The following is a 144,179-nucleotide window of genomic DNA, read 5'->3' on the forward strand; positions in this document are numbered from 1 at the left end:
TTAATCTTTCACACACTCAAATATCTGTGAGTATATTTCAGTGATCAGTAAGAAACTGTTCAGGTTGAAGGGAACTTCTAGCCACAGAGAGCATTGTTTGTATGAACTACATTCTCACCTGTGAACATCTTACAAAACTGTTGAGTATCTCCTAAGTGTCATTTCCTAAGGTTATTTTTAAGAGTATTTGTTTGACATAGAGTTTCCCTGGTGGCTCAGAGGTTAAAGCGTCTGCCTGCAATGCAGGAGACCTGGGTTCGATCCCTGGGTCAGGAAGATCCCCTGAAGAAGGAAATGGCAACCCACTCCAGTATTCTTGCCTGGAGAATCCCATGGATGGAGGAGCCTGGTGGGCTACAGTCCATGGGGTCCCAAAGAGTTGGACACGACTGAGCGACTTCACTTTCACTTTCACTTTATTTGACATATATGACCAGGTAAAAACAGTTCTTTGCATAGTCAGAGATCATTGAGCTTTGGAAATTCAATATGCAAGCAACACAGTCCTATGTCATCACTCTTAAAATCAAACTCAATGCAGATAATCCTTTAATAGAGTTCTTCATCAGAAAGACAAGCCAGTATTTTCTTGTGCTACTATCAGTGCTGATTATGTCAGAAGTTCTTCCTGTTTTGACATCTTGGTGAAACGCTTGCTGTTTCAATGTTGCAAGTCCCATGGACCAGACTGTTTTCTTTTCTCCAAACAAAAGAGACATTCAAAAGTCACATTCATTTGGCAAAATGTAAACTAGAAATACACGTGTATTTTCAAAACCTACCAAATATGAATAAGTAAACTGCTTTTCCCCCAAAGTCATATTTATATTACAAGTTTTTCCTTCTGCAAGTTTGTACTAGAAGAATGTTTAACTTCTCTGAAGAAAATGTGGATGTTTACTTGTGGTGCTTATAAAGCTTTGAGAAAGGTACAAGGTGGGAGTATAATGAATTATATTCTAAAAGGATTCATTATATAATGAATTATTTTCTAAAAGGAATTTGGCCAAAATATGCATGTACCTTGTGAAAAGAGAGAGAGAGAGAAAGAAGACTGTTTTCTGTGGGTATATCCAGTTCATTCTGATACATTTTTAGCCAACTCTTACTTTGTACACATATGTTGACATATTGGTCACTGATCATTAATTTATATGACCTTTCAACATTTCAGACATAATTAAACATGGTGTATATCCATCTTACCAGCACCATTTTGATATGCCAAAATCAGAAATTGTGTAATTACCATGTGAATTTATAGCAGCTACAAAAAGTATATTTGCTCACATGCTTAGACCATACACTGATTCAGTAATGCATATATACCTCCTTGCTTAAAAGAATTTTTTAAACATTTCTACCATCACTTTCTTTGTTAAAATCTTTTCCTCTTAATCTCCTTCCCTACCTCAAAATTATCTGCTGCAAAGACAGGAATAAATTAAACAGCACAATTAAATAGATAGCCAATGGGGAATTTGCCATATGATTCGGGGAACTCAAACAGGGGCTCTCTATCACCCTAGGGGGTAGGAAGGGGAGGGAGATAGTACAGCTAATGCTGCCCTATGTTAGGGAGAAGTTACTGTGGAAAATTGTAAGCAACCAAAAAGCACGTTTCTGAGTCTTAGAATGTCTAAGAAACTGACCACAACAGATAGTAACATGACACATAATATTTAAAATGAAGGTTTTTTCCCCAAAAGCTACTAGGGTGATGAACATGTTTCTAGACAGGCTTCTTAAAAGCTGTTCAAACCAGACTCTAGAAAGATAAATTTGACCACCTTGAAAATGCTGGGCTTCTTAAGTAAAATATGAATGGGAAAACTAGCTGCAGACTCTAAGCACTAAGACATTTGGATATATTTTAGCAATATGGAATAAAAGATTCAACTTTCTAAAAAAAAATAAAAGAATCATTACTTGAGATAGTATAGAGAGTAGAAAATAAGAGCTATCAAAGTTATTAACATGGAAGCTTCTGACTGGAGATCGATTTCTGAGAAGCCATAGCTCCAGCCAGAGTCCTGGACATTAAAAGGAAGTTCTTGCTAACACATAATTAAGTACCCACAGTTTAGATAAGCTATCTCCAAAGGGCAATTGAACTGCCCTCCAGGTTTTGAAATTTATAGTTACTCAATGAAGTCATTGTTTAGCATAAAAGAAATGACATTCTTTTTTTTTTTTTTAATTTTTTTAGGCAATGGCACCCCACTCCAGTACTCTTGCCTGGAAAATCCCATGGACGGAGGAGCCTGGTGGGCTGCAGTCCATGGGGTTGCTAAGAGTCAGATACGACTGAGTGACTTCACTTTCACTTTTCACTTTCATGCATTGGAGAAGGAAATGGCAACCCACTCCAGTGTTCTTGCCTGGAGAATCCCAGGGACGGGGGAGCCTGGTGGGCTGCCGTCTGTGGGGTCACACAGAGTCGGACATGACTGAAGCGACTTAGCAGCAGCAGCATTTTAATTGGAGGCTAATTACTTTACAATATTGTGATGGTTTTTGCATACATTCACATGAATCAGCCATGGGTGTACATGTGTTCTTCCTATCAGAAAGTCATTTTACAGTATTAAAACAGAAAAAAAAAATGGCATTTGACATAATTTGTCCCACAACCGCTCCCTAGTTTCCATTAAAATTCTAAAGCTATTTATTTTGCCCTCCACTGGCACTAATTTGGCAACCTTACTCTCTCCATCTACTCAATGTGAGTTCTCTGTAAGCAGTAATTCAACATACTTGCCCTGACCAGAAATATGTGACTTTGCTGTGTGTTAAAAATAGCTTCCCCTTTTGAGCACTTGTGATTTGTTTAGTTTATTCTAGTCTTCTACTCCTGACATGTCTTGGAACATTACTTCTGTCCTTCATTGGATTACAGGACCTGTTGAGAAAGTCACCGGTCACAGGCGTGTACATGACACAGGCACTTTTGAACTCTGGAGCAATGGATACTCCTGCAAGGTTAGTCCATTTCATGGCCAAAGTAACACATCTATATTTTTAGTTCATTGTTTAAAAAATAAAATTAATAATCATAAAAATATAAGAATAGTCATATTTCATTTTAAATTTTAGTGTAACTTTATAATTCTGTTTTATTGTACACTGCAATATTTTCTATCTTATATGTTATAACCCTAGAACAAGTGCAGAGATGCCTTTTAAATGCCTTTTAAATATTTCTGACATGAAAAATAATTACCCTTTGCATATTGGATATGTCATTATTTTGAGTCACACCTTCTTCGTAAATCAAAGAAATTGAATTATCATGACTAATTCTTAATCCACTTTGTATCTAAAGATAACAAACATTTGGAATAAAAACTTGAAAGACAAGCTAATTATTTAGATGTTTTATCTACATGATATTAAACAGCTAGATGTCTGGTTAAACTTCTTGTGTTTAATAGAGCAAAATGGAAATTTTAGTTGTCTTCTAAATTTAATTAACAATCAATTTGATCAAAACATTTACTCTGGAACTTGCATTATTGATTTTGAATGCCTGTATTGATCAAATTAACCAGAGGCTGTGCAAAATGCACTTTAAGCTGCAGTAAAACCTGGGTAGTCTGAGCCTTCAGCTCCTCTTAAAGCCCCATGCAGTGAGCAATCCCTGGATTTCGAGTGTGTGTGTGTCTGTGTGTTGCGGAGGGGGTTTGGTAACAACAGCACAGCGGGAAGTGAGCCTGTGGGTATACACATGTACTTATATCTCCTGTAATTTTTTCTGTAGATGTTTATTCTTTCACACATCCGTTCTCATTCCCTATTCATTAATACAGATAAATGGCTATTGAATCAATCTAGTGCTATTGGCTGCTATTAACCTTTTGTAAATCCTTTAGGTTTGATCACTATGGTTACCTAAAAACCTGGCAAATAACCTTGATTAAATAGCCTAAATAAGTTCTGTGTGTCTAGTAAAAGTTCTTTATTTAGGAAGATAACATTTTCAGTTGGAATATGCTAAGCTTTAAACTTTTAATAAACTCTTAATAACTGTCAGTGCTATTATGAAAGTTTCCAATTTTATGATCATCTTTTGACTCATTTTTCTGAAGCCCTGATTATGTACGATTAATGAGGGTTTTCTGTCAATTTAACTTTTCTCTTATTTATTTTTCATTGCTTCTGGGAATACTTAAGAAGTTTCCACCACTGTTCTGTTTTTAAATCAAATAATTTATGAAGTATAATCAGCTTTAGATTTCAAATTGTGCTTTCATACATGAGCCATAAAATTTTAAATATTACATTTAATTGTATGAGGATGTTGTGTTACTACTTATTCAAATTTCATAGTAGTAAGTTTTTCAATAAAAACTTTTATCCTTATTATTTTCTTAGGACATTTAACTATAGTGACTATATAGCTCAACCTTTTAAAAGTGTGTGGTCTTAAAATATGAATATGCTTATGAGGAAAAAGGGACAGTGTATTTTAAATCTGTTTAGTTCTTCAACAATCTAAAATGTAAATGTACTTCAACAGTCTAAAATGGTCATCCTTCTACCATACAGGATTCTAATTAGGCCTTCAGTTCATTTTTTTCTGATAGCAATATATCATATCATTTGTTGGCCATTGTGAAATTCTTGCAAAAATGAAATATAGGGGACTCAGAAGTTCAGCATTCACAAACCTATAGAGATATCACCATACTCTCCCATTTAAAGGCTCTTGTACACCTAATTAAAGCACTGACCACAAATATCAGGTCTGAAAAATGGAAATGTTTTTCTCCCAAAGCCCATAGAAAAATGTGGTATCTCACTAAAGAGCACGGTAATCTTAAATGCAGGGATCCCCAGTTTTAGTCTCTTACTGTGACTTTATAGCTATCCATAAGGTTCCGTTCATCTTTGGCCTTTGTCTCATTTGCTGTCATTTGGGGCTAATTCCGCTTTGTTTTCTTAAATCCAGTTTTGGCTAATAAATACCTACAACATATTTTACTATATATAATAGCACTGAGAAATTGAACTTTGAGTACAACTATGTAGAAAATATCAAATATGATATCATTATAGTATAAGTTGGTTCAGCATCTGTGTCAGATTATGTTATTCAAACACATGAAACAAATTTCTGACTTGATCATCCTCTGCAGACAGTTCTTGTCAGTTGAAGTCTGTTTGTTGTTACTGCTCTGTCAGTGGATCATCCCCATAATTACAAAAATTCTGTTGAATTCCCAGAGGTTTTCTATATTTCTTATCTGTTACATTATTCGAGAATAAGATATTACATGTTGTTGTTGTTCAGTAGCCTAGTCATGTCCAACTCTTTGTGACCCTGTGGACTGCAGCACACCAGGCTTCCCTGTCTATCACCCACTCCCGGAGCTTTCTCACACTCATGTCCATTGAGTCGGTGATGCCATCCAACCATCTCTTCCTCTGTCATCCCCTTCTCCTCCTGCCTTCAATCTTTCCCAGCATCAGGGTCTTTTATAATGAGTCAGTTCTTTGCATCAGGTGGCCAAAGTATTAGAACTTCAGCTTCAGCATCAGTCCCTTCAATGAACATTCAGGACTGATTTCCTTCAGGATTGGTTGGATCTCCTTGCAGTCCAAGGGACTCTCAAGAGTCTTCTCTAACACCACAATTCAAAAACATCATTTCTTCAGTGCTCAGCCTCCTTTATGGTCCAAGTGTCACATCCATATATGAATACTGGAAAAACCATAACTTTGACTATGCAGGTCTTTATTGGCAAAGTAACGTCTCTGCTATTTAATATGCTGTCTAAATTTCTCATAGCTTTTCTTCGAAGGAGCAAGCGTCTTTTAATTTCATGGCTGCAGTCAACATGTCCAGTGATTTTGGAGCACAAGAAAATAAAGTCTGTCACTGTTTCCATTGCTTCCCCATCTATTTGCCATGAAGTGATGGGACCAAATGCCATAATCTTCATTTTTTTGAATATTTAGTTTTAAGCCAGTTTTTTCACTCTCCTCTGTCACTTCCATCAAGAGGCTTGTCAGTTCCTTTCCACTTTCTGCATGCATAAGGGTGGTGTCATGTGCATATCTGAGGTTATTGATATTTCTCCCGCCAATCTTAATTCCTGCTTGTTCTTCATGCAGCCCAGAAGTTTGCTTGATGTACTCTGTGTATAAGTTAAATAAGCAGAGTGACAATATACAGCCTTGACATACTCCTTTTCTCAGTTTTGATCCAGTCTGTTGTTCCATGTCTGATTCTAACTGTTGCTTCTTGACCTGCATACAGGTTTCTCAGGAGGTAGGTAAGGTGATCTGGTATTTTCATACCTTTAAGAATTTTCCACAGTTTATTGTGATCCGCACAGTCAAAGGCTTTAGTGTATTCAATGAAGCAGAAGTAGATGTTTTTCTGGAATTCTTTTGCTTTTTCTATGATCCAACAGATGTTGGCAATTTGATATCTGGTTCCTCTACCTTTCCTAAATCCAGCTTGAACATCCAGAAGTTCTCGGTTCATGTACTGTTGAAGCCTAGCTTAGAGAATTTTGAGCATTACTTTGCTAGCATGTGAAATGAGCACAATTGTGCAGTAGTTTGAACATTCTTTGGCATTGCCTTTCTTTGGGACTGTAATGAAAACTGACCTTTTCCAGTATTATGGCCACTGCTGAGTTTTCCAAATTTGCTGGCATATTGAGTGCAGCACTTTCACAGCATCATCTTTTAGGATTTGAAATAGCTCAACTGAAATTCCATCACCTCCAATAGCTTTGTTTGTAGTACTGCTTCCTGAGGCCCACTTGGCTTTGCAATCCAAGATGTTTGGCTCTAGGTGAGTAACCACACCATCGTGGTTATATGGGTCATTAAAATCTTTTTTTTCTTATAATTCTTCTGTGTATTCTTGCCACCTCTTATTAATATCTTCTATTTCTGTTAGGTCCATACCATTTCTGTCCTTTATTGTGCCCATCTTTGCATGAAATATTCCCTTGGTATCTCTAATTTTCTTGAAGAGACCTCTAGTCTTTCCAATTCTATTGTTTTCCTCTATTTCTTTGCATTGTTCACTTAGGATATTATATATAATAGAAGGAAAAAGAAAGAATGAAAGAGAGAGGAAGAGACAAAAAGAAATGACTGCTCTTACAACAGAACTTCACAAAGCATTTTCAATCAGGATTTAGGTAATAGGTCAAATTCTAGTCCAAAAATAGCCAGTTCATTTTGTTTTTAATAAATTTTAATTCAAAGCATCTTGGCCCTAGGGAGAAATGGCATTTGTTCCAAAGGTCCAGGGATCCTGGAGATCAGCTGTCTATGTTCCTTTAACCTTACGGCAAGGCTGCCTTAGTTAATGTCACATCTTCCTTATTATTCATTCCTTGGGAAAAGTCAGTGGCTGATATAGAAATAGCCAAGTGCATTATTCTAAAATGAAGTGATTAAATCAGGAGGTTGAGGGTCACATGCAGGAACCCTGGGGATGGATATTTTTCCTTGTTCTCAACACAGATTTTTTTCTTTTTTTATGAGAACTCTCAAAAACAATTAGTCCCTTCAAAAGCAGCCCATGCTTCATTTGATGTGGCCATGGGTTTCCCTGATGGTTCAGCAGGAAAGAATCAGCCAGTAATGCAGGAAATATGGGTTTGATCCCTGGGTTGGGAAGATCCTCTGAAGAAGGAAATGACAACCCAGTCCAGTATTCTTGCCTGGGAATTCCCACAGACAGGGAAGCCTGACAGGCTGCAGTCCATGGCAGCTGCAAGAGTCAAATATGACTTAGCAACTAGAAGTACCACTGACCACCTTGGTAAACTCTGTCCAAGACTGAACCTCAGAGGGTGCAAGGAGGAGTAAAATAGTTAACATAAATTTCTGTTGAGGAATTATAGGGGCTCAGAAAGATATGACACCCACAGCACATATACATTTATGTCATAGATTTGGAGAAATCTGTGACAATTCTCCAATGCTGAACTGGAAACAAATAGATGTGAGAGTATGATGGCAGGCCAAACTGGAAGGGTAGACTAGGTAATATGAGATGAGATGAGAAAATGCATGATAATGTTTCTCAGAGCATGTCTGGTACTTTGCAGATTAACTCTTCCACAGGAGCTGGATGGGACCTAATGCTTAGGAGCAGAAGCCCGTGATGGCAGAGGGAGGGGTCAGGAGACTCATGGTGCTCTCCTGGGGATCAGGTGCTGGGAGGTTCAGATGATGCTCCCAGTCTCTGGCTTCAGGGAATTCTCTCTCAGGACATCTACCTTGAGACCCAGTTAAATGTATCTGATTCCAACTGTCACCTGAACTCCTAAACAGGTATATCCATCCTCCAGCTGGCTGCTGGTGAGGGGTGACAGCATGTACAAAATCTGCTTGTAGATCTGGAACTGCTGGGTTAGAGATGGGGACTGTTTAAAGCCTAGGACTAAGTTCTGTCGTTGTTCAGTCACTAGTCATGTCCGACTCTTTGTGACCACACGGACTGTAGCATACCAGGATCATCTGTCCTCCACTCCCTCCCAGTTTGCTCAAATTCATGCCCATTGAGTCAGTGATGCCACCCAACCATCTCATCCTCTGCCACCCCCTTCTCCTTTGGCCTTCAAAAGGACTAAGTTCACAGTGCCTCTTGAACAGGACTGCCAGTGTACTAAACTGGCAGGTTACCTATGATCTCTGTAACAGGAAGGATCTCCAAAGTTAGGGAAGAGATGTTTCAAGTATGGAAACATCTTCCTTATTAAAACACAACATGAAACCCTTGAATTAAGTTTTGCGCCAAGAAGAACTCTCAAGAAGAACAGCCAGCTGGCAGGAGCTGGTTCTAGCGGCAGCCTCTGACCCATTTACCTAAGCACTGTCTTTCTGTGTAGTCTGTCACTTTGATTACCTCCGTCATCACCAATTCTGTGACCTGACAGCTTCTCTTTAAGTTGTTGGCCTACATATAACTACATTCTTCCTTTCCTTCATTCTTCTGATACAATAGAGACATGTAGCTTTTTCAAAATTAATGTGATTCAGTACTAAATTAAAATTAAAAGTCAAGATGCTTCACATAAAATCACACTTCCAAACTTCAAGTTTTTGATCCTAGGATGACTGTGAACCAGCCCCCAAATGCTGTGCAATTTTCTTCTCTGGGTTCTCCTCCCACCACCCCATCCTATGTGTTAATCAGAGTGTTTTAGCTGCCATATATTTTTTCTTGATTTTTCTAATGTGGTACATGTTCAAACAATAGGTTGAAATAGATAATAAGAAGGAGCAGTTGGTTCCAACAAAGGTGGTAAAGAAAGGGCTCTCTGTAGAGAAAATAATTAAGTCAAGAATTAAAGGATAACCAATGGCTAGCCAAGGGAAGTTGGGGCATGAGTATTCCTGGCAGCTGGAGTGGCTTATACACAGGCAGCAAGAATCTGGTGTCCTGGAGGTACAAACACAAGTTATGGAGGGCCAGAATATATTGAGGAAGAAGAGAGGTCATAAGATAAGGCTGGATAAACTCAAAGGCTCTATCATATAGGCCAAGGTGAAGAGTTTGAACTTTGCTATGAAGGCAAGAAGCCACTGAAGGGGTTGTATAGGGGAGTTATATATTCTGTTTTATCTTTTGAGAGTCTCCTCACTGCTCTATGAAATAGGGAATCAAAGAAAGGAAATATAGAAAAAGGAAAGCCAACTAATAGGCTGCTGCATAGATCTGGGCAAATGGTGATGCTGGTTTCAACAATTGTTTTCAAACTACGGGTCACACAATCATTTTGGTGGTGTTGAACAGCAATGTCAGTGAAATAGAATGATGTGCAGTAGAAAATATCAGAGGTTATCTTATCACTTCACGATATTTTCTCTCAGTTTCTTATGCATATTCCTATAGATACACAAGTAGTTGATTGTACCATGAAGTGGATTTATCACTATGAGTGGTGATCCAAGGGGCTTCCATGGTGGCTCAGTGGTAAAGAATACACTTGCAATGCAAGAGACGTGGGTTCAATTCCTGGGTTGGGAAGATCCCCTGGGGAAAGAAATGGTAACCCACTCCAGTACTCTTGCCTGGAGAATTCTATGGACGGAGGAGCCCTGTGAGCTACAGACCATGGGGCTGCAAAAGAGTCAGACACGACTTAATGACTAAACAACAACAGTGATCCAAGAAACCCCTGGTCAATACCAAGATGGCGACAGTAGATGCAACCAAAAGAGGAGTCTTCATCATAAAAATGTCCTCAAATATATAGAGATGGAAGAGATCAACTTAGAAAGGACAGAAAGAGAAAGGAGACAGCATTCTATTATATATTTTAAGTATTGCCTTCCTATGGGCTTCCCGGGTGGCTCAGTGGTAAAGAATCCACCTGCCAATGCAAGAGACAAAGGTTCAATCCCTGGGTCAGGAAGATCCCCTTGAGGAGGAAATGGCAACTCACTCCAGGATTCTTGCCTGGGGAATCCCATGGGCAGAGGAGCCTGGCATGCTACAGTCCACAGTGTTGCATAGAGTCAGACATGACTTAATGACTAAACAACAACAACATTGCATTCCTTTATTTATATTCTATTCTTCAAGAAATTATTTCTAGTAACTTGTGCAGAATGGTAATTTAATAGGATTGTAACATAGATATAGGAAAATGACAGATAACCTGCCATTTTTAAAAAGACTACACTGAAAAAGAATTGGAGCATAACCTAATGGTCACCAATAGGTCTTTCTCTTACCTTTCAACTAGGCACTGCTTTTCTGTATCACTAATGGATCTCTCCATTGAAGGATCACCACTGATGGTGTTTATAAATGGATTCAGAATATCTACCAAAAAAGTAGCATGAAGGGAAGGAAATATTAGATTCTATGTCTGTTAAATTCAGTCTTCATTTCTTCTGAGACTTTCTTTGCTCTTCTGAGGTGATGATACTAGTTTTGCTGAGCTTCTAGGCAATGCAATCTGACCTTCCTTTGGTTTAATGAGCAAAGTCACCACCCTACAACTAAATATTCAAAAACTTGCATTATCACCTTGTATTTAGTTGCTCAGTCATGTCCGAGTTTGTACGACCTCATGAACTGTAGCCTGCCAGGCTCCTCTGTCCATGGGGATTCTCCAGGCAAGAATACTGGAGTGGGTTGCCACACCCTCCTCCAGGTGGCCAGGCCCTCCTCCCCATCACCATAGTGATAAAGAATGTATTGTGCCTTGGGTCAAATGCCATGTTTATGTTTCATTTGGCCTAATACATGATATCATGACCTCTCTTAGAGAAGGTCACCTAAATGAGTGTCTCCATCCATATCTGCTTGAGCAGCTTGAATTTAATGTTATTTGGGATATCTCCAACCTGATGAGAAATAGATTTATAATAAATCATCATTGAAATTCAGAAGCTTGCCTTGGAAAGAAAGGGTACATGCCATGGGCAATTAGCAAATGCAGAAATCCTTTAATTATAAGTCATACCCTTGCCTGAGGAACTTTGTACTGTGCTGACGAGAGGCAGAATCTAATAGTGAGCCTTTTCATTTTACATACACATATACACACACCCACAATCTAGGAACATGTTAAGACCCATATGTTCAAACGACCTATTTACAAATTGCTAGATGAGAGCAGCTTTAACTCCCTGCTTCCTCTGCCATAGCAAGCTTACTATTCCATCACCTTTCTTCTTCCTGGGATCCTCTGCATCAGTTGTAAAAAACCTGCCTCTCTCCCCTCCTCCTATCAGACGCTTGTCATGGCTTTGGGGTAGGGGACAACCAAAGACTATAGAAGTATTCTAATAGTAGACTCTTTAAGAATTTGTAGTCAAAGGAATGAGTCTCTAATTGTAGGAAATTAACTTCCACTGGGAACTTGACAAGTTGCTACTTGGGATGCCTGCCCTGTTGCTTCTCAAACTGGACCACCCAGGTAGCTAACTGCATGTGCTGAATGTCCATACATTTTGATAAAGCCACCCAGAGAGCCTCTCCCAGCCCAGCTAGTTATGCTGCTGACTCTACTATAAAGCCATTCCTATGCCAGACGAACCACAGAATTTCAGAAAATAAGGCACTGAGAACAAGGTAGCATCGTCATTTTCAATCTGGCTTTTCATCCTCAAACCTCACAATGTTGGCCCTTTCTGCAGAATTTCAGTTTGGTTTGTATTATTCACTGAGGAAGTCTGGTACCTTTAACAGTCTTCCTTTTAGCATAGATAAGAACAGCAGACTAACAGTTCTTTGAGTAAGTAGGATTAATTATCAGGAAGCTGTTGATAGTTCATTGCTGACCTGTAAAAACCTAGTAAGAATGAGGTCGGCTAAATAATGGACTCATTTAAAGTTTGGGTCATATAAGACGTCACTGAGGATCACATCATTTCAGCAAAGAAAATATTACAGAGAGCTCTCCTCCTAAAAGAAAATAGTTTTTCTGCTGGAGAGCTTCCAAACCACACCATTGCAAAACCTAAACACTTCAAACCATTGAAAGCTAATGTTTAACTGTCTGGTTCTAGTTGTCTTGAAAACCCTTTCTCCCCTGATAACTGATTTTTGCTGAAATCCAGGTGTCGTTTAGCTTTTATTTTCAATTATGTTCCTTATGCTAAATGAACATACTTTCATTGCCTAGGGGTTATTTTTTTGTATCCTGCGTGGTGTAGAGCATATTCTGCCCTGCCCTCTGTGATTGGGAAAAGTAGTAATAAGCATTTTATGGAATTGGGGAAAAACAATAAAAAGCAGGGCTGGATCAAGGCATGATTGTGAAATGCCCGAAATTTTTTAAGCCCTTGTCTCCTAATTTGCAATTTAACCCTTTTTGTGTCTTAATTTCTGTGGAATCTTCTTCAGCCAGTATTTAGTGGCCCATCTAAGCATCTTCTGTTGGAGAGTGGACTGAGACCAAACATGATATTGTGCACAAAATAAGGCCTGATACATAGTAGATGTTCAAAAATTGCCAAGTCTGCATCTCCTAAGCCTCATGACTAAGGGATACTTAATACTGTCATATGATGAAACTGCTTTTAAGAACATTTGCTTGAAAACTGAAAAACTTTCTGAACCCAAAGGAATGTACCTATAATTCTGAATTTTAGGCCTTGTAGGAGGTAGAGAAGAGACATGGTAGCAGGTAGGGGAAGGCTCTGAAGTGATGACAGCTGCTTGTTCATTAGATTGGCCTTGCTGGAAAAAAATGTCATAGTGTAGGTAAGGCATGGGGGCCAGGCAGAGTGTGGGGCCAGATCACTCACACCAGAGGCAGAGAGCCTCTGTCCCAGATCAGTTCCAAGACCTCTCCCCTGGCAGCCCATAGGTCTGGATTCTTCCACCTTTCTTCTGCTATCAATCATTCATGAAGGGTCCGATTAGTTAGTGCATGTTTAAAGGTCACAATGACAGAGGCAGATACAGGATCTGTGAGAGCTGAAGCTTATACACTCACAGGAGCCCTTTTCCATGTAATAGAAAGAGTGCAAAATAATAAATACAAATGTGACTAGTTAGAATAATAAAAATAAATCAGCACAAACTTTACACTTAAAAAACCAACAAGGGACTTCCCTGGTGGTCCAGTGGTAGAGAATCTGCCTGCCAATGCAGGGGACATGGGTTCAATCCCTGGTCCGGGAAGATTCCACATGTTGTGGGTCAACTAAGCCTGTGCACCATAAATACTGAAGCCCATGTCTCTGGAGACTGTGCTCCACAACAAAAGAAGCCACCACAATGAGAAGTCCATGCACTGCAACTAGAGAGCAGCCCCTGCTCACTGCAACTAGAGAAAGCCCTCATACAGCAACAAAAGCCCAGTGCATCCAAAAATAAAATAACTTCTTTTAAGAAAGCTGACAAACATTGCTAAAAAAAATCCATAAGCAAATAAAATCTGTAAAAGTAATGTTTTAATTGCCTTACTGATACACCCTTTAGTATATTGGTATTTTTCTTGGTTTTCTTTTTCTTTTTTTTTTTGTTGTTGTTGCTTACTGTGATTGCTCCCTCATGAATCTCCTGATAAGAGAGAACTTCTGAGTTAACCGCATCCGTGAGAACCAAAATCTTTGCCTACAGTTTTTCCCATAGGATAATTTGAAGAACTTTCCCTAGATGGGCTTCTGGCACTGAACATTTCAAACCCTGTTTATCCTCTATATTCACATAATTGTGGCACTGGAAGGACACACTCAGATCACATTTCAATATCTACCCCAGTGTCTTCATTCCATGACCACAAATGAGTGGGCAGTGAGAGCATTTCAGCCAGCGTTCCTGGGTTAGAACAGGTAGCAGAACTTAGCTATACCTAGAAGTGACTGCAACCCACGTAAATATATCCCACTCAACCCAGACTTGGGCTTCCCTGATAGCTCAGTTGATAGAGAGTCCGTCTGCAAGGCAGGAGACCCTAGTTTGATTCCTGGGTTGGGAAGATCCACTGGAGAAGAGATAGGCTACCCACTCCAGCATTCTTGGCTTCCCTTGTGGCTCAGCTGGTAAAGAATCCACCTGCAATGCAGGAGACCTGGGTTCGATCCCTGGGTTGGGAAGATCTCCTAGAGAAGGGAAAAGCTACCCACTCCAGTATTGTGGCCTGGAGTATTCCATGGACTGTACAGTCCATGGAGTCACAAAGAGTAGGACACGACTGAGTGACTTTCACTTTCACTTTCACCCCAAACTAAAAGGATCCTAATTTCAGTTTGCCATTAGCCAAATACCCAAAATGTCCACAGTCAATCTGACACCACCCAACATGAAGGGATGTAAAGAGGAATTCCATATGGAAAGAGAGAACAGCCTTAACTGATGTGGTTAAAGTGTTCTACTTTTTTCAAATTTTACAAAAGCATTACCATCTTACCACCTACATGCATGTTTGGTTGTGTCCAGCTTTTTGCAACCCCATGGACTGTAGCCTGCCAGGCTCCTCTGTCCTTGGGGTTTTCCAAGCAAGGATACAGGAGTGGGTTACCGTTTCCTACTCTAGGGGATCTTCCTGATCCAGAAATCAAACCTGCATCTCCTGCGTCCCCTGCATTGGCAGGCAGATTCTTTTACCACCGTGTACCACCTGTGATGCTTCTGCAAATGAGAGTCCCAGAAGATTTAAATTTCTGGAGCTTCACAAAGTGAATATCTCAGCACAGAATTCTGAAAAAGAAGAAGAAGAAGTTTTATCCTTCCCCAACCTGTAAGAAGAGCTCTTTCATGCTAAAGTACTCAGTAACCTGCTTCCCCAATGGCTCAGCAGTAAAGAATCCATCTGGATTGCAGGAGATGCAGAAATCACGGGTTCAATCCCTGGGTCAGGAATATCCCCTGGAGGAGGAAATGGCAATCCACTCTAGTACTTGCCTCGGAAATCCCATGGACAGAGGACCCCAGTGGACTACAGTCCAGGGGGTCACAAAGAGTGGAACACAACTGAATGACTGAGTACGCATACATGCACTCAGTAACCTAGAAAGACTTATGTAAATGTCATCAATATTGTATCAGTATCATTATTAAAGTCATTTATGCCAAGCATAAGGCAATCTCAGAGGCAGAAATCAGGATACCTGGCTCCCTGGGGAATTGAGGGGGGATTTTTCCTGAACCATGTAGCTGGTTCTCTCCAGCCCCTCCTTTAGCACTGCTCAAGGCAACCTGAAGAAGCAACTTAGGTTATGTTAAGAAATGTTTTAATCTAATTTAATCATTTTAATTGTCTGATTCTTTAAATCCTACCTCTACCCTGCCACCAAGAAGCTGTGTGAGCTTGGGCAAATTAGTTCACCTCCCTAAGCCTGAGATTTCTCATCTCTAAAATGACACTAATAATACTTGCCTTGCAGAATTGTGAGAAGGATTAGATGGACAGTACATGTAGACTACTTGGCACGCAGCAGATGACTAAGATACTGGAGCCATTGTACTTATTGGCCACATTTCAAGTATAACTATAAGGGAAGAACAAGAGGGGAATATTAGACAGCTGGGGTCTAGGGACTCCAGGTGCACCCCACATGGCATGGAAGGAAGGTAGAACTCTAGAAATACTAAGGGGTGATGCTTGCAGTTTCAGCATCTCTACTTTGCCCCAGGACCCAGTAGCAACACAGTGAAAGTGACCATGCCAACATAACAACAACAGCATTCTACAAACAGAGTTTGTTAGTAAACATGAGGCTTTTAGGAGGCAACAGTAATTCAGATCAGATTCAGATCATCCTCATGGATATAGGGTCTGACTCTGAAATTGCATGAAATTTGGGAAATGTTCTTGCCTTAGATGGTTTGGTATTTGAACAAGAACAGTGGATTGCCTCTGGTCAGGTGGATGCGCAGAGTGCCCAGCAGGCTGTAGGGGTTCTGTAAAGGTTTTCTGACTCCAGCTGAAGTGATCCATTCTGAGAGAGCCTGGACACTGGTTTGTGGATGTGGGACAGGCTCTGAGTAGCCTGAGACATCTGCAGATTGCTGCCCTTAGTGACTGACTCTGAAGCCAGACTACACTGGGACCCAAATCCCAGCTCTAGCCTGTAACATCTTTACAACCTTGGGCAAACTTAAATTCTTTCTATCTCAGGTCCCTTCTTCTAATGTGAGGACAACAAAGTATTTCATCAGGTCAGGGTGAGTATTAAATGAGAATTAAATGATATATGGTGACTGCAGCCATGAAATTAAAAGACGTTTGCTCAAATGTTAAATGGAAAATCTGGTGAAGATGTCCAGAGGTATTTGGCTTTTGTAGATTTGGCACCAGAAAGAAAGTGATAATTACAGACATACATTTTAGATTTTCTAGCTGTATTAGTTTTCTGTGGCTGCAGAAAACAAACTTGGGGTTTGTTTATTTATTTAAAGAACAGCTTTATTGAGCTATCATTGAGATACTATGAATTTACACTTTAAAAATATAGTTCAGTAGTTTCTAGTATCTTCACTGAGTTGTACAATCATCTGACTTTATTATTATCATCTTTTTTTTTTGGCTATGCTGGGTCTCTGTTGTGGGACATGGGCTTCTCTAGTTGTGGAGTGCAGTCTCAGTAGTTGAGGCATGCAGGCATAGTTATGGCATGTGGGATCTTAGTTCCCTGACCAGGGATTGAACCCAGGTCCCCTGCATTGGGAGCACAGAGTATTATCCACTAGACTACCAAACAAAGTCCCTAACTTGGAGTTTAAAACAATAGAAATTTATTTTCTCACAGTTCTGGAGACTAAAAGTCCGAAATCAGTATCCCTGGGCCAAAGTCACAGTGCTGGCAGACCATGCTCCCTCCCTCTGGAGGCTCTCAGAGACAATCTGATTCCTGCCTCTTCCAGCTTCTGGGGGCTGCCAGTACTTCTGGTACTGTGACGTCATCATTCCAATCTCTGCTACACATTGTGTTCTTCTCTGCCAGCTGTTTCACATATTCATCGCCTGTACGCTCTTAAAGACACAGGTGATTTCATTGAGGACCCTCCTGGATAATACAGAATAATCCAGGATAATTGCCCCATCTAGCTTCCCTGGTGGCTCTGACAGTAAAGAATCCACCTGTAATTCAGGAGATCTGGGTTCAATCCCTGGGTCAGGAAGATCCCCTGGAGAAGGGAATGCAACCCACACCAGTATTCTATGTGACTTCCCAGGTAGCGCTAGTAGTAAAGAACCTGCCTGCCAATGCAGGAGACGTGAGTTCAATCCCTGGCTTGGGAAGATCCCTGGAGGAAGAAATGGCAACCCACTCCAGTATTCTTGCCTGGAGAATCCCATGGACAGAAGAGCCTGGCGGACTATAGTCCATAGGGTTGCAAAGAGTTGGACACAACTAAAGTGACTTATCACAAGCTACACAAAACCTTTACCTTAATCATATCTACAAGGTAAGTCTACAGGTTCCAGGGATTAGGACCTGATATCTTTAGAGTCCATTAGCCTATTTCACTAGTTAACATGAAAAAACTAAGATCAATGGCATCTAATCCCATCACTTCATGGCAAATAGATGGGGAAAAAATGAAAACAGTGACAGACTTTATTTTCTTGGGCTCCAAAATCACCACAGATGGTGACTGCAGCCATGAAATTAAAAGACACTTGCTCCTTGGAAGGAAAGTTATGACAATCCTACACAGTGTATTGAAAAGCAGAGACATCACTTTGCTGACAAATGTCTGTCTAGTCAAAGCTATGGTTTTTCCAATATTCATGTACAGATGTGAGAGGTGTACCATAAAAAATGCTGAGCACTGAAGAATTGATGCTTTTGAACTGTGGTGTTGGAGAAGACTCTTGAGAGTCCCTTGCACTGCAAGGAGATCAAACCAGTCAATCCTAAAGGAAATCAACTCTGGATATTCATTGGAAGGACTGATGCTAAAGTTCCAATACTTTGGCCACCTGATGCAAAGAGCCAACTCATTGGAAAAGACCTTGAAGCTGGGAAAGATTGAAGGCAAAAGGAGAAGGGGGCAACAGAGGATGGGATGGTTAGATAGCATCACTGACTCAGTGGACATGAATTTGAACAAACTCCAGGAAATGGTGAAGGACAGGGGAGCCTGGTGAGCTGTAGTCCATGGGGTCACAAAGAGTCGGACATGACTTAACTGAACAACAACAACAACACTTGTTAATATGTGATACTAGTAAAACATGGATGAAGGTGAAATTATATGAAGAAAATAAATCTAAACATTAGAACACTGGGAACCATTAATATGTAACAGGGAAATTAAGAAGAGCCACTACAGGGAAGTGGGAAAGAAAGAGGAATAGTCCAAGGCAACAGTCTGGGCAGGGATGGAAAGAGTGTTTTACATTCCAATGATACAGTACTTTCACAAAGGACAGCATTTGGGAAACACTTCAGAGAATCAGAGGAGATCTGAGAAAGAATCATTGAGTTTATTTTAACTAGTAGGAAAAATACCCCAAAATTTAGCCAATGTGGATTTATTGACATGGGAGTGAGAAAGCCAAACTGCAGCAGATTGAGTATGGAGTCCCTTACCTCTGCGTTATACTTTGTCCACAGGCACAGGTGGGAAGGAAAATGGTGCAAGCACATAGCTTGGTGAGTCACTCTTCCACCTTATTCTCAGTTGAATTTTCTTTGACTTCCCCAAACAAAAGCTCAGAGGCCCTCAACTTGCCAAGGTGGACATGACCCATATTAAAAGGGAAGACATTGTGTTCTTGCCACATAAATATGTTTGCTCTTCAGCTGGAGAGAGGTGAGTGATAGAGGTTTATTTATCCTTGTAATTGTTTAGCCTCCTCTCTTTCTAGGGTGTTAATGACTAGACTAGTCAAGCAGTGGTACTTTATACTATTTTGCAATATCTTCAGAAGGACTCTAAATAGTAAATCATTTTAAATTTTTTCTAATATATGAACATTAGGTAGTCACTCAGTAGTCTTTTAGATGAGCTTCTCAGGTGGCTCAGTGATAAAGAATCCATCTACCAGTGCAGGATACACAGGAGACCTGGGTTTGATCCCTGGAGAAGGAAATCACAACCACCCCAGTATCCTTGCCTGGAAAATTCCATGGACAGAGGGGTCTGGCCGAATGAAGTCCATGGGGTTGCAAGGAGTTGGACATGACTGAGCATGCACACAATCTTATAGATATGAGACAATGTGCTAAGCATTATGTTAGTTGTCCTTTCGTGTCTGACTCTCTGAGACCCCATGGACTGTAGCCTGCCAGGCTCCTCTGTCCAGTCCATGGAATTCTCCAGGCAAGAACACTGGAGTGGGTTGCTATTCCCTTCTTCAGGGGATTGTCCCAACCCAGGGTTCGAACCCAGGTATCCTTCATTACAGGCAGATTCTTTACCGTCTGAGCCACCAGGGAAGCCTGCTAAACATTATAGGAGATAATATACATATAGTAGGGCTAATAAAGATTAAGATTAGTAGCTAACATTCTAGTGCCTTGTGTGCAACAGGCACTGATCTAAATGTTTTACATATTGACTAATTTCAATAATCTGATAAGAAAGGAGACACTAGTATGATACTCATATTATTGTGCCCTTATTTTATAGAAGAGGGGACTGAAGTAAAAAGATAAGGAAAAGTCACACAGCCAGGAAGTATGAAGTGAGGATTATCTGGGCCTATTTTCTGAACTGCTATGACATACATTTTTTTCAGCATCTGCAAGAAAACTTCTCTAACACACTTATTTTAGGCAGGGGCAATGCAAATAAGCATTTTTTCAAAGTGATTTAACAAAAATTAAGTTTTGATTTTAAGAAAATCTTCTAATTCTGCAAATCCTTATCCATTATTCATATTCATCTTTACAGAGTACCTATAATGTACTAGGCACTAATCTAGAAGCTTAACTTTCAAAAACTAATAAAACCTTGCCCCCCTTTTTAAGATGGAACTGGTACCATCTTTCAATTTCATACAGTAATCAGCAGTATCACCCTTTAGTCCTGAGCTGAGATGAAGCCAACTTTTCCCTCACTGTGTGTAACAGACAGCATTGGATCTTTGAAAGAATTACATTGTATGGTAGAAACTACCACTACTCATTTTTGAAATCCTCTTTCTGGGGAAAATTGTGCTACCCTCAACCCCAAATGAAAAATTACAGAGGAAAACAATGGAAAATTGTACGTGGAGAATTTTTTTCTTGCAACATCTCCGTCGATAATCCAAGGTTCTGAGAGGCACTATGTTCACAGTGTTGAGCAACACATTTGATGTTCCTCGGTCTGTTTTCTGAGGATTGTCGAACCTGACATCTCAGGTTAGCTTGCCATGACCCCAAGCAACACATAGAAATTAAGAGGAAGTCAAATTCCACTTGTTCCACTACCCACCCACTCAAAGGCAAGAATCGAGGGAAATCTCAGAACCTCAGTGCTCAGAGTCAAGGAGCCTGGCCCCCTTCTCTGCAGCAGTTGCAAGTGAGCCCCAGAACTGCAGGACCTTTTCACACTGTGCCTAAGCCCTACTCCATCAGAACTTATCAGTGAAACTCATTTGTCCTTTATCCCAAAAGAAAACTCTGACTCCTTCTTACTCCCCCATTCCTAGGCATGGTTGCCAGATAAAATACAGGATGTCAGGTTGAATTTAACTAGACATCCTGTATTTTTATTAGCTGAGTCTGGCAACCTAACCCAGGTCTTTCAACCCCTTAGGAGAAAAGGCCATCCATATGCCGGAAGACTTCCCTGATCACCTAACCTATGCTGAATTGCGATCTCTCCTCCCGCAATGCTCTTACTCAAGTGTCAATTTTCCCCATAGCATTTATTTATCATCATCTGACAAAGGATACATTCTGTTAGAGTACATTTTGATTTTTTTATTCTCTGTTCTCCCTGCCTCCCACCAGGCTGAAATCACATGAGACTACAGATATTGATATATTTTGTTTGTGCTATATATATTCAGTACCTATAATAATGCTTGGCACAGAGTAAATATTTGATAAATATTTGTGAATGAATTTGTTAACCATCTATTCATTTGATGTCAAAAATGATAGTCATGATAAATATCATAGGTACATTTATAATGATAACTAATCATGCAAATAGTTCATATTTATTGAGCATATAATATATATCAGGCAGAATGCTAAGCGGTTTATGGAGATTAACTCACTGCTTACAAAAATCCAGTGAGTTAAAAATTGTTATCCCCATTCTACAGGTGAGCTAGCAGATAATGAGGGGGAAAAAAATGATTGTCCAAGGGCTCACAGGGTAGTATTGAAATTCAAATCCAGAAGTGTGGCTTCTTTATCTGAGTCCTTTCCTTGAAAAAGAATGCTTTTTCCCTAGGAACACTAAAAATATGAAAAAGTATTTTTTTCCCATTCTGAGGGTTGTCTTTTCATTTTATTTATAGTTTCTTCTGCTATGCAAAAGCTTTTAAGCTTAATTAGGTCCCATTTGTTTATTTTTGTTTTTATTTTCATTACTCTAGGAAATAAGGCAAAAAAGATCTTACTGTGATTTATGTTAAGGGGTATTCTGCTTATGTATTCCTCTAAGAGTTTTCATGGTGTCCAGCCTTACATTTACATCTTTAATCCATTTTGAGTTTACGTTTCTGTATAGTGTTAGGGAGTGTTCTAATTTCATTCTTTAACATGTAGCTATCCGGTTTTCCCAGCACCAATCATTGAAGAAACTGTCTTCTTCATCGTATATTCTTGCCTCCATTGTCATAGATTAGGTGACCATAGGTACATGGGTTTACCTCTGGGCTTTCTTGTTCCATTGATCTATAGTTCTGCTTTTGTGTTTTGATTACTATAGCTTTGTAGACACAGAAAGACAAATATCATATAATACCCCTTTCCCTGGTGGCTCAGAGGGTAAAGCATCTGCCTGCAGTTCAGGAGACCCGGGTTCGGTCCCTGGGTCAGGAGGATCCCCTGGAGAAGGAAATGGCAACCCACTCCAGTATTCTTGCCTGGAGAATCCCATGGACAGAGGAGCCTGGCAGGCTATAGTCCATGGGGTGGCAAAGAGTCGGACACGACTGAGCAACCTCGCTTTCATTATGTGGAATCTAAAAAACAAGGTACAGATGAACTTATTTACAAAACAGAAGTAGAGTCACAGGTGTTGACTTATGGTTACCTGGGGATAAGGGTGGCGGGGGAAGGCATAAATTTGGAGATTGGGGTTGACACACATATACCACTATATATAAAATAGAAAACTGATAAGAACAATCTGTATAGCACAGAGACCTCTACTCAATACTCTGTAATGGCCTGTATGGAAAAAGAATCTGAAAAGAAAAACAATGGATATATGTATATATGTATAACTTATTCACTTTTCCATACACCTGAAACAAACACAACATTGTAAATCAACTATACTTCAATAAAAACTTTTTGAAAATTAAAACATGAAAAAGGGTTTAAATGCTCATGTAAACTATTAAAGTCTTTTGAGTGAATAAATTACTGCCCCAGGCCAAAGAATTTTTTCAGTTGATTGCTATATGTGAAACAGAACCTGGATGTGGACAAATTAAGACCTTCTTTGTAACAGCAGATTTCAGTCATATTAATAGAGCATTTAGTTGAAGGGTAAGTTGAGAGAGTCAGATCATGGCTGATCATCTTTCTTCCTTATTTTAAAGCTCAGAATCTTGACTCCAATATACAACTCACCAAGGTACCATGTATATACTTAAAATGTTTCTTAGAACTTTATAAAGATGGTAAAGGGATCTGAACCCATTCTAAAATGAAAATGATATTCATTTTACTAGCAAATACTTTGAACATAAATATAAACAATTCTGGATAGAATCCACTTTAAATTTCTACTTTCTCCTCACTAAGAAATAGTCTATACTTCTATGACTCTGACGAAGGGAATTCCTTCCACTCACTCTTTTCTTCCCCCTTCTATGTTGGCTGTTCTTAGCTCACACTGCTCTGTGCTGGTGTCCTTTTCCTGTGCCAAAATACTTACTATAGTTTTCACATTACTCTGTCTTTACTAAAAGATCCAAAGTTTATGTTAAGGATTCTCTGCTACTTGGTTTGAAGACTAGTGCTCTATACCATCACTAGGTAGCAATGCATGGCAAAGCAATAACCAAAGACTATTACTGGTTTACTATCAGTTGCTGTTTTATGGACAATGCTTTGCTGGTCTTCTACTGAGCAACCAACCCAAAGATCAGCAATCTATACCCAGCAGGCAAAATATAGCAAACGGCTTGTTTTTGTCTGGTGCCACTAGCTAGGAATGATTTTTATAAAAAAACATTTGTAATCAGATGACAAAGGAGCAGTGAGGTTGAACCTCCATGAAGTAAAACATTATACCAAAAGAAAAAACAAAAGACCTATTATTTTCCTTAGTAAACTTGCATTACCAAAAATGTAATCTATTATTATTATTGTATATTTAATTCTGTCAATAAGAAGTGTGGAAATTTGTTTTCTCTTTGCTATATAGGTACCTACTAATTATACTCAATGTGGTCTCTTGGTCCATGAATCTAAAATATTTACAATCTGGTCTTTCATAGAAAATTTTTGTTGATCCCTGATCTAATATTTGATGCTGAGCTGTATGATTTGAAAAAGGTCAGTTGTTAGTTGTTTTAAAAATGAGAACAATTACAGTTTCACCAATTCCAAGTTTATTTATATGTAATTTAAGTATGCTATTTTGTGTTATCATTTTTTAAATTCCTATTTATTTGCTACACTCAGGATATTTTAGGGAGAAAGAATTTTTTTCTTTATTTTCAAAGAATGCTCACACTTTTAGCCTATTTGTCATGTTCCTATTGTCACAACTGACTAATTGTTACTAAGGCATTCCATTTGACAGCTTGTTTTCAGTGGGTACCACATTACATGCAGCACCGTGTAAAATATAATTCACATCATCTAAAACTATGTCTCAGTAAATACACAATCTAGAAAGCCTTTTTGTTTGGGATCACTGCTTGCTACCCACATCAATAAAGATGTTTAGGATTTTATTTTTATTTTTTAAATTGACTACCACCTCATTTCAGAAAGAAAAAATTAAACGAAGAGAACCTGCTGAAGAAAAATGAAAATTGTATGAATATCCACTCATGCATCCCTTTAGCTGACCGCAAGAAAAGTATGGAGCATACTTAATGGAAGTAGAAAGACACAGTTGTGATTTGCTCCACATTAAACATTTTTTTTTTAAGCTGTAGCCTTTTTTTCTTGAAAGACCTTGAATCAGCAAGGGGAAGCACATGTAGGATTGACTGCATCCCTGAAGCTTGGTCTAAAGGCCATCTTTGACTTAGCCAGGCAAGGCTTATGGAGCAAGTAAATTCAGCCTGGACCTTGGGCTGTTTATTCATCATTTACTAATCCGCTCAACACATCTTTACTGAGCATTCACAGTGAGCACTAGGACAACAGTTTCTGCTTCAAAAGAATTTATAGTTCATTTAATCCTGTTCTGCCTGGTAACCCTAGGGTAAATATAATTAGTTGTCTCACTTTGTTTACATACATTGCCTTCACCTTTTAAGTTACCAATATTGTTACTCCTTAGATAATAAATATATGTAACCCACCCCTGCCATTAAAACCTAATTCCGGGACCACCTTCTTAGCCTTACTTGTGGCTCAGATCTCCAGACCATACCCACAGCACCCCAAACCAAGATTCCTCTTTTACTGTCCGATTTTCTCTCTTTCCCATTCATTCCTTCAGAGAAAATTTCATTCTACAAAGTCAACTGCCACTTTAGAAAGTGAATTCTAGATGAGAATACCAGCTAATGTTGATCAGTTCTGATCAATACAGTTATTCTGTTCTGTACACTTTACCCAAATTAACTCACTTTCCTCTCACAGGACCCTTAAGATGTAAGCATTCCTAACATTCAACACTGGAAGATGAGGAAACAGGCATCAAAAAATTGAGTAATTTGCCCAAGGCTATCTACTAAGAGGACTTCCCAGGTGGTACTAGTGGTAAAGAACCCACTTGCCAATGCAGGAGACGTAAGAGGTATGGGTTTGATCCCTGGATGGGGAAGATCCCCTGGAGGAGCGCATGGTGACCCTCTCCAGTATTCTTGCCTGGGAAATGCCATGGACAGAGGAGCCTGGCTGGCTACAGTCCATGGGGCCACAAAGAGTTGGACAGGACTGAAGTGACTTAGCATGCATACACATCAGCTGAGAGGTTAAAAGGCAGGATATACAGCCAGCCAGGTTACCCGGTATCCTGTATTCATCCATGGCCTCTAATAACTGGATCATACAGAGACTGGTCAGCCAAAGGCCATCTTCTAAATGTGGCTTAACCCCAGAGAATGTGCTGAGGAGAGGACTTCTGAACTGGTCATGCCCGTGTGCCCAGTCACTTAGTCATGTCTGACTCTTTGCAAGACTGTAGCCCTCCAGGCTCCTCTGTCCATGGGATTCTCCAGGTACGAGTATTGCAGGGGGTTGCCATGCACTCCTCCAGGGGATCTTCCTGACCCAGAGATTGAACCCACATCTCTTATGTCTCCTGCATTGGAAGGTGTGTTCTTTACCACTGAGTCACCTGCGAAACCCCATTTCTGAGCTGATCACAAGGCAATAGGCAGCCTTCCTCAGGGTGGATGGGAAGGGAGGCAGTTTCAGTAAAAGACCATCCTCCAGTGGTCAGTATTGGACCTGGAGGCCTTGAGGAAAGAGTCTCCATCCCTAAGAGATGCTTATTTCTTGAGAAGTCAGAAATGCACAGCCTGGTAAGCTCCAGTGTCCTGAGATGGCTCACCCCTGTTCTGGTAGATGATCCTCCTAGTGGGCCTGCCTGAGGGGGCCTTATTCACAGAAGTAACAGGATGAATGCAAGGCCAGATTATGGCCAAACAGCTGTCAAGTTCAGCCAGGGCTCCTGACTCACTCACCCCAGGCAGAGGCCAAGCCCTTCAGAAAAATCTGTTCCTTTGTCACATTGTGAGGAAGAGACTGGAGCCAGATGACTGATTATCAGGGGTTTTGTGAGCTGCAAAAGCCTTCAAGTGAGGGATGTGTCATGTCAGACTAGGTCACTAAGGATGAATATGTGAATAAATTAAAATGGTCAGAATGAGCTTTTAGTTTTGACTTTTATGTATGTGCCTCTCCTCTAGAAGCAGCGTAGGATGTGTCAAAAAAGCCTTTACTGTGAGCTCATGCCAAATAGATGACAGCAGGGCACGTTGTAAGAAAAACTTCTCCGTGGATGGACCTAGAGATTATGACACTAAGTGAAGTAAATCAGAGAAAGACAGATACCATATGCTATCAATTACACGTGGAATCTAAAAAAGAAGTAATACAAATGAACTTATTCACATGACACACAGAATCACAGACATAGAAGCAAACTTATGGTAACCAAAGGGAAAAGGAGGGGAGGGATAAGTTAGGAATTTGGGATTAAGAGATGCAGACTACCGTATATAAAATAGATAGACAACAAGGATTTACTGTATGGCACAGGGAACTACACTTAATGTCTTGTAATAACCCATAATGTAAAAAATCTGAAAAATATGTGTATATATACTTGCTTGCTTCTTGGAAGGAAACCTCTGACAAACCTAGACAGTATATTAAAAAGCAAAGACATCACTTTGCTGACAAAGGTCCATATAGCCAAGGCTGTTGTCTTTCCAGTAGTCATGTAAGGATGTGAGAGGTGGACCATAAAGAAGACCGAGCGCCAAAGAATTGATGCTTACAACTGTGGTGCTAAAGAAGACTTAAGAGTCCCTTGGACAGCAAGAAGATCAAACCAGTAAATCCTAAAGGAGACCAATCCTGAATACTCATTGGAAAGACTGATGCTGAACTGTGGTGTTGGAGAAGACTCTTGAGAGTCCCTTGGGCTGCAAGCAGATCCAGCCAGTCCATCCTAAAGGAGATCAGTCCTGGATGTTCATTGGAAGGACTGATGTTGAAGCTGAAACTCCAATACTTTGGCCACCTGATATGGAGGGCTGACTCATTTGAAAAGACCCTGATGCTGGGAAAGATTGAAGGTGGGAGGAGAAGGGGATGGCAGAGGATGAGATAGTTGGATGGCACCACTGACACAATGGACATGGGTTTGAGTAAACTCCTGGAGTTGGTGATGGACAGGGAGGCCTGGCGTGCTGCGGTTCATGGGGTTGCAAAGAGTCGGACATGGCCGGGCAACTGAACTGAAGCTCCAAAACTTTGGCCACCTGATGTAAAGAGCCGATTCATTGGAAAAGACCCTGATGCTGGGAAAGATCGAAGGCAGGAGAAGAGAGCAACAGAGGATGAGATGGTTGGATGGCAATTCAATGGACGTGAACTTGGGCTAAGTCCGGGAGATAGTGAGGGACAGGGCGTGCTGCAGTCCATGGGATCACAAAGAGTCAGACGTGACTTAGTGACTGAATAACAACAGGAACATACATATACAGGTGCTATATACCTGGAACTAATACAATATTGTAAATCAACTATGCTTCAATTAAAAAAAAAATTCCCGAAAGTTCAGAAAAAGAAAAAACAGCTTCCACAGTATTCCTAAGCTTCTGGCATCTCATTCCTTCCTGTGGACTCTGGGGCTAACTGGCTTAGATTCTGGAGGCACAGAGAAAACTTGGCCCCTCCATAGAGCAAAGAGTAGCCTCAGGCACCCGAAACGACAAAAATCTCTGTCCTGCAGCAATTTGGCGAGGATAAAGATAGGGTGAATTAAGTTACTATAAGCACAATGTCACCCTTACCTTTTTTGTAAGGAGAGCTTTCACCTCAAGGCCAGCTGCCCAGTTGACCTTTCATCTCACTCATGATTCTTTACTACCTGCGCTCCTGTTTTGACTCAATTCTGATGTTTAACCTAGATAAGCTAGGTAGCAGGATCCTCAAGTGCTTCACGAGTAAGTTTGCTTGTTCTTCTCTTTTGCACTGGCTCCATTCCCCATAATTAAAGCAATTTGGTGATTATTTGAAATAGATTCCAGGACATCAGAGGTGGCAAGAACCTTTCAGACTTCTCAGATATTGTATGAGAATGTGCTTTACGTTCCAAAGATCAGGACAGAATCCACCAGGTTACCTAAAGCCACATCTGCTATACACTCTAATAGAATGAAGTTTGACCCTCTGATAACTGGACTGAAGGCAGATAGGCAGACTGTAGAGCAGGTAGTGAATGCCAGATCAGACTTACAGAGATGCAAGGACAGTAGAGCTTCCTGGAAATTCCTTGTGTCATCCTTCTCTTCCTCCCTCCTTTCTTTCTCCCCACCCCACTTTTACTATCTGTTGTCGTGGAAGAGTAAAAGGTTTGAAATACCAGTTTAAAATCCTGGCTTTACCTTTCCTTATTTGATAGGGTCTTTCTTGCATGTAAGAAATGACCCTCACCTCACAGGTTAATTGTGGAGATACAGGAGAGCATCTTTGGGAAGTTGAGAATAATATCCTGAGTAAACACTCAACACCTAGAGCTGCTCATCACTCACCTGTTCAGATGATGCTCAAAACCCTTTAATTTTGAAGAAAAATCCTCTCAATTATCAGTAAGAGGTGATAAAAATTTGTTAGTATACTGAATTTACACCAGTTTTGGTGAGAGTGGAGCTGTCTTAGAGATTTCTAATAGAAAAGGCTTTAGACAGTGAATCTAGATGCCACACTTTATACTTTTTAAACCAAGCAACTCAGAACGGGACTCAAACCCCGCCAAAACCCAGATTGAGTTTGAATCCATGATCTTTTAATTGAGATCACACACCTGTTCCCAAGACTTAATGAGGCTCAGGTTCTTTTTTTTAACATCCTTTTTTTTAATTTATTTTTTTCTATGTGTTCTCTCTTTTTTTAATTTTTTTAAAATTCATTTATTTTTTAATTGAAGGATAATTTCTTCACAAAATTTTGTTATTTACTGTCAAACCTCCACATGATTCAGCCATAGGTATACATATACCCCCTCCCTATCTCGTTGCAGAAAGAATTCAGTGAGAGACAAAGTGATAAGCAAGAAGTGGATGTATTTAGAGAGAAACAGACACCGCAGACAGAGTGTGGGCCATCTCAGAAGGCAACCCTGAAAGATTGGTTCGTTTTTATGGGCTAGGTAATTTCATAGACTAACAAGCAGGAGGAGTATTCCAACTGTTTTGGGGAAGAGGCGGAGACTTCCAGGAATTGGGCTACCAGCTACGTCTTGATCTTTGAACTGTCATGGCGCTAGTAGGCGTCTCACTTAGCTTATGCTGCTGTATTACAATGAGCATATAACGAGGTTCAAGGTCCACTGGAGGTTAAGTATTCTGCCATCTTGGACCTAGTTGGTTCTAGTCAGTTTTTGTTTTGTCCTATGGCTATGTCATTCTTTCAAAGGCTGTGCCCTGCCCTCTTCCTTCCAGTTTCACTTCCAGTTTTACCAAAGTTCCTCCAGTCACTCAGTTGAGGTAACGGGGAAAGAAGTCAGTCAGCTGGGTTAGTTCTATCTAAAGAATTCACTCAGTTGAGGGAATGGGAAGATAATTGAGTCAGCTAGGTTAATTCTATCTAAAGAAATATTTAGGCCAGGGTTTTCTCCTTTGTTTTCTCATCTACATTTTTAAGAGATTATGATAGCATATTAATATAGAATTTTAAAATATACTATTATTTTTTAAATGTGTGTCCAGTTCAGTTCAGTTCAGTCACTCAGTCGTATCTGACTCTTTGCGACCACGTGAATTGCAGCACCCCAGGCCATCCTGTCCATCACCAACTCCTGGAGTTTACTCAAACTCATGTCCATCAGGTCGGTAATGCCATCCAGCCATCTCATTCTCTGTCATCCCCTTGTCCTGCCCCCAATCCCTCCCAGAATTAGGGTCTTTTCCAATGAGTCAACTCTTCACATGAGGTGGCCAAAGTATTGGAGTTTCAGCTTCAGCATCAGTCCTTCCAATGAACACCCAGGACTGATCTCCTTTAGGATGGACTGGCTGGATATCCTTGCAGTCCAAGGGACTCTCAAGAGTCTTCTCCAATACCACCATTCAAAAGCATCAATTTTTCGGTGCTCAGCTTTCTTCACAGTCCAACTCTCACATTCATACATGACCACTGGAAAAACCATAGCCTTGACTAGACTGACCTTTGTTGGTAAAGTATTGTCTCTGCTTTATAATATGCTATTTAGGTTGGTCATAACTTTCCTTCCAAGGAGTAAGTGTCTTTTAATTTTATGGCTGCAATAACCATCTGCAGTGATTTTGGAGCCCAGAAAAATAAAGTCTGACACTGTTTCCACTGTCTCCCCATCTATTTGCCATGAAGTGATGGGACCAGATGCCATGATCTTAGTTTTCTGAATGTTGAGCTTTAAGTCGACTTTTTTACTCTCCTCACTTTCATCAAGAGACTTTTTAGTTCCTCTTCACTCTCTGCCATAAGGATAGTGTCATCTGCATATCTGAGGTTATTGATATTTCTCCCAGCAATCTTGATTCCAGTTTGTGCTTCTTCCAGTCCAGCGTTTTTCATGATGCACTCTGCATAGAAGTTAAATAAGCAGGGTGACAATATACAGCCTTAACATACTCCTTTTCCTTTTTGGAACCAGTCTGTTGTTCCATGTCCAGTTCTAACTGTTGCTTCCTGACCTGCATACAGGTTTCTCAAGAGGCAGTTCAGGTGATCTGGTATTCCCATGTCTTTCAGAGATTTCCACAGCTTAGTGTGATCCACACAGTCAAAGGCTTTGGCATAGTCAATAAAGCAGAAATAGATGTTTTTCGGGAACTGTCTTGCTTTTTCAATGACCCAGCAGATGTTGGCAATTTGATCTCTAGTTCCTCTGCCTTTTCTAAAACCAGCTTGAACATCTGGAAGTTCACTGTTCACATATTGCTGAAGCCTGGCTTGGAGAATTTTGAGTATTACTTTACTAGCGTGTGAGATGAGTGCATTGTGTGGTAGTTTGAGCCTTCTTTAGCATTGCTTTTCTTTGGGACTGGAATGAAAACTGACCTTTTCCAGTCCTGTGGCCACTGCTGAGTTTTCCAAATTTGCTGGCATATTGAGTGCAGCACTTTCACAGCATCATCTTTCAGGATTTGAAATAGCTCAACTGGAATTCCATCACCTCCACTAGCTTTGTTCATAGTGATGCTTTCTAAGGCCCACTTGACTTCACATTCCAGGATGTCTGGCTCTAGGTGAGTGATCACACCATCATGATTATCTGGGTCGTGAAGATCTTTTTTGTACAGTTCTTCTGTGTATTCTTGCCACCTCTTCTTAATATTTTCTGCTTCTGTTAGGTCCATACCATTTCTGTCCTTTATTGAACCCATCTTTGCATAAAATGTTCCCTCGGTATCTCAAATTTTAATAAATAGGAAATTATCAGAAAAGAAACACAAGAAGGAATAAATGTTAAGGCAATAAATATTGCCAATATTTATTGAGCTCTTATCCTTGCCAAATACTGTTCTAAGTATTTTTCATGTGTGAATCTGCTCCATCTCACAACATTAGCTTGTCAGATACCCTTATGGTTTCAGCTGTTCAGGCAAGAAAACTGACATGCCCAAAGTCACAAAGTTAATAAATAGTAGGTCTGGATTGAAGGCCAGGCATTCCTGGCCCAGAGCACACACTCAGTTACCTCACTACCTGCCTGGCCTTTTGTTGCAAGATAGTGACTAAACAGATGGAAGAGTTAGTTATCTCAGGAGTATTTTATTCAACTTAAAAAAGCATCCTTTTGTAACCAACAGCCCTTAGATTTAGGTCTGTACTACATAGTGTGAAAAGAACAGTTGGTAACTGTCTTATTTATTCATGATCTTTTAATTTTGAAGGTGAAAATGATAGGGACCATCTAACCAACTATCTAATTTTACTGATAAAGATATTAAGAGACTTGACTACAATCATACAGTTAATTAATAGCATATCTGGGAATAAATTTTGGGTTTCCTAACTTCATATTTTTTAATTCAGGGCCCTCCTACACTAATGTATTATTTAATTTTATTTTTGTATGCTTTTACCAACCTCTCCCTATTTTTCCCACCCCACAGTCCCTGGCAACGATTTTCTACTCTCTGTAAATATGAACTTGACTTTCTTCTTCTTTTTTTTTTTTTTTAACTTGCGTTTGTCTGACAAGCATAGTGCCTTCAAGGTCCATCAGTGTTGTAAATGTCAGGATTTCTTTCTTTCTTATGGCTGGGTAATACATATATCCCATATTCTTTATCCATTCCTATAGATAGACAGTTAGGTTGTTTCTATAATGGCCATTGTTATTAATGCTACAGTGAACATGGGATTGCATATATCTCTTCAAGATCTTGTTTTCATTGCCTTTGGATATATGCCCAGAAGTGGGATTGCTGGGTCCTATGGTAGTTCTATTTTTAGCTTTTTGAGGAAGCTCCATGCTGTTTTCCACAGTGGCTGCATCAGTTTCTCTTTCCCACCCACTGCACTCAGTGGTTCCCTTTTCTCCACATCCTTGCCAACACTGATCTTTTGTCTTTTTGATGACAGCCATGCTGACGGATATAAGGTGATGCTTTCGAGTTGTATTTTTCTGATGATCAGTGATGGTGAGCACCTTTTCATGTATTCAAATACTTTTTGAATATTTGTATTTTTGTAAAAACATATTTAGATCTTATGCCCATTTTTTAATTGAATTGTTAGGGGTTTTTATTGCTGTTGACTTGAGTTCCTTATGTATTTTGGATATTAACTTTTATCAGATATAGGATTTGCAAATATTTTCTCCCATTCTTTAGGTTGCATTTTCATTTTGTTGACAGTTTTATTTGAAAAGAAAAAGCTTTTTACTTTGTACTGATTTTTGCTCCTATTGTGTTTGTTTTGGTGTCATATCCAGAACATCATTGCCAAAACTGATGTCAAGGAACTTACTTCATGTGTTAAATTCAAATATTTAACCATTTTAAGTTGGGTTTTGTGTTGCTGTAAGATAGTGGTCCAGTTTCATTCTTTTGCATGTGGCTGTCTGGTTTTCCCAGCACTAGTTATTGAAGATACTGTCCTTTCCCCATTGTAAATTCTTGGTTCCTTTGTCAAAAATTAAATGACCATGTATGCATAGGTTTATTTTTGGGGCTTTCTATTTTCTTCCATTGATCAACATGTCAGTTTTTAACACCAATACCATACTCTTTTAATTACTATGACTTTGTAGCTCAGTTTTAAATCAGCAGATAGGATACTCCAAGCTTTGTCTTTTCATTTCAAGATTGCTTTGGTTCTTCTGGATCTTTTCTGGTTCCATACAAATTTCAATATTGTGTGTATGTGTGTGTGTGTGTGTGTTTTAATTTTTGTGGAAAATGACATTGGAATTTTAACAGGAATTGCATTGAATCTGTAGATTACTTTCAGTAATAAGGACAGCTTAACAATATTAATTCTTCCAATCCATGAGCATGGAATATCTTTCCTTTTATCCTTTCATTAATCTTTTATTGTTTTCATTGTACAGAGTTTTCACCTTCTTGGGAAATTTATCATAGATATTTTATTATTTTTTATACAATTGCAAATGGGATTGTTTTCTTAATTTCTCTTTCTGATAATCCCTTATTGGTGCATAGAAATGCAAGAGATTTTTATATATTGATTTTGTATCCTGAACCTTTACTAAATTTATTTATTTGTTCTAATGGTTTTTTGCTGGAGTCTTTAGGGTTTTCTACAAATAATGTCATTTACAAAAGAGACAGTTTTACTTCTTTCTTTATGACTTGGATGCTTTCTATATCTTTTTTCCTGCCAGTTTGCTGTGGCTAGGATTTCCAGTATTTTTTTGAATGAAAGTGATGAGAGTGGGCATCCTTGTATTGTTCCTGATCTGAAAAGAAAAGTTTTCAGTTGATCATTGAGTATGATACTAGCTGTGGGTATGTCACATATGGCAATTATTATATTGGGGTACCTTCCTTTCTTGATATTCTGCTGCTGCTACTGCTGCTGCTAAGTTGCTTCAGTCGTGTCCAACTCTGTGTGACCCCACAGATGGCAGCCCACCTGGCTCCTCTGTCCGTGGGATTCTCCAGGCAAGAATACTGGAGTGGGTTGCCATTTCCTTCTCCATTATTGATATTCTACCGTATTCTAAAAAATAACAACAGTGAGATCTCACTATGTGTTGTGTAAGCCACTGATTTATGTTTTCTTATTTAGTCATCCCCCAAATTCTAGTAGTTTTGCATTCATTTATAGATGAGGAAACTTATATGACTGAGGTATATATAACTCTGGAGCTTCCCTGGTGGCTCAGATGGTAATGAATCTGCCTACAATACAGAAGACCCAGGTTCAATTCTTGGGTCAGGAAGATCCCCTGGAGAAAGGAATGGCAATCTACCCTAATATTCTTGTCTGGAGAATTCCTTGGACAGAGGAGCCTTGCAGGTAACAATCCATGGGGTCACAAAGAGTTGAACACGACTGAGTGACTACACTCACATATAACCCAAACCCATGCTATTAACCTTTACTTTAATAGCATTATACATTTATTAGTTAATTTAAATAACTTGAGGCCTGAATGACTTTTGTTTAGTTTTGCTTCAGGTTATTTGATGTAGCTTCTCTTCAATTCACTGGATAGTAGCACATCTCTCTATAATACTAAATTGAAAACTTTGGTATTCTATGCTGCCTGTTGATCTTTCTTATTTGTATAAGAAAGAGGAATAAAGTAAAATGTTCCACAGGTCAAAAACTTTTTCTTATAAGTGAAAATCCTTTTGAAAAGTACTGGAATCTATTTTTAGTTTCATGATTCATTTCAAGAGCCTTTGTTATTTAGAAAGCAAATGTTAAGAGTGGAGATGAACGTCTTCTATGTGCAATAAAATCCAGCCCATTTCAGTGTGTTTTTCAAACACGTGACTCTGGCCACTTTTCTGGAGGAGAAGGGAAATCTTTCAGTATGTTCTGGTTTCTGTATGAAGAGAAATAAAATACCAGCGAGAATAACAAGCAGTGTGAAAGTTTGGTAACTTTCATGAATAATGCAGGCTTATCTGTTTTTACTTTTGGTTTTGTATGTTGCTGTTGTTGCTCTTGTTGTTTTATATTTTCTCCACTTCCACTTCCCAGTTCAATTCACTGCCCATCAAAGTGTCTATGATGTCGAGTATCAAAAAGTGCTCTCCATACACAACCCAGGAGAAAGTAATAGACTTATAGACTGATATTTTGAGGGTTAGTTAATGTTAAATTAAAATTAAATCACTGCTAATTACTCAGTGATTAATAAATAATTAAATCATTATAGATGAAAGTAATAATTTGTATTAACAAATTAATTTCAAAGTACAAATAATCTGAATAACTGAAACTCTAAAGAGGAGATGCAGAAGGAACAAAGCTAACTGAACATTTAAGCTAACTTGACATTGATAATTCCCTATTATTACTTGTGAAAAAAACTGTACCCACAAAAATCAACAGTCACTTATTTTCAGAAGTCCATAGGTACTAGGTGTTCTCTGGACCAGTTACACTTGTTTGACTAAAGCCCATGTTGATTTAATCTTCGTGACATTTTACACTCTGAGTAGTTTCACTGCCCCACAATCCCCTCTAACAAGCAAATTTAGGATAATGTATTAAATAAATTACACATTATAAAATACTTTAAGTCTTAGTACAAATCACCCATTATCCTCAAGTCAACGTGCACTATGTATCTTCACATCCATTGTATAAACTGTTAATTCTTCAAAGGACTTGAGAAACATTTAAGTACATTTGGAGAAAAGAAAGATTTTTGCCAGTCCATTTTGAACATGTACCTCTTAGAAATTAGGAACATCCTTCTACTGGTTAACTGAAAACAAAGAAACTACAACAACAGTAAAACACCTGTGTGAATCACACAACAAAAATTCTGTGATGTGTGATTCAACTTTGTGACCACCAGACTGGATTTATGATTTTTTCCTTAGCATGTAGACAGCTTTTTAAACACCTAAGGGATAATTTGAATTTTAAACTACATTCCCCTTTTATAATGGCTACTAATGCAATTCCTGAGCATAACATATTTGCTTAGTTTTAAGATTTGAGGATCTCTCCAGAAGAACTCTAATCTATCCTCTTAAACTTCAGAAATGGCTCTTTTAAGTCTGAAGGAGACTTTATAAGCCTATTGGTCTATCCTCATAACAAGTTGTGGAAGGTTTTTCAAAAAGGCTGCAGTAGCACCCCCAATCAGCCTGCCCTACTGCAGTGCGCCCCTCCTCTTGTGTCTATGCTGGTTTATGATTTACTGGTAACCAGTCAAACACAGCAAAAGTGATGCATGTGACTTTCATGGTTGTCGAAAAGCCAGTGCAGCTTTCACCTTACACACTGGAAAGCTTACTTTTGGAACCTCCAGTTACTATACAAAATTTTCAGCTATTGTGAGATAGAAGCCCTAGCAACATAAGGAGACAACAGCAGGTGCTCCAGCCTGTCGCCCAGTTGAGATGCCAGTCAACAGCCAGCATTAACAACCATATATGTGAGATCCACAATGTCCAGTGAGTATAAACTACATATAAAAGTTTAAGTTTTCTATTGGCCACATTTTAAAAATTAAAAAGAAACAAGAGAAATTCATATAGTTAATATATTTTATTTCACCCAATATCCAAATATTATTTCCATATGTAATCAAGATACACCTTAATGACAGTTTTAGTTCTTTGTATTCATACTGAGTCTTCAGAATAGGGTGTGTATGTATGCCGTGTGTGTGTCTGTATGTGTGTGCATGTTTCACTTAGAACACAATTTGTTTCAGACTAGATGTATTTCAAGTAGTTGATACCCACATGGGGTGAGTGCCTCCTATACTGGACAGCACAGTTCTAGATGACTCCAGCCTCCATTTGTCCTGTTTGCCCTGGCTTCTCCCCACAGCTGTGGAGTCTTCCCAGCTGAGCACTAGAAAGTGTGGAGGCCTCTCCATGGGCCTGATTCATGTGATACATATTTCAAGCAGCTCAGTTTTGGGGTAATATGGTAAACACTGATAGTGAAGCATAGGTACCACTAGAAATATAGGTTATGAAAATAGATGATTTTTTGCTCTCAGTTCAAGCTTAATTATTTTAGGGAAAGGTAAAACCATAGAGTCTTAGAGGCCCTGAAAAATCACTTAAAGAGCTTTTATTTCAATCTCCTACCCAGTGCCAAAATCATGATTATATCATCCACAGCAATAGGTCTACTCAGTTTTGCTTGATTATTTACAAATTATACCTCACAAGAAAATGTACTGAATTTTTGAGCAACTTTAAGTTTTAAAAAATTTTTCTTTATATCAAATTGAAAAATTGACCTCAATAATTTCTCTTCAGCAGTTCTATTCTTGCCTCTAGAGCAACATAGCTAATCCCTCTGATGTAGCAGCCACTCAGAGCTTTGGAGACAGTTTTTTGAATATGTACTTTCCCTTCCATTATCACTCCACCACCACCACCAGTATTCCTTTTTCCAGGCTGAACATCTCAAATTCTTTCAACTATTCTTTGTAAGGCAGTTTTCAGAATTTTAACTACTAGAACAAATTGCTGGCAGTTCTCTATTTTATGACTCTCTATACATCTCAAACCTTACCACACAATACTCAGAGACAAATGTCTGTTCCAGATATAGCCTGACCAATATAGTTCAATAGGTTTGTTAGTCTTTCCTGTATGATGCATTTCCTTGAAGGCAAGTTAAAATTGCTACTCACCAAAGATAATTTGATGGAGACAAGACTTCCTCTATCTGAACACACATAGTCCCTTAGATGCAAAAGCACTTTAATACATCCTAGGAGGAGCCCAAAACTTAAAATAAGAAGTCCTGATCTTGAGTTCAGTCAGCAAATGGCAGATGTATGACTTTGGGCAAATTGTTTGTTTGTACTGTCTGTATCACAGTTATACTTCTTATTCATTAAAAAGTGATAATATATGGACATGGCATATTGAGGTAGGCATTAAATGGAATAAGTATGTGTAAATGATTGTAGTCTGTAAAAATCTGTACAAACATAAGGCTGTTTTACTATTAATATCAACCTAAGCATAGGACTTGATGTTTGTTTCCATTAAACTTTATTTTCCTGGTTTTGGCTCACCATCACTGCTGTTAAACAACTTTCTTTAAAACATTATTCAATCTGGTTTAGTAATTTAATAACGTTTACAAAGCATTTGCTCTGTGTAAGACTTAGCATTATCAGTTCTCTTCAATGCCTTAGAAATTCTATGAAGTTTTCAAAATCCCTAGGTCATCCATCAGCTGCCCACAGGTGTGTCAGAGTCTTTTATCCAAAAAGAGTGATTTGATTTAAGACTTTTAAGATTTAAGACTTAAGATTCTGTTCTTTGCACCTGCTGATCCGGAACCCTGGGTCAGGCTGGCTGGAACTGCAACGTTAGCGACAGGTAGACCCAGCTTCACTTTGGGAGCTGTTACGAGGCCACCTACATAGTTTCCTGCTTCCTTCTAAAACTCCAGAAGTCAGAGTGAGCCAAAAACACCTGGTGGAATAGAAGAGCCTTTTTAATTAGTGAAGATAATAGACCAAGAGACTCTGGGACTCAGACTGGTGCAAGACAGTAAGCAGCTAGGCATCAAAAATTTAATCATGGAGGGGGCTCCACTCCTTTGCAAGGCTTATAGTGGCACCAGATGAGAAGCAAGCTGCAACATTTGGACTTATGCCAGCCCACAGTATACCCCCACAGAGAAAATGAACAAGAGAGAAGCACATTTTTCATTCTCTTCTCTTTTGCTTCATTTGTTTTATATCTCATGCAATAATGTTTATATAAAGTAAAGCAACTTTAAATTCACTGCAAGTGGTATGGCAGAGAATGGCAAGGTATTTTTCAATTATGATATGATATAGGCATGTTATTGATTTCCCCTTATCAGTACATCATGTATACTTGGAGGGACCTCAGGGGTTAGCCAGTGTGACACACTCGTTTTACAGGAGAGGAACTGGCCTGCGCTTGGTTGGCTGAGGCTCACAGCAAATTAGCAGCAGCACAGACTACAATTTGCACCCTAATGAATTTCATCTCTGCCCCACTGATTAAGCAGTTAAAAAGTTAAGCAACTAAGATGCTCACACACACATACATACACACACACACATTCATGCATACACATATTACGTTGGAGTGACCTTCACTTTTAATCTGATTCACAGCAGTTTCTCTTCATAAATGGGAACTGGATGAACCAGTTTTGTACTTCTGGGTTTTTGGTTGTTTTTTTGGTTTGTTTTTTAAAAAGCTGCAATGAAAGGACTGAATTTATTTAATGAATCCACTGTCATTCGGACTTCGCTGGTGGCTCAGACAGTAAAGAATCTGCCTGTAATACAAGAGACCTGGGTTCGATCCCTGGGTCAGGAAGATCCCCTGGAGAAGGGAATGACAACCCACTCCAGTACTCTTGTCTGAAGAATTCCATGGACAGAGGAGACTGGCGGGCTACTGTCCATGGAATCCCAAAGAGTCAGACACAACTGAAGCAATTAACACTTTCACTTTTCACTCACAGTCCTTATGCAGACCCAGTCTTAGTTCAGGGAGTATCCCAAAACCCATCAACATCTGCAGAAATATGGGATCTTGCATGACTCTTTTCTAAATGTGGACTTGAAAACAGAGTCAACAAAGAACAAGACTTAGTCATGTAAGTTTGTACCAAAGAGGTGGATCTTAAGGGGGGTAGGACTAATGCTTTGTTCGAAAGAAAGGAGGGTTACAGGGGAGATAAACAGAACCTAAAAATATAGAAGAGGAAGCAGTCAAGTGGTGTGAGGGAGTAGCAGGCAAATAGACATGCCTGGAGTAGGGGGTACGGATGTATGGAAAACTAGTAGAATAGGAGGCAAAAAAAGTGCAATGTCTTGACACTGTCTGAATACAGTAATGTGAACAAACCATTCTGCTGCTTGTTGCACAAGCCAATAATTTCAGGGTAGAAGCAATTGGGGTACACTTTATAGTATCTTGGGAGGCAGGTTTCAAAGTTAAATGCACATCTCCCAAATATGGAGTTGATTAGGGCTAATGAACAACTGACCGGTTCTGTTGCACAAAATGAGAGGGTGAACGTATTCATACTTTACTTTTCATCCAAATCACTTTGTAAAATCAAAGCAAGTACTTAATTTGAATTACCTCGTCAGGAACGATATTTGCTGTGCATTTATTAGAATTTCACAGTCTAGCAAGGACATGCACAGATCTGTTTGATTTGACTCTCTCAACAACACTGTAAGTTAAGCTGTTATTACTCACATCTCACAGGAGGACGAAGCTGAGTCTTGAGAAGTTCAGTGAATTGCCTGAGGCCACTCAGCCTGTAGGTTGGTGCTGGAACTCAAACCTCTCTTCCGAATCCAGGTCAAGGCCTCTTTCCACTGAACCATTGCAAGGAATAATAATATGCATCTCTGTGGGTCTGTCACCTATGGAATAGTCTTTCTGTCAGAGAGATTTCTGTTTAGGTGTTAGAGATCTTCCCTGACCACTTTACAAAGTTAAGTATTAGACCAGAACCTTCTTCTCTGAAGGACAATTTTTTTTTTCTTTTTTTTTTTGGCTACACTGTGCATCATGTCGGATCTTAATTCCCAAACCAGGGATTGAACCCTTGTCACCTACATTGAAAGCATGGAGTCTTAACCACTGGACCACCAGGGAAGTCACTCTGAAGGACAATTTTTAATGTTCTTAACTGTCTGACTTTCTTGCATGGGAAAGTCAGCCATAAACATCAGGACAGTGGATCATGTGATTGCAGTTTATGAGAATCTGGAATTTCTATGATTCTCTAAGTGGATTGAAAATGGAAACTTGAAACATTGGTTTAATAAGACAGATATTTTCACAGATATTTTCACCTTCGTATTTTTGGGGAAGATGAGTTATGGGAGGCAACAAAATATTTGGATTTACTTTTTAATTGGCTTTGCTAGAATAATTAACCCCATAGTTGCATTTAATCTCTAGAAATTATTCTGTTGCTTATATTTTTATGGTTTTATATGTTCTGAGGCAGAGATCTTATTGAAATATTCACTGCTACTTTATATTTAATTCAAAGGATCAGAATTGACTATACAGAAACCTTAGCGGGAAAAGAAAATGGCTATTTTTTCACTCCTTTTAAAGCACCAATAAATTTTATGATTGGCAGTGTAAGGAAAAGTCTGTTAATGATGACGCTAACAGACTTGGAATATTGCCATTTTGATTGACACCACTACTAGACAGACGTAAGTAGTATTTACTCAGTGCCAGAAATTTCAGTTCTCAGGTTGAATTTGGAAATAAAAATCCAAAAGGTCTGTTTAGTTTTATTTTCTTAATTCTCAGGCTGATATTTAAAAAACATTGAAAGACAAATCAAATAGCTTCACTTAGAGAAATATGATGCCCCAAGGACAAAACTTTGACACATACATAGCTTAGCTATTTAAGGTCTGTAACATCCTGCGTTTGGAGAGCATATTTTAATTTACAAAGATCACTTTGATACTTGCAGCAACCTTAAGAGGTCTGCAGACAGCACACACTATTATTCCTAGTTTAAAACTGAGAGAGATGAAGGTCAGAGGGTCTGAACAATTTGCCAAAAGACAGACAGCTAATTAGAAGGAGATGCGAGTCTCCAAAATCCTACTCTGTGTTATTTCTACTATTTGGGTTGAGCCATTTTAAAGGTGCTCTTTCAAGAACATTTTTGACCAGTCCAAAGGGCAGATTTGTATGGTCTCTCAAGTGTGCTTCCTACAATGAATATTAGTTTGCCAGTGGTTTTTTTTATCTAGGTGCTGGAGGAAATGGAGTAGAAAAAAGTAGTTTGAATTTTGTATAGTTGCTAATTAGTTTGGAAATATTGGGCAACTATGTAACTTAATACACTTATAAAGCAGTAATTCAGTTAATTGTTTATGATAATTTTTTAAACTAAGAACTATTTCCATAAGAAAACACTGGATGTTTACCTACCATATGTGTGCTGGATTTTGTGCTATGCTATGCTTAGTCGCCCAGTCGTGTCCGACTCCTTGTGACGCCACGGACTGTAGCCTGGTCCATAGGGATTCTCCAGGAAAGAATACTGGAGTGGGTAGCAATTCTCCAGGGGAACTTACCAACCCAGAAATTGAACTGGGGTCTCCTGAATTGCAAGCAGATTCTTTACCAGCTGAGCTACCCAGGAAGCACCCCGTGCTGGGTTTTAGCTATGCAATAATAGAAAGGATAGTGTTTTCACGAAAGTTCAACCCCAAGCAGATTTGACAACCCTTTTCTGACTCACCCATTTCCGACCATGCCCAGCTATCCATCCTTGAGTATCAATAGGTCTATATCACTTTAGAAAATATCAGAGAAACAATTTGTTTGTCACTTTTAAATAGAGTCTATCTGAAATGTGACTGTGAAGGAGTATAATCATGTCTTTTGTGGCCAAACTTCACTATCAAAGCAGTTAAAGGTATGCTAGAAAATTCCAAAACTTACACACCTATCTGGTTTTTAAAAAATAGAGTAAAGGAAGATACCTCATCCCTGTGATCAACAAGCTGTGTTACCAAATGAAATATTTCATCCAGATACCCTCTTGGCCCTCTGATCTTTCTGAACTGAAAACAGCTTATTTATTTTTATATCCGAGATCCTATATCTTTCTGGACTCTATCTCTGATTGATTTAAAACAAGATTTCAGTGGCAATCAGAATGGAAAGTCAATAACTCAAACTTAATGGAATCGAGAAGGGGAACGTGGCAACAGTTGCAGCCGAGGAAATTGTCCCCATTCAGCCAGGAAGCAGAGAGCTCTTGACCTAAAGGGGCTGCTTGCTCCCAGTGAGGTGAGAGAGATGCGGTTGTGCTACTTTGCTCGTGACTCTGCTGGAGCCATGCCTTGGTCCAGCTGCCATCTCCGCCTGCAGAGAGCAGCTTAAATGAAGCACTCTGGCCCATGAGGAGAGGCAGAGGAGCCATCCCTCTTTAGTCAATTATTTAGTTGTGTCATGCTCCCAGGCCAGCAGGATCCACATACTCTCCACTCTCTTAATGCCAGAAAGATATCTTTATTCACAAACACCATGTTCCAGGAAGCTGTACACACCTGCCATCAATTAAAGCACCGCTCAGTACCTCGGAAGCTGGTGACTCAGTGGTATTTGTTCTGCTTCTTTCACTGCCATTTATGGAGGACCATTGTACAAAGAAAATTAAAGCCTGGAAAAGCAAGACGGTTCTGCCAATACTGCACTGATAAAATAACACTACTTGCTCCTATTTGCTTCCCAGTTCACCTGGGGTTCTTAACTGTTTTGTCTCAGGGGAAACTCTGATTTGATGTTTCGGGGGGACAAAGTGTACCTCATGGCCAGAGCAGGCAGAACAGTGCTCAGGGTTAAAACCAAGCACTTTGGAGTAGAACACCTGCGTCTGAACCATCCTACTCCATAACTTTACTAACCATGTAATCTTGGGCAAGTTCCCTAACTTCTGTTTCTCAAATTTCCCATCTATAAATAGGGATGATGATAGTACCTACTTAATAGGTGTTGTATGAGGAGTGTGTAGATTACTCCTACACTATAAGCTCTTAAAATAGTACATGGGAAATACCCAAAGAGACTTGTTGCTGTCATAATTTCAGGTGCTCAGCCATCCCAGTGATAAGATATTCTTCTTCAGAGAGGCAACACCTCTGTGTATCCACATTGCCTCTCATAATGACGCCACAGATGTTATAAATCAAAGGTCACCTCTGCTCCTCATTGAGAGTGTGGGCAGCCCAGGGAGCTGAGAGTAGACCTCTATTAGGGAAGGAAAAAGACTCAGATTTCAGTTCATGTTTGCTGCGAACTTTCTGTGAACTCAGGCAGGTTACTTTAAATTTTGTCCCAGCTTCTCAAACTATAAAAGTAGAGGAATTTTTCCAAGCCCATCCAGATAATTATTTGACCTTTGTGAGGTAAAGGGAAAACCTGAATCTTTGGGAAGACTGGAAATTTATTCTATGATCATTTGTATCCCACATACATTTGAGGGTGCTGGCTGGAAAGATGGTCTTAAATAGGACAGACAAGTTTGGTGCCCTCTGGGACTTTACATTCATGGAGAAGAGACTGCATCATTCAAGAATAAGCTGACAGATAAACAAGAAAATCTCAGGCTGATAAATGCTATCAGTCAGGAGATTAACACAGGGTGGAGGGATTAGGAGGTAGGGTTACTTTAGTTCAGGATTAGTCAGGAAAGTTGTCTTCCAGATGTCGTTTAAATTGAGAGCTGAAGGGCAAGAAGTCAGCCATGTGAAAAGTAGGCAAGGAGCATTCCTAGCAGAGGGATATGATGATATGTGCCACCAAGTCAGTATCTGGCATCTGGAGAAAGTTTTTTAAACCCTCTGTGACACAGGAATATTAACAGTGATATGTAACCGACAGAATTATTGTAATTATTAAGTTAAATAATGCTCATATTAAGTGCTTAGAATAGCACCTTGTACTTATTAAGTAACCAGTTAGTAACCACTGCCTCTCTGGACTTTCCATCATTCCCACCCCATTCCTATTTGGGGGACCCCCACTCCTAGCACTGTGTTTATGGATGCCACCATCCATTGTGTTAGCTGAGGACACTGTTTTCTCCCTTTCTCTTCTCTGACAGCCAAGTGCATGTGACCTAATATGGACCAGTCAGAGTCAACCCAGGACAAAGATGATGGGGTTATTACATCTTATTCGTGTTTAGGCAGCTGTTGCTGACTGAGAGATTTTGTGCTCTCCATCATTACCACCCCCACTCCTGCCTCCATGGGCTTACTTCCTGTCTGTATTTTCTAAGTTTAATACTGGACCTGATCATGTCCTCTAGTAGGAAAACTTCCCCAATTTCTCTAGAATTGAGGATATACCTCTGTTCTCAGTACAGGCAGTGTGGGTCTCAGACCACTATGCATCTGGACTGGATTGTAGTTTGGGGGAGCAGGAGCTAGAATGGGTGACATGAGCTGGGATCATTCAAATCAGTCTAAAAACTATCTATGAAGGGCTTCCTCCAAGCCAGATTTTTGTGCATGCGATGGGGGCTCAGCATAGACGTGAAAGCCCAAGATGCTTATCTTCTCTAGCTTAGAAAGTATCCTTGAACCCAAGAGGACTTTGGCCAAAGTGTTCACTGAAGTATTGTGCAGATAAGCCATTCCTAAAGGGCTTCCTTGGTGGCTCAACTGGTAAAAAGAATCCACCTGCCATGCGGGACACCTGGGTTTGATCCCTAGGTTGGGAAGATGTCTCGGAGAAGGGAATAGTTACCCACTCCAGTATTCTGGCCTAGAGAATTCAGTGGACTATATAGTCCTTGGGGTTTCAAAGAGTCGGACACAACAGAGCGACTTTTACTTTCGTTCCTAATGAGTACAGGTTAGAACCTTCCTCTGGCTCTTCCACCAGCTCCTTCCTCTTGTCCCCTGGATTACATCTCCTGACATGGTTGGGTTGATGGATGACAGTTAGTGAGACTACCAGAGCTGCCCAGGAGGCCGTGGAGTAGAAAGTCTTCTTTCACTGAGGACACTTTCACTAAATCCCTCCTCCTCAAAGAAGCAGAGACAGATCTCCGCCCCCACCCACCTACCAAAAATAGTTGTCACGGAAAGCAAGGACCATGCTTTGTTTTGCATCAGCATTATTAGAGTTAGAGAGCATGCGTGCTCAGTGATGTCCAACTCTTTTACGACCCTTTGGACTGTAGCCTGCCTGGTTCCTCTATCCATGGTATTCTCCAGGCAAGAATACTGGAGTGGGTTGCCATTTCCTCCTACAGGGGATCTTCCAACCCAGGAATTGAACCTGCATCTCTTGCTTCTCCTGCATTGGCAGGCAGATTCTTTACCACTGCCCCATCTGGGAAGCCCCAATTAACACACCTGTTTCTCTTCTGAATCATTAGCACCCCAAAAGCAGGAATTACACCTTACTATTAAATTATTAATATTTAATATACATTTAATTTATTAACATAATTACCTTAAGAATTAAAACTTTGTAGATAATACCCAAAGCTCCCTTTGACAATTACTTTTAATCCTGGTCCCTTTCACTCCCTGAAGTTAACCAGAGTCATGAGGTTGGTGGAGGGCCATGAGAGAGGGGTACCAGACTGTCACCAAATGACCCGTCTCCAGTGTGAACAGCACTCCCGCCACCATACAGGAGGGCCCTCTATGGAGAATATTTTTTCAGAGCTGTTTGTAAGCATCTGATGATTAAGAGGAAAATATAAAGTATCATGTGTGTTCACATAGCATTTCCTACTGGATATATCATTTTGTAGAGTTGGTTACTCTCTAGCGTCAGAGGCCCTAGATGTCTTTCCACGTGTAAATCTACTTCAGTCTTTACAAATTTGGGATGGTTTTCCACTGTGTAGATATCACATAGTTTATTTTGCCAGTCTTTGATTGATAGGCATTTGGCTCACTTCTGAATTCTCACTATTATGCACAATACTTCAGTGAACACTTTGGCCAAAGTCCTCTTGGGTTCAAGGATACTTTCTAAGCTGGAGAAGATAAGCATCATGGGCTTTCTCCTCTATGCTGTGCCCCCATCGCAGGCACAAAAATCTGACTTGGAGGAAGCCCTTCATAGATATTTTTTAGACTGATTTGAATGATCCCAGCTCATGTCACCCATTCTAGCTCCTGCTCCCCCAAACTACAATCCAGTCCAGATGCATAGTGGTCTGAGACCCACACTGCCTGTACTGAGAACAGAGGTATATCCTCAGTTCTAGAGAAATTGGGGAAGTTTTCCTACTAGAGGACATGATCAGGTCCAATATTAATCATAGCTTTTAGAATACGCTATTGAAACAGGCAAAAAACAAAATTTAAATTAGCCTCAAATAGGTATGATTTCCATAGAAGCAATTAGAGCCATTTCTTTTTACAGCAACTGAATGTATCAACATCTCCTTTTCTGCCGCCCAAATGCCTCCTGTTTGCAGATGAAAAAATTACTGTTGTCTCCATCATGAGCACTAAATTATATTTATGTAATTTCCATCTGCTCCACCACTTCCATACTCTTCATGTGACTTCATTCACTCCCAGCAGAGGCATGTTAATAGCAAATGCTGAATGATGAATTATTTCTCACGGGAAAGATAGTTAATTTCACTGACTCCCATGTGTCACAATTCAATGCATCACCCTATATGGGGAAGCAGACCTGTGGAGAGGAAACCACAAAAGAGACAAATCAATGCAAAAGCTCTGTGATCCAAAGCTAAGGTCATTTTTAATGGAATAAAAAGGCACTCCAGGGCTTTAGTTATTATACCACAATCACATGCCACTGTGCCCTCAACTGTAATTAGAGCACAATCGTACACATCCTAGGATGTTTTCTTTAAGTGGCATTGAAAGCTGAGGGAGAGATAAAAAATATTTGTCAAGTAAGTACTGAGGTTTTTTTTTTAAATACAGTAAATGCAGCATTGATTTAAAAAATCCATTTTATATTTTCCCTTACAATTTCTAATTTTACTTTGCTTGTCCCTACCTCTGTTAGTCACCAGATACAAAACATTCCCCTAAATGGCATTGCTATTAATAAGCTTTTTGCTGTGGGGTTTCAGACAACTAACAATCATGAGGCCATTCCTTATTTTAGAGGTCATATAGTTTGACTCCAAGCTCCTTGGTGGTAGGGATCAGGTGATGCATTTCTTGGAAGGCACAGCAGGGGAGGTATTGATGGGAACTGGGTTCCTAACTTCAGATAGGAACCATTCCTGGGGGTATAGGAGAGCAATTTATGTAAAATGTTTTACAGCTTTGGGATCTAGTGGTTTGCTAGTTCTGCTTGTATGTGCATCCTTCACTAAACATCTTTCCTTGCAGTGATTTGAGTCAATTTGTTTCCCTTGTATCCCAAAGCCCCCAACTTGAAGAGTAGTAAAGTGTCAAGTTGTATCATAACCTATCAAAAAGAACAGGCTCCCTGAGGTCTTCTCTATGAATACAGCTTCTGTACATTAGCAGGAATCATACTTCCATCTTTCATCCCAAATTACTTGTTTCTGTCCATATTTCTTAAGCTAAACATAACTGAGGCTAGAAGGCAGAAGAGTATCCAGGGAAAGAGCTTGTAGGTAATCTTGCTTCACTTGGCCTCTGCCTATTTGGCAAGTTTACCCCTGACATATGTGACTGACTGAAAGGTCCCTGTTGAGCCAGACTGTAGAGTTCTCAGAAGTCACAGAGTCTGTTTCTTTACAGGAATCATGATTCTGCTCAGGTGGTAAGGAATATATTAACTGAAGCTTTTTTGGGAATGTGTTACTCTGAATTCTTTCTAAATTATAGTTGCTTTTTGAAGGTGGAGAGAAGGAGAAAAAAGGTTGGGCATAACGGAGGTAAAGGGGGATTGGAAGAGAGAGGATGTGAAAGAGATCACAATCAAGAGAGAGAAAAAAGTGTGTGGAAACAGATATGAGTTCAATGTTCCTCTTTGGGGGAAAATAAGGAAATGGGTTTAAAAAAAAGAAAAGAAAAAATTTTCACTAGACCTAAAGAAAAGATATTTTAACGTTTGCTTCTAATTGAATAATACTATCGTCAGAAAGAATTCAATTAGTGGCTCTAATTTTTTAATAAAAATGTAAATTACTAAATCACAAATTGAATAGTTTGTATAGTTCTATGCTAAAAAAAAATCGATATTCTTAAGGAAAATGGATTATTTTCCAAGAAAATACATATAAGCAAAACAGGAAAGTGTGTTAAAGAAGAGACTGGAAGTCCCAGGAAACAAATAATTTTATAGGAAATGAAGAGAGGCATCAAGAAAGGACTTTCCCCTTGCCCCAGGTACCCAGCCTGCTTGGGTGTGTGAGTAGGTTCCCACCCCCCACTCCCTAAATAAACCATTAAGGTTTATTCCCACTCCCTGAATAAACCATTCTCATGCTACTTAAGTGGTTTTAAAGGATAGAGAATGAAGGAGAGCTTTACAGTGTATTTATATACAATTAGCAAAACCCCACTGTAGCATTATCTCATGTATGAATTACTAGAAAACTAATAAAAATATTAGCATAATTTGTCAAAACATGACATGAAAACATAACAGGAAAAAAGATCAATTCATAATGACACCCCAAAATAAAATAATCTAGGTGTGAGCTTAGCAAGTAATATGCAATACTTCTTTACTAGGAGACTGAATGAAAAATTTTCATGTTGAAAAGAAGTTAATCATTTCCACATTTATCTACACATATTAACTGTAATAAAAATCCTCATATTCCAACATGAGTTTTTTCATAATTGATCAAATAATGGTTGTGAACTTAACCTATAAATTATAAAATGTATCACAAAGTCAATATTGAATAAAATATAATACTGATACATAAATAGAAAAAGAGACCAATGAAAGAGAAGAATAAATTCAGAAATATACATAAATAAATACAGATTTGGTGTACAATAAAGATAGCACTTTAAATTAATGGGGAAAACAAAATATTCTTTTAATGGTGCTAGAACCACTAGCTAAAGCTGGTAAACAATGAAGTTAGTTCTTCACCTGTTTTCTTCTTTTGAAATAAATTTCAGATGGCATAATAATGCATGTTTAAAATAAAAAGTACAAAATTACTACAGAAAATGCTGGTAAATCACTATATAATCTTTATGTGGGCAAAGATTTTAAGCATGATATTCAGTGCAAAAACCATAAACTTAAAAAAGGATGTTAGATTGGCCTATTTATATTTAACAGCATGAAATGTATGTATATCAAAAAGCATTTTTAAAAAGATTAAAAGGCAAACACAAACTTTCAGCAATATTATTTTGTGTAAATACACACACATAAATATTTAGAATCAGTAAGAAAAAATTTAAAATCCTCATGCAAAAGTTGGGTGAAGTAGATACATAGGAAGTTCATCAAAGAATGCAACTATTCAAGAGAAATACTCTCCTCATAAGCAATCACAATGCAACTGAAAACAAGATACCAATTTTGGACTTTAGGTTCATGACACTTTTAAATGATATTACTCATGTTATTTCAAAATTGAAGAATGGACCTGCTCACATAATTCTGGTGTGAAATATTGGAAAGTAGCTTGACTTTTCTTGAATTTATTAAAAGTAATTAAAACCTGCATATCCCCCTGGCAAAGCAATTTTAATTTTTATTTCAAATCACTAAGAATATTCACAAATAATGCTTATACAAGAATGCTTATAGTGGTGCATATCTATAAATTTATTAAAATTATACCTTTAAACATTCAATTTATGACCCAGTAATCACACTTTTAGATGTTTGTCCTAAGGAAATAAAAATTTAAATTCACAAACAAAACCTATATACATTCACATCAGCTTTATTTTCAATAACCCAGTGGTGAAAACAGCCCTTCCCTTTTTTTTAACTGGTGACATGTCCATTCAAAAGAATACTATTCAGCAACTAAAAAGCATAGGCTATTGATACACGTGACAACTTAGGTAGATCTTATGGTGTAATATCTAGGGATATTATATGCTTAGATATTACACCAAATGAAAAAAAACAAGCACAAAAGATTGCATATTGTTTGATTCTATTTATATAATATTCTTGAAATGCCAAATTGGCACAATGAACATGGTAGTGATTTCCAGGGGTTAGAATTAAAGAGAAGGGGTGACTGTTCAAGGTTAACATGAGGGAGTTTCTTGATGGTGGTGGAATAGATCCGTCCTGAGTGTGCTGATGGTTCCACAAATCTATACATGTGATAAAATTTCATAAAACTATGTACTTAGTCACTCAGTCATGTTCGACTCTTTGCAACCCCGTGGACTGTAGCCCACCAGGCTTCTCTGTACATGGGGATTTTCCTGGCAATAATAACTGGAGTGGGTTTCCATGCCCTCCCCCAAGTGATCTTTCCAATCCAGGGATCAAACCCAGGTCTCCTGCATTGCAGGCAGATTCTTTATGGTCTGAGCCACCAGGGAAGCCCATACACACACGAGTGCATGTAAATACTGGTGAAATAAGACTTAATGATGTCTACAGTTTAGCTAAGTCTCTTATAAAGGTCAATTTCCTAGTTTTGATAATAAGGTACTATAATTATATAAGATATCATCATTAGGGAAAGCTGCATGAAAGGTACATGAAAACTCCATACTCTTTCTTTGCTTCTAAAATTTCTATAAAATAAAAAGTAAAAATACATACATACACACATACATGCATAGTACCCAAACTCCCAAACCCTTACCAACAGGTGTCACTTATGTAAATCTTTTCCTATCACTTGACCCATTTCTGCATTTTAATTCTGATTGATTCTCCCTCTGTCCTTTCTCTATTTTAAAACTCTTATAATATTCAGTTTTGTAGTTAGTATGCTTATTGTCTTATCCTACTATTTAGATTTTAAAGTTTTTGAGAACAGAGATTATATCATTTGCATCTTAGTATCTCTGCATATTTGCCATTCACATTGAATGTAAATATCACTTTCTCTAGCATAGTTTGTATTCAATAATGTTTAATTAATTAATTTCATTTAATTAAAATTAGAATTCCTCTTAGTCATAGAACAGAAAAAGAGGTTAAAATACTTCTTCAACTACTTTCACTTTGGTGAATGTCCTTAATTACCCTGAGTATATAAAATGCAAATAAAAACATTGAAATATGCATAAAGCATGTATTACATTGTAAAGTTCTCAATAATTATATTTACTGGATCAAACTGGGACTAGGATTCATTTTTGTAAGGAAAAAGAAAAGAAATCAGATTTCCCATGTGAAATCCATATAAAACTTCTCTGGATTCTTACACTGTTGATTCGATAAAGAGGTTTGTTATAAAAATTGAATTTTGTTGATGGATATTGGTGTGATTTTGTTATAGCAGCTCCAAAAGTTAAAATAAGAGAATCATCCACCAAGGTTCTGAGTGCTACACTGTCACTGTATTGATTTTTTGAGGTACACTATACAAAATGATCTTCTTTGAAACTTCCCATTTGTATACAGCCTTTTAAAGAATTTCTTGAGAGGAAATTAAGGAAGAAAAAATTTCCCAATGCTCGCAAACCTGGTAATGTATCAGGAGGGATGTGAAAGTTTCATGCTGCCATCTTCTCAAATCCTTAGTAATAAAGTGTCCCTTGCACTTAGCTATTTTGATGGATTAGGAAAGACAAGAATATTCTCTTATTTAGTTAAAATGGTTTCCTCTCCTATGGTGAAAGAGACAATTTGATATAGTATTTTTCTGTCAGAAGGTTTTTCAGAAGAGATCTTAAAAATTCATACTAATAGCATTTCATGCAACTGCAAAATCACTGCAGACGGTGATTGCAGCCATGAAATTAAGACGCTTACCTCTTGGAAGGAAAGTTATGACCGACCTAGACAGCATATTAAAAAGCAGAGACATTTTTGAGATTAATCCTTTGTCTGTTGCTTCATTTGCTATTATTTTCTCCCAATCTGAGGGCTATCTTTTCACCTTGCTTATAGTTTCCTTTGTTGTGCAAAAGCTTTTAAGTTTCATTAGGTCCCATTTGTTTATTTTTGCTTTTGTTTCTAATATTCTGAGATGTGGGTCATAGAGTATCCTGCTGTGATTTATGTTGGAGAGTGTTTTGCCTATGTTCTCCTCTAGGAGTTTTATAGTTTCTGGTCTTACATTTAGATCTTTAATCCATTTAGAGTTTATTTTTGTGTATGGTGTTAGAAAGTGTTCTAGTTTCATTCTTTTACAAGTGGTTGACCAGTTTTCCCAGCACCACTTGTTAAAGAGGTTGTCTTTTTTCTATTGTATATCCTTGCCTCCTTTGTCGAAGATAAGGTGTCCATAGGATCATGGATTTATCTCTGGGCTTTCTATTCTGTTCCATTGATCTATATTTCTGTCTTTGTGCCAGTACCATACTGTCTTGATGACTGTGGCTTTGTAGTATAGTCTGAAGTCAGGCAGGTTGATTCCTCCAGTTCCATTCTTCTTTCTCAAGATTACTTTGGCTATTCGAGGTTTTTTGTATTTCCATACAAATTGTGCAATTATTTGTTCTAGTTCTGTGAAAAATACCACTGGTAGCTTGATAGGGATTGCATTGAATCTATAGATTGCTTTGGGTAGAATAGCCATTTTGGCAATATTGATTCTTCCAATCCATGAACACGGTATGTTTCTCCATCTGTTTGTGTCCTCTTTGATTTCTTTCATCAGTGTTTTATAGTTTTCTATGTCTAGGTCTTTTGTTTCTTTAGGTAGATATACTCCTAAGTATTTTATTCTTTTTGCTGCAATGATGAATGGTATTGTTTCCTTAATTTCTCTTTCTGTTTTCTCATTGTTAGTGTATAGGAATTGAAGGGATTTCTGTGTGTTAATTTTATATCCTGCAACTTTACTATATTTGTTGATTAGCTCTAGTAATTTTCTGGTAGAGTCTTTAGGGTTTTCTATGTAGAGGATCATGTCATCTGCAAACAGAGAGAGTTTCACTTCTTCTTTTACTATCTGGATTCCTTTTACTTCTTTTTCTGCTCTGATTGCTGTGGCCAACACTTCCAAAACTATGTTGAATAGTAGTGGTGAGAGTGGGCACCCTTGTCCCACTTCTGGGCATACACACCAAGGAAACCAGATCTGAAAGAGGCACGTGCACCCCAGTGTTCATTGCAGCACTGTTTATAATAGCCAGGACATGGAAGCAACCTAGATGCCCATCAGCAGATGAATGGATAAGGAAGCTGTGGTACATATACATCATGGAATATTACTCAGCCGTTAAAAAGAATTCATTTGAATCAGTTCTAATGAGATGGATGAAACTGGAGCCCATTATACAGAGTGAAGTAAACCAGAAAGATAAAGACCATTACAGTATACTAACACATATATATGGAATTTAGAAAGATGGTAATGACAACCCTATATGCAAAACAGAAAAAGAGACACAGACGTACAGAACAGACTTTTGGACTCTGTGGGAGAAGGTGAGGGTGGGATGTTTCAAGAGAACAGCATCGAAACATGTATATTATCTAGGGTGAAACAGATCACCAGCCCAGGTTGGATGCATGAGACAAGTGCTTGGGGCTGGTGCACTGGGAAGACCCAGAGGGATCGGGTAGAGAGGGAGGTGGGAGGGGAGATCAGGATGGGGAATATATGTAAATCCATGGCTAATTCATGTCAGTGTATGACAAAAACCACTACAATATTGTAAAGTAATTAGCCTCCAACTAATAAAAATAAATGAAAAATAAATAAATAAATAAAAAGCAGAGACATTACTTTGCCAACAAAGGTCCATCTAGTCAAGGCTATGGTTTTTCCAGTGGTCATATATAGATGTGAGAGTTGGACTGTGAAGAAAGCTGAGTGCCGAAAAATTGATGCTTTTGAACTGTGGTGTTGGAGAAGACTCTTGAGAGTCCCTTGGACTGCAAGGAAATCCAACCAGTCCATCTTAATGGAGATCAGTCCTGGGTGTTCATTGGAAGGACTGATGTTGAAGCTGAAACTCCAGTACTTTGGCCACCTCATTCAAAGAGTTGACTCTTCGGAAAAGACCCTAATTCTGGGAGGGATTGGGGGCAGGAGAAGGGGACGACAGAGGATGAGATGGCTGGATGGCATCACCGACTCAATGGGCATGAGTTTGAGTAAACTCTGGGAGTTGGTGATGGACAGGGATGCTGGCATGCTGTGATTCATGGGGTCGCAAGGAGTCAGACACGACTGAGCGGCTGAACTGAACTGAACTGATATTCAACATTCTGTCACAAGTGAACAGCTGAGTCATCATTTTATTGTGCTTCTTCTTAGTATGTCTGGATAAAACTGAGTTGCTGTTAGTAAGTTATTGGGGTAACTTCCCAGTTGGCATAGTAGTAAAGAATCTGCCTATCAATGCAGAGGATGCAAGACACGTGGGTTCTATTCCTGGGTCAGGAAGATCTCCTGGAGAAAGCAATGGCAACTCACTCCAGTATTCTTGCCTGGGAAATCCTGTGGACAGGGGAACCTAGCAGACTACAGTCCATGAAGTCACAAAGAGTTGGACACGACTGAGCACAACATTCTGAGTAAATTACTTGCAGGGCCAAATCCAACCACGCTTAAAAACCCGATGCTATAAAGACTCAAATGCTCTCCAGCAATCTGGCTTCCTTAAAAACTACATGCTGAGTTCCTTTTCGGCTTCCCTGATGGCTCATAGTAAATAATCTGCCCGCAATGCAGGAGACCTGGGTTCGATCCCTGGGTTGGGAAGATATCCTCGAGGAGGGCATGAGTTCCTTTTAGGAAAAATAACAATGAGGGACAGATATGAAACTCTGAGTTCTTCCCTTTGTTGTCCTGGAGGTTTTGTCTTGTTTTCTGTTGAATGGCAGAAATAGAGAGTTCTGAAATTGATGGTTTGAGGTCAGTGGTCTGTGACTTTGTCTCATTTTGCTAATATAAGATGCCGCTTGGGTTTGGCAGCATGGGATGTGTGCCTAGATAGGAAACCAAAATTCCTATGCTGTGGGTCCTATTAATATCAGCTATGGAGCAAAACAAGGACAATTGATTCTTGATTAGATGACATGATTTTAGTCATGCATGGGATGCCTGATGCAAATTTACTTTTCCATTATCACATCATTGACAGGGCAGTCTGATGGGTCATAGTCAGTATACTTATCTAAAAGAACTGAAGAACAAGCCTGCAAATGTATTTCTCACAAGCTTATTGCTCTAAGCTCTGGTTTCCCTGGTGGCTCAGATGGTAAAGCATCTACCTGCAATGTGGAAGGTCTGGGTTCAATCCCTGGGTCAGAAAGATCCCCTGGAGAAGGAAATGGCAACCCACTCCAGTACTCTTGCCTGGAAAATTCCATGGACGGAGAAGCCTGGTAGGCTACAATCCATGGGGTTGCAAAGAGTTGGACATGACTGAGCAATTTCACTTTATTTCTTTCTATTGCTCTAAGAGTGAAAAGGTGGGGAAAGGGGGAATACTCAAACAATGAGTGTTCTGAATATTTGCCAGTTCAGATACACTGTCCACCTTTTCCCACCCAATTCTTGTCCCAGGACAGCAACTGAGCTCTCTGTCCTCAATATAAGCTGATTCTCTTGCTCTTTGATTTCTGGTTGGGTTTGGTCAGTGGTAAGCAGAAGCATGAGATTGGAAGGCAGAAACAGAGAGATATTGGAGTACTGACTTCACAAGTCCCTGCCAGGCTGGAGTTGGGAGCAGCTGAGTTCTCCATCGAAGCTTCTATCGGGAGACCCTTACTGATGGCTGCAGCTCTTCAGATCTTGGTAACCATGCTTCCCTCTCCCTTTTCAGGCTTGTATGGCATGGCTCCTGGGTACTTTGCCATCCTTTCTTGGTGTCCCTGGCTCTAAACTCACACTTGCAAAGCATCCCTTTATTAATTCTAGTCAGTGCATCAGTTGACTGGGTCACTTGCTTCCTATCAGAACCCCAACTGATACAATATGAAATGTTTATAGATATTTTAATACAGCCATATGATGACTATTGTATATTCATTAAACATAATTTTTACAAACAATGCTTAATCTCATGGGGAAAAAAAATGCTCAGAATGGGTTCAAAGAAAAAGTGTAAAATGATAGCTAGAATATGATCTCAGAAATCCCCTGGAGGTCCAGTGGTTAGGACTCAGAGCTTTCACTGTCCAGGCCTGGGTTCGATTCCTGGTTGAGGAACTAAGATCCTGCAAGCCATGGGGCATGGCACTCCCCTACCCCCAAAGAGACAATGATCTCAATTTTGAAAAGAAAAAGTGTATGGAATGTTCATGTATATAAGCAAATATTTAAAAGAAAAGATTGGAAGAAAATATACTGAACTATTAAGGACTTGTTTAATTGATTTTTTTTTTAGAAATGTTTAAAATATTTTCTTACTTACTGTTTTCTTTGTTTTCCAAATTGCCCATCATGAGGTTACATTACTTTTGTAGTCAAATTTAAAAACAAGCTTTTGTTTATATAAGTATATGTGTCTGTCTATGAGGAGGGCATGGCAACCCACTCCAGTATTCTTGCCTAGAGAATTCCATGGACAGAAGAGCCTGGCAGGCTGTAGTCCATGGGGTCACATAGAATAAGACACAACTGAGCAAGTAAGCAGCAGCAGCATGTCTATCTATATGTGTTATATATTTTTCTTCATCTAACATAAAAATGGTAGGTATAGTATAAGCCATACCATTGTCTTTAAAGTAAATTTTAACTCAGAAAATTACTTGTGTTTCATAATGTCATACGGTTTCTAAGCACTGAACTATCAGAGGAAGTAGGGTGAAAAATATCATTGCTATTAAGTGAAGATTTTAAGGAAAGAAATTACATAAAATTCTATAAAATTGTAATCTTTTAAGATTTGAAATAGAAGGCAATCAATCAAAACAGAATAACAATTAATAGAGTAATAACAGTTAGTCCTGTTATTTCTATAGTACCTTTCATTCCGAAATCCCTTGTGCATACAATAGTCCATTTTCTTTCCCTAATAACCCAAAGAGAGCTTTTCGACCCCTCAGGAAATTTTTAGCTCCATGCAAAACTCTGAATTATCATCTGGAACCCACTTGCACATCTCCATTTTCAGGACTGACTAAATGTGACTCAAAGTTACAGGCTATAGTTAATATTGTTCAGAAAATCTTTAAATATATAAAGAGGAGTATTGTAATATCAGTGTTCTGACTGTTTCATAGTCTAATTCATTTTCAGTAAGACTGGAGATTTCAATGTTGCTCATTGAAAAACCTATCAAATAATTAAAGCTAAATAAAAACTGGAAAAGAAATCAGAAAATGAGAGAGTAAAAGATAAGAAAAAGCTAGTCATCGTGACCTGATTAATATGATGCCAATTGCTGGGATTTAACTACTGTATGATTGATGATCTAAATGACAAGAAGTAGAACAGATTCTTTGCCCGGGTTTTGTTTTGATTTTGAATCTAAAGTTTTATTTCACAGTAGTGAAAGTGAAAGTCTCTCAGTTGTGTCTGACTCTTTGCAACCCCAAGGATTATACAGTCCATGCAATTCTCCAGGCCAGAATACTGGAGTGGATTCAGTTCAGTTCAGTTCAGTTCAGTCGCTCAGTCATGTCCAACTCTTTGCGACCCCATGAATCGCAGCACATCAGGCATCCCTGTCCATCACCAACTCCCAGAGTTTACCCAAACTCATGTCCATCGAGTTGGTGATACCATCCAACCATCTCATCCTCTGTTGTCCCCTTCTCCTCCTGCCCCTCAATTCCTCCCAGCATCAGGGTCTTTTCAAATGAGTCAGCTCTTCACATCAGGTGGCCAAAGTATTGGAGTTTCAGCTTCAACATCAATCCTTCCAACGAAAACTCAGGACCACTCTCCTTTAGGATAGACTGGTTGGATCTCCTTGCAGTCCAGGGGACGTTCAAGAGTCTTCTCCAACACCACAGTTCAAAAGCATCAATTCTTCTGTGCTCAGCCTTCTTAATAGTCCAACTCTCACATACATACAAGATCCCTTCTTCAGGGGATCTTCCCAACTGAGAGACCAAACCCAGGTCTCCCACCAGCTGAACCACTGGGGAAGCCCAACAGAGATTAGATGCCACAAAGTAGGTGGAAATGCCTCAACTACATGCATGTTGTCAGGCCCGAGAGTCTCGTCCATCCTTGTCAAGGGGAGGGCTAACCGTCTCTCCTTTCATACAACACATTTCACAGTAAGTTTATCATAAGTTATGATGAAAGAGAATACTCTTTCCTGAGCAGCTGATAACAATGATACAAGAAGAGAATACCTAATGGTTTCTCCAGCTTAATTTGTCTTACCCACTGCTTTATGTGTATCTGGTTATATATAGTCTTTAAACTTTGTTTCAATAAAATATATATTCATTGTAAAGCGTAAACAGTAAAACAGCAGACTTAAGTAAAAAAGTAAAAACTTCTAATTTCCCCATACCAAATCTACTCCCCTAGTGTATATATGGACAAAGAGATAAATAGATACATATATCTATCCAAATAGGAAAAGGAGTACGTCAAGGCTGTATATTGTCACCCTGATATTTAAGTTATATGCAGAGTACATCATGAGAAATGCTGGGCTGGAGGAAGCACAAGCTGGAATCAAGATTGCCAGGAGAAATATCAATGACCTCAGATATGCAGATGACACCACCCTTATGGCAGAAAGTGAAGATGAACTAAAAAGTCTCTTGATAAAAGTGAAAGAGGAGAGTGAAATAGTTGGTTTAAAGCTCAACATTCAGAAAACTAAGATCGTGGCATCCGGTCCCATCACTTCATGGGAAATAGATGGGGAAACAGTGGAAACAGTGTCAGACTCTATTTTTCTGGGTTCCAGAATCACTGAAGATGGTGACTGCAGCCATAAAATTAAAAGACGCTTACCTCTTGGAAGGAAAGTTATGATCAACCTAGACAGCATATTAAAAAAGCAGAAATATTACTTTGCCAACAAAGGTCTGTCTAGTCACAGCTATGGTTTTTCCAGTGGTCATGTATGGTTGTAAGAGTTGCACTGTGAAGAAAGCTGAGTGCTGAAAAATTGATGCTTTTGAACTATGGTGTTGGGAATATTCTTGAGAGTCCCTTGGACTGCAAGGAGATCCAACCAGTCCATCCTAAAGGAGATCAGTCCTGAGTGTTCATTGGAAGGACTGATGCTGAAGCTGAAACTCCAGTACTTTGGCCACCTCATGCGAGGAGTTGACTCTTCGGAAAAGATCCTGATGCTGGGAGGGATTGAGGGCAAGAGGAGAATGGGACAACAGAGGATGAGATGGCTGGATGGCATCACTGACTCGATGGACATGGGTTTGAGTAAACTCCGGGAGTTGGTGATGGACAGGGATACCTGGCATATTGCGCTTCATGGGGTCGCAAAGAGTCGGACACGACTGAGTGACTGAACTGAACTGAATTGATCTATCATTTTAAACTACCTGTGTGCATGCTAAGTTGCTTCAGTTGTGTCTGACTCTTTTCAACTCTATGGACTATAGTGCACTAGGTTCCTCAGTCCATAGCATTCTCCAGATAAGAATACTGGAGTCAGTTGCCATGCCCTTCTCCAGGGGATCTTCCCAACCTATGACCTGGGTTCAATCCCTGGGTTGGGAAGATCCCCTGGAGAAGGAAATGGAAACCCCCTCCAGTACTCTTGCCTGGAAAATTCCATGGACTGAGGAGCCTGGTGGGCTGCAGTCCATGGGACTGCAAAGAGTGGAACACGACTGAGCAAGTTCACTTTCACTTTCACGTATACTTCAAGGAATTTCTCAGTTCTCACATTCTCTGGGGTGATTCCCAAGTCTGCAACCCATAACCATCTCTTCAGCTTCTTAACAATAATTGCCATATGCTGCTTGATATGTTTATTTATTTTTATTATTGGTGTATTTATTTATTTTTGCTTCTTCATATGATCATTCTTTTCCTCCCCCATTAGTCTGAATAAGGATCCTAGCAGATCTTTTTATTCATCACAACATTCATAGAAGCCTTGTATCAGAGCTCAACAATTATATGTTGATTGATTTGCTGAATTTTCTACAGCAGACTCTTGGGTCTTATTTTAGTAATTCATAACAGTGATATATGAATTAATTAGAAGGGTTTTTAAATATGATCTTCTGGCACACTCCCCCCATAATGGACAACACTTCAGTGATATCTCTCACTCACGGCTAATCACCCCTCCAAAACCACTGAAAAAGATCGTTTAACACTAGGGACTGAGTCATAGCATCAGGTGTTCTGGAGTTCCCAGAATATTTCTGTCACCACTTCTTTCAAAGCAAATTGAAACTATTGTTAAAAAAGAGCTTCAGACTAAAAGAAGACGAGACATGGAATGAACCTGAAAACAACCCAAAAGGTCAATTTTAAGGATGCTAAAGTAAACCTATAGCCTTGCTTTGAGTAGCTCTCAGGCTGTAAAAGACTTCTGGAAAGTTCAGTCACTAGAAACCAAAACTATGCAAAGGGACAGAAGAAGCCAAAGTGGCCAGGAGTTTGTACCATCCACACCATTTCCTATCCCCCATCACACATCATGGCAAAGGCAGTCATATCTGTTTTCAGTGACACCAAGGAGTTGATGGGAATGGGCAGTTGACCCCAGGGATTTCCATCAGTGATTCTATAGCTCCAGCAATATACTAATCTCTAGGAGGTTGAGGCTTTCTCAAACTTAAGCAGTGTGGATATAAGCATCTTTAGAGAGCTTTGCTATTCATATTGACATAAAACATATATATGAAGTAAGAACACTGCTTGCTATGCAAATTCATCTTCCAGATCATTCCACTGTTTACCTTCCAGGCATTTTTGTAGCCATTGAACCTATTCTATATTGAATTCTGGAGCTGTTCCAATGAATAGGCAAATTTGTGGCCATTTTTATCAGTTCCCTTGCAATCTCTCTTAAGGAGGTAACACATTCTGTTCCATGTTCAGTTTCTAAAGTTTGTATCTCTTTGGAATCACCAAGGTCCTTCCAGACCACTGATCTATCACCATCACTGAAAATTCCTCTTGTATGTAAGTTCACATCATCTAGATTCCCATCTTTCTCCATTTTCCCTGTCAACTTCTCCAAAGTCACGTAACACAGTCTCAGGACACAAACTTACATTTTCTTTTCTACTCTGTGCCTTATACCTTCTAAACAATGGCCCAGCCAATAACCTACTCTCCTCAATTTCCTCAGTTGCAATGACTTTATTTCTGTTAATTTTGGTCACCTGGAGCCTCTTTACTTTTGAATTCTTACCTCAAAAGTTTACTTGTCTGTCCATAATGTTTTCTTTTTAAAATATTTATTTATTTATTTGACTCCACTGGGTCTTAGTTGCAGCATGTGGAATCTAGTTCCCCAACCAGGGATCAAGCTTAAGCCCCCTGCATTGAGAGCATGAGGTCTTAGCCACTGGACTGCCAAGGAAGACCCTGTTCATCATTTTCTATAGTGGCTCCCACCCACTATTGTTTTAGGGTTCTTCAGGGAAATACAATCAGTAGAATGTGTTGAGGGGTGGATGGATAGATAGAAAGAGATATATTTTTAAGAAATTCACTCATGCAGTTGTGGAGGCTGGCATGTCCATCATCTGAAGAGTAAGCATCATAGTCCGTTTAAGTTGCTGTAACAAAATATCACATACTAGGTAATGTATAAACAACAGAAATTTGTTTCTTGTGGTTTTAGAGGCTGGGAAGTCCAAGATTAAGGTACCAGCATGGATGTATTCTTATGAAGGCCTCTTCCTGGTTCATAGCTGTTGTCTTCTTACTGTGTTCTCACACAGTAGAGAGGGCTAGGAATCTCTGTCGGGCTTCTTTCATTTTTTTTTTTTTAATTGGAGTACAGTTGCTTTGCAATGCTGTGTTAGTTTCTGCTGTACAGCAAAGTGAATCGTCTGTACAAATACATATATCCCCTCTTTGGATTTTTTTCCCATTTAGGTCACCACAGAGCATTAAGTAGAGTCCCCTGTCCTATGTAGTAGGATCTTATAAATTATCTATTTTACACATAGTATCAATAGTGCATGTATATCAGTCTCAACATCCCAGTTCATCTGTCCCCTTACCCACCTTGGTATACATGTTTGTTCTCTTATGTCTGTGTCTCTATTTCTGGTTTGCAAATAAAGTCACCTACAACGTTTCTCTAGATTCCACACATAAATGATATTATATGATATTTGTTAGTCTCCTTCTGACTGACTTCACTCTGTATGATGACTCTAGGTCCATCCACATCTCTGTGTGAGGCTTCTTTTATAAGGCACTAACGCCATCCATAAGGGCTCCACCCTCATGATTTAAGCACTTCCCAAAGTACCCACTTCCTAATATCCTCGTCTTTGGGGATTAAGATGTCAATATATGAATTTGAGGGGTTCACAAACATTCAGACCATAGCAGTTGGATGGCAGACTGGAGACCAGGCTAGGGTTTCAGTTCAAATATGAAGACAGTTTGCTGGCAAATTCCCTTTCCCTTGGGGTAAGTCCGTCTTCTTCTTAAGGTCTTCAATAATTGGATGAGACAATTTCTTATTGTTATTATGAAGGCCAATCTACTTTACTTATAGTCTACTGACGTAAATGTTCGGTTCAGTTCAGGCGCTCAGTCGTGTCCGACTCTTCGTGACCCCGTGGACTGCAGCATGCCAGGCCTCCCTGTCCATCACCAACTCCAGGAGTTTACTCAAACTCAAGTCCATTGGGTCTGTGATGCCATCCAACTATCTCATCCTCTGTCATTCCCTTCTCTTCCCACCTTCAGTCTTTCCCAGCATCAGGGTCTTTTCAGTGAGTCAGTTCTTCACATCAGGTGGCCAAAGTATTGGAGTTTCAGCTTCAGCAGCAGTCCTTCCAGTGAATACCCAGGACTTATTTCCTTTAGGATGGACTGGTTGGATCTCCTTGTAGTCCAAGGGACTCTTAAGAATATTCTCCAACACCACAGTTCAAAAGCATCAATTCTTCAGGGCTCAGCTTTCTTTACAATCCAACTCTCACATGCATACATGACCACTGGAAAAAACCATAGCTTTGAGGAGATGGACCTTTGTTGGCAAAGTAATGTCTCTGCTTTTTAATATGCTGTCTAGTTTGGTCGTAACTTTTCTTCCAAGGAGCAAGTGTCTTTTAATTTCATGGCTGCAGTCACCATCTGGAGTAATTTTGTAGCCCCCAAAAATAAAATCTGTCACTGTTTCCACTGTTTCCCCATATTTGCCATGAAGTGATGGGACCAGATGCCATGATATTCATTTTCTGAATGTTGAGTTTAACTTAAATTTAATGCCAACCAAAAAAAAAAATCTTCACAGAAGCATCTAGAATAATATTTGGCCAAATATCTGTATATCACGACCTAGCCAAGTGAACACATAAAAATCACCATCTCACACATACCAGTCTGTTCTTTGAACTCACCAAAGCTTCTTGTGGCCCAAGAGTGTCTGTTGATTGATCCCATTCTAGCTTTACTCCTTTCTCTCTCTTGGCTGCATGTGTCTACTTTGTGATTACTGTCAAAACCTTTTGCTCAAACCCCAACATGAATCAGTCATCAGTTATCAGTTCAGTCACTCAGTCATGTCTGACTCTTTGTGACCCAATGGACTGCAGCACACCAGGCTTCCCTATCCATCACCAACTCCTAGAGTTTACTCAAACTCATGTCCATTGAGTTGGTGATGCCATCCAACCATCTCATCCTCTGTCATCCCCCTCTCCTCCAGCCCTCAATCTTTCCCAGCATCAGGGTCTTTTCAAATGAGTCAGTTCTTCGAATCAGGTGGCCAAAGTATTGGAGCTTCAGCTTCAGCATCAAGTCCTTCCAATGAATATTCAGGACCAATTTCTTTTAGGATGGACTGACTGGATCTCCTTGCAGTGCAAGGAACTCTCAAGAGTCTTCTCTCACATCCATACATGACTACTGGAAAAACCATAGCTTTGATTACATGGACAGTTGTTGGCAAAGTAATGTCTCTGCTTTTTAATATGCTGTCTAGGTTGGTCATAGCTTTTCTTCCAAGGAGCAAGCGTCTTTTAATTTCATGGCTGCGGTCACCATCTGCAGTGATTTTGGAGCCCAAGAAAATAGTCTGTTACTGTTTCCCCATCTATTTGCCATGAAGTGATGGGACCAGATGCCGTGATCTTAGTTTTCTGAATGTTGAGTTTTAAGCCAGCTTTTTCACTCTCCTCTTTCACTTTCATCAAGAGGCTCTTTAATTCTTCTTTGCTTTCTGCCATAAAAGTGGTGTCATCTGCATATGTGAGGTTATTGACTTTCTCCCAGCAATCTTGATTCCACCTTGCACTTCATCCAGCCTGGCATTTCACCCGATGTACTCTGCATACAAGTTAATTAAGCAGGGTGACAATATATAGCCTTGACGTACTCCTTTCCCAATTTGGAACCAGTCTTTTGTTCCATGTCCAGTTCTAACTGTTGCTTCTTGACCTGCATACAGATTTCTCAGGAGGCAGGTCAGGTGGTCTGGTATTCCTATCTCTTGAAGAGTTTTCCACAGTTTGTTGTGATCCACACAAAGACTTTGGCATAGTCAGTAAAGCAGAAATAGATGTTTTTTTGAAACTCTCTTGCTTTTTCTATGATCCAATGGAATCAGTCACAGTTCAGTTCAGTTCAGTCACTCAGTCGTGTCTGACTCTTTGCAACCCCATGAATCACAGCATGCCAGGCATCCCTGTCCATCACCAACTCCCAGAGTTTACTCAAACTCATGTACATTGAGTCGGTGATGCCATCCAGCCATCTCATCTTCTGTCGTCCCCTTCTCCTCCTGCCCTCAATCCCTCCCAGCATCAGGGTCCTTTCCAATGAGTCAACTCTTTGCATGAGGTGGCCAAAGTATTGGAATTTCAGCTTCAGCGTCAGTCCTTCCAATGAACACCCAGGACTGATCTCTTTTAGGATGGACTGCTTGGATCACCTTGCAGTCCAAGGGACTCTCAAGAGTCTTCTCCAACACCACAGTTCAAAAGCATCAATTTTTTGGCGCTCAGCTTTCAGTCATAGGTATACATATATCCCCTTCTTTTTGAACCTCTTTCTCATCTCCCTCCCCATCCCATCTGTTTGACAGAAAATAACAAAAGCATGTAAAGAAATTACCCTTCAATTAAAAAATTAATTTATTTAAAAAATTATTGGTGACAAAATACCTTTCCTTCAATTTTTCTGCCTTTTCTGCTCCATATTACCTCCCTGTCTCCATTACTATCACTTACTTATACTTACCTCCACTCCAACCACACCAAACAACTCACCCCTCCAAGAATATACCCTGAACAGCACACCCCTTTTTCCCAGTAATATCTTCTTTTCGTAACCAGTCATTCCCATCTCAACTGAAGCATCAGAAAGCTCTCATTCTTCTTTCCCAGGCACCATGTATACCTCCCTCTATTAAACAGCCTTGGATCTGTATTCATACCTTCAATAAAGCTGTTGGTCTCATTACTGAATTCTGAGTCTCATCTGAATATTGAGTTCATCTTTATGGTCATAATAAATTTGTGATAAGACATATCTGTCTTTAGGAAAGGTAGTTTGTACTTTTATGAACTTAAGTAAATTCTTTTGGTTCCATTTCTCCATCTGTATATTAGATAGAAATAATAGCAATACCTACCTCACAGAGCCATTGTGAAGAATCCATAAGATTGTGAATCTAAAGTATATAGAACAATACCTGGGGTCTAGTGAGCACTAAATGTATGGGAGCTATTATTTTTATAACTAGAACCTCCAGGTGTTTTTAACATCTATCAGCAGGGGTGTGCTGGAGCCAGCTCATTTGATTGTTCATATTTCAGGAATGTAGAAAGTCAGTTGTTAAACCTGCCTATCATTAAAAATCAGATTTTATAAACTTAGAATTCAGTAAATTGTATTAAAAATAAAGGCCATAGAAACTCCAAACTCATCACATCACACTGATTTAATTCTACTTGAGTATTATCTATGCCTTTGCAGTTTTGTAACTGCACTGTAGCAACATGGTAGGCATGCCATGGGAGGGTGTGCATCTCTTCCCAATTCCATTCCAGGGATGTCACGTCGGTAGCTTGAAAATGGTCGAAATAGCAATGTTTCACCACAGAGAGTAGCTAATACTCCAAATCAAGCCCTGATTTATTGTGTACTGACTGTTTAGGCTAAAAGTAATGGGAGAAAATGTTAATAATGCAAATTATGCTTCACAGTGTGTTGTATCGAGCACCAAAGATGAAAGAGGTTTCAATTTAATGAATATAGCTGTTATATAAGGGTTACATCTAGTTCAAAGATAAATCATATATCAGATTTCATAACAAAACATTTATTGTAAAAGAGGTACCAGGTTGGAATGTAATTTTGTCAAATCATGGTTGAATTACATAGAAGAGTTTTGCAAAAACTAATATAAGCACTCTGTGGGAATCAATTGGATATGTGAAACCGACAAGTATTTTATCAAGGGTGAAACAGATCACCAACCCAGGTTGGATGCATGAGACAAGTGCTCAGGGCTGGTGCACTGGGAAGACCCAGAGGGATGGGGTAGGGAGGGAGGTGGGAGGAGGGATCAGGATGGTGAATACATGTAAATCCATAGCTGATTCATGTCAATGTATGGCAAAAAACACTACAATATTGTCAAGTAATTAGTCTCCAACTAATAAAAACAAATGAAAAAAAAAAAAAACAATGTTATTAATTTGTTGAAGAAGCTTGATTAAAAAAAGATCATTGCTTATTTTACTTTTATTTATAAATTGTTTGCTATGTATTCTTTTTTATATTTCTTTATATATGTAAACCCTTAAAGCTTTTATCAGCATTGCAGAAGATGATGATCTTAGTTCTGCAAGTATACATTTATGCGTGTATGTGTGTTCAGTCACTTGAGTCATGTCCAACTCTTTGTGACCCTATGAACTGTAGCCTGCCAGACTCCTCTGTCCATGGGCTTCTCCAGGCAATAATACTGGAGCGGGTTGCTGTGCTGTCCTTCAGGGGATCCTCCCAACCCAGGGATCGAACATGTGTCTCCTGTGTTTCCTTTATTGCAGGCAGATTCTTAACCACTGAATCACTGGGGAAGCCTTTATATATGTAAAATTTATAATAAACTTATGTACTTAATAAATTTATAATAAACATATATATACACACACTTATATATATATACACACTTATATATATATACATATACACACACACACACACACACACACACGTGTCTTTTTTTCTTAAGAGCTTTGTTGTGAAACATTTACCAGCACACCACTGCCTTCAAATTTTCTTACAAACCAAAGGGTAAAAAAAGAGAAAAATAGTTTTACCATGGCAGTAAGTTACTGAAAGTAGATGGAGAAAGGAAAAATGGGTATCACCTTAAGTAAACAATGGAATCATTCAAATGAGAATATATGAAATTAGTAATAAGCCGTCTCAAACTCAGAAGCTTAAAATTATGAGTTTGTTTGTTTTTATTGCTTATGAATCTACATTCTCATCACCTGATTCATGTTTGGCTGGTCTCACAAAGCATCCACAATCAGCTGGGGTGTCGATGGGACTTTGCTGGTCAAGGATGGCATCACTCACATTTCAGGCCATGGTCTGGCTGTAGGCTGGGGTGATAGGAGTAATTGGGCTAAATGACTTCATCTACCAACAGGATAGCCCCAATCATTTTTGTACCATCTGGACAAGATTAACATAAGGCCTAGGCTCAAAAGTGGCATAAACACTACCTCCTCGGTGTGTTGACTATGGCAAGTCACAAATCTAGCTCAGATTCAGGAAACAGAGAAATAAAGTCCAGCTCTTAATGGGAGTCTGTGAAGTCACTTTGCAAACCGGGTGGATATAGATAGGCATGAACAACTGGGTCATCAATTTACCACAGTGTTTTCTGCCATCTCCATATATTCCTCTTCGGTTAGAGTTGAAATATTATTTACCTCGGTTAAGCAGGTGAATGGGGTCAGGCTAGCTGTAATCAAACAAAAATCCTCGTTGTTTTTGTACGCTGGTCCTGCACTGCTGGGGCTTCCCTGGTGGCTCAGTCAGTAAAGAATCTGCCTGCAATAGCTATCCACTGCAGTATTCTTACCTGGAGAATCCCATGGACAGAGGAGGCTGGCAGGTTACAGTCCAGGGGGTCAAAACAGTTGGACACAAGTTAGTGACTAGACCGCCACCACCTGCACTCTTTCCCCATTTTCTGAGTATTAGCAAAATATCTAGACCTATTCTGAGAGTGAAAGTGTTAGTCCCTCAGTCATGTCCAACTCTTCCCGACCACGTGAACTGCAGCCTGTCAGGCTCCTCTGTCCATGGAATTCTCCAGGCAAGAATGCTGGAGTAGATTGCTATTCCTTTCTCCAGGGGTTCTTCCTAACCCAGGTCTCCTGCATTGCAGGCATATTCTTTACCATCTAAGCCACCAGGAAGTCCAATATGGACAAAACAGCTAAAATTCAGTCATTCCTCTATTCTCCAAAATGGGGCTTCCTCCTTTCTCACAAAAAAGAAGTCCATATATTGTAAATAAGGAAGTAGAATCAAATTATAGAGGAAAAATTTTTTAAAGATTTAATAGAATTAAGGAAGCCAAATAAAATTTAACATCCCAAACACAAAGAAAATGCTCAAAATGCCATGAATTTAGAAAGCAGAAGTAGACACCCAGTAAAAATATGTAAAGGGGAAAACAAAAGGAAGGGGAAAAATTGCTTGCTTTATTTCCAGATAGAAACCCTAAGGTGAAGAAGCAACTGTTATAAAACCTTATCTCTCCTTTGAATGCCCTTACCAAAATTTTTAAATTATGTATTTACTTATTGGCTGGTGGTTTTGTTGATTCCTATACATCTGGCACCTAACATAATATCTGGCACTACAAATACTGTAAATACTTAAATATTGAAGTAATGCTGGATGTATGAGATGATTACGATAGTCATAGAAAATAAAACCATACATATATTTCAGAAACATTTTCCTTGTCAGAATTACTTCCTGCATAGTCTTCAAAAGTAAGAGAGTAGAAAGAAAGGGTCCCTCCTGAACACTGGAAAACATTTGAAGATGACTATGGTTCCCCTCTTTGGGAGGCTGCAAAATAACTCCAAAATCATGCTGACTTTCACATCTATTCCAACTAGTCCACCCCATTCCCTCAGCACAGTAGTGTAATCTGTACAAATAATACTCGTGAATATGTTTATAATGTTGTTATATGCAGATCATACTCACTCATTTGACTTTCAATCACAGTGGTACTCTCTCTTAAGTTATTTAGTGAATCGTGTAAAATAATCCTCCCCACTAATTCACAATAGAATTAGATAGATATCTAATATCACAATAGAATAATATTTTCATATTCATTGAGTGATTAAATGAGGGGACCTCTCCTGGAGACCAAAAAGACATCTTCTCATTTGCTTCTCTAAAACAATTCTTAATTTTATGGGTGAGAAATCTGAAACTCAGAGAGGTCAAGTAATTTGGTCATGTTTATAGTTCATAGATGGTAGATGTGGGACTTGAACTCTATCTAGAATGTCTGTCTCAGTCTAAAGCTTTTGTTCATTCTACCTTCTAAGTATACCATTTCTTCTGCTCTATCTTCCTCATTCAAAATGAGTCCATTTCCTTTATTTTAATCTTATTTGGGAAGAAGCTTTATAATTTAATAGTGGAAACATCACAGAAAAGAAAAAGTAGTTCCTAAGCATCTCCTTTCATTCATGGTGCTTCTGGAAAGCCCTATGAGCCAAGAGTATGCCATATTTCAGCCTTCAAAACGAACATTCTCACCCATTATGGTTCATGCTGAAGCAGAATTCAGATCCATAACTAAAATAAGCCCCACCTTCTACTAATGAAGATCCTGAGTCTTGCTTTACCCCAGTATCACTCATCTAATTCTGGTTGGCACTGGTCCTTGGCTCTACTCCCAGAATCAGTACATTCTCAAGCCAAACCAGTCTTCTATTTCATATTATGTCTGCTTTTCATGGTGGGAGTCTCGCAGAAAAGGAAAGAGATATAGGCTGTGTAAATAGAGTATATTGTAGGGTTGGGAGTGAAGTAATTTTAGAGGAAGTTTGAAATTTTGCTAAGTAATAGCAATTATGAAGTTAAACACAATTACATACAACCACCATACATAATATGAAAGAGAAAGACACTATAAACAAGAAGTAAGGGAAGACAGAGGTGGACATCAGTGCACTTGCAGGGATAAGAAAAGAACACCCTGAGGACTAATATAATTTTTTTTCAGACACAAGCAGCACAGGGCATTTTAATTTCACTCACTCTTCTATTTGACCAATTTATTTTTATGATCTGTGCAATTTCTAGCCAGGTGTTCTCTAATCCAGTGCTTCTCAAACTCGAGTGCATGGAAATCACCCAGAGTTTGTTAAGAGGCAGATTCTGATCCAATAACTCTGGGGTGGGGTCTGAGATTCTTCTTTTTGGCTGTGCCACACAGCAGGCAGATCTTAGTTTCCCAACCAGGGATCTAACTCGTGCCCCCTGCAGTGGAATCTCAGAGTTTTAACCACTGGACCACCAGGGAAGTCCCTGAGATTCTTCATTTCTAGCAAGCTAGCAGGTGGTGTCCATGTTGCTGACTTGGAAACTCACTTTGAGTAGCAAAGCTTTTGCTCAAGAGACACTTCCTTGGAGGATAACAGGAGTAAGAAGATCTAGCACTAGAAAATGAGGTCAAAAAGAACATTTATATTTTACATTTTAAAAAATTTTCAACTTTGACCATAAGCACTGGCATTCCATGCAAGACTGATTTCAGAAGCCTATTATGCTTGTCTTTTAAAAAATAATATATATTTATTTATTTTGCTGACTTCTGGCTTTGAGAGCAGTTAGTTCCTCAAATGTTAGGTCTGTGTTTATATAACTCAAAATGAATCTAGACTTCTACTTTCAAGAGTCTAATAAGACTATTTTTTTCTTACATGGATAAATTCACAAAACCACAAAAATAAATATTAACTCCATTCATTTTGTATGGATGTACCTATGTCATCTAAATCAAAATCGTGGCTTTTAAGGTCAAAATGCGTACAACACAATTTGGGGGTTTCTTTTTGATAAGCAGTAATAAGTTTCAGTCTAGCCAGCAATAACCTAGTCTAAGAAGAGGCTTCGCAAATACATCAGGGACACAGATTTGCTTCCTCCTTATAGAAGCTTTAGATTAGAAAGAAGAAATCTGGAAGAAGATTTCTACTTGTAAAATAAAGCAATCTTTATTGGGGATGTAGTCACTTTTGATACTTCTTATTTCCCAGCTTGGAAAAGCAAGACAGATAGAGGTTATTCAATTTATTCAGTATGGCACAATCATCAGCTCCAGAGGCATGAGGATGAAAGTCACCCTCTGACCTGGATGCTGGAGTTTCCAACCTCTAATCACACTTGTATCTACTCAATAGGGTTTTCCAGTCCCTTGATTTCTTCCCTTCATACATGTCATTGGCCCCTGTCTTTTATCATTGATATGATGGAGTTTTCCCAGGCAGTTTCTAATTCAGTTTGCCAATGAGATATTAAGATTGGGATCTCCGGAAGAGTAACTATCCTATTTTTCATCAGTATTTTTTCCCCTGATCCACTGGTGTGCACAGCAAAGCCCACTTGCTTCTCCTTCCACTCCTTTCATCCATATGGAGGTTTGAGAAACCTCCAATCTTCCCTGCCCTCCCCAGCCCACTCCCACTCCTTTCCCCTGGTTACTCCCAGCCCCAACTCATGGAAGTTCGTGATGCTGCCATTCACCCAGGTCAGTTACTCAGAGTCCAGAAGGAAAGAAAAAGTGAAAAAGTCTTATACTGGAGAAACATCTCCCTTTATAACAAAAATATATGCTCTGTCCTTCACAGTTAGAATGATCAAGTAATTTATAGTCTCAATCAGGATACTTCTGAAAGTGAAAGGGGTTAGATTATAATTAGGCCCAGATTATAAGCTTCAGTTGGAACTGTACTGGGCTCATGACAATATATGGCTGCTGTATCCATGGCTTGCCTGGGTCCCTTATGTAGAATGGTCTTGGAGAACACTGGGAAGAGTCTTGAATGCCAGGAGGTTGGGTGGACCCTGTGCAGTTACTATGAGTGAAATGTGAGCTTCTAGAACCTCCACCACATTATAACCTTCTGGTTCCAACTGATTTAAGATTTATAAGAACTTATAACGAACACAGGCAGTGATATCCACAAAGCAATGAATTGAAGAAAGAGCTAAGACTCGCTTTCTTTTTTTTTCTTTTGTTTTTGCTTCCAGTTGATTTAAAACCTCTTACTGTTGGATGTAAAACATTTTTATGTTTGTTGAGCAGTTACATCAGAAACCCATGTTAATCAAGAGAAGAAAACCAGAAAAGTTTGTATTTAATTACCTTTGGTGCCCCATTCCCATTCTTTGTTTAAGAGTCAAGCTTATGTTTAATTTAAAAGGAAACAAGGTTCAGAAGTGATTAAATTATGCTAAGTAGGTGTTAAAATTCTTTTAACTTACCACCCCACCCCCCACCCCCATTTTTTTGGCTGTACTGCACAGCTTGTGGGATGTTAGTTCCCCTACCAGGGACTGAATTCAGGCCCTCAGTGTGGGAGCATGGAGTCGTAACCACTGGACCTCCAGGGAATTCCCCACAAGCCCTTTTAAAATACAGAAGTTCCCCTATTTAGTGACATCTAATCACCTTGTGGACAAAGACAACAACATGGAGGAGTGGAAAGCTGCATCAGTTTAAGTTGCCTTATGGGTTCCATTTCTAAAATATTTTCTCCTCTACCTCACAACTCCAATCTTTGTCTCCAGTAGTCTCCTAGCCATTAATCTCTTCAGTTCAACTGCAGCCCCTCTTATTGTTTGCAAATGCTCTTCTGAAGCTGTAACTCTAGTTTAGATCCTCTCCAAGACACTGCTCAAACGAATTCCAAGATCTTCAATACAACGTACAAATCCCTGTGTCATCCAGCCTTATCACTGAGCCAGTAATTTGCTCTTATTTGTTGAATGTTTATACCTGAAGATAAAATAAAGACATGTTCAAAGGGCTCACTGTCTTTGAACAGGTGATCACGCTACTAGTGTGGACATGAACTGAGGCATCTGGACGGCTAGTTTGAGAACAATTTACTTTTTGTTTTGTTTTGCTGAATTTGGTGGTAATTGGGGAAGCATCTGGAAGGAACTGAGAGAGGACAGAAAGTGATTTCGTCTAGAAAGCAGGTGGAGGAAGAGGATCCTAAACTGTAGGAAAGAGCTGAAAACTGCAGAAGGCTGGGAACATTGCAAGGAAATGGAGTAGAGAGACCAGGAATGGAGGAAAACTTTTTGAACTATTTTCAAGTCTCTTTTGGATTGTAAGAGCTCATTCAAACAAGAGAAGTCTTATGTGTTGTACCATAGGTGTAGGCCTTCTGACTCAGTGATTTCCAGTCTCAATCTTGACTGTATATTTAAATAAGGGAGGGGGCGTTCTTTAAAGTGCTGTCGCCTAGGATTCATCTCCAGATGTTTGGCTGTGTCTACTCTCAGGTGGGACTGAGGAGCGAGCCTAGTGTTTAAAAGCCCCATGTGACTCTTGTGAACATTAAATGAAATTATGCTTTTGAATGCACTTTGCACAGTGCTTTCTAAAGGTTAGCTGTTATTGATGGGATTACTAAATCAATAGCCACTGAATTTCAAAGCACAGGGAAGAAGCACCACAGTGATGGATGTGTAAGCTCAGTTCAGAATAACTCTTTGTCCTAAATCTTGAAGCCCAAATTAGGTAGAGAAGGGGGTCTTGTAGCCCAGGAGAAGGAAGAGCATATTAAAACACAGAAAGGTGAGAAATAACATTCTATGCAGAACACAAGTTTCATTTTCTGATTGAGTAAACAATTATTTATTGCATGCATGAGTGTGCATGCTAAGTCACTTCAGTCATGTCTGACTCTTTTCGACCCCATGGACTGTAGCACACCAGGCTCCTCTGTCCATGGGATTCTCCAGGCAAGAATACTGGAGTGGGATGCCATGCCCTTCTCCAGGGGATCTTCCTGACCCAGGGATCAAACCCATATCTCCTGTGTCTCCTGTATTGCATGCTGATTCTTTACCATTGAGCCACTGGGGAAGCCCTATTTATTGCATATTTAATCCATACTTATTGCATGCTTAATCCTGTTCATTGGGGGCATAAAGATAACTCTCAAGAAATTCACAGCCTAAGGCTGTCTTCCCCTCTACAGTGGTGAAAAGGATGGGCTGTTCAAATTGAACTAATTTATATTTGTTTGGCTTCTAAGCACCTCCAATCTTTGTTGTGGTATGCAGGATCTATTTCCCCAGTGAGGGGTTGAACCCAGGCCCCCTGCACTGAGATTGCAGAGTCTCAGCCAGTAGACCACCAGGGAAGTCTCAGTCAAATTGAACTTTAAAGAATCTTTTAAAGGAACAGAGAAGGGAGGGAACAGCTTCAGATAGTGAAATTCTCATGCATCAGCCAGCTAACCCAGAGTCAAAGAGGACAATGTCGGAAGAAAGAACTTTAAAGTTCCCATGTAACCAGGCCTCGCATGGCTAAAGGAGGTAATATGAGATGCAGCACCACATCCAGCCTCTTCCGGGCACACTGCAAACTACCCTTCTAATCTGAACGCATCACTAATATTATAATCACTGACTCTTCAAAATGATGTTAATGAATAATTGAGAGGAAAAACTTTTTGAAATGACCTTCCCTGGTAGCTCAGACAGTAAAGAATCCACCTCCAATGCGGAAGACCTGGATTTGATCCCTGGGTGGGGAAGATCCCCTGGAGGAGGGCATGGCGACCCATTCCAGGATTCTTGCCTGGAGAATCCTCATGGACAGAGGAGCCTGGCGGGCTACAGTCCACGGGGTTGCAAAGATTCAGAACAACTGAGAAACTACACACAGCACAGTAAATATTAATTTCACAGAAATGTATAGGATGCATTTGATATTTAATATATTAAAATTGGAATATGTATTTAAGTCTTAAAATGTAAAGGACCGAGTTCTCCCAAATTTTAGTAGCTGCCTCAAGCCCTTTGTAGAAAGATACATAAATTTACAAGTATGTATATACAGACTTCTTGAAATCACAGCCCTTCCCAGACATGTATTTCTCTTCCCCAAATTTCCATTTTACTAAGGATATATATGCTTGAATCAAGGGCATAAACTTGTATTAATCTTAACCTAACCCCGGTAGAACCAGGACCATGGACCCAGCAAACCCTGGACATGGAGGCTGTTCCATAACAGCCCAAGAATTCACGGGGGAAGCTGGAGACTCACAGAAGATCAACTGCAGCACATAATAAGTTAGTGCAGTGGTTTGCAGATAGGGTCCTGGGCCCAGCTGCATCCGCATCACCTGGACCCTCACAGGAATGCAGATTCCCAGTCTGTACTCAGGATGTACTGAATCAGAAACCCTGAGGGGTGACTTCAGAAACCTCTGTTTTAACTAACCCTAGAAGACTGAGTGCCAAAGAACTGATGTTTTCTAACTGTGGTGCTGGAGAAAACTCTTCAGAGTCCCTTGGAGTGCAGGATCAAACCAGTCAATCCTAAAGGAAATCAACCCTGAATATTCACTAGAAGGACTGATGCTGAAGCTGAAGCTCCAATACTTTGGCCACATGATGCAAACAGATGACTCGTTGAAAGAGACCCTCATGCTGGGAAAGATTGAAGACAGGAGGAGAAGAGGATGACAAAGGATGAGATGGTTGGATGGTGTCACTGACTCAATGGACATGAGTTTCAGCAAACTCAGGGAGATGGTGAAGGACAGGGAAGCCTGGTGTGCTGCAGTCCATGGGGTTGCAAAGAGTTGGACATGATTTAACAACTGAACAACAACCAGGTAACTTGCTTCTCAGGTGGCACAGTGGTAAAGAATCTGCCTGCCAATGCAAGAGACACAAAAGATGCAGGTTCAATCCCCGGGTCGGGAAGATCCTCTAGAGAAGGAAATGGCAACCGACTCCAGTATTCTGGAAAACTCTCATGGACAGAGGAACCTGGTAGGCTATAGTCCATAGGGTGGCAAAGAATTGTGGCAAAGACACAATAGAGTGACTAAGTACATGCCTACACCAGGTGACTTGATGAATGCTAAAATGTCAGAACCAAATTAGTCCTGGCTACTCATTGAATCTGTTTAAGGACTGTATTCATTTTCTAGAACTGTCATAGAAAATACCACAGAGTGAGGGGCTTGAAAAACAAAAATTATTTTCTCACAGTTCTGGAGGCTAGAAATCTGAGGTCAAGGTGTCAGCAGGGTAGTTTTCTTCCTGAGGCCTCTCTCTTTGGCTTGTCAATGGCTATATTCTCCCTGCATCATCTTCACCGTCATCCCCCTGTGTGTAACTACGTTCTAGACAATTCCCTCTTCTTATAAGGGTCCCAGTCATATTAGACCCTGACCGCACAGTGACCTCATTTTAACCTAATTAGCTATTTAAAGATCCAGTATCCAAATACAGTCACATCTGAGGTATTGGAGATTAGGACTTCAACATGTGAAATAGGGTAGGGGATGGAGGGAGACACAATTCAGCCCTTAACAAGGAGTGATAATTTTTTAAAGAAGTCAGTATTCACCTTGAGACTAATTAAATCTTAACTCCTAGGAGGGGGTCCTAGACACGTATAGACACTTGTGGCTTACTTGTGCAGCCAAGACTAAAAACCAGGCTATAATATATTGAAAGCCCAAACAGGTAGGCAAAAGTCATGCGATCTGGTCATCAGTGGTTATGTGCTACATAGTCAGGCAGACCTGGCAAACATGGAGAGTGTTACCAGGTACTGAAACTCAAACACAGGAAGTCAGGCTTCAGTTCATTTCACTTCAGTTCAGTCGCTCAGTCGTGTCCGACTCTTTGTGACCCCATGGATTGCAGCACGCCAGACCTCCCTGTCCATCACCAACTCCCAGAGTTTAATCAAACTCATGCCCATCGAGTTGGTGATACCATCCAGCCATCTCATCCTCTGTCGTCCCCTCCTCCTCCTGCCCCCAATCCCTCCCAGCATCAGAGTCTTTTCCAATGAGTCAACTCTTCGCATGAGATGTCCAAAGTACTGGAGTTTCAGCTTCAGGATCAGTCCTTCCAATGAACACCCAGGACTGATCTCCTTTAGGATGGACTGGTTGGATCTCCTTGCAGTCCAAGGGACTCTCAAGAGTCTTCTCCAACATCACCGTTCAAAAGCTTCAATTTCTCGGCGCTCAGCTTTCTTCACAGTCCAACTCTCACAACCACACATGACCACTGGAAAAACCATAGCCTTGACCAGACAGAGCTTTGTTGGCAAAGTAATGTCTCTGCTTTTTAATATGTTATCTAGATTGGTCATAACTTTCCTTCCAAGGAGTAAACGGCTTTTAATTTCATAACTGCAGTCACCATCTGCAGTGATTTTGGAGCCCCAAAAAATAAAGTCTGACACTGTTTCCACTGTCTCCCCATCTATGTCCCATGAGGTGATGGGACCAGATGCCATGATCTTAGTTTTCTGAATGTTGAGCTTTAAGCCAACTTTTTCACTCTCCTCTTTCGCCTTCATCAAGAGACTTTTTAGTTCCTCTTCACTCTCTGCCATAAGGATAGTGTCATCTGCATATCTGAGGTTATTGATATTTCTCCCAGCAATCTTGATTCCAGCTTGTGCTTCTTCTAGCCCAGCGTTTCTCATGATGTACTCTGCATATAAGTTAAATAAGCAGGGTGACAATATACAGCCTTGACGTACTCCTTTTCCTATTTGGAACCAGTCTGTTGTTCCATGTCCAGTTCTAACTGTTGCTTCCTGACCTGCATACAGGTTTCTCAAGAGGCAGATCAGATGGTCTGGTATTCCCATCTCTTTCAGAATTTTCCACAGTTTATTGTGATCCACACAGTTGAAGGCTTTGGCATAATCAATAAAGCAGAAATAGATGTTTTTCTGGAACTCTCTTGCTTTTTCGATGATCCAGCAGATATTGGCAATTTGATCTCTGGTTCCTCTGCCTTTTCTAAAACCAGCTTGAACATCTGGAAGTTCTTGCTTCACGTATTGCTGAAGCCTGGCTTGGAGAATTTTGAGCATTACTTTACTAGCGTGTGAGATGAGTGCAATTGTGTGGTAGTTCGAGCATTCTTTGGCATTGCCTTTCTTAGGAATTGGATGAAAACTGACCTTTCCCAGTCCTGTGGCCACTACTGAGTTTTCCAAATTTGCTGGCATATTGAGCGCAGCACTTTCACAGCATCATCTTTCAAGATTTGAAATAGCTTAACTGGAATTCCATCACATCCACAAGCTTTGTTCGTAGTGATGCTTCCTATGGCCCACTTGACTTCACATTCCAGGATGTCTGGCTCTAGGTCAGTGATCACACCATTGTGATTATCTGGGTCGTGAAGATCTTTTTTGTACAGTTCTTCTGTGTATTCTTGTCACCTCTTCTTAATATCTTCTGCTTCTGTTAGGTCCATACCATTTCTGTTCTTTATTGAGCCCATTTTTGCATGAAATGTTCCCTTGGTATCTCTAATTTTCTTGAAGAGATCTCTAGTCTTTCCCATTCTGTTGTTTTCCTCTGTTTCTTTGCATTGATTGCTGAGGAAGGCTTTCTTATCTCTTCTGGCTATTCTTTGGAACTCTGCATTCAAATGGGAATATCTTTCCTTTTCTCCTTTGCTTTTCACTTCTCTTCGTTTCACAGCTATTTGTAAGGCCTCCTCAGACAACCATTTTGCCTTTTTGCATTTCTTTTCCATGGGGATGGTCTTCATCCCTGTCTCCTGTACAATGTCACGAACCTCCATCCATAGTTCATCAGGCTCTCTGTCAATCAGATCTAGTCCCTTAAATCTATTTCTCACTTCCACTGTATAGTCATAAGGGATTTGATTTAGGTCATAGCTGAATGGTCTAGTGGTTATCCCTACTATCTTCAGTTTAAGTCTGAATTTGGCAATAAGAAGTTCATGATCTGAACCACAGTCAGCTCCCAGTCTTGTTTTTGCTGACTGTATAGAGCTTCTCCATCTTTGGCTGCAAAGAATATAATCAGTCTGATTTCGGTGTTGACCATCTGGTGATGTCCATGTGTAGAGTCTTCTCTTGTGTTGTTGGAAGAGAGTGTTTGCTATGACCAGTGCGTTCTCTTGGCAAAACTCTATTAGCCTTTGCCCTGCTTCATTCCGTACTCCAAGGCCAAATTTGCCTGTTACTCCAGGTGTTTCTTGACATCCTACTTTTGCATTCCAGTCCCCTATAATGAAAAGGACATCTTTTTTGGGTGTTAGTTCTAAAAGATCTTGTAGGTCTTCACAAAACCTTTCAACTTCAGCTTCTTCAGCATTACTGGTTGGGGCATAGGCTTGGATTACTGTGATATTGAATGGTTTGCCCTGGAAACGAACAGAGATCATTCTGTCATTTTTGAGATTGCATCCAAGTACTGCATTTCGGACTCTTTTGTTGACTATGATGGCTATTCCATTTCTTCTAAGGGATTCCTGCCCACCGTAGTAGATATAATGGTCATCTGAGTTAAATTCACCCATTCCAGTCCATTTTAGTTCGCTGATTCCTAGAATGTCGACATTCACTCTTGCCATCTCCTGTTTGACCACTTCCAATTTGCCTTGATTTGTGGACCTAACATCCAGGTTCCTATGCAATATTGTTCTTTACAGCATCGGACCTTGCTTCTATCACCAGTCCCATCCACAACTGGGCATTGTTTTTGCTTTGGCTCCATCCTTTCATTCTTTCTGGAGTTATTTCTCCACTCATCTCCAGTAGCATATTGGGCACCTACTGACCTGGGGAGTTTCCCTTTCAGTATCCTATCATTTTGCCTTCTCATACTGTTCATGGGGTTCTCAAAGCAAGAATACTGAAGTGGTTTGCCATTCCCTTCTCCAATAGACCACATTCTGTCAGACCTCTCCATCATGACCCTGCCGTTTTGGGTGGCCCCACACGGCATGGCTTAGTTTCATTGAGTTAGACAAGACTGTGGTCCTGTGATCAAGTTGGCTAGTTTAGGCTAGTTTAAGTCTAGCTTAGGGAAACATATTTAACTAAGCCTTGGGGCAAAAGTAGACACATTGAGGATTAAATGATAGGATTGAGGTCCAGGTGAGAACCAGTTCATAAGAAAGCAATATCAGCACAGATGCAAGAGATTCGAACTCAGCATTGATCTACATAGCAGACTTGTCTCTGGGAGCACAGGTGTCCAACCAGGGGCTTCTGGCCAGGAAGTTGCCCTGAGGGCAATAGGATGCAGTTGCAGGTACCCAAGAGATGGTATAGAGAAGGAAATCAGATGGTGTCTGAGGTTTTCTGCCCTCTCAGAGGGTTTATGAAAAAAGAAAACAAGACAAGCAGCTTCAACAATCAAATCATTGACCTGAAAATATGATTTATGCATGAACTTCTAATGCTGTATAAGGAGCCATACCATTCTAGTGAGTTCCTGGACTTTTTTTCATGGGGATGGTAGAGAGTCTCAGAGTGGTTGATTAAGCTTCCAGCCACCTTTGTCAAAAACAATAATCTCTGCTTTGTTCTTCGTCACAGAGAGGAAGCCAGTCTTGTTCAAACTGTCATTATTAGCTCGATTTCCAACACCACAAAATTAAAGGACTGTTGCAAAGAAATAAATGGAATCCAGGAAGAACACACGATCTCTTTGAAAACGTTCACCTCCTCACCCCCATCCATCCACCTGGCCTAGAGACAGAAGAATTACAGGGAACCCAGCTGAGTGATAATGTTATTGATTACCTGCTAATCGGATTTTTCTCGAGTTCACCAACAGTCAAGTGTTTACAAGACTTCTCTTTTCAAAACAACTCAAAAGTCATTCCCAGCAGAGAAGCTAGAAACCAAAAAATCAATAATACAGGAACTGCTATGAAGGATTTTCATCTACCCAGTGAGGAGGATATTTATTTATAGCAAAACTGGCCACTCCAGTTTAGTGTGGTAATAACATGTTACGGCTAGTTCAAAGAGTGCCATGACTGAACACAGCCTTGTATTATGCCCACTGTAAATGGTCTCTATGAGGAAAAGCCTATAATTCAGAGAGATTTGCCATGAATGATAAAGCCTGGGACATTGTAACAGATACTTTTTTACCAACTCTATTTGTGGAGAGGGCATGTAAAAAGGAAGGGGAAAAGTTACCTTCAGGAAACCTGGAAGGAGAAAGTGAGCCTCATTTGGTTTTACCTACCTAAGAGCGGGGGCTTTCCAGGTGGCTCAGTGAGTAAAAAATCTGCCTGCATTGCAGGAGACGCTGGAGATTCCTGGGTTGGGAAGATCCGCTGGAGGTGGGCATAGCAACCCACTCCACTATTCTTGCCTGAAGAATCCCATGGACAGAGGAGCCTGGTGAGCTACAGCCCGTGGGGTTGTAAAGAGATGGACACGACTGAAGCGACTGAACACACCCACCCACATGATAGATACATAACGCCTGACTTGAATTCTTGATGGTTGAACACTTATTGCTTACAAAGACATAGACTTTTTAAAAAATTGAATTAAAATTTTTAATATATGTTTTGCTCTCTAAAAAACCATTTCCCCACTGTCCTAATTATACTTTATCTCTCTTTAATATTTCTTGAGCTCTAGGGAAAACTAGGTACTCCTTCCAACTGCATTTTTATAATAGGACTTATCACTGAGTGGGGAATTCAGGAAACACTGACTTAGAAATTTAAGCTGCTTTCCGGAGAACTCATCGGAGCATGGCTCTCTGGGTTTGTAGCTGGAAAAGCAGGAAGTACATGTTGTAGGTGTGGCTTCTCCAAAGCAAGTCTCTGAAAATCCACGCAGCAATTTCTTAGACGTTTTTAAGACTTTTTTAAAGACTTTTTAAAATGATCATCAAGCAAATACTTTGTCAGGAACTAGGGAATAGTCAGTCTGAACTTGAGTGTCTCCATGTCTGTCTACCATTGTCATGTACCAGACACTTTTGTATAGGCAATTTCTGTCAGACACTTGTTATGCATTCCTGAGGATGACACATGCACAGCAGTATTCTAATAAAGGCTTCAAACTGACTTCCCACAGAAAATAGCCCTGATTTGTACTTTTGTGGTGTAAATATTCCCACCATGGGTCTTTTTAAAGTTACCAACATGAAGTCACTAAAAGCAGAATCAGGGAGAGAATACAATGCTATATAGTATTTCCAGAAAACAGAAGCAATTGAAGTTAAAAATAATAATAATAATTTTAAAAAACCTCAGAAGCACACAGAAAAAAATGTGGTAAAAATAATTAGAAAGTGATGAGTTTTCAGTATTTATGTTTGTCATTTAATTTTTTATTGAAGTACAGTTGATTTATAATGTATCGGTCTCTTCTGTACAGCAAAATTATTCAGTCATACATATACCTATATGTTCTTTTTCATATTTTTACATATATGTTATTACAAAATATCTAATATAGTTCCCTGTGCTATACAGTAGGCCTTTGTTGGTTATTACATCATTTAATTTTAAGAATGACTGTGTTTATCATCCAGTTTTCAAGATTTCAGCAAATCCAAAATTGGTTCTCACAAGCCAATAGGAGCCAGTACCCGCACACCAGTGGTCCTTCAAGGTAAAGCCTAGATTTATGAATTAAAGAACCCAGGTCCACAATATCACACACTAGGTGCTGTGCAAAATCTGAGCTTGTGAACAGAAATGAGACTGATCAGATAGTATGACAGATTTGGAGAGCAGAGGTGAACCCAGAACCAAATTTCCAGATCCCTGCCTGTAAGGCAGAGGTCACGGACTGGTGATCTGGAGGTATATTTTGTTGGGGAATTCTGATGCCACTGGGGCAGCTCGTGCATTTTTCATAGCAGAAATCAGCTGACTCTGAGAGGTGGCTGCCCTCTTTGGGCAAGATTTTTGAACTCCACTTTATCACTGCCCAAACTACTCCCCATTGTCTTTTGCCCATAGCTCGTGTACAGACCTCTGAAGTTTAGAGCATTTCAGAATCAGCACTTGGCTACCCACAATTTTTTTTTTCCCCAGCTTGCAGCATCTTAATTCCCTGACCAGGGTTCAAACCCAGGCCACTGCAGTGAAAGCATGGAGGGGAATCCCTGCTGACTCCCACATTTGTGTCATCAATCCAGACCTTGCTCAACTACAGATGCTCCTTTCTTGCTACCTACTCACCATATCTACTTGGAAGTTAAAAGACATCTCAAACATCACATGTCCCAAATTGAATTCCCTGTCTCAGATTCCCAGAAGGGATCACCAACTCAGAAAATGGCTCCTTCATGCTTCCCGCTTCCTGGCCCAACTCATAGCCTCCTCGTTGACCCCTCTGTTTCTCTCACACACACCCTTTCCACAAACAAATCTTGTCAGCTTCAAAATAATTCCAGAAACTGACATACACACACACACACACACACACATATATGTCACACACACACACACACACACACACACACACACACATATATATATAACACACATCAATACAGCTTCCATAATTTTCTCCTCTTAACTAGTTTCTGCTTCCCTGGTAGCTCAGTCGGTAAAGAATCCTCCTGCAATGCAGATCAGGGTTCAGTCTCTGGGTTGGGAAGGTCCCCTGGAGAAGGAAATAACAACCCACTCCAGTATTCTTGCCTGGAGAATCCCACGGACAGAGGAACCTCACGGGCTATAGTCCATGGGGTCAAAAAGAGCCAGACACAACTTAGTGACTAAACCAACTGGCCTCTGACTGCCATATCCATCCACAGACCATTTGCACAGCATCCAGAATGAGCCTTTTACAATTTAATTTGAGCCATGTAGTTTCTCTGCTGAAAAACATCATGTCTTCCCATTTAACTTAGAGTCACAGCCAGAGTCTTCAGCCTTTGTGTCTGCTCCTTCCTAACTGGATGTTCCTTTCCCAGGTGTCACTCATAGCCCTTTTCCCCACCTCCTAGGCTTTTTTCCAAATGATCTCCTCATCTTTCTGTTTAAAATCACCACCTCCATCAAGATCCGCCCCCTTTTATTTTTCTTCTCTTTCTTTTTCTCCATAGCATTTATCACCAGTATGATAAATGTTACTTAATTTGTTTTCTCACAGCTAAAATGTAAGCCTCTTGAGAGCAGAGATTTTTGTCTGTTGTGTCCACTACCAAGTCCACACACCTAGAAACAATACTTACCCTGATAAGTAAATATCAATAATAAATATCAATTGGAAGAATGAATGTTCTTCCAGAAGGTATTAGAGATGTTTCAACACAATTAGGGGAGAATTCTGTGGGGAGAGAGTGGAGAAAACAAGTTAAGGAGAAAGGAGTTGGAGGAGGAGGAGGAAAATAGATCATTTCATTGGGCAAGTGAAGGTTGGGGAGCTCTAGACACTCTGTCTTGGTGTGGGAAAGGGAAGTATGTAAAGAAGGGCTCTGTGCTTTTCCTGAAAACATCAAGTCAGGAAATGTTATTGCTGCTCTTAACATTTTCTTGAGTTTGTGGCTACATCCCTCTGAGCCTATTTTAGTTCTCTTTTCTTTAAATTCTCCACTCCCTTTTATATAGTTGGCTTCTGTGGCATTGTTCAAACCCTTGGTCTTTTAAATGTTGTCTGCAGCACCCTGTCCACCATCTTCTTCTCTTCTGACTCTCTAGCCTAATCAGACCACTCTTTTTAATCTCTGTGGTTTTGCTCCTCCTACTCCCTCAGCCTGAGGAAATCAGACAATACAAGTTGAATCTCACTGACCAGGGGTTGAACCCATGCCCCCTGCCATGGAAGGGCAAAGTCCTCACCACTGGACTGCCAGGGAAGTCCCAGTCATGTTGACTTGAATCAATCCCTTAAACTTTCCTTTAGGCTTCAGCTTTCTCATGTGAAAGATGGGCAAGTAGCAAGACCTAGTGGTTTTGGCAACAGATTCTTACAGTGACATCACAACCCTTTTACTTTAGGAAGCATCACTGTGAAAAAAGCTAGTGGAGGTGATGGAATTCCAGTTGAGCTATTTCAGATCCTAAAAGATGATGCTGTGAAAGTGCTACACTCAATATGCCAGCAAATTTGGAAAACTCAGCAGTGGCCACAGGACTGGAAAAGGTCAGTTTTCATTCCAATCCCAAAGAAAAGCAATGCCAAAGAATGCTCAAACTACCACACAATTGCACTCATCTCACATGCTAGTAAAGTGATGCTTAAAATTCTCCAAGCCAGGCTTCAGCAATATGTGATCCATGAACTTCCAGATCTTCAGGCTGACTTTAGAAAAGGCAAAGGAACCAGAAATCAAATTGCCAACATCCGCTGGATCATCAAAAAAGCAAGAGAGTTCCAGAAAAACATCTATTTCTGCTTTATTGACTACACCAAAGCCTTCGACTCTGTGGATAACAATAAACTGTGGAAAATTCTGAAAGACATGGGAATACCAGACCACCTGACCTGCCTCTTGAGAAACCTGTATGCAGGTCAGGAGGCAACAGTTAGAACTGGACATGGAACAACAGACTGGTTCCAAATAGGAAAAGGAGTATGTCAAGGCTATATATTGTCACCCTGCCTATTTAACTTATGTACAGAGTACATCATGAGAAACGCTGGGCTGGAGGAAGCACAGGGGAAATCAAGATTGCCAGGAGAAATATCAATAGCCTCAGATATGCAAATGACACAACCCTTATGGCCGAAAGTAAAGAAGAACTAAAGAGCCTCCTGATGAAAGTGAAAGAGGAGAGTGGAAAAGTTGGCTTAAAGCTCAGCGTTCAGAAAACTAAGATCATGGTATCTGTTCCCATCATTTCATGGCAAATAGATGGGGAGACAGTGGAAACAGTGTCAGACTTTATTTTTGGGGGCTCCAAAATCACTGCAGATGGTGATTGCAGCCATGAAATTAAAATACACTTACTCCTTGAAAGGAAAGTTATGACCAACCTAGATAGCATATTAAAAAGCAGAGACATTACTTCGTCAACAAAGGTTCATGTAGTCAAGGCTATGGTTTTTCCAGTGGTCATGTATGGGTGTGAGAGTTGGACTATAAAGAAAGCTGAGCACAGAAGAATTAATGCTTTTGAACTGTGGTATTGGAGAAGACTCTTGAGAGTCTCTTGGACTGCAAGGAGATCCAACCAGTCCATCCTAATGGAGATCAGTCAGTCCTGGGTGTTCATTGGAAGGACTGATGTTGAAGCTGAAACTCCAATACTTTGGCCACCTGATGTGAAGAGCTGACTCATTTGAAAAGACCCTGATGCTGGGAAAGATTGAGGGCAGGAGAAGGGGACGAGAGAGGATGAGATGGTTGGATGGCATCACCAACTCTATGGACATGGGTTTGGATGAACTCCAGGAGTTGGTGATGGACAGGGAGGCCTGTTGTGCTGTGGTTCATGGGGTCGCAAAGAGTTGGACACAGCTGAGCGACTGAACTGAACTGAAGCATCCAAGTCTGCCTTAATAAAAGGTTGAATAATAATACCCACTTCCTAGGGTCATGGTGAGGATTTGATAAGATCTAAAGCACTGATCCACTGTCGAATGGTGTCCTACATATGGTAAGCACTCAATCCAGGTTAGTTATTATCATTATTATTATGGAGCTGTTGTAAAGACCTATGAGCTATGTATGTGTGCTGACTGTCTAGTTACCTCTCTAGATCGAGTTCCCAACTTTCTGCATCCTACTCTGGGCCTCATGAGGTTGAGCCAGAGGGCCTCTGTCAGGGGCATCTCCATCTTCTGGCTCCAGTCAAGCCAATTGAGGCACTAGCTGGAGAGCAGCTGCCTCCCTGGGAAGGCTCCACTGGTCATCTTTCTCTAGTAAAGGCCACAACTCCTGTCAGGTGGTTCTTTCTGCAGGGCTCTCTACTTCCTCTCTGGAACTGGTAACTGCTGTCTCCTCTTGATAATGACTTCCTGCTATTAAGAGGTCTGTGGTACTACACTATCTTGATTTTTCTTCACCCTGTCTGCTCCTTTGTAAATAATTCTTTTATTAAACTCTACTCAATTTGAGCAAGCTAACTGCTTCCTGCCTGAAACCCAATTGACAGAGTGTATATCAGAGTACTTTGTGAAACGGTAATGTACATCTTTAGCCTACATGCTTATTTTCCCCTGCATTCCTAACAACTTGCAGTGTTGAACACTTGAAAGAATTTTTTTAAATCCATGGTTCCAGATTTAAAAAAAAATCCTACTGCCTACCAAACATCTGCAAATCAACATACCTGCTACTGACTCATCACCTACCACCTCATCAACCTTCTCCTCCTTTGTATTCCTAAACATGGTTGCTAAGAATATTGCCACCATTCTGATTGCCCATTGAAAAAGCTCAAGTCATGTTGACCTCTTCCTGGGACCTCCTCTCCAATCTATAGAAGGGAAGTGGGAGTAAGGCAGATGTGAAGAAAGCTGGACAGAGTAACTGGCATTGATCTGGGTCCCACTCACTCATCCTTCACTGCTGTTTCCTCTGTGACGCTTACCAGCACCCTCCACAGCTCTGTTTACAAATTTCTATCATCTGATAGATAGCATACAACTTTGTTTTACCCTCATAGATAATGAAGGGTAAAGATGCACCCTTTAGAAGGTAAAGACTCTTGAGGATAAAAGTATGTCTCATTCATTATTTATTCTGAGTACTCAGCAGAGCTCCTAGCACATAGTAGGTATTTCAATAAATGAATGAATGAAGGAGAGAGATGTAGAAAGAATGAACTCTTAACTTAAAAAAGGTATATTATTTTTTTCTGACTATGACACAAAATTGGAAACGAGCTATTTTGAAAGAGACGTGTTTTGCAGAATGACGCTTCTCCCTCTTTTTAAAAGAATATTTATTTATTTATTTTTGTCTGCACCGTTCCTTCATTGCTGCGCACAGGATTTCTCTAGTTGCAGAGAGCAGGAGCCACTCTTCATCGCTCAGTAGTTGCTGCACGCAGGTTTAGCTGCCCTGCGCCATATGGAATCTTCTCGACCAGGGATCAAACCCACGTCCCCTGTACTGGCAGGTGGACTCATAAGCACTGGACCACTAGGGAAGCCCTGACGTGTCTCCCTCTTATTAGGTGTTCTTGCTTAACCTTTAATAAGAAATGTTAGCATTTCTCATCAACACCAATGAATAAAAACCATTATCTGGTGCTAAGTGTCCCTGCCAAGTGAGCATCTTAGAGCCAGTGGAGAACTGAGGATGTCTATGTTGCTGCACAAGACTGCCTCTGATTTCCCTCCATTACCCTTAGTCTCACGTCTCTTTCTCTTAAGTTTCCAAGTTAAAGCCCCTTTGCTTTTTTCACTTGTTTGCTTGGACCATCATTGTTTCCAGCTGTTAACTCCAGCGCAGTAACCATTTAAAGTCCCATCACACTTCCTCCTAGAGATAATGGATGCTAATGAGTCATGAAAGAATTCATTTAAATGACTGGTAGAAAAGTTTTGGGTTTTGGGGGCCTGGAAAATAAAATCCCCAAACTTGATCGTGTGTGAATTTCAGTCATTTCAATGAAAGGACCTGATTTTAGAACATAATCTTTTGTCACTAAACTAACTAAACTTCTCTGAACAGACAAGGTGGCAGGGCCAAGGCAGCCTAATTGAGATTCATGTTTATTATTCCCCTGGTCCTGCCCTAATGGGTTTATGAGAATTGACTATAATGAACAAACAATGGTTCTGACGAGTGAGTTTATTGGTTAATCCATAAAACATATGGCACGCTTCCTCTGCCAGAAGTGTTTGGGCAAAGAAAAACAAATGAAAACAAGAAAAAATAAATGATACAACATAAAAATAATGTTTTGAAGCAGACCAGAAAGGTCATCTAATTAGGGTTTTATTGATCTGGAAAAGAGGAAATCCCAGTTCTGTCCTAGGTATACCTGTGCAAAGCTCAGCTTCAAATTGAAGATGAAGGCTGTTTTTCATTAAGACCCAATGGATGCTGTCCCCAGCCTCACATTCTTCTGTATGTTATCACAGTTTTGCTCTATAAAATTCATGCTACCAAGTTACTGAATGCTATACACAAGGAGTAGTTACCACCCTCATATTAGTCTGGATAGATAAGCCTATTCTAACAAACATCTCCAAAACCACAGTGGTTTAACAACAATTAAAACTCCAGCCAGAAAATGTCACATAGTACCTGATGTCCAAAAAGGAACTCAGAATCATAACAATAACACAGAAGTGCTATAGAGCTCCCATCAGTACTGCCTCCATTCACTGATCTCCAAAGTGCAGCCAGAGTCAGCATCTCCTTGGCTGGTATCTTCCTCTACTGTAAAGGATGCTACACTTTTACTAGAAGAATATAATAGTAGGAGGGACCTCAGGTTGATTCCTGGCTGTACCAGTTCCAAGGTGTATGACATTGGGCAAATTTTTAAACTTCTCCGACTCTCATTCCTCATTTGTCAGATAAGGATAATAGTAGCATCTGTCTTACAGGATTGTAAGATGAAAAGCAATAGTATATGTGTCTGACTCTTTATGATCCCACGGACTGTGGCCTGCCAGGCTCCTCTATCCAAGAGGTTCTCCAGGCAAGAATACTGGAGTGTGTTGCCATGTCCTCCTCATTACAATGAATAAGTATACAGTAAAAAAATTAGATGTTCTGGATGATGAACAATTTCCTAGAAGCACACAAACTATAAAAATTGATTAAGGAGAATTAGAATGTTTGTATAAACCTGTAACAAGAAAAGAGATTGAACTGATAATCAAAAAATTTCTAGAAGTTTCTAAATTGAGGCTCCTGAGCTAAGAATGCAAGTATTCCTTAAAGCAAAGATGTCTAGAGAGGAAAATCACAAAAAGAAAATCTCAAAGACAAAAAGACACAAAGAAAATCCTAGGACTAGACAACTTAACCGGTGAATTCTACCAAATGTTTAAGGAACACTGTGTTCTGCTGTGCCGAGTTGCTTCAGTCATGTTGACTCTGTGCTATGGACTGCAGCCCTCGAGGCTCCTCTGTCCACAGGATTCTCCAGGCAAGAATCCTGGAGTGGGTTGCCATGCCCTTCTCCAGGAATCTTCCCAACCCAAGGATTGAACCCACGTCTCTCATGTCTCCTGCATTGGCAGGCAGGTTCTTTACCACTAGCACCACCTGATCCTCCACAAATTCTTAAAAACATTGGAAAACACTTCAGAACTCATCCTATGAGGTCAAGATAACACTGATAGCAAAAGTAGTCAAAAATGAATGTCATAAGGAAAGTAATGACCAATATCTCATAAATACCATCACAAAAATTGTCAGAAAACAAAATCAATCAAAAGCCAACCTAGTATACTGAATCCAGTAACATATAACAAGGATTATACACCATGACAAAATGGGATTTATTCCAAGAATGCAAGACTGGTTTAAGATGCAAGAATCATTCAATGTCATACATGAGGAGTCTTGCTCCAGGCCAGAACTGTGTGTGGGATCTTTCAGGCCTGACCAAGGGTAATTACAAAGCCTTTATTTGCCAGGCCTCAGAGGGAAAAGCTGCTTACACAACACACACACACACCAGATATGGTGCACAGCCGTTAAAACACAATCTCTGATAGGAGTTGCCTCTCTAGACATCTTTGTTTTTATGAATACTTGCATTCTTAGCTCAAGAGCCTCAATTTAGAAGCCTCTTTATCGGAGGAACCTCAGCCAAGGCCTCTCTCAAATGCCACTTCCAAACCCACCTTATCTGGAGGGACTTAAATACACTTTTCTCCACTCTGGCTCTGTATTGAATAGTTTTCCACTTCTAGGCCTTCTTCTCCTTCTCCTGCACCCCAGGACCCATAAATCATCAGGACTCTTTTATTTGGGCTCTCTCAGCATTGCAATGGCCCCCAGTATCTGCGATGATACATTTGACCTCCTGGCACAATTTCATGGGAAAAAATAGCACAGGCACTTTTCCTGTTTGACTTTTTGCTGATACTATAAGTGATTCAAGCCTTAACTGTTGCTTTCATTTTGGCCTAACATTTTAACTGACCTCCTGGAACAAAGACATCTGGCAGCCCAGTTCTAGCTCAATTCTGGGCAATATATTATGTAAATAAGGACAAAAATCACATGATCATCTCACTTGATGCAATAAAAAGAAAAAATACCAGACACAATTGCCAGTATTTTATGATAAAAACACATAATAAGCTAAGACTAAAAGAGAATTTCTCAGCCTGATAAAGAACATCTATGAAAACTCACTGCTAATATTGTATGTAATAGTAAAAGATGAGAAGCTTTCCCCTTAAGATCAGGAATAAGACAAGGGTATCCACTCTCATCACTTCTATTCAACATTATATTTGATGTTTTGGTAAGGGCAATTAGGCATGGAAAAGAAACAAATGGCATCTGGACTGTAAATAAGTAAAGCCATCTCCATTCCCATAAGATATAATATAATCTTATATATAGAAAATTCTAAGGAAGCCACCAGCAACTGTTAAAGCTGATAAATGAATTCAGCAAGGTTATAATATATAAGATCAATATACAGAAATCAACTATTTTTCTACACACCAGCAACTAACAATCTGAGATGAAATTAAGAAAATATTTTTATTTACAAAGGTGTCAAAATAATAAAATACCTAGTAATACATTTAACAAAAGAAATGCCAAATTTGCACGTTGAAAACTACGAAGTATTATTGAAAGAAATTTGAAAAGGTATAAATAAATGGAAATATATTTCATATTCATGGATTGGAACACTTAATTTGGTTAAAATAGAAGTATATCTAAATTAATTCATAAATTCAACACAATCCCCATCTTCCTTTTTTGGAGAAATTGAGAAACAGATCCAAAAATTCACATGGAAAATCAAGGTGCCTATGAAAGCCAAAACAACCAAAGGAAAAAAGGAAAGTTGGAGAATTCACTCTTCCTGATTTCAAAATGTACTATAAAACTATCAAGTACAATAATCAACACAGTATGGTACTGGCCTAGGATAGACATATAAATCAATGGAATAGGATTGAGAGTCTAAAAAGAAACTGTTACATTTATAGCTAGCTAATTTTCTACAAGGGTGCCAAGACAGTTGAGTAGAGGAAAGAATGATTTTTTCAACAAATTGTGCTGGGATGATTGACTACCCACATGTAATATTTTATGACAAGTTGGATCCCTATCTCACGCCAAATAAAATTTAATTCAAAACTTTATATGTAAGATCTAAAATTATAAGAAACCATAGGAATAAATCTTTGTGACCTGTTAGACAATGATTTCTTGGATGTAACTCTAAAGACATAAGTAAAACAACTTAAAAAATAGATAAATTGATTTTATCAAAACTTAAAACTTCCATGCCTGAAAAGACACCTTCAAGAAAGTAATAAAACAACCCTCAGAATGGAAGAAAACATTTTCAAATTGTATATCTGGCATGGGGCTTTTATTTAGAATATATAAAGAATACTTACAACCCAAGAACAAAAAGACAAACTAGTTTTTGAAATGAGCAAAGGATCTGAATAGACATTTCTCAAAATAATATGTACAAATAGCCAATAAGCACATGAAAAGATGCTTAATATCATTATCCATTCAAGGAAATACAAATCAAAACCACAATATATACAAGATCACACCCAGTAGGATGGTTGCAATCAGTAAAACAGACAAATACAAGCATAGATGAAGATGTGGAGAAATTGGGACCCTCAAACATTACTGATGAGAATATAAAATGCTGTAGCCACTGTGGAGAACAATTTAGCAGTTACTCAAAAATTACACATAGAATTACTGTAAGATTTAGGAATTTCATGCCTAAATATATACCCAAGAGAATTAGAGTCATAAGGCAACCCACTCCAGTACTCTTGCCTGGAAAATCCCATGGATGGAGGAGCCTGGTGGGCTGCAGCCCGTGGGGTCGCTAAGATTCGGACACGACTGAGTGACTTCACTTTCACTTTTCACTTTCATGAATTGGAGAAGGAAATGGCAACCCACTCCAGTGTTCTTGCCTGGAGAATCCCAGGGACGGGCAAGCCTGGTGGGCTGCCGTCTACGGAGCCACACAGAGTCAGACATGACTGAAGCAACTTAGCAGTAGCAGCAGTCTATACACCAACTTACACAGAATGTTCATGGCAGAGTTGTTCATAATAGCCAATAAGTAGAAACAACCCAAATGTCCATTAGTTCATGAGTGAATAAATAAAATGTGCTATATGCACACAATGAAATATTATCTGGCCATAAAAAGGAAAGAAGTATTGATGCATGATACAACATTGATAACCTTGAAAATATTTAATGTCAAAGAAAAGAAAAAGTACCACAAAGTACCACATATTGTATGATATTCCATTTATATGAAATATCCAGAATGGGAAAGACCATAGAGATGGAAATTTCTTAGTGGTTGCCAGGGTCTAGGGGCAGAGAGGAATAGGATATGACTGCTAAAGGGTACAGAATCACTTTGGGGCTTGATAAAAATGTTTTGGAATTAAATAGAAGTGACAGCTTCACAACCTTATGCATACACTAAAAAATACTAAACAACATTTTAGAAGTATGAAAATTATGGTAAGTGAATTATATTTCAAGTTTCATAAAACCTATGGAGAGATCTAAACAGAAAATTTAAACTACTAGTAACTTTATGACCTGGGGACAAGCACCATTAACATCTTTTAACATTCCATTCAAGTCACTTTCTATGTTATGCATACTTCATTAAGTCAAGTTCACATATATATACATATACTTATTTTATTTACATATTTTTATATATGTATGTATAACATTTACCCCCTTTAGCATTATATTATGAGGGTTTTTTTTTAAGACCAAAAATTAAGAAATATTTTAAGGAATTCTTTTTCTGAAAAGTTGACTAGTCTTGTTCCCTTATTTCTGTTCAAGTTTATCTAATACCTGGACAACTCTAAGAAAATATTTTCTAGGGGCAGGTCTTCACCTTGAAAATGATTTTGAAGAATAGTGAAACAGAGTCAAGATTTATTTACTAAGTACTAAGTTGTTGTAGAAAAATGGTTCAATGTGGTATTTTTGCAGAAAAGATTTTTTTTCTCCCTCAACATTCCCCCCTTTCTTAAATATTCCTGTTTCTGGGTGCAGGTCTATAGTCAAAGGCTAATGATTAACCAGCTGCTCTGATTATTTGCCAAGCTAATGTTGTACAGGAATATTGCATGTTGAATGATAAAAACCTTGGATACCACAGATTAACTCTTGTTCAATGTGTATTCTAAATGTCCCCCATTTGAGTAGGAAAGTTCAGTACGTTTTAAGTGTTTTTCCCACCTGTTTGCATTTTACTCAGAGACTAAGACAATATGTCGTTTTTTCCAATGTGCACATCTCTACTGTCCTAATCTAGAAATAAAAGTTAAAAATAGATTAAGATGCCAAATTAAAATACAAAAGTACTGTCATCCTTACTGGGTACTGAAATGATATGAAAGATTTTTGAGACCAAGCAGTGTCTCTTCAAAAATAGGCTGCATCTGCATAGTATTCTAGCAGTATTTCAGAAGATGGGTTAGGTTAAATATATGTTATAGGGTATCCATTAGAAAGTTTTCACATAACACTTGGTTTTTGAGGTCCTTGACAATAATAAATTGGTTATCCATTTAGCATAATAATGACCCATTTTTTAGAAAAAGCAGTTGAGATGCTTATGCTTAAATTTGGTCAAATCCACCCAGTAATCCAATGGAAACTTGACAGTCTTCCTTATTTAACTCCCAAGACTGGTTCTAATGTAGTTGGGTCACAAGGCCTTTATAATAGAACTCATAAAAGCACATTTTATATGAGGCAACCAGTTAGAAAAAATATGACCTTTTAAATTATATCAACCATTTTCCACATAAAAGCCTCAGCCAGCCTCTTAATACATACGACCTTTGGAAGTCATAAAATCACTTCCCAGGGAAAGCTGATGTAGATTTCATTGGGGGCCTGTTCCTTCTGACCCAGAGTTGGGTCACCCACAGCCACCCACAGCACAGCCCGGGAAATATCAAAACCCACTCCACACAGGGAGAAGTTTTCTGTTTGAGAAAGACTTATCTGAGTCCCACAATGGACTAACTAAAGACAAAGCCGGTTATGCTGGCTAAAAGTTTAATCTTATTTCTTGATTGCAAACCAAAGAAAACCTCTAGACTTGCCAGAAGCCTGGAGAGGAATGTTTCAGAGATGTTAACAAATACAGGACACTGTAAATAGAATTGCTAAGAGTATTTATGCATAAAAATTGAAATCATCATTAGAGAAAGTGCTGCCTGATGGAAAATTGCTATATTTAATGGGATTTCTATCTTTTAATAAAGTAGTTTTACTTTAGAACTTGGTGAATAGCTGGTAAAATATAGTAAAGAGCACAAGGCTTAGAAATTTTATATTTTAATATTTTTAAAGGGTATCCTGTTTTTAACATAAACTTTTTTTAAATTAATTAATTAATCTAGCTGTGCTGGGTCTTAAGTTGTGGCATGAGCAATCTTTTTAGTTGTGGCATACAGGATGTTTAGTTGCAGCATATGAATTCTCAGTTGTAGCACATGGTATCTAGTTCACCAAAGAGAGATCAAACCTGGGCCCCCCGCATTGGGAGCACAGAGTCTTAGCCACTGGACCACCAGGGAAGACTGTAATCCATTTTTTTATACTATAGCTGCATTATAGAAAATACTAGAGTTGAATGAATGGAAAAACTACAACTAAAATTTTAAAATTTGTGTTCAGTTTTGTGTTTAGCATATAGATTTATGTACACAGATGAGATCTTATTTTACTGTTGTTGTTCAGTCACCAAGTCATGTCTGACTCTTTGCGACCCCATGAACTGCAGCATTCTAGCCTTCTCTGTCCATCACTATCTTCCTGAGTTTGCTCAAACTCATGTCCTTTGAGTCAGTAATAACATCCAACCATCTCATCCTCTGTTATCCTCTTCTCCTGCTGCCTTCAGTCTTTCCTAGCATTAGGGTCTGAATCAGCTCTTCACATCAAGTGGTCAAAGTATTGGAGCTTCAGCTTCAACATCGGTCCTTCCATTGAATATTCAGGATTGATTTCCTTAAGGATGGACTGGTTTGAACTCCTTGCTCTCCAAGGGACTCTCAAGAGTCTCTTATTTTATATGAATGTTTTAATCCACTTTGATTCACAGAACCTCATAATGTAGCATTTCACCCTTGTGTTTACAAATTCTGGGAACAACATTTTAAACAGTTGTTTAATATTCCAACATGTAAATATACCATAATTTATTGAAATATTCCATTATTGGTAAACATTCAGATAGTTTTCAATTATTTTGTGTTGGAAATACAAATCGAGGAATATTTTTGTGGGTAAAAGGTTTTCATGCATTTCAGCCTCAGTTTTTTGGAATAGATGAACTTACCATGTTTTAAGTCACCTTCATCATTGAAGGTTAAAGCTACCAATGGCCTTTCCTTTTTCTTCAGGTATATTACAAACTTCTCTTTGTGTTTATAATCTTTGAATTTGGACAATAAAGGAAGAAATCAGGTTCAGTACAGTGTTTTTATGTACCTGTTGCAAATTTTCCATAGACTTCTTGGATAATAGTCACACTGCCTTAAATAACATCACAAACTCCTTTAGGCTATGAAAGTGACCCTTGAACAATTGATAACTAGAAGAATTATGTAAGAAAGAGGCAGAATAAGTGATAGTCTTAGTTCTGGTGGTTTTCCTAATGGCATTGAAAATCTTTTTATCTTGTTTTATTGCCATAAAACTTAACCCTCCTGGGCCCTGAAGGAACAGTTTTTCAAGTACAGCTTCCCCCTAGAAATACCTACCGTTTTCTAAAATGCATGTGAAAACTCACCAGGGTGGGGCATGTAACATAGCAGATGGACTTTCTTACCTGGGTGAACAAACAGTTCTTTTCTGATTCAGGGAAATTTTTAAATGAAAAGTAAAGCTTGCCCTCCTTGGAGGCAATGTTGGCATCCTGTGATAATTTCAGCCATCTGATTCCTGAATGTTTGGCCAACAGCTGTGGCCAAAACGGGTAATTGTGCCTGGTTAAATTTAGTTCTCTCTGACATCACACGTTTTAAAGGAAAGTAGCCCCACACATTTTTCTTCAGAGGCTGGAAGATTTGCACAGTGATTTCAGAATCAAGGAATGAAAATGACAACTGACATTCAAATGCAACACTGAAAACAAAATTCTCTCTGAGTCCATTGGCTAAAGAGACAGCAAATTCCTGAGTGGAACCAAGAGATGTGACTTCCACAGTTAGGGGCAAGGAGCCTCTCCCAGCCCCACCAGGAAACAGCAGGGAGGCCACAAGCCCTGGAATGTCTGTTAACCAAGCTGTGCAGGCCTCCCCAGCTGCCAGGCAGTCTTTTTGTAGAGACCAGATAAACCACGTGCATCACCGCTTCTGATTCACCCTATCAGAGGGCAGATGGAAGAGTCCTATGAACTGCAGATATTGTGTAAGCCTATGGACTCTCCAAGCAATTATTGTGTGAGAGAAATTGAAACGTGTTCTACCAAAGAATGATTTTTAAAAAACCAAATCAAACAGAAAAAAAAATTAATTGGAATATAATTGCTTTAAAATGTTATATTATTACAATGTCATATACAATATTACAGTGTTCTGCTGTACAACAACATGAATCACAGATATGTATACTTATACCCCCTCCCTCTGAAGCCTCCCTCCCACCCCAACCCCATCATTCCACCCCTCTAGGTCATCACAGATATCAAGGGAACATTTCAGGCAAAGATGCATTCGATAAAGGACAGAAATGGTATGGACCTAACAGAAGCAGAAGATATTAAGAAGAGGTGGCAAAAATACACAGAAGAACTGTACAAAAAAGAGCTTCATCACCCAGATAATCACAACGGTGTGATCACTGACCTAGAGCCAGACATCCTGGAATGTGAAGTCAAGTGGGCCTTAGGAAGCATCACCATGAACAAAGCTAGTGGATGTGATGGAATTCCAGTTGAGCTATTTCAAATCCTGAAAGATGATGCTGTGAAAGTGCTGCACTCAATATGCCAGCAAATTTGGAAGACTCAGCAGTGGTCACAGGACTAGAAAATGTCTGTTTTCATTCCAATCCCTAGGAAAGGCAATGCCAAAGAATGCTCAAACTACCACACAATTGCACTCATCTCACATGCTAGTAAAGTAATGCTCAAAATTCTCCAAGCCAGGCTTCAGCAATACGTGAACAGAGAACTTCCAGATGTTCAAGCTGATTTTAGAAAAGGCAGAGGAACCGGAGATCAAATTGCCAATATCTGCTGGATCATCAAAAAAGCAAGAGAGTTCCAGAAAAACATCTATTTCTGCTTTATTGACTATGCCAAAGCCTTCGACTGTGTGGATCACAATAAACTGTGGAAAATTCTGAAGGAGATGGGAATACCAGACCATCTGACCTGCCTCTTGAGAAACCTGTATGCAGGTCAGGAAGCAACAGTTAGAACTGGACATGGAACAACAGACTGTTTCCAAATAGGAAAAGGAGTACGTCAAGGCTGTATATTGTCACCCTGCTTATTTAACTTATATGCAGAGTACATCATGAGAAACGCTGGGCTAGAAGAAGCACAAGCTGGAATCAAGATTGCTGGGAGAAATATCAATAACCTCAGATTTGCAGATGACACCACCCTTATGGCAGAGAGTGAAGAGGAACTAAAAAGTCTCTTGATGAAAGCGAAAGAGGAGAGTGAAAAAGTTGGCTTAAAGCTCAACATTCAGAAAACTAAGATCATGGCATCTGGTCCCATCACCTCATGGGAAATAGATGGGGAGACAGTGGAAACAGTGTCAGACTTTATTTTTTGGGGATCCACAATCACTGCAGATGGTGACTGCAGCCATGAAATTAAAAGACGCTTACTCCTTGGAAGAAAAGTTATGACCAACCTACATAGCATATTAGAAAGCAGAGACATTACTTTGCCAACAAAGGTCCGTCTGGTCAAGGCTATGGTTTTTCTAGTGGTCATGTATGGATGTGAGAGTTGGACTGTGAAGAAAGCTGAGCACCAAAAAATTGATGCTTTTGAACTGTGGTGTTGGAGAAGACTCTTGAGAGTCCCTTGGACTGCAAGGAAATCCAACCAGTCCATCCTAAAGGAGATCAGTCCTGGGTGTTCATTGGAAGGACTGTTGCTGAAGCTGAAACTCCACTATTTTGGCCACCTCATGTGAAGAGTTGACTCATTGGAAAAGACCCTGATGCTGGGAGGGATTGGGGGCAGGAGGAGGAGAGGACGACAGAAGATGAGATGGCTGGATGACATCACGAACTCGATGGGCATGAGTTTGATTAAATTCTGGGAGTTGGTGATGGACAGGGAGGTCTGGCGTGCTGCAATTCGTGGGGTCACAAAGAGTCGGACATGACTGAGCAACTGTACTGAACTGAACTGAGGTCATTATAGAACATGGAGCTAAACTCTCTTTGCTATATGGCAACTTCCTACTAGCTATCTATTTTACCCATGGTAGTGTATATATGTCAGTGTGACTCTCTCAGTTCATTCCACCCTCTAAGGAATGAAGTTGGGTCATTTGCAGAGATATGAATGAATCAAGAGTTTGTTCTACAGAGTGAAGTAAGTCAGAAAGAAGAAAAATAAATATCATATGTTCACACACACACACACACACACACACACACACATATATATATATATGAAATCTGGAATCGACATGTGGGGTGAATTAACACTGAAATGTTTTTAAGCCTACTAATTAATATTTATCTACTCTCCCCAGAGGTATCCACGCGGGTATGACACCCTGACCATAAGCCCTCTATGTCTGAAGTTTTCCAAGCCAAAGAGACCAGACACCTCCCACTTCCTATCCCCAACTCAGAGACACTTCTAGGAACTCTTATCTTCCACGATTTCAGATATCTGTACCTTCAACCCAGAGCCCTGTGCTGCAGACAGGCACCTAAGGGAGATGGCAGTGAGAGTGAGAACTTCTGCCCTCCCCTACTCCATCTTCCTCTAATCTTTGCTTACCCACATTTGTTGATAGAGAGTTGATGTTGTGGGTTTCCCTGTTTCTTGCATTAAGTTTTTGATGGAGTCTTGGCCTTTCTTCTCATTCATTCCCTCCTCTTTGTGGCAGGACCCTTCCCTGAGAGGTCTAGGGTGTGTGGAGAGGAATGTAACAGGGTATCCAGGCATCCAGGGAACAAGCCCATGCCCTATTTATCTGCACAGTTGGTCTTATCTAAATAGTATATTTAATTTAGAAAGCATTATCTGACTCAGAACAATTTTGGTAAAAGTTCAACTTTGCCTCTCTCTCTCACTCGTGTTCTGCTCTGTTCCCTTCCTATGCTGCCTTTTGGTTTGGTTTGGGTTAGTTTGGTTTGGTTTGGGTTGGTTTGCTTTGGTGTGTGTGCTCCTAAGCCAGACCTCTGTAACTTCTCCCCAGTTTTCCTTTTGTCTCAGACTCTGACAAGGTAAAATTATTGGCCTGAGAATTCTATCCAGAGAGGGAGAAAATTCAAGGGCATGGACCACAGTATAATAATAAAAAGGAGAACAAATTTGGAATCAGTCAGAACTAGGTCAGAATGATGACTGCACCACTTGCATGGACAAGTCTTTTAATTTAACTTTGATGAGTGTCAACCGTCTCATCTTTAAAATGCACCTGGTAACACCCACTGCAGGGAATTACTGAATATACTAAACAAACTAATGTGTGTGAGATTACTGGTACATCATAGATGATCAGGGTCCTTTCCTTCCCTTTCCCCCTCACTTTCATTCGTGCTGTTCACCCAGGACCTCTTTCATTCTGAATTTGCCACATTGACAAAATTCAATCGCTGAGTGAACTGGTGTGAACATGCTGGTAAGTAGGCTATGTTTACAAAATGTGTACAATGAGAATCCTGGAGTGTCTCAGCCCAGACTCTTGCAGTACACACGGATTGGGACTTCCTTAGGGCTTCAAAATTCCCAGAGGGACAATGAGAGGGATACAAGTGAGATGAATGGCATCATTGTTTCTTATGCGCATCAATACAAACCTGTCCACCTACGAGGTATCTACATTGGGCAGATTTGTACAAAAGCCCTATATCTGTCCAAGTTTCCCACATTATCCTCTCTTCTATGCTTACCAGGAAGGCCTTACATAGTGTGAGTTCTGCCAACATCTCCATTTCTTTTCCCACCATCCCTCCTCCCCTGCAGTACTCCAGCCCCTTCTAAATTATCCTTTAAGCAATTCAAAAGTACTGCAACTTCCTCAGTGTCTCTGCACGAGTCTTTCCCTTCTTTAGACTTCCCTCCATCCCACCATCTATTTTTTTTTTAATTAGGGTATAGTTGCTTCACAATGTTGTGTTAGCTTCTGCTGGACAACAAAGTGAACCAGCTCTATGTATCCATGTATCCCCTCCCTCACGGACCTCCCTTTCACCCTCCTAGGTCCCCGCAGAGCACTACGCTGAGCTCCCTGTGCTTATAGCAGGTTCCCACTGGCTATCTGTTTTATGATCTTCAATCCACTATTTAGTAACTAATCCTTTAGCTCAACTGTCACTACTTCCAGGAACCCTATCCTAATACCACTCCCTCTTCCCATGGTTCCCTGGACTTTCTTTTCCTACCCAGCACGTTTGCAATGTTACTGTCTGCTGGTTTGTTTGCTGACTTCCCCTCTAAAATCTCAGCCTCATGAGAGCTGAGTCACATCTCTTGTGCTTTCTTCTGTGTTCCTGTGAGATACCACCATTCCTGGCACATAGTAGGTACTTAAAAAATATGTGTTGAAGGAATGAGTGAGGAGGTGAAGGTCCTTTACAAATTCACATTTGCTCCTATTCAAGCAGTACTCCTGTCAGTAGGAAATGCACAGGTATATTTCCCTCAAGGTCATGACTTGGAGAAATTGAAAATGAATTCATTTCTATTCTGAATCGCTGGTGTTCAATACTATTAAAAAAACAAAAAACAAATTTTTGTAATAAAATACAACCAAATTTCCAGTGGGCAAGAAAATAAGCTACAGGAAGAAACACTCTTTTTAAAATGGTAAGATGTGTGGCTCATTCAATTCTAATGAGCAGCAGACAATTTTATTTATTGTCCCCAACTGTATTAACATCTACCCACAATTTTTCAATGAGGTTGCAACCACCTCTGACTTCCTTCTTAGAATCTCTGTGATGTTGTAGATACAGGTATACTCCTTTAGTAAGTAGAGAATGATTCATAAGGGATGTAACATCATAGAGGTTTCACAAAGAAAATAAAAGGTAACTGGAGTACAATTGCTTGACTCGTGTTACTAGGTTACTATCCAATAAACCACCCACTTATCTGGGGCTTCTGGTGTTTTCAATCCCATTTAACGAGAGTTGGAGCTACCTTGATGTGTCTAGCCCTGTAATTTATTAAGAGTCTGGGCAGAAATGTGGCTATTCATGATAACAGGAAGCTGAGTGTATTTTGTTTTTGTTTTTTAAAAAAAAAAAAAAACACAGCTAGAGAAATGGACCAAACTATCAGGAAGGACAGAGGCAGGAAGCTTTGACTGAGTCATTTTGACTAAAATTCCTTTTCTTAGTATCTGACTGCGTATAATTTTTCACAGGACTAATTCCACCAACAGAAATAGGTAAATTGGTGCCGACGACTCATGGTATTAATATTCTGACCTGCTAGAACATATGTTCTGCCCCTAAATGTTGTCTTTTAGCACAGGTATTAGAAAATGTGATGAATAGTATGATTTTCAGTTGTTCAAGTTTGCCATTCCCCATTTATAAAAATAGAATAATTACTCAGAAAAATTTTAGTGGGAGTCCAACCTTCCCCCTTGCTCTCACCCCTATTCCATCCTGCTCCCTGCCAATGCTGTTTTTTTTTTCCCTCCCAGAAATGTAAGAAGAATTATCCATAGACCGTCATAAAACATGAACCTTGAGTAACATAAATGGGACAAAACAAGGAGTTGTGGACTTTGATCTCCATTTAGGTGATCTGACTAACGGAGCTGTCCAGAAAAATAAAGGAAACTCTTAATAAATAAGAAGGGTCATTCATTCATTTATTCCTTCCTTCATTCATTAAGGAAACCCTCATATGTGTTTTAGGCAGCCAATATGATCCTGGGAGAGAGCTGGAAGCAACAGGGAAGAGGAATTAAAATTGTGACTTACAATTCAACATGCTGGATTCTGGGAGTAAAATGCCCAAATTAAACACAGACAATAATCTGGGGCAAGTACTTTCATATGCATGCAAGGCACTGAGAGAACGAAAAAGAGGAAGTTCTGATGCTTCCTGGAGGAGTCCAGAGAGGCTTCAGAGAGGCGGCAGCCCTTGAACAGGCATTCACAGATGAATGCATATTTCTCCCCTAAATCTCTGTAGGGTTCCAAGGCGATCCATTGCCCTGCTGAGTAAAATGTTTGTGAAGGAAAATCAAACATTTCAAACACATAGAATAGATTTCTTTTCCAGGTGGCTACAGCAGTAAAGAATCCACCTGCCAATGCAGGAGACCAAGAGATAAGCGTTCGATCCCTGAGTCAGGAAGATCCACTGGAGAAGGAAATGGCAACCCACTCCAGTATTCTTGCCTGGGAAATCCCATGAACCAAGGAGCCTGGCGGACTACCTTCCACGGGGTGGCAAAGAGTAAGACACGCCTGAGTACACACACACATCCTGTTCATTGCTATCATGAATTACCTTGGGGAGAAAAGGTCCTTCACAGTAGATATTAGATTCACACAACTCCAAGAATACAGTCACAGCCAACTATTCCTAGTACTGCTATTACTAACATTTATTCATAATTTTTATTTTAAATTATAATTTATTAAATACTAAGAATCCACAGCATTTAATGCTAGGTTCTCATCTTGTCTTAACAACTAGGTGATAATAATGTTATCCTCACTTGAAAGATGAAAAATTTGGGATGAGAGTTTAACAGATACACACTACTATATATATATAAAATAGATAACCAACAAGGATCTACTTTATAGCACAGGGAACTATACTCAATATTTCATAATAACCTGTAAGAGAAAAGAATCTGAAAAAGAATAAAACTACTTTTGCTGTACACCCAAAACTAACACAACATTGTAAATTGACTATACTTCAATTTTTAAAATGTAGATAAGAAATGTTAAGTATATTGTTTAAGATTATGCAATCAGGAGGGTGGAATGAGGATTCAAAATAAAAAATAGAACCTGTCTGACTTCAAGGTGTGTGTTTCTACTCTCCCAATCCAGAAGTGTATTTGTTAGATAAATTAAAGTTTTGAAGACCCAGAGGAATTGGGTGGAGAGGGAGGTGGGAGGGGGGATCGGGATGGGGAATACATGTAACTCTATGACTGATTCATATCAATGTATGACAAAACCCACTGAAAAATAAAAATAAAATTTAAAAAAAAATTAAAGTTTTATCTGTATGAGACAGATAAGATGACATGTTCTTTTCAATGAACAGTGAAAATATGTGATTTGCTGAAGCAAGAGGCAGAGGTAGAATGGACCTCAAAGTGGTAAACCTGGTTCTTTTATTCTGGAAAATTTCAAATATAAAATAAGTGTATAAACTAATAAAATAAGTCCATGTGCTTGTTCATTACGTTTCTTGTACAACTGTCAATATTTTGCCAATTGTGTTTCGTTTCCCCCTTAATTGTTTTTCACTCGAGTATTTAAATGCAAATCCCAGATATCAACTCTTCTTTTTTCTCTTGTGAATATTTCAGTATGCATCTCTATCTAATAAGGATGTTTTTTGTCTTTTATCATGACAGCCATACTTGAAAAGCATTATTCTCAAAAAAAAAAAAGAAAGAAAGAAAAGCATTATTCTCTCTAAATACGAGATAGGACACGACTGAATGCTTTCAAAATTAAAATGTAGCCTCTATAGGAATAAAACAACAAAAAAAATTTGCTCTACTATTTTAACATTTAAAGTCATACTGACTTCATTAGTCAAATCACATGTAAATACAGTAACTCTGAATGATCAGTTTTTTATCATTTTGAACACACATAATAGAATCTCTAGGTTCAAGGAAGCAGAAATCCTTCAGTGGCTCAAGATGAATGAAGACATGAGTTGGACAATGAGATGTAGCTACAAAATGTGTTTTGTGTGAAAATACATAGGACAAAATTAAAAAGTCCTATTCTTCAAATCCATTAGACAAGAAAGAAATGTACAAATGCAAAGAAATTAGTGCCAGAAAACATAAGTATTCATTTAACTATGTATATTTAAAAACCTAAAGAACTAGTACAAACTTAACTAGACATTTATGCTTGTCAGCATCTATAGCAAGGATACAAGTGTCATTTTGGAAAGCTGGTTGCCTTTCCTCTTTCAAATCCCTTCAGCTAGTTTATCTTTATCCTCACCCATCTAGACCAAAGTCTCAAGTCTTTATGTTAACCAAGAAGCCAAGTTCTAACAAATACAAGTTCTCATGTATCTGAAAGTTGAACATGTCTATGAAACCTTTCCTAAGCCAAAATGGCATCAAGGGAAGAAGCAATTATCTGTGAACACTTCTTGCGCATGGACACACAAACAAAATTGAGACCGAGTACAGCTGCTCACAGGCATAGTACAAAGCTATACCAGTCTGATGCTGAGATGCTAGGTGTAGTTCCCAGGCAAGGAGTTTGGCAGTGATATTCTTGCTGCTAGGGTTATTTTCCCTTTACACTTTTTTTTTTCTTTTGCTAAAGCAAAAACCCTTTTCCAATTTCTTTCAGTTAGCGAAATTGAAACAGCGTTCCTCTGTTGAGTTTATGATTAACCTCTGTATGCAAAACTTCGTTCCCTTACTTGTCCACACCTGCTCCCTATCAAGGTTCAGTTCAGTTCAGTTCAGTTCAGTTCACTCGCTCAGTCGTGTCTGACTCTTTGTGACCCCATGGACTGCAGCACGCCGGGCCTCCCTGTCCATCAACACCCAGAGTTTACTCAAACTCATGTCCATTGAGTCTGTGATCTCATCCAACCATCTCATCCTCTGTCTTCTTCTCTTCCCACCTTCAACCTTTCCCAACATCAGGATCTTTTCCAATGAGTCAGTTCTTTGCATCAGGTGGCCAAAGTATTGGAGTTTCAGCTTCAGCATCAGTCCTTCCAATGAATATTCAGGACTGATTTCCTTTAGGATGGACTGGTTGGATCTCCTTGCAGTCCAAGGGACTCTCAAGAGTCTTCTCCAATACCACAGTTCAAAAGCATCAAGGTTGAGGAGTATCAAAGAAAAGGGGATTGTAACAGAGCAGGACCCTATGCTGCCTTCCCAGGATGGATATTCCCCCCTACCACCATGTTCTCTACTTGTAGAAAAACTTTAGCAGCCTAGGCCTTCCCCAAGTTCTAAAGAGCAAATTTAATCAGAGAAGTGAGAAAATACAGAAACAAAGGAAAGCAGTCTGGCAAGACAAAATAATAATAGTTTAGGCATAAAGCAAAATCAAGGACCTTTCCTTCCTTTCAAGGGCTATAGATAATATTCTGAGTCTCATCCTTGAGTTATTTTGCAGATACTGAAACTCCCACCAGATGAAAGAAGTTAACTGCAGACTGAATACTGAACATCAACACATAGACCCCAAACCTGTTAGAAGGTTGACTGCCAATTACCTAACTGCCAATCAATCAGAAGAATGTACAGGAGCTGATACGGCACTCTGCAACACCATCCCTCACCCTGTCTTTAGAAATCTTTTCTCGAAAGCCATCGAGGAGTTCAGGCCTTTAGAGCATTAGCCACCCACACTCCTTGCTTAGCCTTGCAATCAACACTATTCTTTTCTTCATCACAACCGAGTGTCAGTAGATTGGCTTTACTGTGTGGTGGCTAGTATACCTAACTTTGATTCAGTAACAAAAATAGATGCTAACATTGGTCTTTTGCAAAACTGAAGTGGCATTAAGCAAACTTTCAAAAAGCAGGGGATACCTGTATAAGGGTTAGAGTAAAAATAATGCTTGGTTAAATGGTTTACTGTCCCAACTGAAGCACGAATAAAGTTAAGCACAAAGTATAACTTTCCAGTCTATTATGACAGAAATTTTGTGAGGGGTTTTGAGATTGGGTCTATAAAAATTAAGCTAAATTTGACTACCAAGGAAAGAAAAATTTTAAACAAAAACAGAATAAGAAAATTGTGTTTCTTATTAGTCCTGACTTGCCAAAAGCTCCAGTGGCAGCTAGAACCCCAGAGGTTTTCTCCACAGATCCTGAGGCCATTTTTTTCAAACAACCCTGCTCCCAAGAGGCCCCAGTTAGAGTTGGCTCCAGCAGACCTGTGCTGACTCAGTGCAGGAAGGCCGGCCAAGCGCCACTGCGGGCTCACCTGGTGGAAGGAGCCATAAGCTGGTCTGTTCACCTCTGATGTGAGAGAAAGAGCAGCTTGCTTCTTCTCTAATTAGATACTAGCCAACTAAATGAGTAGATTCATGAGTAGTCTATCATTTTACCACCTGGATGAGAAAACGAGAAATGGCAGAGATATGATTCTTCAGCAAATTGGCTACAGCTGCCAAATTGCAGATTTGGGCAGCCCAAGACAGCAACTATATCACAGAATATGTGTTAGACCTAAAATTTTCCTAAAACATGTTTTTATATGTCTCATGTTGTCCATCATCAGGTGTGTACGTGTGTATGGGTCTATGCTAAGAAGTATGCTAAGAAGTGTATCTTAGACATCAGTTTGTCTTTTTTTTTTTAGAAACTTAGGTTTTTTATTGTTTGGGGGGTTTATAATTATTATTATTAATAATTGTGGCTCTGCTGGGTCTTCACTAGTCATGGTATGCAGGTTCAATAGTATGGCACATGGACTTATTTGAGGTGCATGGATTTATTTGTGGTATGTAGGATCTTAGTTCCCTGATCAGGCATCAAACATGGGTCCCCTACATTGAGAACTTGAAGTCTTATCTACTGGATCATCAGGGAAGTCTCCAGTTTGTCTTTCTAACTGAACTGAGCTAAGGAAAGCAGAGAAAGGATGGATTTTTTTATGGTTCATGACTGACTTCTTTTTGCCTCCATTTACTCATCTGTAAAATAAATGAGACTAACACCTGTCTACAGACACATCCTCGTATTGAGCTGAAAATAACATAAATAATAGTTTGTCTCAGCTATCCTTCAATAAAAGTAACATTAAAAATGCATTTTGAAAGTTAAACAGTTAAAATGCAAAGTATAACTTTTATTATGAATGCTTTTCCTCCTTAAGCTATATTTTTATGTCTTCTTTGTGTTTGGTTTCTACCTTTGAAGTATGAGAATTCTTAAAATTTATAAACGCAAAGAGAAATGGGTCAGACCTAATAGTAAAAAACAGAATTAGATATTCGTCTTCAAATGTGCTTCTCTCTTCTAGCTCAACAGTATTCTACAGAGCAAGCTCACAGAGAACAAGTAATTAATGGACAAAATAAACTTTCATTTCAAAAAGTGAATAATTGGCAACCTTGTTGGGTTTAGTATTTGTAAACGTCTTTGTGGCATCAGGGAAAGGATGCAGCGTAAGAAATTATTGTTGTATGCATCCGTTGTTGATTTTAGGCTTCACTGAAGAATATGATTAGAGTTTGGCTCACAAATCGTTGACAGAAAAATTTTTTTGTATTTTATTTGGTAATCTTCATTGAGTGAAAAGTTTATGGAAGTAAGAAAGATTAACATCCCATTTGTCATGTATATTCTACCCATCCCCATTCTGCCGCTTATAATAGGAGAGGATGAGAGTGATAAGAAGAAAATTTAGTAGAGGAGGACTGTTTTTCCTGGCCAGTTTCCAATCTAAATTCCTAAGAAAAAAGACAAGTCTTCCATGGAACTTCCGTTGAGTAGATCTTAGTTTCTGCTGCCATTTCTAAAATAGCACAGTGATTTAATGACTCTACTCTGGAATCAGACTTTTCTGAGTTGGGATCTCTGCCAGGTTACCTACTAGCTATGTGCAAAAGACAAATTATTTTACTTTTCTGTCTCCGTGATCTGATCCACTGAGTGGAAATAATGCACAATTATGAAGGTTCAACAAACTAATACACATAAAGCACTTAGAACAGAGTCATTCCTCTGTACGTTTTACTTCCAGATAAGTTGTTGTTGTTTAGTCACTGGTGTCACTGTTATCCGACTCTTTGAGACCCCATGGACTTTAGCCAGTAAGGCTCCTCTGTCCATGGGTTTTCCCAGGCAAGAATACTGGAGTGGATTGCCATTTTCTTCTCCAGGGGATTTTCCTGACCCAGGGATCGAACCCATGCCTCCTGCTTGGCAGGCAGATTCTTTACTGCTGAGTCACTTGGGGAGTCTTCCAGATATGTTGCACATTAAACAAATAAACAAAACCCCGTTGTCTTCTGTGAAAGGTACTTTAATCCTCTTTGCTATATTTGAAAATGAGATTCTTAAAAAGAAAAAGAAAAAAGAACTCTTCTAACTATAGAAGAAACAGATTTCAAATCTGACTTAAAAAGAAATGAAAGACTCCCGATGAGAGAAAAAGCCAATCATGCCAGAAAAAAGACTAAACATGAACTAGAGCGAGCAGGGGCTGCCGTGAGAAAGCAGGGTCCTGCATGCATTGTTGTAGACACAGCCCTTTTGGAGGACCGCCCAGGAATATAGATCAAAAGGATCCAATTTCATTCTCTGTAACTCAGGGAGTTCTTCTTGGGAAACAAATTACTAAGGTATTACTCAAGAGGAGGAATGATCTCTGTCATGTTCCTAAAAGTGGTCATTGTAATACTACGTATAATCATGAAAAACTAAGAAATAACCTAAATATGTCATGGAGGAACTTCTAAATGATGGAATATTGTTATTAGTAAAATCATACATATCATACATATAACAGCAATATGGAAAATAATGTTTAATATTAAGAGAAAAATGGCTTGAAATTGTATATATCTTATTACTGCAACTTTGTACAAACACATATTTATAAATATTTTATATGGTTATATCAGGGAAGGCAATAGCAGCCCACTCCAGTACTCTTGCCTGAAAAATCCCATGGACAGAGGAGGCTGGTAGGCTGCAGTCCATGGGGTGGCTACCAGTCAGGCACGACTGAGCGACTTCACTTTCACTTTTCACTTTCCTGCATTGGAGGAGGAAATGGCAACCCACTCCAGTGTTCTTGCCTGGAGAATCCTCGGGACGGGGGAGCCTGGTGGGCTGCCGTCTATGGGGTCGCACAGAGTCAGACACGACTGACGCGACTTAGCAGCAGCAGCAGCAGTATATGATTATATAGTTACAGATAATAAGGAAACTGGGGGAAAAAAAACTGAATTTTGTCTGAAATAATCATAAGTAAAATTTCTTTGTCATGTTCTCTGTTGATGTTTAAAGAATAAACACAAAATTTAAATGCAAACACATATGAAATATAATGCTGAAAATAACTAAGCACTTTATGTTTTAACAAACTGAGAGTTTGAATTCCTGTAAGATTTTATTAATTCTTAGAGGGCTTTTTACCACCTTTCTGACTGGTACTGACATGACTACTAAAACAATGTCCACTTCTCATGTGTGATAGGAACCCTGTGTGTTAGGACTCAGTTAGCTTGAAGTGAGAAAACATTTTGTGGATTTTTTTTTTTCCATTTAGAAAGTAGAAAACTGTTAGTTGTTCAGCAGTTAATTACTATAAAGAATGGAAGGCAGAGTAGGACCCAACATGCACTCAACACTGACTATGCAGTTTTTAGGCTTTTTTTTTAATTGAGAACTTTATTTGAAGGTAGTACAATCTATTTTGTGGCAGGTGTCTTATGGGATATTAGTTCTCTAACCAAAGATTGAACCTTCATCCTCAGCAGTGAAAGCATGGAGTCCTAACCACTAGACCACCAGGCAATTCCCATGTAGTACATAGGCTTTTTTAGAATATATGACTTATCATTAAAAAGGCTACAGAAAAGTTGATTCATAATACTAAAATAGAAAAATTTAGCCAGTATCACTCTGATCAGGCACCATGCTAGCCTCTACAAGTTCCATAAGCCACAAATGTAGACCAGAAAGTATGTGTCCAGTCATGAGTAGATCCAAGCGTTCTCTCGCTGCTGACTTTAAGAGCATATTTCAATCTCCTGCTCAGAAACATGATCCCACAAACCACACGTGAGCTGGATGGACCCATGGGTTGGACCAGCCACCCCACCGCAGAAATCAGCAAAAGACCGGCATGAGACCATGTGCCTTTCAATGCCAGGGGAAATCATAACGACCAACAGCACTTTGGGAAGGAAGAAGGGAAAGGCTGTCATGATAATGATTTAAACTTAGAATTCATGGGAATATTTAACTTCAAAAAGAGATCTGAAGTCAAAATAGACTGTTTAAACTAGAGCAGGCAGAGAAAACATCTTTTTCCTTGCTAACCAGCGGAGTGAAGTGTGGTGGGGAAAGGAGACCTTGAGTTTCGGAGTATTGGATGGGTGATAGAAAATGAAGCTTTATTTATCTAAGCAGTATATGTATACCTTTCTAGAATGTGAGCTCTCTTAAAGTACAAACTACACATTATTCTTTTACATTTCCCCTGTTAGGAAGCACCATTGCCCCTGATAGTTGTACAAGAAGTGGCACTGAATGAATAAATCATAAGAGTTGAAAGGATCAGAGAAGTGTCTTAATTAATCATCCTGATTTCAGGTAGCCTCACATAATTCAGCAGAGAAACCTTTTTCTTGGTTTGCTGGTGTTTTTATAATGGGATTTGATCTTGGCTGGTAGAGAAGGAAGAACAGTCATTCTCCACTAGGCCTACATTTCCTTTCCTTTTGACTTGAATAAGGTTTTTATGTTGTGGTGGTGTGTTTTTTTTTTTTTTTTAACTTACTATTAATAAATTTCTGTCCTTCCTCTTCCCACCCCTCGTATCAACTTACACTTCCAACTAAGAAAGCACCAGTCTTGACCCATTTAACAAGTATGACAGCAAAACAGCAGAGGAATTTTTTTTAATCAAGGAAAAACCTGATTGTAAGGAGTTTAACACTACCCTTGATTATTCAGATTTGTCAGAGGAACTTCAATTTTTTTTTTTCTCTGATGAGAGGTGCCTCCAGATTATCTTTTGAGTATTTGAGTCGTTCTGATGTACTAATACAATCAGTTATTTTGTGTTGCTCAAACTATAAAACATGCCATATACACAATTTTCCAGCTTCACCAAATTTTGTCTTGCATATTTTCTCTTTGTTCTTGTTTATTTGCTGAGTTTTTTGTTTGTTAGTTCGTTTCCTCTTTTCCTTTAAAGAGAAGGAAGTGACTTCCCTAGTTATATCTACTCTAGGGACAATAAGAATGAATGAAATAAGAATGTCTTATAATTATAGTTTAATGCTTCTGCCAAATTGCTTAACCAAATGCAGATTTGGTTGGGATTCCGGACTTAGCTAAGTCAAGGCCGTGGAAAATCTGAACCATTGCTTATCTTTAATTTATGGTTCTCTGCTAAGGGCAGCACTGAACTTTTTGCTCACTAGGTTAAAATGTTGGCTTAAGAAAGATGTGCAATACAGACAGACTTCAAGACAAACTCACAATGCATTCTTTTTCTTAATTGAGGTATTCTGTTTTTCTTAACTAGAAACTCCCCCTTAGGTGTATCCAATCCTGATGAACAGAGCCATCATCTACAGAAATGATCTAGGATAAAGGTAGAGTGTTGGACGAGCTCTCCTGAAATTTCTGAGCTCTTTCATTTCCTCCTTTCTTCTTTTGGCCTGATAAAATATTGTTTGTGGTTTTTCACCAGAAGTGATCTGGAACATTTCAGCACTCTAATCTGTCTAATTTAGAAGATGCATATATCTCCAAGTTTAGAGTAAAATATCCTGAGGTAGAACTGTTTTTCTCTAGTTTTCTCAAATTTTGACCTTTGGCATTTTAAGTAGAGGTCGTTGTTGTTGTTGTTGTTTAGCCACTAAGTCATGTCCCACTCTTTTTTGACCCCATGGACTGTAGCACACCATGCTCCTCTGTCCATGGGATTTCCCAGGCAGATTACTGGAAGTAGGTTGGTATTTCCTTCTCCAGGGAATCTTCATGACCTAGGGATTGAACCCATGATCTCCTGCACTGGCTGGTAGATTCTTTACCACTGAACTACCAGAAAAGCCCTAGAGATCATTAAAAAATGAAATTTTCCCCTTATACCTGGATTTTTACCTGGACCAGCTGAGTTTGGCTTCCAGAGAGCCAGAAGGTCACCAAGGTGACTACGCGGCATTGGAGGCGCGGTGGCTACTTTCCATCACTCAGCAAAGTACTCCCCCATGAGGAAGCATATCACACAGGGTCTTTGAGGAGAGGTTAGTAGAGGCACTGTCTACAAAGGTGAGGGCAAAGCAAGGAGAAAGACACCTGGAGGCTAGTGAGAAATGGAATATTTCCTGCCATGTCAGTAAACAAGGATGGCAGTCAATGATTGCAGTCCTCAGTGTGAGCCCGTGAGCCCTACAGGCACTCAAGAAGGAGAAGGAAACCTTCAATCTGGCAACCATCAGACTGCAGCCACTGCCTTAGGGTGAGTCCTGAGGAAAGGAAGCTTAGGATGTGAAAATGGATACTGGCCCCATAGCTGAGATGTACATGAAAGGAATGATTTCAGTGAGCCCAGACTCTTGCATCTTCCCCATGTAGAAAGCACTAAATTCCTTAACTTGGGATACCTGGTTTCCTTTAATTAAAAATCACCATTTGATATTCACTTCCATTTAACCTGGCTCCTCCCCTCACCTCCTCGGGAGCGGTTCTCTCAGGGATACTTGAGATGCTGGCTCCCAGGTTTAAATCCTAAAAATTTTTGCCCAATAAAACAGAACTCTCAACTTTTAGGTTGTGAATATTTTTGAAGCTGACACGAGGAACAGTAGAGTCAGGAGGAGGAATTGTGTCATTTGGGGCCTGAAGAGGCAAGGGGAGGAAGCAGTTCACAGAACCTAAAGATAAAGGGCAGAGACAGAAACACATGTGGGGAAGACTGTTGGCAAGAGCTTGTCCTACGGCAAAAAGATGCAGCCAGCCCGCGGCAAACTTGTGCTTGAGCCCGACAACTGGGATCATAGGATAGGGAACCCATTGATGCAGGTCAGATTCTTAGAAAAATAGCAGGGTGGAGCCTGAATCTGAAATACCAAATAAACAAGAAAAAAAAAAAAGTTAGGGTTGATCTCTCAAATCCAGAGTCATATCCACTGGTAAGCTCACACAGGCACCTCTATGTGACATGGAAAAATGTAAATTTCCATGAATGGGTCAACACAGACCTATTCCTACAGGTAGGATTATGCTTCTATGTGAATTATAAAAAGACTGTCCTTCTTCCAGAAAATACAGCCCAAGGTGAGGATGCATAGCTTGGAAAACAGAGTTTGGGCCAGATTCTAGTCACTATGGATCCCTTTGGCTGAGTAACCTGAACAAGACTACCAGGAGTAGACTCTGATTGATCTGAGTCAATTGAAATAACAGAATCTTCTTGTCAAATTTATTGGTTCAGTGACAGATACAGAACCCAGCCCAAGTCAGTCAGCATCTGACTATCCACTGGTCATAGCCAGTGGGTCAAGGGCAGTCATGTGGTGATGACAGCTGAAGGAATTGAAGTTCAGGATTTTCAGTCTATGACTTCTGAAGAAGTTCTTGACCCTGTTTCAGAAATACATGAGGAAGCATGTGGTCCTGGGAGGTTCTAGCATTTATTGTAAGGGAGGCCAGCCTAAAAATAAGACAGATGCCCAGAGGGAGAAAATGGAGAAAATCATTCACAACAATACAATGTGTTAAAGTCAAATTTTTTCTGAAGTCTGCCTTGTCTCTGTATTTTTCAATCACATTAGTCAATAAATTTCCTTTCATTTTTAAGTTAGAGTTTTCTATTGCTTACAAACAGGGACTTATTCTAGTTCTTCTTGCCTTCTCAGTTGTGAGCAACTTAGGTTTTTTTAGTTTCTTCATTATCCTAACTATAGGGCTAGGGAAAAAATCAATTCATCTTCAGTTCAAACCAGACTGATTTTCAGTCATTTCTATATGTGTGCCTTTGTTTTCCATTTAGAAGTAAAAGTGCCTGCACAATTCTTTTATATACCCTAAGTTCTCTTTTCTTTCTGACATTGTCTTTGGCATAATTGCTATGGTAATATCTTTCATCATCTATTATAACAATTGTATTTACGTTTGTACACATTGCCTTCTCTGGGTGAATACCTACTCAGTGTATCCTTTCCAAGCCCACAGTTGAATTTTCTTTTGGTTATTTGTATCTTTATACTTACTTGCTTACACACAAGTGTGAAGGTATAACTTAACTTATCAGAGACATTTCTATAAGAGGAAATAAAAAACACAAATTGAAGTTTAGCAACTTAAGAATTTGGTTAGTTTTAATATATCAGTTTTAACGTATTTGTTAGTTTTAACAAATTAAAAGATGCTTATTCCTTGGAAGAAAAGTTATGACCAACCTAGACAGCATATTAAAAAGCAGAGACATTACTTCGCTAACTAAGGTCCATCTAGTCAAAGCTATGGTTTCTCCAGTAGTCATGCATGGATGTGAGAATTGGACTATAAAGAAAGCTGAGCATCAAAGAATTGATGCTTTTGAACTGTGGGGTTGGAGAAAACTCTTGAGAGTCCCTTGCACTGCAAGGAGACCCAACCACTCCATCCTAAAGATCAGTCCTGAATATTCATTGGAAGGACTGATGCTGAAGCTCAAACTCCAATACTTTGGCCACCTGATGCAAAGAACTGACTCACTGGAAAAGACCCTGATGCTGGGAAAGATTGAAGGCGGGAGGAGAATGGGAAGACAAAGGATGAGATCATGAACTCAGTGGCCATGAGTTTGAGTAAACTCTGCGAGTTGGTGATGGACAGGGAGGCCTGGCGTGCTGCAGTCCATCGGGTCACAAAGAGTTGGACAAGACTGAGCAACTGAACTGAATATATCAGGAGCTGGAATCCAAAAGTAGATTAAAATGTGACAGCCTTGATGTCCATAATGATCAGAGTTCGAGTTCATCTGAATATTTACAGCAGTCTTTCTACCAGCCTCCCTATATGTGATCTTGAGCTCTTTAAAAGTCACTTCCATACCACCCTTCAGGAGCTGACAGCTACTGTCTTGACTGCAGAGGGACCAGCACATAATAAAGCTTCCACAGACATTTGTAAGGCCCTGGTTTCACAGAACTGTGTTCAGGAACCTTAAGAAGCAAGATAAAGTTTTCAGTGTCTTGCTTGGCTTATAACCAGTCTCTCCAGTTTCCTCCTTTTCTCTTTCATGCCTTACAGTTTACTTTCCAGTATCTTCTTTACACAGTTCTTTTTTTCTGTCTGTGTCCTTCCTACATGGCTTCCCTCTGCCTGAAATATTTTCTCAGCCTCTCCTCCATGTTTTTATTCCCAGTGACCATCTGAAAGACAGCCAGGAATGTAAAGGATTTCACATACTAAAGAATATTTTTATCACCAAAAACACTAGATTTAATATTATAAAATAGAGCTGAGTAAATTGAGAGAGCAATTAGTTTGCATTCAAGATAGACATTGAATTGAAAATCTTTATGAAGTGTGAGTAGGGTTGACAAATTTAAATTCGAATAAAATTTTCAATAAATATTTTTTATATTGGAAGATAATTACAGTATTGTGTTGGTTTCTGTCATATCTCAACATGAATCAGCCACAGATATACATATGTCCCCTCCCTCCTGAACCCCCTCTTTTCTCCCTCCCCACTCACCCCCCAGGTTGTCACAGAGCACTGGGTTGAGCTTCCTGCGTCACACAGCAAATTCCCACTTGCTGTTTTTCTAGATACTGTCATAAGCATTTTTTCCCCAACAGTTCACTAATCAGATTCCAAAATATTTTGGGCTACTGCTGTGATGTTACCCTCAGATAGCAGTAGCAAAGACAAAATCAAAAGCAACTATTACAAAGCATACTTCAAAAATCTGCCATACAGGAAAAAAAATTCATAGATTCTTAATTCTAAGAGGCTTGATTTCATCTGCTTGGCTGTCATCTCTGTTGGGCAGATATTATAAGGGAAATTTAAAAGTGGAATTAAAGGGCAATCTGATTATTGTCAGGATGAAGTCTTTGTAGTTGAAACATGTCAAGAAATTCTTTCTTTCTGAAACCACAGAATGAGCGTAACTGGCTTGTCCGAGAGTTTTGACCCAGCAGGCAGGAAGACTTCCTGTGGCCGTAGACTGTTGGTGGCGGTAGAGCAGACCTGGGCACTGGACCAGAGTGAGTGTCCGCTGGGAGGCCAGCCATGGGGACCGTGTGGTCACTGTATGGAGACTGTGCAGAAAAGCAGACCGGCACATATAGTCAGCTCCACAAAGGAAATGTGGCCAGGGGGGCTATTGACCTTGAAGGTAAGGCTGGGATTCCATCCTGATTAGGAAACCCATTGCTGGCCTTGGGATGCAGGTAGCTCTGCACATAGGTGAAGAGCACAACATCTGACTGAGAAAAAGTACCGCAGTAGTAGCTGTGGCAGAGAACAATTTTAGAAGTCAAGACAGTCGACTCTGTTTCTTACAATTAATTAGATGCTAGGGCAAAGGGAGGCAGCCCCTGAGGCCCCATAACTAATCATCAGAGGCAACTGAGAATTGAGGGGAGAACATGGAAGTCTGGACCACTGAGGCAAAGGAATGTGAGAACCAAGACTGCCTATTGTCACCCCAGGTCATAGGGTTTAGGACAGAGCCATCAGAGACTGACCACATTTTCCTCTACTCTGATTATATATGTGTCCAAGATCACTAAGAGACCATGCATATAATTTGCCTACAGTGCCACTTTGGTTCTCTTCAATTAATTACCCTCTTACTTCTAAAATTCCATATTAAAGATAGTAGAAACCATTCTTCAAGAGAGAGAAAAAGCTGTCAATTTAATCATGATATATCATCAACTAGTAAGATACAAACTGATTAAGGAGATTTTAATTTTATTTTAAAGAATGTCTTAGAACCTTTGAAATATGGTACCTCGACTCTATCACTTCATTTTGACACTATTGTTTGAATGCAGAGTAACTTGAATGACTCAACTTAGATGTTGGGTCCTCTGGAAGTGCTCCCTGCTGATACCTAAATAGGCCTCAGTCCAGAGTGGACATTATTACATCAGTAAGGATCTAAAATGATGTCAAACAGGCAAAAAAAAGACCACCTTTTTATTTTTATTTATCTATTTATTTTTTTGCTTGGATCTTTATTGAAGTATAGTTGATTTACAGTGTTGCATTGTTTCAGGCATACAGCAAAGTACAAAAGTATACATATGCTTTTTCGCATCCTTTTCCCAAATATGATTATTACAAAACATCAAGTATAGCTTCTTGTGCTATACAGTAGGTACTTGCTTTTTGTTTTTATCTAATTTATATATAGTATTGTGTATATGTTACTCCAAACAGGAAAGATCCTTTTTAAAGTGAGCATGGGGTGGATTTTTAATTCAGATATCACACAGCGTTTAATCCTTAACACCAAATATCAAACCGAGGAAAATTAAATTGCCATCTCATAGAGTTGTTGACAATCTAGGCCAATGGTTCCCAATCTGACTGCACATCAGAATTACCTCGAAAACTTTTGGGAACTCAGCTCCATGTTATGTGGCAGCCTGGATGTGAAGAAAGCTTGAGTGAGGATGGGTACATGTATATATTTGCCTGAACTACTTTGCTGTCCACCTGAAACTATCATAGCATTGTTAATTGGCTATACTCCAATATAAAATAAATTTAAAAAAAAAAGAATTTCCTGGAAAAACTTTCTTAAAAATCTATTCCTAAAGTTCAAAGTTTGATAATGCACTCTGTTGACCACACGATGGAAAAAGACTCTCAAACACTGTTGGTAGGAATGCAGAAAATCATACAACCACTATGGAGGAGAGTTTGGCAATATTTATCAAAACGCCTTTTGACCCAGAAGTTCCACTTTTAAGAACTTGCCTTAAGAGATAAACTGCTACAGATACAAAAATATCATATATAAAAGGTTATTCACTGTGCCATTATTTGTCAGGGCAAAATATAGGAAATCAACCACCCAGGTCTATCAATTGGAGGCTGGTTGAAGAAACCCTGCTGAGTAATATTCCATGGTGTATATGTACCACAGCTTCCTTATCCATTCATGTCAATGTATGACAAAAACCACTACAATATTGTAAAGTAATTAGCCTCCAACTAATAAAAATAAATGAAAAAAAAAAAAAGAAAGAAACCCTGCTATATCCACACAAGAGAATATTCCCCTACAGCAGAATTATAGAAAAGAAGGAAGATCATCTCTGAGAATGAATATGGAGAGAAAAAAGCAAGGTGCAAATGAGTCTGCTACCATTTTTATGTATCTATACCTATACAGACATGGAGAAGGCAATGGCAACCCACACAAGTACTCTTGCCTAGAAAATCCCATGGATGGAGGAGCCTGGTAGGCTGCAGTCCATGGGGTCACTAGGAGTCGGACACAACTGAGCAACTTCACTTTCACTTTTCACTTTCATGCATTGGAGAAGGAAATGGCAACCCACTCCAGCGTTCTTGTCTGGTGAATCCCAGGGATGGGGGAGCCTGGTGGGCTGCCATCTATGGGGTCGCACAGAGTCGGACGCGACTGAAGCGACTTGGCAGCAGCAGCAGCAACAGCATCATATGGACATGGAGTTGCTTTTTCTTTATATATAGATCCATGTGTGTGTGTGTATATATATATATATATATATATATATACACAAATATATGTATATATGTAGGAAATGGCAAACCATTGATGAAAAATAGGAATATTGAACTAGAAACGAATGTAAATGATTCCCAATGTAAACTCAGAGCAGGAGCAATGGAGTGGTGACAGGAATTGGAAAGTATGTGAGACGACTTTTTTGAGAACAACTTTTTTATAGCTTGGGGAGTTTTTGAGCCATGTAAGTATTCACATATTCAAATATAAAATTATATCAACAGAATGAAAAAAAAATCAATTTAATTCAATCAGGAACAGATAATTTTATACTACAGTGATAAACACATTTTTAAAAAGACTTCTTGAAATCACTCTTGGACATATTTCTCTGACCGTATATCCTTTATGGGGTTTTCCAGGTGGGAGGCTCAGTGGTAACATATCCTCCGGCCAATGCAGGAGACCCGGGTTTGATCTCTGGGTTGGGAAGATCCCCAGGCAAAGGAAATGGCAACTCACTCTTTCAGTATTCTTGCCTAGAAAATCCCATGGATAGAGGAGCTGGGAAGGCTATGGTCTATGGCTTCACAAAAGAGTCGGACACAACTTGGTGACTAAACAGTAACAACGGCATACCTTTTATGAGATACTTTATCAGGGTAAAAAGAATAACAAAAATATCATGAACATGACTTGGCAGATTTGGTTGTTTTTTCTTAAAATTATTATTTTGAGTGTATATTGTAGGATAAGGCAAGTGAGTAAATATATTGATGGTATTAGGAATCAAGCTTCTCACTGTTTGAAAAACAATGTATAAACATGGAATGGGGAAGTTCAGGGGCCCTGAGCAGTAGAGTTGCAGTAGAGTTGCCAGCATGAACTCATGCTTTTAAAAATGTGTACATTCCTAGCTCTATCCACTGAAGAGGCCCAGAAGCAAAGTCACCCAGAGGAAATGAACATACTAGTGCCAAGACCTTGGTTTCAAAGTACTGTTCACCACTGAAAGGAAGGGATGTTCCCTAGGGAAATGGCTAATTCTAGATCAGATGGAGAATGTACAAGGTGAACCTGGGGCATGGTATGTCAGAAAGCAAAGAAAATGTGCAGAGAACGGTAAGTACAGGGCTAAAGCAAAAGCTGCAAGCATGACAAGCCTAACATGGGACAATCTGGGAATTTTTAAAAGTTTGGGGGAAATGAATTTAATTTTCAAAAGCCCATGAGACCATAGAAATCCTAAAGAAAGGCGTCTTATCTTCACTTTTCACAAAAGAATGTTAGCCAATGGCAAGAGGTGAAGAATCTGCCTGCCAATTCAGGAGATGCAAGAGACATAGGTTTGATCCCTGGGTTGGAAGATTCCCTGGAGTAGGAAATGCCAACCAGTTCTAGCATTCTTGCCTGGAAAATTCCTTGGACAGAGGAGCCTGGCAGGCTACAGTCCATGAAGTCACAAAGAGTCAGACATGATTGAGCACACACATACATGCATTTGAGTAGAGCTGGAATAATAAAATTAAGAAATTTTAGTTTTCAGTCTCCAGGGTGACTCAAACAAGGATCATTCAATGCCTGCTAAAACTACTGGGTGAAAATGTATTGGGGAATGTTTAGTTACACGATACCAAAATGTTATCCCAGAGACTACTTATTAATGAGTCAGGAAAAAGCATACCCTTACAATGAAGAGAAAATTGGCAGACATTCCCTGATGATTAGCAATATTGAGCATCTTTTCACGTGCCCGTTGACCATCTGCATTTCATCCTTAGAAAAACATCTATTCAGTTCTGCCCATTTCTTAATCAGGTTTTTTGGGTTTTGATGTTGAGCTGTATAAGCTGTTTATGTATATTGGATATTAATCCCCGATCGATCATATCATTTGCAAATATTTTATCCCATTCAGTAGGTTGTCTTTTTGTTTTGTCAATGGTTTCCTTTCCTATGCAAAAGCTTTTAATTAGTTCTCAAAGTATTTTATTTCATAATGAATATCCTGCTTCAAATATAGAGATTATTTTCCATTTGGTAGAGAAAAAGGCTGTGGCTTTCATAAATTCTCCTTTTCTCCCTCTACCCAACCAGCTTACAGTAATGGTTTTACAGGTAGTCAGTCACATAAAAACCCACCACAGGCTTTAAAATTGAAAAGTAACCACAACCAATAAACCAGAGAAGGAAACAAACTGAAACAACCCTCGCGTATGGACAAAAACCTTTGCTTTTTAATCCTTTTTTTTTTTTTTCATGTAAAGGCCTTTAATATGATAGGAACTTGTCATAGTTTAAGACCCAGCCAAGTCACTACAGTTACTAAGACTGACTCTGATATAGGGCACAACATAGGATGAAGTTCCCAGAACATGAAACAAGATAGAAAAGCCCTTGATAATTAGGGCTAGAGTTCCTAATTAGAAATAGACCTCCCGGTTACAGATGCCCTAAGTGTGGGCCAACAGTGGGGATGGTGAATACCTGGCAGCATGCTGCCCCTCCCTTTTCTATATCCACCGCTGCTGCTGCTGCTGCTGCTGCTAAGTCACTTCAGTCGTGTCCGACTCTGTGCAACCCCACAGACGGCAGCCCACCAGGCTCCCCCGTCCCTGGGATTCTCCAGGCAAGAACACTGGAGTGGGTTGCCATTTCCTTCTCCAATGCATGAAAGTGAAAAGTGAAAGTGAAGTCCCTCAGTTGTGTCCTACTCCTAGCGACCCCACGGACTGCAGCCTACCAGGCTCCTCTGTCCGTGGGATTTTCCAGGCAAGAGTACTAGAGGGTGTTGGCATTTCCTTCTCCATTCAATACCCACAGTAGACATCAATTATTTTTTCTTCTATTTTTGGCCACACCACACAGCTTGTGGGATCTTAGTTCCCAACCAGAGATTCGACCCGGGCCCTCGGCAGTGAAAGCACGGAGTACTCACCACCGGACCACCAGGAAATTCCTAGACATCAATTTTTCATCACCATATTTTTCCCTATTGGGTTGGGACTTTGTCTCAGCCCACTGCCCAAAGTCACCACCAGCAATCAAATGAAAATTCATTTCACATGAATAAGAACTACAATTTTAAAATTCTTGTTTCAAATTAAGGCTAGAGCTGCAATCAAAGGAAGGGCTGTATCCCCACAGCTTTGAGAGGAAGCTTGCCAGGCTAACAGCCAGGCAGGGATGAACAAGGCTCAACGGCTGTTAAATTAGAAAGTGAACTAAAGTATGGAGGGGCAGCAAAAAAATACTTTCCTTCTACACTGCAGCATGGAGTATATGTGACAAGCAGACAGCTTGCAGACTAAGCAAGGGCCAGAGGGCTGCCCCGTTTCATAAAGCCGAGTTGCTGATGGGGATAATATCAGAAAGCAAGTCTGAACCAGATGGTTACAAAGGTGTTATTTCAGGGTTTTCATAGGGCTGGTAGGATCTGCTAACCCGTGGTGTTTAAAATAAATTCAGGAGAATTCTTGATTATGGTTTCCCTATCTGACTCTTTTATAAATAACACCCATACTTTTCCACTCTTTGAAATTCCACCAGTATCGATTTTTTTTCAAAACTAGGCTTTTAGGCACAAAAAAGGATATACCGTAAAGTGGTTTGAAATTATATGTAAGATAACATGTTTTTTTGAGAAATGTTTGTGCAGCATTTTTTCTTTGCAAAATATTTTTTATTGCAAACATCCTAGCTAATTATCTGTCCTAGTTATTCAGGGGTTGGCTTACCCTTATATTATATACGTGAAAGACAAGACAGAGAGATAAGTTCAACTTGAGTTAACTAAAATTTGCATGCCTCTTAGCCAATGGAAATTAAAATAACTTGCCCAAATTATACAGTAAATCAATCATCTGGTCATGATTAAAACCTTCAGCCTTGGAAGCTCCAACTCAGTTCACTGAACCATTCTGTCTTTCATAAGGATTTTATTACTTTGTATATATTGATTTTTTTCTTGAAAGAGTAAAGTGTCCCTTTCACATTCTGTAGCAAAGTGCTTATTTATCAAAACAATAATTGCTGACTATTTAGGAAAATTTGTTCTGCATCTCCATCTCCTGTATTCCCAACATCACCATCTCTTTCTCCATAGCTTATACATATGCCCAAGAGTCTTCAACTTTATGAAATCTCCTATCTCTATGACCTCATCAATATACAGTTTTATTATTCCTTTTCTTTTCAATCAAACTTTTTGACAGCATGGTTTATTCACTGTCTTCCTTCTGACACTACCCAATCACTCCTCAATCCACTGAAATTTACTTTCCCCCAACCAATCAACTGATATGTTCTAGAAAAGTGTATCAATGGATCTTATTCATCTTGTATAACTGGAATGTATACCAGTTCTTGTACAACACAGCACCTGTGGCGTGGTACTGAAATTTTATTAATAGAGATCTCATGTCAAGTATTTTTACCTACAAAAAAGTTAAATAAAAAGGGACACAAGGAAAATTTTGGAGGTAACAGATATGTCTATTACCTTGATAGTAGTGATGTCTTTACAGGTGTCTGCATATGCCCAAATGCATCAAAGCTTGTACATTGATTAAGTGAAATTTTTTGTATGTCAATCATACTTCAATATTGTTTTTTGTGAAGTGTGGCAATAGCAGCAATTACTCCAAACTCCAAGGACACGAAGAATTTATCTTTCTGGATTGACTAACTTTGTGAATTTCTCTCTTTCCTCTCTATTTTTGCCATTCTTTCTTAATCTCTTTCATGAACTCCTGCTTTGTCTCTCCTAAATGTTGGAGTTTCTGAGTTTCACCCTTGATCCTCTGTTTTTCTCACAGTACAACTTCTCTTTGGACTGTCAGGATTTTAATTACCTCTGTATCCTAGTGATTTCCAAAACTAACTCTCTATCCATGACTCAGGTTTCAGACTCCCATTTACAAATACTTGTTAGACATTTCCAATCTTGTGAGATCCACAGGCAAATATCCAAAGAACATTCTACCCTCAATCCTGTCCCTGTGTCATTTAATGAATCAACATCCACCAAATCTGAAATCTGTGAGTTTGCTATCCTCCATATTTATTTAATAAGTTCCTTTAACTATACCTCCTAAATATTTATTAGTCTTGTCTCCTCTGATATATTAAACTATATCTCCAACATAGTTTAGTCTCATAATTTTAATCTTCTTCTAGTTGAGTCTCTTTGACTTCTTCAAATTTATCCACTGCACCAAAGCCATAATAACTTGTGTGAAACAAAACCTGACAATCCTTTTTCTTAGAGTCCCCAAAGCTTCTCTGCGAAGAAATAAAATCCACACTTGTAAAAGTGGCTACAAGGATCTTTATAACCTGGCTTCCATTATCAAAATGTTTATAGTTTTTCATTCACAAAGAACTTTATTAAGCCTTGACTATTGGCTCTGCCTGGAACATTCTTCTGGTCTCTCTCCCCATGGCAGTTATTAGTACTATTCACCACCATTTCTAAATTTCTTCCTCCTGGTCCATAGTAGGATAGCGTGCCCTACTTCCTGGAGTTAACCATGATCGTGTGACTTGCTTTCACCAATGAAAGGTGAGTCACATGCAAGCAATGTATCACATCCAAACAGAAGCTTTCAGGAGCAGATGCATGATTCTCCATCTTCCCTCTTTCTGCCAAGGCAGCGAGTTACATTCCAGAGCATAGGGTATGGACTAGCTTCAGTGCCTGAGTCAGAACAATATCCTGAGGTAGACATGAAGCATAAAGAAGAAATAAACCTGTGTTGTTTGCTTTAAGTTCTTAAGAATGTTGAGATACATATTACTATAGCATAATTTAAACTATCCTGACATGCACACCTTATTCGAATCCTTCCAATTTTGCTTGGTTACTGCCTCCTTTCAGAATTTCTAGGTTATTTTCTCAACTGTAAAATGGGGATAATAAGGCTTCTATAGGATTGGAAAGGTAACTTTACATAGAATGTTTAAAATGGTAATTATCTAGATATTGGCTTAATAAAATATGCCCTTTTAAGTGGTTGCTGTTATTCTATGACTGTATCAGTTCACTAATTGCCATCTCTTTTCATCTTGTATTTAATTCATATGTATAATGCTTACCTTTTATAAAAAATCAAGCTAGACAATGTCTTTCCCCAAATAGCTCTCTCCATCAAAATGCCAACATTATAATTGCCAATTTGGGGACTGGAAATGTCCAGAATGAAAAAAGAGAGGCTACAGACAACATAACCAGGCTTTAGCTATGGTGAGTCGTCAGGGTTCATTCAAGTGGTTAATTCATCTCTGAGCTTCATTTTCCTCCAGTGTAATAGGAAAATAGTAATATGTAGAGATTGTTTTGGTTTGGGGCATTTTTTTTTTTTAGGATTAAAATAAACAACATACAGAAACAGATAAAGAGCTTAGCATCCTCTCTGGCTCAAAGTGATGTCACAATATGCAACTTTCAGTGGTTTCATTGTTGTCATGCTCATCATCTATCATCTCAAATCCTAAAGAAAGTCTGTGCTCCTGGGACTGTGATTAGGTTGTAACGGTGCCTTGCTTCCACTACAATTTACAGGACTAGACACTCCCTGAGGGCATTACATTTATCCAGAAAGCCAAATATAGGGCTCAGTAAATATTTATTGCATTCAGCTGAAGTTTTAATCAAATGTCTTGCTTAATAGCCCACAAGATGAGTCATCGTGTTGAGGACAGAGTTAGAGTTGCATTTGGAGATGGCACAAGTCCCATTCCTCTCGAAGTAGGAAGAGAGCAGACTTGATGTGTTATTTGTCTGGGAAATTGCCCCTCCATCTGAACTGCTGAAGTTACCACTGATGATGTCGGTGATTATTTACAAATACTAGACACACATCACCGACTCGGTGGACATGAGTTTGAGCAAGCTCCAGGAGATGGTGAAAGAAAGGGAAGCCTGTAGTGCTGCAGACCATGGGATCTCAAAGAGTCAGACACAACTAAGTGACTGAACAACAGCTAAGCAAACTAATATCTGTATCAGATATCTGTAACAGTAAGCTATTATCTGTATCAAGAGAATAATGGGTGTGTTTTATTTGTTGTTCGGTTGCTCAGTCGTGTCTGACTCTCTGCAGCCCCATGGATGACAGCACCACAGCTTCTCTGTCCTTCACTGTCTCCCAGGGTTTCTCAAACCCATGTCCACTGAGTCAGTGCTGCCGTCCACCCATCTCATCCTCTGTCGTCTCCTTCTCCTCCTGCCCTCAGTCTTTCCCAGCATCAGGGTCTTTTCCAGTGGGTCGGCTCTTCACATCAGGTGGCCAAAAGTGTTGGCACTTCGGCTTCAGTATCAGTCCTTCCAATGACTATTCAGGGTTGATTTCCTTTAGGATTGACTGGTTTGATCTCCTTGCTGTCCAAGGGACTCTCAGAGCCTTCTCCAGAACCACAGTTTGAAAGCATCAATTCTTCGGCATGTCTTCAGCGTGTCTTCTGGACAGTGAGATACCAAGTACCTTATCTGCAAGCTTCAGTTGACTAGAGAATTCCAAACACCTGGGGGTTGAAATCTCTGGTCCCATTGTCACGTGGTGGCCAGGGCATTGGGCTGATACAGCCACATACACAGAGTGCAAGAAAGTATTTGTTGAGCTCTCCAGGAGGGCAACCAGTGTAGTGACTGACAAAAGACTATATTATAAAATGAGAAATTCTGTCACTCGCTGTAGAAAACCTCATGGAATCAATTTGCGCGGAAATTTGAGAACCTAGCTATAAAAGCATAATACATTTTCTATTTCATGCTTTGATCAACTTTCAGCAGAGAATAGGAGCTCTAAAATAATCTATAGAAACATGAGAACCTGCCAAACAACCACAACCAGAAGGGAAAAAAGAAGAAAAGAAAACTTATCAAAATATTGGATGCAGTTCAATAAGCCACACAGAAAAATTCACCAATAGATTCCAAAAACTAGTATTAAAGAGAATTCATGATTTTTCTCCAGGCCACATGGTTCAAATAAAGAAGTCCCTAGGACTAAGGTCACATAAATATCATCACAGTCAAGTGGGAAAGAGACCATTTGTCCTTTTGGTGCGATGACTGACTTGTTCACATTTGCCCTCTGGATGCTATAATCATCACAGAGATCTCAAATGACCACAGGAAAGGAAAACCAGAGTCCTTCATCCTGCTCAGGAAAGATACGCCATTTGGCAGGACACAGGCCCCCCAGGCCACACCAGCACTCTGGGCCCGTGACCACCGATGACCACCAGCAGCCATCAAAGGAGGCCTCAGCTCATCCAGACCTCAGGAGTTCGTGTGATATTCATGTTTTGCCTCAATGTGGAAGTGCATTAATCTCCTTCCTACCTGCTCACACACTAGATACAATTAAGGCAGCTGAAATGAAGACTTTGGATTTTTACGGAAATGTTTTTATTGGCCAAAATAAATACATTCATACAGTAATTTTTGAAAGTACATTATTCTCTCTGTCTAGTTTGCATTTTGCTTATTTTGTCAGGCACAAGAAAAATTCTTCCTGGCCAAAAAGAGAAGTATTCAAAAAGAAAACATGAAGGGAAAAGAAACAGTTGCGAGAACATTTTATTCAGACCTCTTCCTGAAACTTTATCTGGAAACTCATTTTAGAAAACATAACACATAATCAACTAAAAATTTTTAAAGTGACTGGGAATTTTTATTATCAATCCAAATGTTCTGACCAAAACTTTCTCTTCTGGCTCTATGGCCACATTCTGCACTGACAAATGCTTTTCTTCCCACAACCTCTCTGGATTTCATGGTGGATGAAGTTATTCCAAGAGTTTAGAAATTGGATGACTTTTTGGTTCATAATAATTTTGTGAAAAATGCCATTCTGTGAAAAGAGCAGTGAATTCTGTAATTTCTCCAGTGACTTTTTTTCTTCTGGCCCAAACAATTAAATTTTATTGACACCATAGAAATGTTAGTTGCTTACCTGTATTGCTTAGTGGGGCAGAATGGATAAAGAAGGAAGAAAACTGGACTTTGAAATCAAAGAGGAAACTGAGTTCTAACTCACCCTCACATCAGTGGCATAAAAGTTATATTTTCAGTTAACAACCCTGAAATCTGGTTTCCTTCCCTCCCCTCCTTCCCGTCCTTTCCCTTCTCCTCCTCTTTCCTTTTTTATCTTCACTATCTTTCCTCCTTCCCTTCCGTCCTTCCTCCCCTCTCTCTCCCTCTTCTCCCTCCCTCTCTCCCTTCCTTCCTTTCCCTCTTCTTTCCTGTCTGTCTAGCTATGACTATTTATCTATTATCTGCTACTGCAGGTGCTGCTTATTTGCTTCAGTCGTGTCCGACTCTTTGCGATCCTATGGACTGTAGCAGCTAGGCTCTTCTGTACATGGGATGCTTTAGGCAAGAATACTGGAGTGGGTTGCCATGCCCTCCTCCAGGGATCTATTACCTAGCATCTAAATTATCTAGAACTGTCTACATCAAAGGACTATTGGGAGGAATAAGAATATGAGAAACACTTCAAACAGTGCCTGGAACATCACTGTTGTTGTTGTTGTTTAGTTGCTAAGCTGTGTTTGACTCTTTCACAACCCCAGGGACTGTAGCCCACCAGGCTCCTCTGTCCGTGGGATTCTCCAGGGAAGAATACTGGAGTGGGTTGCCACTGTTTTTCTCCAAGGGATATTCCTGACCCAGGGATCAAACCTGTGTCTCCTAAATTGGCAGGAGGATTCTACCTCTGAGCCAGGAAAGCTCCTGGAATGTGGTAGATCCTCCATAAATGTTAGTTTCTGTTCATTTCTCTGTTTTGCCATCTCAGCAACTCCAGTGTGTTGACGGGCAGATCACTTAAGGAGGCTTGTCAACACTTTGGTGTGTACCAGAATCATCTGAAAGTCTTGTTAAATCCGGATTCCCTGGCCCCACCCCTAGAAATTTTGATTCAACAGGTTTTGCAGTAGCCCTGAGAATGTGTACTTCTAACAAATCCTCAGGTGATCCTGATGCTGCAGGTCCAAGCACATATTTTGAGTGTCTTGGACCGTTCTAATGGATGGCAAACATATTTCTTCTTGAAACTCTGGCTTTAATACATTTCACCTGCCTTGACTAATCAAGTATTTTGTTTGTTTGTTTGTTTGTTTTTATTATGTATTTTTATTTATTTATTTGGTATACCAGGTCTTAGTTGCAGCACACGGGATCTTCAGTCTTTGTTGTGGCATGCAGGATCTTTAGCTACAGCATGTGGGCTCTCGTTCCCCAGCCAGGGATCAAACCCAGGCCCCCTGCATTGGGAGCACGGAGTCTTAGCCACTGAATCACCAGGGAAGTCCCATAATCAAGGTTGTTTTAAGACTTGCAAGTCCTCCAAGTGGCATCTAACCTAAATAAGATGTTTGCCCGAGTTGTTTTCTAGGAGCCTGGAGTCAGCTGTGTCTAGTTTGAGATAGGATAGGACCACTGACCGTCCAACTGGGCATGTGCAAGTGTTTGGTGAACTTTTGACATCCGAAGGCCACAAACTCCACCCTGACTCAGAGTGATGTGCAGAGGGCCTATAGCTTAGTTACTCCTGCACAGAACGACAAGTACCCCACCTTTTCCCAATCACCTTTCCTTGTGCTCCCCATGCCTCCAACACCCGCCCCACCCCACTTCATTTATTCTTTATCTCATACATACCCCAAGTCCCTCATCTTCTGGGAGAGGGATTTGAGTTTGTCCTCTCGTCTCTTGGCTTGGCTGCCTTGTAAATAAACCCTCTTTTCCTGCAAATCTCAGCATCTTAGCATTTTGGCTTGCTGTGCATGAAAAAGGAACCTGGCTCAGTAAAAAAATCTCTTAGGCCAATTTCAACTGATTGATGTACTCTGTTAGAAGATTCTGAGGCCGTGTCAAGCCTGGGTGAGACTGTGTTTTATTTTATTATTTATTTAAGTATATTTGATTTATACCATGTTAAGTGAGATTGTGTTTTTGGAGTGCTGAGTAGCTCTCATCCCCAACTTTTAAATTGAATGTATATCCAGTGCTTTGCCAGGCTTCGATATTAGACGTCCTTACTTTTACTTGTAAGACAGCAGGATCATTTATTATTAAAGATTTATTGCTTTTTCATGTTCATTATCCAGTTTATTTATGTATATTCATGTATGATCTACTGTTTTTAATATTTAATTATTTATTTTAATTGGAGGATAATTACTTTACAATATTGCGATGGTTTTTGCCATATGTCAACATGAATCAGCCATACACATACATGCATCCCCAGAATATTTCAAGTGGATCAGTTCATGGGTCCACTTCTGCTAGGAATCATTTAATATTGGCTGTTTAATAAAAGAAAGACTGCTATGATCATCCTCTGCTGGCTCTAGAGAATTTAGTTGATGGTAAAAGCAGTTGTCCCCTCCCAGGGTGTTTTTGTGTTTATGAAAATGGATAATCAAAGCTGGTTTGAAGCGTCATTCATTCTGTTCCTTTAATGTGTGGGAAGTGTCTTCTTTGAAATAACATGTTTGTGTTGATAGAAATTAATTTGGCACTTGCAAATGTTGCTTCAAGGATAGTACTATCAGTTGTTTTTCAGCTTTCTTATGCTCTTGGGCCACTCATATTGTCATGAACACCATGGAGGGAAATCATCTAGTATTTGTTTTGCTCTGCACCTTACAGAGCTGTCTTTGAGATCAAAGAGATTCCTGTGTGAGAAGGAGGTCGATGGAGTCCAGGGTGAACAGACAGCTGATGCCAAACAGGCAGGGGAGTCTAAGTGTGGAGACCAACTCCCAAGTCGCCAAAAATACCTTCAGCTGACTTAAGGAAATAAGAATCACAGGATTATAGGGTTTTGAAGCTCGGTGATACCTTAGAGAAAAACCTAGGCTGAGATTTTTATTTCACAACTAATTACACTTAAGGAGAGAGAGCATACCAAGGCCACCAAGCAAATTGCAAAAGAAAATTTATTAAGATAATCACAAATAATGTTACCAGACAGCCTTAGAGCCCTGGTCCAACCTAGAGTTTTCCAGAATAAAAATCAAGTGACGTGTGCACTATTAAGCAGTCAGATCAGATATAAGTGGGGAGGTTTTGAGATACTGTGTGGAGGAAAAAATAATAAGAGTCAAGAGTCCTTTGCAAAATAAATGGATATGAGATTTATCACTATACTCCTTTTACTTATGTCTACATGCAGAGTAAGAACAAATTAGAGAAATAGTCACTGGAAAAGCCCTTTCTACTGGGACATCTTTTGTTCCCTTTAGGAAAAACCAAAGTGTGTTTGCTTTCTCTGGTGACTTCAGGGAGTTCGATTCAGCAAAAGACCTATGAAAAGATGACTCTGATCACCAGGAGAACAAAAAGCATTGAGATAGGATTCTTTATAAAAAGGCTAGAAGAACACAAAGGAGAAATTTTGCCAACTTTACACTCTAATCCAGCGGTCCCCAACCTTTTTGGCACTAGGGACCAGTTTCGTGGAAGACCATGAGTGTGGGGGTGATAGTTTCAGTATGATGCAAGCATTACTTTAAGCATTGCATTTATTGTGCACTTTATTTCTATTATTATTACGTCAGCTGCACCTCAGGTTGTCAAGCATTAGATCTTGGAGGCTGAGGACCCCCCAGCTCTAGTCCATGGTATGGTATTCAGCACTAACTGTGGTACTACCATTTCTGGTTTAACCACAGGACTTAGGATGTTGAAATCATGATTCTAAAATAGACCTTATCGAAGAAAATACACTATAAAATTTGGGTCTACAGATTAGAAAAAATATAGCAAAACTGTTTACTTGTAGTAAAGTGTCAAGTGAATACACACACAGAGGCAAATGAGGCCCCCAGAATTAACTCAAAACTCTACAGAAGGAAACTCAAATTGTCATATTTACCAGTACAGTGAGTAAATATTTGCCTCCTTTGCCAGTTGGTGATATAGCTGTTTGAACCATGTAGGTACCTGTTTACTTATAAGGTTGATTCCCTGGTTGCTGTGAGAGATGGTCAAAGTTGATTTCACACTCTACACGAAGGGTTCATATCTCTACTCGGGGAGGAGTAGGCGGCTTATATTAATGAAAGCCTGGGTGTTCTCTGTGTGATCATGTCCTGTCAGTATGTGTGTTTGAATCGTTTCTAAACAAAGTTAGTTTTACTCTAAGTAACCAGGAGTTGTTTTCTTCTGGGATATCATACAGTTTTACCAGGATTCAAGAGGAGGAAATGATAATATAAAAATAGCTGTTAGGTGCTTTGCTGTGTATTGTCAGTTCAGTTCAGTAGCTCAGTCATGCCCGACTCTTTGCGACCCCATGGACTGCAGCAGGTCAGCCTCCCTGTCCATCACCAACTCCCAGAGCTTACGCAAACTCATGTCCTTTGAGTCGTTGATGCCATCCAACCATCTCGTCCTCTGTCGTTCCCTTCTCCTCCCACCTTCACTCTTTTCAAATGAGTCAGTTCTTCATATCAGGTGGCCAAAGTATTGGAGTTTCAGCTTCAGCATCAGTCCTTCCAATGAATATTCAGGACTAATTTCCTTTAGGATGGACTGGCTGAACCTTCTTGTAGTCCAAGGGACTCTCAAAAGTTTTCTCCCACATCACAAATCAAAAGCATCAATTCTTCAGCACTCAGCTTTCTTTATAGTCCAACTCTCATATCTATACATGACTACTGGAAAAACCATAGCCTTGACTAGATGGATGTTTGCTGGCAAAGTAATGTCTCTTCTTTTTAATATTGCTGTCTAGGTTGGTCATAACTTTTCTTTCAAGGAGTAAGCATCTTTTAATTTCATGGCTGCAATCACCATCTGCAAAGTCTGTCACTGTTTCCACTGTTTCCCCATCTGTTTCCCATGAAGTGATGGGACCGGATGCCATGATCTTAGTTTTCTGAATGTTGAGCTTTAAGCCAAACATTCTAGGTGTGTATTCTAGGTGTGTATTCTAGGTGGACTATTTACTACTTCCTAAATATCCACACTCTTCACACCCTTGTTAATTACTCTATCCTAGCTGCTTAGAAACACCCATACTTTTCTCAACATTCACTCTTATTTGCCCTTGAAGACCGAAGTTCCTTTTTCCTTCCTTTAGTATCAGAGAATACTCTGTGTATGACATTACAGTTGCCTTTCTCATTTAACAAGATATTTCGGGGAGTATTGCATACTCCATTACTCCATATCAGCATACAGTACTTTTTAATGCCCTGTGGGTCTCCATACAGCAATCTGCTTGTCTCTTACTGAAGGACATTACTTGTGTCCTCCGTGCAGTTACACAAAAGCCTGGAAAGGTCATGAGTGTGTATCTCTGAACACCTGTGAAAGTACATCTAGAAACTGCTGGGTCAGTGAACATATTTATGTTAAATTTTGGTAATGATTTCCAAATCGCTCTATCAAGCCCTGGCCACAATAGGAATAAAGATTTAAACACACCTTTTGGCCCCACACCAGACCAACCCCTGCCATAAGGCTGTTATCTTTGCCCATCTGACAAGTAACAAATAGTATCTTATTCCTACCTTAGTTTGCATCTCTCGATGACTGAAATTTAATTTCATTTTACAGACTTTATAAGGCATTTGTTTTCTTTTCAGTTTCTCCAAACCATCAATAACCTCAGATATGCAGATGACACCACACTTTTGGTAGAAAGTGAAGAAGAACTAAAGAGCCTCTTGAGGAAAGTGAAAGAGGAGAGTGAAAAAGTTGACTTAAAACTCAACATTCAGAAAACTAACATCATGGCATCTGGTCCAATCACTTCAGGGCAAATAGATAGGGAAACAATGGAAACAGTGACAGACTTTATTTTGGGGGGCTCCAAAATCACTGCAGATGGTGATTGCAGCCATGAAATTAAAAGACGCTTGCTCCTTGAAAGAAAAATTATGACCAACCTAGACAGCATATTAGAGAGCAGAGACATTACTTTGCCAACAAAGGTCTGTCTAGTCAAAGTTTTGGCTTTTCCGGTAGTCATGTATGGATATGAGAGTTGGACTATTAAGAAAGCTGAGTGCCAAAGAATTGATGCTTTTGAACTGTGATGTTGGAGAAGACTCTTGAGAGTCCCTTAGACTGCAAGGAGATTCAGCTAGTCCATCCTAAAGGAAATTAGTCCTGAATATTCTTTGGAAGGACTGATGCTGAAACTGAAACGCCAATACTTTTTACAAAGAATTGACTCATTTGAAAAGACCCTGATGCTGGGAAAGATTGAGGGCAGGAGAAGGGGACGACAGAGGATGAGATGGTTGGATGGCATCACCAACTCCACAGACATGAGTTCGAGTAAGCTCCGGGAGTTGGTGATGGACGGGGAAGCCTGGCGTGCTGCAGTCCATGGGGTCGCAAAGAGTCGGACATGACTGAGTGACTGAACTGAACTGAACTGAAACCCGTTTTTTAAAAGTTCATGTAGAGGTAGGGAATGTGAATATTTTTTAATACTATCTCAAATGCAATCGAGAATTTTGTTTTTTTATATTCTGTTCTGTTTCCCTCCATTTGCTTCTCTGTGCCTCCCACCACCACCAGCTACATCTTTTGTATTTATCCCTGTTAATCTTCATCTTGCTTGTTTCAACCATCAGTCCAGTCCGTTTTGTGATGTCATTATTCATTCACAGCCGCAGCCTTGCATCCTTCCTTGAGCACAACAGCTGTCTTCTTCATTGACGTTTCTGATCACCATGTGCAGTGACCAGGGCCTGTCCACTCCAGACCCTGTGGTCCCACCCATTCTGACAGAATAACCCATGTGGCCTCTTGGTCCTGGGCGTCCTACTTCTGAGCTCTGAAACATACTTAGGAGAACTCCCCTGCACAGGAGCTGTAACTGGGGATGTTTCTGCTGTATTTAAATGAGTGCTGTTCACCCCACCTCTCATCACTCATCCTGCTTCTCATAGTTGTTTTTGTCAGCTGTATAATCAGTCCTGGTGAGTCAGATCTTAACTACGGTGGGAAAAGAGATGAAAGAAAAGCTGAGGGAAACAGGTTCCTGATTTAGTTTATAAAACCCACTGTCTAAATGAACAGAAGTTCTTGGTTTGTTTTTCCACCAACGGGTACCTGAATGTTATGGAGTCATCTGATTGATCAAATTCAGTCACAAAAATTCTCTTTTCTTCCTTTTCTTTAAAGTGGTAGCTTCATTTATTGAAAAATAAAATGGACCAATTGAATGAACTGAGCTCAATTCCTTTTCTCTTTCTCTTCATTCCTTCTTAAAGTCATCTGATCTGCATCCGCCGATGGTTCAAATTTATGCTTTATGCAAATTTAATTCCATAGTCTATCTTTTCAAATCTTTTTCCCCAAATCACTTTAACTGGGATATGCTGCCTAGACATACCCACAGAGTTATGTCCCAGGGCACAAGAGATGTCCAAATCTCTCTCCAGAGGACAAAAGGGTGGGGCAGGCAGGAAGGGATAGACTTGTTTAAAATCACAGCATGTCTAGACTTATGCCTGAATACATCATGATAAAGTTGTAAGTAGGACTTTTATGGAAAAATATATGGTAGAGAAAACAACACAGAAGCTTACATCCTTTGAAAACTGGACATGGCATAGGGTTCAGGAATTATCTGGCCACAGTTGTTTACATGTGGTCTGAGCATTTTCTTAATGTGATCCTGTACTTAAGTGTATATAGGTTCAGCCAGGAAAGAGAAAGATGAACATCAAAGTTGTTGCAATGCCAGAAGAAAATTATAGGGTGTTTCCATGTTTGAAAGATCACTAGTTTTCACTATTGGTTTGGGACAATGAATATCCATAAATAAAAACCTTAGAGACCTCTGACCAAAAACATATACTGTGTTTACAGAAAGTACAAGTACAGTAAATAACTGCTCCTATCATAAAACATCAAGTGTGCTCAATTAAGAAAAAGAGTTTGAGGTACTAAAGGTATGAAGTTGCTTTGGAAACATTCTGCTAACACATTCTCAAATTTCCTTTCTACAATGGATGTATTTTTGTTACCAAAAAAAAAAAAAACAGGAAAAAACCTTTAATCACTAATTTTATTTAGAATGACCTATAAATAATAATGACTTTCATTTATGCCTGAACACCATACAAGAAGTTTACCTAAGTCATCTCATGTGATGCTGACAATAATCCTGTTCATTGGTCAGTGCAGGCCCTGCAGCTATAACAAATAAACATATTGACCCAGACAACTCCCCAGAATTAACAACACAAAAGTTGATTCTGATCCATCTTAGGTCATGTAAATTTCCAGGGTGGGCATTTTTAGCTTCCAGGTCACTCTGACCGAGGACTACTAACAGTGACACAAATTCTTAGGTGACACACATCACATTTATTCTGACCCACTGACCAGAATTTGTCAGATGTCTAGGCATAACTGGAGAAGTCAATGGCACCCCACTCCAGTACTCTTGCCTGAAAAATCCCATGGATGGAATAGCCTGGTAGGCTGCAGTCCATGGAGTCGCGGAGAGTCGGACACGACTGAGCGACTTCACTTTCACGTTTCACTTTCATGCCTTGGAGAAGGAAATGGCAACCCGCTCCAATGTTCTTGCCTGGAGAATCCCAGGGACGGGGAAGCCTGGTGGGCTGCCATCTATGGGGTTGCATAGAGTTGGACATGACTGAAGTGACTTAGCAGCAGCAGCAGCTAGGCATAACTGCAAAGGAGCTTGGAAATGTGAAGAAGTACATGAATATTAAGTTAGCAAGCCCTAAATGTCTCCTTCTGTATTCTGTGGAGTGGACATGATCTCCTACTGAAGTTTATCTATATATTCTAAATTAAAGAGAAGTAATTCTGGAATTCAAACCCTAAATTCCAACCCACTGCTCAAATCTGGGAGCCCTCTTAGTTTTGTGGATTATGGCAATGGTATGCTATTCATCTTTGTATCCTGTATAATGAATTATGTGCAGTGAGATATCAATGTAAGCTTATATAGATATAATATAGCTTTTTAATGAATTAAGTCATGTGATTATTTCTGAATTCCTCAATTAGATTATTTCTGACAGAGCCCCATACTTGTTATTCCTATGATCCTAAACATAGAACACAGTAGATGCTCAGTAAATATGTGTTGATTGACTGAAATACTGATTTATGTTTTTACCTCTGATAAAAACAGATGGAGATAAACTATCTGATGGAGACAAAATATCTTAAATAAAGCCTTTCTGGAAAAAGAAGAGATTTATTTATTTTCATTTTTCTAGGTGATGTGATGATTTTCAATTTGGGTAAGAAAAAAAAAGAATTTTAAAGATATTAGAGTCTGACACATAGCAGTAGAAAAGGAAACATTGCTACCATCAATCATCACAACTTTTTATGAACTGGCTATTGTGTTCTTCATAACACATTATTATTTTCAGTTTTAAAGATAAGTCATAATTTTGTATGCCTTTTACCAGATTGCTTCCCTACATTTGCATATTTGTCATTTTCTCTCTTTTTCCTATTTTTGTATCCTCTTATTTTTCTTTATTTCTTCAATTCCCCTCTTTCATGTTATTTTTTCTCTTTTAAAGTTATTTTCATTCGAATGTTTACACTGTTCTGTTGGGTTTTTTTCTCATAGTTGTCCCATTTTTCTCTCAGTTGACAAGATGTTTTCACTTTAAACTTTCAGCTGGATCTTTTAGTACCCCAGTATCCCTAACACTGTTCTTAGTACCGATGTATATTTATGGATTTGTGATATTTATGTATTCTTATGGATTTGTGATACTTAAGTATACTTATGCATTTGTGATACTTATGGATTTGGAGGGTGGTGGCATAGACTTTTTATAACCTCATTACTAATTATGTTCAATTTTAAAATGATTTTCCAGTTTCTAAGATGATATGTTTTTTCCTGTCCTTCCCTTTCTTCTGTCCTTCCAAAGGGATCATACATTTCCTCTAACATCCCATCCTTAATTATGTGACACCTCTAATACCCGTTTCTGATGTGTCTTTACTACTCTGTATGTAACTTTGATATAATTACATGTTAGTGAACAAATTTCCTTTATTGCTTTTCCAATTATGTCTCTGTATAAATTCATCTATTGATACTTAAGCACTTTGAGTAAAATCACCAGGTAAGTCTACTTGAGCTTAAGTTTTTCCGTGCAGTTGTTTTTACATTCAAATATGATGAAAGTTGAAAATAAATGATGTCACCATCTCATGACTTTTTTTTTTTTATCAATGAAGACATTTTTATAAAGAGTATTTTTGGGGGGGGAGGAGAGGAGTTATTTTTAGCTTTTATTATTTTTGTTAAGTTGAAGTATAGTTGATTTACAGTGTTGCAATAGTTTCAGGTGTACCGCTAAATGATTCAGCTATACATATATATCTATTCTCTTTCAAATTCTTATCCATTGTAGGCTATTGCCAGATACTGAATATAGTTCCCTGTGCTATGCGGTAGGTCCTTGTGGTTTATCCCAATGCCTTTTTAATCAACAAGTTACTTCCTTTAAATTGTTAAGCTAATTAGGTGGACTCTCAACACTGGCATTAAAATGGTCATCATAAAAATATGCCTACAAAAATTTTTAGCAAATATCTATTGAGTGCCTACCAAGCCCTGGTATTATGTTGGATACTTGAATCACATCAGGGGGAAAAAAAAAGTAGGCAATAAGCAGAATTTCCCAGAGCTTACATTCTACTCTAAGAGAAAGAACATAAAAATAAAGCAGATAGAATTATACAGGATTATAAGCCATGGAATTGTGTGATTTAGAAACAAAGAAACTTAAGGTATCTCTACTCTTAATAGTGGAGTCAGGGAAGTGTCCTCTGAGGGGGTCCCATTCAAGTAGCTGTCTAGTGGAAAGGAAGTTTCTTAGAGTAGGAACAGTATGGGACCTTGAAGAAGAGAAGAACTCTAGTGTGTCTGTAGTGAGAGGAGTTTGAATTTTATCATGATGGAAATGGGAAGCCCTTGAGTGTTAAGCAAGGAAGCAGTATGATTCTATTTCTCTGCGTCAATATGTATTCATTAAGTGCCTACTCTGTGCCAGTCACTGTTATAGACATTGGGGATGCAACAGTAAACATAAAAGATACAAATGTCTGTCGTATAGAGATTTCTGGTCCCATCACTTTATGGCAAATAGATGGGGAAGAGTGGAAACAGTGACAGATTTTATTTTCTTGGGCTACAAAATCATTGCAGATAGTGACTGCAGTCATGAAATTAAAGACGCTTGCTCCTTGGAAGAAAAGCTGTGACAAACTTAGACAGCATATTATAAAGCAGAGACATCTTTGGTTTTGCTGACAAAGGTCCGTATAGTCAAAGCTATGACTTTTACAGTAGTCATGTACAGATGTGAGAGCTGGACCATAAGGAAGAAGGCTGAGCGCCAAAAAGTTGATGCTTTCAAATTGTGGTGCTCGAGAAGACTCTTGAGAATTTCTTGGACAGCAAGGAGATCAAACCAGTCAATCCTAACAGAAATCAACCCTGAACATTCATTAGAAGGACTGATGCTGAAGCTGAAGCTCTAATACTTTGGTCACCTGTTGCAAACAGCCAGTTCACAGGAAAAGACCCTGATGCTGTGAAAGATTGAGGGCAGGAAGACAAGGGAGAGACAGAGGATGAGATGGTTAGATAGCATCACTAACCAATGAACATGAGTTTGAGCAAGCTCTGGGAGATGGTGAAGGACAGGCAAGTCTGGCATGCTGCAGTCCATGGGGTCGCAAAGAGTTGGACACGACTTGGCGACCGAACAGTAACGACAGAGTTTTCATTTTAGTGTTTAAAAAATATATCAGTGATTACTGGGTACAGAAGGAAGAGAGGCAGACAAGGTTGTGAGAAGACCTGTCTTTTAGAATTAAACCAGGGCAAAATGGAAAAGTGTAAAGGTAAAATGGTTGTTGCTGTTCAGTCCCTAGGTCTTGTCTAACTTAAATGATTGTAATATGCAACAGAGAATGTACAGACAGATTTGTGTCTCTGCTCAGTCATGTCCAACTCTTGGAGAACCCATGGGTTGTAGCCTGCCAGGCTCCTCTGTCCATGGGATTTATAAGGCAAGAATACTGGAGTGAGTTGCCATTTCCACCCCCAGAAAAAAAAAAAAGGTGAGATCCCCTCAGGGTTTGCCACCCCCCCAACCATGGGTCAGTGAAAAAATAGTACACTAATCATTAAATCAGGATACATTGTATGCAAATGTCAATTCCAGATGAATTAAAGATCTTAACATAGATAAATCCATATAATACTAAACAAAGGAATCTTTTCCCAATTATGGGGTGAGGAAAGCCTTTATAAGCATAATGTGAAACACAGAAACAATACAAGGAAAAGAATCAAAGGTTTGACTACCTTTGACTACCATAAAAATTAAAATAAAAAAAATACATTTTTAAATCAAAAACAGCACAAATGTAGTTGAAAAGCAACAGCCTGGGAACAGGGAAGAAAGATGACAACCCACAAAGAGTTAAAAGATAACACAGAAAGGCCTCCCCCAAGATCAATACAAAATATTTTTTGAAAAACACATTTTAATTTCTGTCATTGTTAGCGGGACATAGTCCATCTACCTTGAATGTCTGCTACTTCGCTCATTCAACAAAGTTCAACAAATATTTAATGCCTAACATGTGCTAGGTGCTGGAGAGATCAATGTGGACAAAACAGCTGTTTACCACTCTCATGTAGCTTACAGTTTAGGTTTGATACTAGTATGATGAATACCTGAATGGTCTAGTGGTCTAGTGGTTTTCCCTACTTTCTTCAGTTTAAGTCTGAATTTGGCAATAAGGAGTTCTTGATCTGACCACAGTCAGCTCCCGGTCTTCTTTTTGCTGACTGTATAGAGCTTCTCCATCTTTGGCTGCAAAGAATATAATCAGTCTGATTTCGGTGTTGACCATCTGGTGATGTCCATGTGTAGAGTCTTCTCTTGTGTTGTTGGAAGAGGGTGTTTGCTATGATCAGTGCTTTCTCGGCAAAACTCTATTAGCCTTTGCCCTGCTTCATTCCGTACTCCAAGGCCAAATTTGCCTGTTACTCCACGTGTTTCTTGACTTCCTACTTTTGCATTCCAGTCCCCTATAATGAAAAGGACATCTTTTTTTGATGTTAGTTCTAAAAGGTCTTGTAGGTCTTCATAGAACCTTTCAACTTCAGCTTCTTCAGCATTACTGGTTGGGGCATAGGCTTGGATTACCGTGATATTGAATGGTTTGCCCTGGAAACGAACAGAGATCATTCTGTCATTTTTGAGATTGCATCCAAGTACTGCATTTCGGACTCTTTCGTTGACTATGATGGCTACTCCATTTCTTCTAAGGAATTCCTGCCCACAATAGTAGATATAATGGTCATCTGAGTTAAATTCACCCATTCCAGTCCATTTTAGTTCGCTGATTCCTAGAATGTCGACATTCACTCTTGCCATCTGTTTGACCACTTTCAATTTGCCTTGATTCGTGGACCTAACATTCCAGGTTCCTATGCAATATTGCTCTTTACAGCATCGGACCTTGCTTCTATCACCAGTCACATCCATAATGGGTATTGTTTTTGCCTTGGCTCCATCCCTTCATTCTTTCTGGAATTATTTCTCCATTGATCTCCAGTAGCATGTTGGGCACCTACTGACCTGGGGAGTTTCTCTTTCAGTGTCCTATCATTTTGCCTTCTCATACTGTTCATAGGGTTCTCAAGGCAAGAATACTGAAGTGGTTTGCCAGTCCCTTCTCCAGTGGACCACATGCTGTCAGACCTCTCCATCATGACCCTGCCGTTTTGGGTGGCCACACACAGTATGGCTTAGTTTCACTGAGTTAGCCAAGGCTATGGTCCTGTGATCAGATTGGCTATTTTCTGTGATTATGGTTTTAGTGTGTCTGCCCTCTGATGCCCTCTCGCAACACCTACCGTCTTACTTGGGTTTCTCTTACCTCGGAAGTGGGGTATCTCTTCAAGGCTGCTCCAGCAAAGTGCCTCTGCTGCTCCTTACCTTGG

The 144,179-nt window shown here is 39.4% G+C and overlaps 1 long non-coding RNA gene and 1 other non-coding gene across 2 annotated transcripts; one reads left to right on the plus strand and one right to left on the minus strand.

Moving 5' to 3' along the window:
- The first annotated feature begins 2,901 nt into the window (after positions 1 to 2,901).
- On the plus strand, positions 2,902 to 104,363 carry LOC136150759 (uncharacterized). The gene is made up of 3 exons (XR_010659928.1): positions 2,902 to 2,982; positions 19,009 to 19,047; positions 104,246 to 104,363. It is a non-coding gene; the product is annotated as an uncharacterized lncRNA (long non-coding RNA).
- Positions 59,200 to 59,322, minus strand: LOC136151006 (U6atac minor spliceosomal RNA). The gene has a single exon (XR_010659991.1). It is a non-coding gene; the product is annotated as a U6atac minor spliceosomal RNA (small nuclear RNA).
- Positions 104,364 to 144,179: the final 39,816 nt, after the last annotated feature.

The sequence above is a fragment of the Muntiacus reevesi genome, chromosome 19, assembly GCF_963930625.1.
Source record: "Muntiacus reevesi chromosome 19, mMunRee1.1, whole genome shotgun sequence".
Taxonomy (NCBI): domain Eukaryota; kingdom Metazoa; phylum Chordata; class Mammalia; order Artiodactyla; family Cervidae; genus Muntiacus; species Muntiacus reevesi.